This window comes from Labeo rohita, chromosome 4 (assembly GCF_022985175.1).
Source record: "Labeo rohita strain BAU-BD-2019 chromosome 4, IGBB_LRoh.1.0, whole genome shotgun sequence".
Lineage (NCBI taxonomy): Eukaryota > Metazoa > Chordata > Actinopteri > Cypriniformes > Cyprinidae > Labeo > Labeo rohita.
The window spans coordinates 21,064,298-21,208,476 of NC_066872.1; the positions used below are offsets into that span (position 1 = coordinate 21,064,298).

The 144,179-nt window shown below is 37.6% G+C and overlaps 7 protein-coding genes and 2 pseudogenes across 13 annotated transcripts in view; 5 read left to right on the plus strand and 4 right to left on the minus strand.

Moving 5' to 3' along the window:
* Window positions 1-6,632: 6,632 nt before the first annotated feature.
* Window positions 6,633-20,717, plus strand: LOC127164263 (NACHT, LRR and PYD domains-containing protein 3-like; annotated as a pseudogene).
* Window positions 20,718-26,907: 6,190 nt separating this feature from the next.
* Window positions 26,908-35,654, plus strand: scgn (secretagogin, EF-hand calcium binding protein). The gene is made up of 11 exons (XM_051108070.1): window positions 26,908-27,065; window positions 27,229-27,299; window positions 28,108-28,200; window positions 29,010-29,099; window positions 29,221-29,277; window positions 29,397-29,474; window positions 31,521-31,576; window positions 32,758-32,803; window positions 32,903-32,962; window positions 33,566-33,634; window positions 33,956-35,654. The coding sequence occupies exons 1-11, from the start codon at window positions 26,996-26,998 to the stop codon at window positions 34,091-34,093; spliced, it is 828 nt and encodes a 275-aa protein (XP_050964027.1). The 5' UTR covers window positions 26,908-26,995; the 3' UTR covers window positions 34,094-35,654.
* A 2,809-nt stretch (window positions 35,655-38,463) lies between these two features.
* LOC127164210 (gastrula zinc finger protein XlCGF8.2DB) lies at window positions 38,464-46,150 on the plus strand. Its single transcript, XM_051108009.1, has 3 exons — window positions 38,464-38,544; window positions 39,346-39,501; window positions 44,669-46,150. The coding sequence occupies exons 2-3, from the start codon at window positions 39,411-39,413 to the stop codon at window positions 45,685-45,687; spliced, it is 1,110 nt and encodes a 369-aa protein (XP_050963966.1). The 5' UTR covers window positions 38,464-38,544; window positions 39,346-39,410; the 3' UTR covers window positions 45,688-46,150.
* Window positions 46,151-50,259: 4,109 nt separating this feature from the next.
* LOC127164530 (tripartite motif-containing protein 16-like) lies at window positions 50,260-58,364 on the minus strand (annotated as a pseudogene).
* Window positions 58,365-58,444: 80 nt separating this feature from the next.
* On the minus strand, window positions 58,445-65,885 carry LOC127164176 (tripartite motif-containing protein 16-like). Of its 2 annotated transcripts, XM_051107954.1 has the most exons (6): window positions 65,266-65,885; window positions 61,865-61,960; window positions 61,529-61,762; window positions 60,477-60,639; window positions 60,285-60,332; window positions 58,445-60,026 (listed from the first exon to the last, which is right to left on the minus strand). In XM_051107954.1, exons 1-6 carry the CDS (start codon window positions 65,836-65,838, stop codon window positions 59,479-59,481), a joined length of 1,662 nt encoding a protein of 553 aa, XP_050963911.1. In that variant the 5' UTR covers window positions 65,839-65,885; the 3' UTR covers window positions 58,445-59,478. The 2 variants fall into 2 exon arrangements, with proteins under 2 accessions (XP_050963911.1, XP_050963912.1); XM_051107955.1 differs by lacking the exon at window positions 60,285-60,332.
* Window positions 65,886-78,309: 12,424 nt separating this feature from the next.
* Window positions 78,310-86,132, minus strand: LOC127164212 (gastrula zinc finger protein XlCGF8.2DB). 3 transcript variants are annotated; one of them, XM_051108013.1, is made up of 3 exons: window positions 85,888-86,132; window positions 81,805-81,909; window positions 78,310-79,527 (listed from the first exon to the last, which is right to left on the minus strand). In XM_051108013.1, exons 2-3 carry the CDS (start codon window positions 81,884-81,886, stop codon window positions 78,527-78,529), a joined length of 1,083 nt encoding a protein of 360 aa, XP_050963970.1. In that variant the 5' UTR covers window positions 81,887-81,909; window positions 85,888-86,132; the 3' UTR covers window positions 78,310-78,526. The 3 variants fall into 3 exon arrangements, with proteins under 3 accessions (XP_050963970.1, XP_050963969.1, XP_050963971.1); XM_051108012.1 differs by having other exon boundaries at window positions 85,773-85,897; XM_051108014.1 differs by lacking the exon at window positions 85,888-86,132 and adding an exon at window positions 85,463-85,766.
* Window positions 86,133-86,236: 104 nt separating this feature from the next.
* On the plus strand, window positions 86,237-89,276 carry LOC127164217 (gastrula zinc finger protein XlCGF8.2DB). The gene is made up of 3 exons (XM_051108025.1): window positions 86,237-86,488; window positions 87,425-87,514; window positions 88,257-89,276. Exons 2-3 carry the CDS (start codon window positions 87,448-87,450, stop codon window positions 89,237-89,239), a joined length of 1,050 nt encoding a protein of 349 aa, XP_050963982.1. The 5' UTR covers window positions 86,237-86,488; window positions 87,425-87,447; the 3' UTR covers window positions 89,240-89,276.
* A 14,575-nt stretch (window positions 89,277-103,851) lies between these two features.
* LOC127164532 (GTPase IMAP family member 7-like) lies at window positions 103,852-109,433 on the minus strand. The gene is made up of 2 exons (XM_051108506.1): window positions 109,403-109,433; window positions 103,852-105,197 (listed from the first exon to the last, which is right to left on the minus strand). Exons 1-2 carry the CDS (start codon window positions 109,431-109,433, stop codon window positions 103,852-103,854), a joined length of 1,377 nt encoding a protein of 458 aa, XP_050964463.1.
* A 21,054-nt stretch (window positions 109,434-130,487) lies between these two features.
* LOC127164227 (gastrula zinc finger protein XlCGF57.1) overlaps window positions 130,488-144,179 on the plus strand; it is a 14,077-nt gene continuing 385 nt past the window's right edge. The window contains exons 1-4 of one of the 4 annotated variants that reach the window (XM_051108037.1): window positions 130,488-130,534; window positions 131,233-131,366; window positions 134,765-135,746; window positions 143,702-144,179. The exon at window positions 143,702-144,179 is cut by the window's right edge and continues 385 nt beyond it. In XM_051108037.1, the coding sequence (XP_050963994.1) occupies window positions 131,270-131,366; window positions 134,765-135,746; window positions 143,702-144,179 (1,557 nt within the window). In that variant the 5' untranslated portion in view covers window positions 130,488-130,534; window positions 131,233-131,269. The other 3 variants (XM_051108036.1, XM_051108035.1, XM_051108034.1) reach the window with 3 other exon arrangements.

Genomic DNA, 144,179 nt, shown 5'->3' on the forward strand with positions numbered 1-144,179 from the left:
GGAGGAAAACAAAACTAGAGGTGTTTGTACCGCCTGGCGTGAATGTACCCTATCCTATAGAAAGCATAAAAAACTGCAAGATCTGATTACTTGTCTACTCTTTTAGAAGAAAACAAACATAAACCTAGGTATTTATTCAATACAGTGGCTAAGTTAACTCCCTGGGGTCGACGATCACGCCGGCGTGATCAGCTCACGTTTTTTAAGGTCAGTGCGAAAGACACTGAAAATACTCTGTCGATTTTGGTCACACAAGTAAGTGTTATACATCATTGGAAACCATTAAGTGTATACTTTTATTTGAGCACACTCACAATAAAAACTGAACTGTGTGCTTCTTTAAATTAAAGAAAATAAACAGGGTGCTTTCTCAGTCTTCACTGTCTCCGCGAACAGCTTTTAGAAATGCGTCAATAAAATGAATCTAAACGCAGTGAATACTCGGGACACAGACATGAGAGATATATCTATAGAAAGTCTTATCAAAACAAATATTATGTGCTAAAGTAATCCGTGTGAAACCAACGTGATGCCTAGTTTTTCCCTCAGAGCTAATTATTTTTAATGTGATCATGCCCACAAGCTGCTTTTGCTTTTGATATGATAAATAGCCACGTGTGCGGCGCCGCATGTTAGCACCCACATCTTCGTAAACAAAGCTTGACAATTCATCAAGTTCATCTCGGCTACTGTTCGTTTCTGGAAAAAGATGCGCTGAGAGGAATAACACAGAATTCACCTCAGATGAAGAACAATGCGACACGCAGCTGATCCAGAGGAAGAGATCAGTCTGACGAGTAAGTGATGTTTCTTTAATTAACGTGTTATTTTGACATAAGCTTGAACACATTTACTAGCACATATACATTTTGAAAATGATATGTAGTTCATTGTATCAAAATTTCTTACGACGCGACCAAGTTTTCATGTTATATATAATATAAAACAAAATACGATATAAAAGTAATATGAGTGTGCACTGTAACACGATGAAAGCTACAAGTCTAAGTATGTCTAGATCATGTTTATTATTAATACTCTGTTCCCAAATTGTCATGAATCTGGTCGGTGACCTGCGGTCCGCTCACCACCAGATGTCGCTCTCACGTTGTCATAACACTCAGACTGTTGCACTACACCCCGGACTACATTCCCCGTCATTCAGCGCGCTGATTGGGTCAGCACCTGTGACCAATCAGTGGCACTATAAAAGCCCTGGTCTTTCCCCATGCAAGCCACGGAGTATTGTTGTTGTGATTACCATTGCTATCGTTGTTACCCTAGTTCCCTTGTTCCTGAGTTCCCCTTGTTTAGCTCTCTGGCCTGGCCATTTCGTCTTGTCTGTCTCGCCGCCTGCCTACTGGACTCTAGCTCGTTTCTCAGATTATTCCCTCGTCTCGTCCCTTTACGGATTACGTTTGCCACAGATCGACCCACGCCTGCTTCACGGACTTCTATTGTGCCTCGCCCTAACATACCTGTTTGCTGTTGTTTTGACCCTGCCTGTTTGACCATGTATGGACTGTTTGACCATGTGTGGACTCATCGTTTACTGTGGGTGTCGCGGAGGAGCAACGCAACATCGCGGTAACGCCGGCCGTGCAACGGGGGCTACAACAGACCCCATTCGCAAATGGCGGCCGCGACGGAGCACGTTCACACCATGGTGGCGACAGCGGAGCCCGTGCACAAAATGGCGGCGAAAACGGAGCTCCGTCACGTCACAGCTGCTACCCCTGAGCCAAACAAAGTTTCAGCTGCGTTTCCAGAGTCAAGTCAAGTTGCAGCTGTTTTTCCCAAGTTCAGTCAAGTTGCAGCTGTGTTTCCTGAGTCCAGTCAAGGTGCAGCTGTGTTTCCTGAGTCCAGTCAGGTTGCAGCTGTGTTTCCCGAGTCCAGTCAAGTTGCAGCTGTGTTTCCTGAGTCCAGTCAAGCTACAGCTGCTGCTCCAGTGTCAAGTCAAGCTACACCTGCTGCTCCAGTGTCAAGTCAAGCTACAGCTGCTGCTCCAGTGTCAAGTCAAGCTATGGCTGCTGCTCCAGTGTCAAGTCAAGCTACGGCTGTTGTTCCAGAGTCAAGTCAAGCTAGAGCTGTGTTTCCTGTGTCAAGTCAAGTCAGAGCCACCCTTCCTGAGTCAAGCAAAGTCACAGCCGTGGTTCTTGAGCCAAGCCAAGTCACAGCCGTGGTTCCTGAGTCAAGCCAAGTCAGAGCTGTCGTTCCTGAGTCAAGCCAAGTTAGAGCTGTCGTTCCTGAGTCAAGCCAAGTCGGAGCTGTCATTCCTGAGTCAAGCCAAGTCGGAGCCGTCGTTCCTGAGTCAAGCCGAGTCAGAGCTGTCGTTCCTGAGTCAAGCCAAGTCACAGCTGGTCTCTACGAGCCAAGTCAAGTCACTGCTGATCCCCATGAGCCAAGTCAGGTCACTACTAATCTCCATGAGCCAAGTCAAGTCACTGCTGATCTCCATGAGCCAAGTCAAGTCACCGCTGATCTTCACGAGCCAAGTCAAGTCACTGCTGATCTCCATGAGGCAAGTCAGTTCACTACTGGTCTTCACAAGCCAGGCCAAGCCACAGCTGGTCTCCACGACCCAAGTCAAGACACAGCCACTCTCCACAAACCAAGTCAAGCCACAGCTGATCTTCATGAGCCAAGTGAAGTTATTGCTGCTGTTCCAAAGTCAAGTCACGTCTCGTCTGACCGCCCAGAGCCTCGCCATGTCTCGTCTGACCGCCCAGAGCCTCACCATGTCTCGTCTGACCGCCCAGAGCCTCGCCATGTCTCGTCTGACATCCTAAGGTCACGACCCCTCATGATGGCCAGCGTGCTAGACCCACCACTGGTGTAAGTGCGGGCAGCAAACATCTCAGTGGCACCAGCGCATCATAAAACAACCATTAATGAGGTCCTGTCTCCCGCTGCTGCTCTTCCCTTAATGGCGGTTGCCATTTCGTGTGTGTGGGCTGCACACTGTGCTCCTGAGGTCACGTCCGTTCTCAAGTCTGCTCCAGAGGTCCCGTCTGGTCTCTGGTCTGCTCCAGAGGTCCCGTCTGGTCTCCGGTCTGCTCCAGAGGTCAGACACACGTCACGAAGTAACACATTTGCATAATGTCCACCCACATTCTATGTTGCCAACAACTTGCCCGCCCATACATTTCCATGTGGTTTACGTCACATAGAAATTTACATGTACATTATACGGAAGACGCTGTATCCTATGCTGTGATTAAAATTGTTTTATATTCACTTCCAAAAGATGATGAATCTACAAAGATTGTATTTTCTAGCGATCGTTCAAAATAAGTAATTGTGTATGTTATGTTGTGTAACAACAACCGGTGTGCCCGGTTCGCTTACATAAGCAAATTGCGAGCACTTTCCACGGCAGTCCGTGCTAACTTGTCGATCAGAAACTTCAGCCACTTCATCATCAGACTCTGACTGGAATTGTTATGGTAGAATCGATGCCATCTTTTCTATGTATTGACAAGTATCCAGGCTGTCATTCAGTTATGGCAATGGGCGTTTCGTTTTCTGACACAGCGTACGCGGTAGAGCAATCATGAAGGACTGCACCATCTGACCAATCACAGCAGTGATGGCTCACGGAAAGGAGGGGTTTAGAGAGATTGATTCTTCTAACTGCTTCGCACGAGTCGTTTATGAATCATTTAGAAATGGGGTAAAATTAAATCTATTTTTGGAGAAAACTGAAGTGTTTTTTGACCTTGCATACATGTAAACCTGTTTTGCGAGTCTATTAAAACAATATTATCAACCCTTAAAATGGCATAATAGGGGCACTTTAAAAAAAAACACAACTTGAACCCAATGAATTGATTATTACTGACCAATCTCAAATCTCCCTTTTCTGTCAAAGATATTAGAAAAAGTAGTATCCTCACAATTATGTTCCTTCCTACAGAAAAATAGAATCTGTGAGGATTTCCAGTCAGGTTTTAGACCATATCATAGTACTGAGACCGCTCTTATTAGAGTTACAAATGATCTGCTCTTGTCATCCAATCGTGGTTGTATCTCTCTGTTAGTGCTACTGGATCTTAGTCCTGCGTTTGACACTGTTGACCACAACATTCTCGTGAACAGACTTGAAAATTATGTTGGCATTAGTGGTAGTGCATTGCCATCGTACTTATCGTACAAATCGTACTTATCTGACCGCCATCAATTTGTGGCAGTGAATGAAGAGCTATCATATTGATCACAAGTGCAGTATGTGTACCTCAAGGCTCAGTACTAGGGCCATTACTATTTATGCTTTACTATTATGCTTTTTATGTTACCCTTGGGAGATATCATCAGGAAACATGGTGTTAGATTTCAGTGTTATGCTGATGATACTCAGCTCTATATTTCTTTGCGGACCGGCGAAACATACCAATTTGAAAAACTGATTGTGTAGTTGAGATAAAAAAAACTGGATGACGAGTAATTTCTTACTGCTAAATTCTGAAATAACAGAGAAGGTAATTATTGGACCTAAAACCTCCATGTGTAATAACCTAAAACACTGTCTAATACTTGATGGCTGTTCTGTCAATTCTTCATCATCAGTTAGGAACCTAGGTGTGCTATTTGATAGCAATCTTTCCTTTCGAAAGCCACATCTCTAGCATTTGCAAAACTGCATTTTTCCATCTCAAAAATATATCTAAATTATGATCTATGCTCTCAATGTCACATGCCGAAATGATAATTCATGCCTTTATGACCTCAAGGTTGGATTATTGTAATGCTTTGTTGAGTGATTGTTCTGCACGCTTAATAAACAAACTCCAGCTGGTCCAAAAAAGCAGCAGCTAGAGTTCTTACTAGAACCAGAAAGTATGACCATATTAGCCCGGTTCTGTCAACACTGCACTGGCTCCCTATTAAACATTGTATAGATTTCAATATATTGCTAATTACTTACAAAGCCCTGAATGGTTTGCTCCTCAGTACCTGAGCAAGCTCTTATTGCATTATAGTCCCTCACATACGCTGCGTTCTCAAAACTCTGGCAATTTGATAATACCTAGAATATCAAAATCAACTGTGGGCGGCAGATCTTTTTTTTTTTTTAATTTAGCCCCCAAACTCTGGAACAATCTACCTAACACTGTTTAGAAAGCAGACAAACTCTGTCAGTTTAAATCTAGATTAAAGACCCATCTCTTTAACCTGGCCTACACATAACACATTAATGCATTTCTACAATTCAAATCCGTTAAAGGATTGTTAGGCTGCATTAATTAGGTCATCCGGAACCGGGAACACTTCCCATAATACCCAATGCACTCAGTGCATCATAAGAAGAATGGCATCTACGCTAATATTAGTCTGTTTCTTTTTATTCCAAGGTCACCTTAACCACCAGATCCAGTCTGTATCTAGGTCAGATGATCACTGCACTCCCCCGGATCCAGTCCGTACCCATCCCAGGTGTTGTATCAGCACTTAGAGATGACCTCTACAGTGCTGAATGTCAACGGGACCACGTCAACTAGATGAGCCCCAGAGACAGATCCCCAGTGAAGACCTCGTCACCTAGACGGCCATTGGCACAAGACCACTGGAACCAGATGAGTCCTCTGCATCTGGCCAGAAGAGAACTGCCCCCCCCCGACTGAGCCTGGTTTCTCCCAAGCTTTTTTTTCCTCCATTCTATCACCAATGGAGTTTTGGTTCCTTGCTGCTGTCACCTCTGGCTTGCTTAGTTGGGGACACTTAATTTTCAAGCCATACTATTATATACTATATGAACTGAACTGAGCTGGATGATGACATCATTGAATTCAATGATGAACTGCTTTTAACTTAAGTGTTTAAATTGAGTGTTTACTGTTGCCCTTTCGCAATATTGATTCACTTTTTCTTATTTAATACTGTTCAGCCGCTTTGTCACAATCTGTATTGTTAAAAGTGCTATATAAATAAAGGTAAATTGACTTGACTTGAAATTTCTTTTCTTTTTTAGCTTTCTAGCAGACACCAGGAAGTTTTGTGCAAAAATCAACTGGTACCTGTCAGGGTTGTGTGTAGTAAGGAGCCGTAGGGACGAGGAAATAACACAAACGTGCTTTAATATATATAATCCAAACAGAGAACAGGAACAAGCAGAAACAGCAGGGAAAACACACGCCAACACAATGAAAACTAACATTAATTGACATTAAGAACGGACAATAACCAAGGCACAGAACCAAACTTATATAGGGGTGCTGATGAGACAAGTACAAGTGAGAGCAATTAACCAATGACGTAATAACAAGAAACGGAACAGGAAAGACCAAATAAGGACACAAGAGGGCACAACCAACAGAACAGTCCACAGGGGTGTGACAGTACCCACATGATTCCCTCAACCTTCACTTAAGCCTCAGTTCTAACTGAAGAAAAGCAGCCCCAGTGCATGATGCTGCCACCATGGTGTTTTTTTTTTTTTTTTTTGCTTATGTGCAATGTTGATTTTGTGTCAACACATACTCAAAGCCATATACACCATTGTTTTGTTTTGTTTTCTGTCTCTCTCTCTCTTTCTCTCTCTCTCTCTCTCTCTCTCTCTCTCTATGAAATGTGTCACTTTAGTTTTTAGTTCATAGGTTGTAATTTTTACGTTCTCCACACAGAAATGTCTCCTGGCAACAAGACTACCCTCAGAGCCACTGTGCCACCCATGATCATTATTCATATTAGTAAATATCTCTCTGTTTCTGTCTCTCTCTCTGAGCGGATGTTGGGACTGAGTGGGTGGAGGTGAGAGTGCAGCGAAAGAGTGAGTCTCTATTTTTTTATTTCAAACTTACTCTCCACTTTGTTAGTGATTTTAAAGTGCTCTGAAAGTATCTTTTCAGTAGCTTTTAAGTTTGAGTTGTTGCTGGGAGAAGAAAGGTTTTTGTAAGCTTACAAGTTCCTGTTGTTGGGGGGGGGGGCTTCTCAATATCTAAATTATTTAAACAATTATTCAAGCACAATGCAACAACTATTTCAAAGCATCTTACTTTATGTTACATCACCATACCTCACCAAATTAAAGTGCAAGTGACGCTTGGGTGATTAAGAATTTTTTTTTTTTCATCCTTGTCTCACATTCTAAGAGGATGGAGCTGAGATACAAGTAAAGGAAATAGGACACATAAGAAATAAAAGCACTCATGTATCAAATAGGGATCATGCTACATGAGGACATGTAATTTTACCTGGCTTACCAGCAGATGAGGCAAAACTTGATTTTCCACAAAACATACACAAAAATGTTTTCCACATTATTTGTAACTGTTTATATTATTTTTTGGCTGTGTTGTTTCTCTGTCTGATCTCATATATTTCATGCAGTTAAGGGGAAGTTTGTAATGTCTTTTTATGTCAAGACTCAAGACTTAAGTCACACCCACCTTATTTATGGACATTTGTTTTCTTATTGTAATATGACACATTATTAAAAGCATGTTAACGGTTTATTTTAATATTATGTCTTATTTCTAGTCAGATTATCTAAAAATACTTAAACCAATATGCATTTACTAGGTTAGCAAAAAGACGTAAGTGTCACGCTTTTAATCAGATGAAGACGATGAAGAGTTCAAATAACAAAAGTCTTTATTAACGTCTCACAAATAGATCCAAAAGGCCAGTAAAACTGTGTGGCTTGTACAATCAATACTAGACAACTGAATAGTGCACAAGCAGGAACTTAAATACATGGTGATGAAGGACTAATAACGAGCAGCTGTAATAATTGAATTAATGTTCATGGAAACAGATTAGTGAGAGGAAACTAAGACAAAGGAAAAAGGATACTGACAAAGAACAAACTAAAAGTCTTAAAAGCTGCAACCAAAAGAAACTGAACTAAACATACCTGTGACAGAGCGCCCTCCTCTGGGAAGGCGCAACCTCGCGCCGTAGAGTACTTAGGTGGTACAGGAGGTAGATGCAGGGCAGGGGAGAGGTAGGAAACTGGCAGAAGGGAGGAACTAGGGTGGAGCAGATGGTGGTAGAAACCAGGGAGGAGCTGATGGTGGCAGCATCCAGGGAGGAAACGAAGGTGGCAGGATCCATGATCAAGTGGTTAGTAGTGGAGAAGTAGCCAGACAGGGATCCAGAGCCCAGCCAGTATTAGGGGGAAGGGACCATGATGTTGACAGACAGAGATGGTGCCGTTGGCAGAGAGGACCAGGATGTAGATGGAGAGCTGAAGTGGCAGAACGATTCCAATGGTTTAGGAGACCACGGCAGAGCCACCGCGACGAGAGTTAGAGGTGGTGCTTGGGAGCCTGAGGACTGCAGTGATGACATGGAGACAGAGGACAGAGGGGGAGCCTGAGGGAATGAGGAGCGAAGTGAAGTCATAGGGGTTGAGGGATTAAACGTAGCTGATGCCCAGAAGTCTGTGGCAAAGATGGAGTGACGATTGACCAGGGTGGAGCCGTTGGGACGGGGGAACCCAGAAGAGGCAGAAGGACGATGATTCCGGGTGCAGCTGAGGGAGGGAAGAGACAAGACAGAGCTGGTGGTTCGACTGGCCGAGGTGGAGTAAATGGCCCAGAAGCTATGGGAGCCTCTAGGGAGCCTGGATGTGACTGGCGACTGGAGGACCCGAGGCAGATCCACAAGCTTGAGTGAGATAACTGGAGATGTCGAGGGACTGGAGGGGTGCCACGTTAATGGCAGCAATCCTTTTTCTTCTTCTCATCTTTGGGTCTAGTATTTAGTCAATCTAAGAGAAAGGAAAATAAATACTGACAAAAAAACAAACTAAAAGTCTTAGACTTTAAAGGAATTGTGGTTACCTTAATAGAATGCTAGTATCCTACTGGTTCTCTGTGTTGATTATTAAATTATAAGTGGGGTGCTAGTCTGGAGCAAACCCGAGAAGGAATCTTCTCCCTGGTAAGTAGAGAAACTACTTCAGAACTTTTTTTTCTTGTCCTGCAGACGTGAGAAGTTGAAGGGTGATGGCGTCTGTTAAAGAGTTGCTCATGAACTCACTGATGGATCTGGTAGAAGGTGATCTGAAGAAGTTTCAGTGGAACTTAAAGAATGATGAGCATATATCAAATTCTGAAATGGAAAATGCAGATATCTTCGACACAGTGGATAAGATGGTGGCACGATTTGGACCAGAAGAAGCTGTGAAGATATCAGTGGAGATCCTGAGGAAGATGAACCAGAATCTTCTGGCTGAACAGCTGGAGAACAAACACAAGCAAGGTAACAATTTATTTACTGTGATTTTAATGTGAGTGATTCGCTACAATAGTGATGGCTTGACATAAACCTTCCTCTTTGCTCTGATGTGTTTGTGTGATTTATGTTTTCTGGTGAGTGATCATTTTTCTCTCTCTCTGTTTGTCACAGCTCAGGCTGAGGGCAATATGAAGACATCTGTCCATGTTGGAGCTAATTCAAAACAGATTTGGGGTAAAAAAAATAATAAATAAATTACTGTACATGGAAACAAGAAAATATAACAGCAATTGAAGGGCCAAGCACAAAAGTGGCACATCTTATATAAATTACTTATATAAATGATTTACTGTAAATAATTTTACAAATGGTTAAATGCTTTACAAAAGTCTGAAAGCTTTAATCAGAACGTTTTGTGCTGCCAACGTTGAGTATAAGGTGGCACTGTCCATTTGTCAAACTGTAGAGACTTTGTATTATCATCTCTTTTACTGATTTTAAAACGGTGAAGTGCAACAAGCTGCAAAAATCTATTTGATTATCTATTTGATAATTTTGATACCTTTAGGCTAGTGCTACAGTAGTTTTATATATATATATATATATATATAGCAAAATGTCCAATGTTAAATTAACACTGCTCAGAATGTATCCACTTCTTCTCTTGTTCATAAATTTAAACTGCTGCAATTAGATCCATTCCACTCATCTTTGCAGCCCAGCCATGACAGTAAGTTCCCCTGCACTCTATGTCTTCTGTTTGTTTAAGTAAACTGCACTTATTCACTATTGTTGTCAATCGACAATCCTTTCACACCTTTGCCAGGTATGAAACTGAATCTTCATTAATCTTTTGTTTTACTCAGCTGTCATTAGCATTTATTCTGGCATTACGTGGTTTACCAATCCACATCGCTTTGACTTCAATATACATTTACCCACCTATTTTATTTCTAGAAAACAAACACAAAACGAAGCACTTTCTTAGGAACTTATGTAAATTATTTTGACAAAATACATCATGAAATATTATTGCACCTGTGCAGAACGTGCATTAGAGCTACAATAAGCATCAAGCTACGTGAGACGATTTATAAGATTAATACTGCAATTTTACTCAAAACTTTCTTTAAACTACTGTTTGTAAAAACTTATGCATAATTGAAGAGCTTCTCCTGGAGAGCTGATGATTGAGCATTAGTGGTAAATACCAACTGTTAACAAGCAGAATCACTGAAAGAATAAGGAACAAAAAGAACAGAAAAAAGAGACAAGATGAGCAGAAACATAAGATCTACAACTGACTTCCAGCTACATAGTCTTAGATGTATATCAGCTGCAAATAAAAGAACACAATACATATGATCAAGATCTCCAACAACTCCAAAAACACCATTACCATATTTACTTATTATTAACCAGTTTGACATTATTTCTTTAATGTTTTCAAAACTTATTGAGAATCAACAGAGGTTTAGCTTAGATAGCTAAGCTGTCTGCTTTTAATCACGTTTAAATGACTGATGTTAAAGGAGTTAAAGTTCACTTCCAGAACAGTTTACAGGTAATGTACTCACCCCCTTGTCATCCAAGATGTTCATGTCTTTCTTTCTTCAGTCATGAAGAAATTATGTTTTCTGAGGAAAACATTTCAGCTTTTCACTCCAAATAATAGATTTCTATGGTGCCCACGAGTTTAAACTTCTAAAATGCAGTTTAAATGCATTTTAATGGGCTCTAAACGATCCCAGCGAATGTATAGAACCCTTTGAAGCTGCATTTTGGAAGTTTAAACTCAAGGGCACCGTTGAAGTCTACTATATGGTCTACTACATTCCTGAAATGCTTTCCTCAAAAAACATAATTTCTTCTCAAAAGAAGAAAGAAAGACATGAACATAATGGATGACGAGGGGGTAATAAATTATCTGTAAATTTTTGTTCTGGAAGTGAACTTTTCCTTTAATTGGTTTAAACCACTCATATTTTTTGCAGTAGTATTACTCATAGCAAAGAATAGACTAAACTGTAAAAACACTCTTTGCCATTTTCCTTTTTCTTAAAGGCTCAGCTGCAGATGACAGTCATGATTACACAGAGGCCAGTCTTAGACTGAAGAAAAAATTAAAAGAGGACTGTGAACGGATATTGGTTGGTAATTCAGAGACAGGTCATCAGAAATACCTAAATGATATTTACACCGATATATACATGGTGGAGAATGAGACTGGAGGAAGAGTGAACAACCACGAGGTGAGACAAATTGAACTGAATCTTAAACAATTTGATGCCAAGGACGCACCGATCCAGTGCAAGAATATTTTCAAAGTCCATAAGGGTAGACGAAACAGAAAGGTGCTGACAATGGGGATCGCAGGGGTAGGAAAAACAGTCTCCGTCAGTAAATTCATCCTTGACTGGGCTGAAGGAAAAGAAAATCAGGATATAGCCTTCATTTTTCCTCTTCCTTTCCGTCAGCTAAATCTGATCTCAAAAGAATTCAGTCTCATGGAACTTCTTCATGAATACTTCTTCATTAGTCCTGAAGAACTGCCCTCTCTTCCTGAAGGTGATGGTAAAGTCATGTTCATCTTTGATGGGCTGGATGAATGTCACTTCTCTTTGAGTTTTGAGAATAGAAGATGACAGATTTACAGATGTTCAGGAAAAAACAACAGTAAGTAAGATAGTAACAAGCCTGATCAAGAGATATGTGGTTCCATCTGCTCTCATTTGGATCACATCCAGACCAGCAGCAGCCAGTCTGATACCCCGAAACTACATTGATAAAGTGACAGAGGTGCGAGGATTCAACGATGAACAAAAAGAGCAGTTCTTCAAAAATAACAGTACTATTGAGGTTGCTGAAAAGATTATCCGTCACATTAAGAAATCCAGGAGCCTATACATCATGTGCCACATCCCCATCTTCTGCTGGATCTCTCTCACTGTTCTTCAGCCTCTGCTGGCTCAAGAAAGCAATGACAAAACACCTACAACTCTCACAGGGATGTACACAAACTTCTTACTTTCACAGATGCAGCAGATGAAAACAAAATACATAGATGATCCTAAACATAAAGCCAACGCCAGGTCTTTCGATGATATTATTCTGAACCTTGGAAAACTGGCCTTTCAACAGCTGGAGAAAGGAAATCTGATTTTGGACATCTGGACCTTTTCCTCCAGTTCCTCCTGGGTCTCTCACTTGAGTCCAATCAGAGTGACCTAAAGGAATTACTGCCAGGACTAGAACTCAAAACAGAGAACATTAAAGACACTGCTGACTATATCAAAAAGGCAGTAGAGAAGGAGAAATCTGTAGAGAGGACCATCAATCTCTTCTACTGTTTAAGTGAACTGAAAGATAACTTTGTGGAGGAAATCCAGAAGAATCTAAGCTCAGGAAAACTTTCAGCACAGAATCTCTCCTCTGTTCAGTGGTCTGGTCTGGTATTTGTGCTCTTGATGTCAGAAGAGACCCAAGAGATGTTTGAACTACAGAAATACAGAAGATCTGATGAAGCAATGATGAGACTGCTGCCAGTAATCAAAAACACCCGAAGAGCACTGTAAGAGTATTCTTTGCAATACTTTATATACTACACTGTTACGAGCCGGGTTTGACTCTCGTCATCTAGCCTCTTCTTTCTATGTCATCTCTCCCTCCCTCTCTCTCCCCCAGCTGTCGGCTATCGCAATCTGGGTTCGCGCTGATTGCTACGGCACCTGATCCCCACTATGCCCTGATTACCCTCTCTATTTCTACCTGTTTGTTTCTGGGCTTTACTGCCAGATTATTACTCTATATGTCTGAACGCCGTCTCTCTGAGACCCTCTACCTGTTGCAAGACAAGTTCAGTCGTGTCAAGTGAAGTCTAGTCCTGTCGTGTTTATTGTCCGGTCCTGTCGTATTGCAAGTAACTGTCTAGAGTCTTCTTTGTCTGCCCAGTCATCCCGTTTTGCGCCTTCGGCGCCTCATCATTCCCGGGACGCCCACCGCTGGCTTACTCGTACCTGCTGAGGAATCCCCCCTTGCTGCGCTGCCGGAGTCTGCGCGCTCCAGCTGAGACTGTGACTTTTCGTTCCTGTATTTTCCCTGTTCTGCGCTACAGAAGTGGAAGTAGACGGCAGACAGCCTGTGTTAATATTATTACTATCGTTGCCAAGAACGAATAAAGACTTCTGTTTGCTTTTCCCGGCCTTCGCCTCTGGGTCCTTCACTCTTCTCACAACACTACACTGTTAGTCTTTTTATTTGGTTATAAATTTTACATGGGTGATGTGTTGGCCAAGACATAAATAAACAAATATATCATTATATGTGATGACATGCCAACATATCTCCAAGTTGCTCACAAATTTTAGCCATTTTATTCTCACTTGCATTATTGTATTGTATTGCATATTATTCTTAATTGTATCATAAATCAAGCAAACTGGCTTAATGTTTTATGAAGAGTTTAATTATTGAAACTAAAGTTAGGCCTTCTACAAGTAACGATAGAACACATCTGATGGATCTTTTCTGTCATACATTTGTTTCGTAAATGAGGCCTACTGAATTGCAGTTTGATCTGTTTTCTACACAGGCTACATGGCTGCAATCTCACTGCTCAATCATGTGAGAGTTTGTCATCAGCTTTACAATCCCCAAATTCCATCCTGATAGAGTTGGACCTGAGTAACAATGACCTGCAGGATTTTGGAGTGAAGCTTCTTTCTGAAGGACTAAAGAGTCCAAACTGTCAGCTGCAGATACTGAGGTAAACAGTTTTCCATAAAATTATTAACAAAATGGTATCACAGTAAATGGCTGTTATATTTTGTATTCAGATGTGGCATCTGCTCTTCATGGTATACTAAAACACAAGACAAAAACAACATGCATGTTTTTTTTCTTTGTATTTATATAGTGGACCATAGGATTGCATACATCTGCATCTAATTTGTTTAAGGTGGGGGAGATGATGTAAATGTTGTGAATACAAAATGTTGCATTTTCAAATACATTTATTTCATGTTTGGATAGCTTTGCACAGCAGTGCACAAGTTAACAGCACCATCTAGTGGATGTGTACGGGACACCCTTAGCATCTCAACCAGGGTCCAACATTACCATTTGTAAATCACCTCTTTTCGTCTGCCTATTATTTATATAACTGAATCCTATGTTATATATCTACGATTCAGCAACTACCTGCTAAAGCACTCACATTCGTGTAAAGTAGCCTTGTTGACAAGTACGGGTGGGTAAGGGCAAAACACAAAAAATATAGTCCCTTCAGTGCAGTGTAAACAATATGACTTTTTTTGTGGCAGAAAAAACCTGCTGCAGAAAACGTTAGGTGCCATGCATAATGAGTAATTGCATTACAAATATAAACACATAATTGCATTATAAATATAAACATACTTCTTCAAAAATAAGGTCAAGTAAGGAATAAAATTAATATATTTGATCTTCAGTCAAAGTGTAAAACAGCCAAAAAGATACTTAAGCACAGCAACTGATTACATTTACCTCAAATACTTTATACCACTAACTGTGGGCAAACGTTTTAAGTGTACAAGTGTACAAACTTTGAGAAATCAATCCACAACCACATGTACACAGATGTTTCTTACATGTTACAAATGTTGAATTGGTGCAGTTTTAAAGTTTTATTACATTTCTGTTTCTGAAATCCACCCTTCTTCTGAATAATTTATTAAAAGCAATAATAATAATAATAATAATAATAATAATAAAGTCAGTGATTTTCGCATCATCTCTGATGACTGTGTCAATGTAGTTTACAAATTAGTAAACAAGAAATAAAATTAAATATTTTTGGTAGAACTTCATTTTATAGTCCTGTTCCTTCTGTACATACTATGTACTTATTGTAGTAATTACAATAACTAGGTAATAACTAGGTACTAACCCTGAACCTACCCCATGTAGTAACCTTATTTTACCTGTACCTTCTTTTGTAAGTACACTGTAAGTACACATACTGTAACATAAAGTGCAACCATATTTTTGTTTGATGTATTATATTGATAGCTGTTTGGGAATTTAGGGATATATTACATGTTACAAATGTTATATTTGTGGACCAGTTGTAAAATATTATTGCATTTTTGTTCTTTAAATAGACCCTTCTGCTGGGATCAGTATAATAATGTTTTTTCACAGTTTTTTCACATGTTTTTTAAGATTGGGATCACAATCATCCCAATCCTAATCCAAACAAGATTGGATTTAATGATCTAATCTGATTTCAGAGTCCTCTTTTTCTTTTAAACAACCTATTTTCAAGATTTGATCCAATCTGATAGGTGAAATCTTATCAGATTACTTTTAAACAACTGGCCTTTTGTGATAATAACTACTCTGAATGCCAAATTACTGTCCCGAGGATTGTGTGTGTCTGTAGGTTGTCTGGCTGTATGGTGACAGAAGAAGGTTGTGGTTATGTGTCTTCAGCTCTGAGCTCAAACCCCTCACACTTGAGAGAGCTGGATCTGAGCTACAATCACCCACTTAATCATTGATACACTTAATCATCCAGACTGCACAAATGGTCAAAGTGTTGTTATGTTCTATTATTTAAACAAACAATTTCATATCTATCTATCTATCTATCTATCTATCTATCTATCTATCTATCTATCTATCTATCTATCTACCTACCTACCTACAGGCATGTCTCTCTTTCTCTCTCTATGTATATATAATTTTTTAACATTTATTTGACATACTTTTCAATCTGACAGGCTAATAATAATAAAATTAATAAAGTAATGAAAATTAATAATATATAATTGGATACATCAATTTACTGTTGGTTACTGTTACGTGCTTGATGTTAAAAAGGGATGAAGCCTTAACATTTGAATGAGACAACAGTTACTGGGTGTGGAACGATCAAAGATGACAACAGAAAGTAGTCTGTTTCTTTACTGACCCTGCGTGAAAGTGTACAAATTAAGTGAAAAGGAATATGAAATCAAGCACAAAAAAGTAGGAGTGTCACCCAGATCATAGAAATAAACAAAACAAGACAGTCCTTACAACTAACTTCTAAACTGACTAACAGAAAAAAAATATGAAAATAAAAAACGAAATCTTCAGCGTGTACGACACCCTAACTAAACTGTCTTGAACTAAAACGCAAAAGTACAAGGGTGGCGTAACACTCATAAACCAAATCTAACAAAATACAAACTAATCTAATCAAGAAACAAAAACAAACAATATCATAACAGTTGACTAGGTATTCGAATTATCACAAAGTCATTTTGGTTAAGTAGCTTGAAGCACACAGATGCATCCTTAAAGGAGAACTCCACTTCCAGAACAAAAATTGACAGATAATGTACTCACCCCTTGTCATCCAAGATGTTCATGTCTTTCTTTCTTCAGCCATGAAGAAATTATGTTTTTTGAGGGAAAAAAAGGATTTTTCTTCATATAATGGACTGGTATGGTGCCCCGATTTTGAACTTCCAAATGCAGTTTAAATGCAGCTTCAAACAATCCCAAATGCAGTTGCAAACAATCCTGTCCGAGGAAGAAGGGTCTTACCTAGCAAAACGATCGGTTATTTTCATAAAAATAATTCAATTTATATACTTTATATACTGACCTGTTTTTTTCTGGTTCATGAATGTCGAAAAATTCCCATCTCATGTTTTCTCTCAACTTCAGAATCATCTCACATCGCTGTTTTACCTTTTTTGTTGAGGGAGTTTGATCTTCTTTGCATGTTCACTTTGCAAAGACTGGGTCGGTACTTCTGCAGTGATGTAGGATGATTTTAAAATGATTTTTGAAGCTCAGGGAGAAAATATGATTGGAGTTTTTCGACATACCCTAACTGTCTTGAGGCAGAATACACAGAGTTCAGGGAGAGCAAGACAAGATGAGCGTTTAAGATTAAAAAGATTTAAATTGTATTTTTTTTTAATGAAAATAACTGATCGTTTCGCTAGATAAGACCCTTCTTCCTCGGCTGGAATCAGTTTGAAGCCGCATTTAAACTGCATTTTGGAAGTTCAAAATCAGGGCACCATACCAGTGTATTATATGGATAAAAATCCCGAAATGTTTAACTCAAAAAACATAATTTCTTTACAGCTGAAGAAAAAAAGATGACAAGGGGGTGAGTACATTATCTGTAAATTTTTGTTCTGGAAGTGGACTTCTCCTTTAACTTTGAACTTGACATATAGTAAGACTGAAACTCTAACACGGACAGAGTAATCTTTCACACAGAATTCAAGTCAATAGCCAAAAACGAATGTAAAAATAGATCAAATTACACAACACAAAGCATGACTCCAAAAAAAAAGATACATTAGGCATCTGGTGTCGAACACGAGACTAACTGACCAGGTTTTCACAACAAAACCCGCCCAATTTCTACTCAAAACTAGCCCAATCATGTTTTGTGTTAAAAATTGCGTCTTGGGGGATAAGATACACGTTTTTTGTCTGGGTTCCCCTCATAAAATTCGCATTTCAGGGGCTAAATATGACATTATTGGGGTCGATTCAACCCGCGGACATCAAAAACAACCCACGTCAACATTGGAAAACCGCAAACCTGGCAACACTGGCGTTGGAGCACAACGTACGCTGGTGTGGTGCACAAACACACAATGAACTTGAGGCTTCAAATGCAGCCGCCACATCAGCGGATTGGCAGAGCATCATGATGTCACAATGATGATTGATAGTCCAGTCAGCCAATAAACAAAGACCTAGAAGCAGAGTAAGAAATAACACAAAAAGACAGGAGAGCGAGAAGAAACAAAATATACACAAAACACATGTTACACAGTTACAAAAAATGGTTATAATAAAATGAAGACATAAACAAACAATTTAATCTTTTAAAATGCTGAAATGTGGCTGTGCACACTACAAAATCTCAAGTGTTAAATTGATGATAAACAAAACTGTTTTGGGGGTTGCAGACTGCGTGGCTGGAAGTCAGCTGTAGTTGTGTTTCTGTTCATCTCTTCTCTTTTTTCTGTTCTTCTTGTTTCTCTCTCTTTCAGTGAATCTGATTGTTAATAGCCGGTGTTCATTACTAAAGCTCAGTCATCACTTAATTACTTAATCATCTAATTAAATGCAACACTGCTTCAGTGTTATTTGTAACACTCAGCTTGTGGTTCCCAGTGTAATGGCAAACAGGAATGCATTGCCAAAATGCTATTTTTCAATGGAGCATATATGTCATATGAATGTTAATGTGGGGGTTACAGTCCAGGGTTAGAATAAAAATAAACTGTGGCCCATCAGATTGGGTAAACATGCCATAATTCCATGCAGCATTTGGGCTGGATAAGAAAACAAAATGTGGGTAAGAATAAATACAAACTGTTGCTCAGATTAGCATCAGTTCTGTTTTATTGACTTTGTTTGGCTAACAAAAATATCAACAACAAAAAAATACCCTCCAACACTAGCGTTCTGTCAGGCATTCACCTCAGCCACCCCCACTGTCTATGTCACAGCACACCCGTTCTCTCTCACCGGAGTACTGACTGCATACACCTGTTCCCACTCAGCGCCGCCCTACATAAGGCCCTGGCAGTCAGTACATCCTTGTCTGGTCTACCGTTCACAACCTCATGTTAGCTCCCGACCTCTTCTCGCGCATCTCCACGGATTTCCCTTGCTTCAACCTGGACTCTGTGCTGTGTTTTCTACTTGGACTAATTCATCATCTTAAATCACCAATGGACATACAGATAAGCATTGCTCAAACCATCCTTGCACTATATTCTTACAACCTTACAACCTCAATAAAACTCCTGTTCGGTTTGCACCTAATATCTGCCTCTGGTCTCATCCCTCTGATAACGTGACACGTTCTCTATTCTTTTTCTATTCTATCTACTTCTTTTTTATATATATATAAAAAACCTAACACTAGCTTTATCCATTCTATTTCTATTCTATCTACTTTACATTCTTTTATTTATTATTTAAACAAAGTATTATTATTAAAAACAGCATTAGAATATCTGGGACTTTTCACAGCACTTACATATAATTGCTCTTTTGTTAGTTTGATTGTTTCTGTTGTCCTCATTTGTAAGTCACTTTGGATAAAAGCATCCACTAAATGATAAAATATAAATGTAAATGCATTGATATGGCTTGCTGTGGTTTTAGCAAAGCAAACCTGAGCAGAGTGCCTGAGTGCCATTATTTAATGTGGTATGTGGGAAATGCTAACTTTTTAGCCAGCATTTTTATATGAAAATAAAAACCTAATTAAATTTGTATTTTAAAATCTTATTTTAGCACTCTAGCAGTTTTATTATGTTGATACTTTGCACACTGATGGCATGTTTTAACACTTTGCTAATCTATTCCAGCACATTATTTACAGCGTGTCATATTATACTGATTATTGCCCAGTCCTGCACTGCACTGCACTCCCTCTTTGTGTTTGTTTACTAATAGAATGTGATTGTTTTATAGCCTGGATCATGGAGGAGAGTTGAGGATTACAGCAGGACTACACAAATGTATGTTTATCCACAGACACACAGCCCCACACACTTTTAGTGATTGTTGTTGTGCTATAAATCTCTCTCTCTTTGCGTTCAGATTTCTGTGATCTCACACTGGATCCAAACACAGCAAATACTCGTCTTGCTCTTTCTGAGGATAACAGAAAAGTAACACATGTGACAGAGTACCAGCCATATCCTGATCTTTCAGAGAGATTTGTTGAGTGGTCTCAGGTTCTGTGTAGAGAAAGTCTGCCCGGACGCTGTTACTGGGAAACTGAATGGAGTGGAGATGCTGTTATATCGATAACATATAAAGGAATCAGCAGGAAAGGAGGGATTGACTGTGTTTGGATGCAATGAAAAGTCCTGGTGTCTTATTTGCTCTGGTGAAGCATTTATTGTCTGGCACAATAATATATTCACTGGCATAGGCGTCCCTTCACGCTCCTGTAGAAGAGTAGGAGTGTATTTGGACATGTCGGCCGGCACTTTGTCCTACTACAGCATCTCTGACACTCACACACATATATACATTTAGCTCCACATTCACTGAATCTCTCTATGCTGGATTTGGGGTTTATGGTTTGAACTCCTCAGTGTTTCTGTGTGAGACTGAAAAGCCTGTGAGCAACAACAGAGACATTACACACACACTGGACTGAGAAAAAAAAAAACCTCTTGCCAGAGTGGAAGGTGGACACACTGAAGACTCTGGGGTTTGCATTACCGAACGCACTCTGGCCCTCTGACAGGACATTAGGGGTACTTCTCATTGTATTATTTGTACATTCTCATTTCCTTTCCTTGCTTCCCTTTCTTGTGTCTTAGCTCCACACCACTTAGGATGCAAGGAAATGATGCAAAAAAAAAAGAAAATGAGGATGGAGGAATCAAAGGAAAGCTTATTCCCAGATAGCACACTTACTTCTGCAAGATGTCTGTTAAAGATCACTTGATCCAGAAAGCATCTGCTGTGTACAAACATCTTTGTTCAAGAATCACTTCAAAGCACAAGCAACTCCACTCAAATAATCTGCCCTTATGTTGTTAAGGTTTGGTTACGATATTCATAATAAATATTATTAAAGCAAAAATGTCCTTTTGAAATATGTGACATGTTTGGTTTACCTAATCTGCAAAGGTTAGTGCAAATTAAAATTACTGTGACAGATGTGAAGGGCGAGGAGAATTCATACATGCCAGGTTTTTCGGCAAGAAAGACTTCCACATACTTCCACATGGTCCTTTGCTGGTTTATGCTGGTCCTTAGCTGGTCATGTTGCTGGTCAAGGACCAGCATAAACCAGCAAAGGACCAGCATAAACCAGCTAAGGACCATCATAAACCAGCATCAAAACATACCTAACCAGCATCCCAGCATCAACACATGCCTACCAGCATATGCTGTTTTTTTCACCAGGGCACTTTTGCCATTTTAAGGACAGGAAAAATGGTTGGCATGCTCGGCACACATATTTCAAAATGTTTCACTTGATTTCATACGTGTAGTCAGGAATTATAGTTTGGGAAAAGTCTAACTGGTAATATGTGTCACAATAACACAATAACAACTAACGCAACTAATCTTACTCATCAGAATGATATCCTCCACTGGATCAAGGTAAATTCTGTCACATGCCTCTCAGCACGTCTTCTTCCAAAAACAAAAAGTAGCCGGAATAAACTTGAATCTTCATGTTTGTTTAGGGAGGTGATGTGGGAGTTTACACGTCTTTACGTGTCTTTGTTCGTTCTTGAGTTATCATATTTGATGTAGCATGTGGCTTGTGAGTGTTCTTATTGGCCACGTGCTGTTGTGCTGTGTGAACAAGTGGAACATGAGTTCCTCATTGGCTGTGTGTTCTTGTTATGTTTTGTGTGAGCCCATGGCTTTGTTTTGTTTCTAAGTGCCTTGTGCTCCCCTCGCTTTTAGTCTTGACCCCACCCTTCTTTGTTAACCCTTTATTGGTTCCCCTAACCTTTCCTTTTCTTGTTACTCTCCTTGTTTGCTTCCCTATATAATCTCTGGTCACTGTGATTTTGCCAAGTAAGATGTTACTGTATCAATATTTTTGTTGATCCTGGATCAACATTACTGTGCAAACATATAGACTTAACCTATTCCAAGAATCCAGGAACATGTTGTACTTGGTGAAATCACGTTCACCATATTCTCCCAGTGTTTTCTGTCCTGTGCCAGTTCATCTTCTAATGTGCATCTATGTTTGCCCCCTTGTGTCTGCCCAGCTAGCCTGTTCTGCTGCTGCTGTGTTTTCCCCCCTGGCTAGTTTTGTTGTTTTTGTTTTATTTTATTATTTAATAAGAGCCCATTGGAATTATATGTTTGTGTTCTTCCCCCATCTTTACCAAAAAACCTGGCAAGACAAATTATTGAGATACTAGTTCCCATGCATGAAGATACTAAATAGACTGTCCCACGTAATTTGAGGTAGGACAGTACATTGTACTTTTTTTCATGTAAGTACATAGTAGTTAAGGCCCCTTAAAGGGGTCATCAGATACCCATTTCCACAAGTTGATATGACTCTTTAGGGTCTTAATGAAAAGTCTGTAATATGGAATGTTTGAGGATGGAATGTTTATAGTCTGTAAGGGCATGAATGCCTGTCCACATATGCAGAGTATCATTGATGTTGAATTTATCCTCAATCCACTGTTTGTAAGTGTGTTCAACAGCTTTAATTCCTATTCAGATTGGCCCTGGACAGAGTATGTGAGCGGAGTGGAGTGGGAGCGGAGCACGGAGTGGAGCGGTGTGATTTTTAATGGAGTGAGGAGCGTTGTGGTTTTTACTCACTCCAAGAATGCTCCACTACCGCTTCATTGTACAATTCATGACAACGACCCATAATATAGCTGTATATAGCAAAAATTCACGTGTTAAACATAGCCTGTTTAGCTAGCTTGATGGAGATGGATCACTCAAATCAGAAAGAATGTGAAAACTAGGATGACGGCAATGGACGTGAGCAGAAAATTATAGTTTTCTTTGTAGTAAAACCATGGTTAATATTCATAAGGGCATACAGCCACAGGCTCCGCACCCTCCAACTTCCACTCATTCTTATGAGTCTGCATCCCTTCCAGACACCTGAGGCCAGTAGTGAGCATTTATATAGAGTTAACAAGGTAATGATGCATAACTGAATGCAGTCAGGCCTAATGAGTCTGGGCAATGTGTTCTGAAAAAGGCTGTTCATGATAGATGACAATGGAATAGAGAGGAGTGCCCACTGGTAGTAATCAAGCAGAAACCTTGGGTAAATAAGGAAGGTAGACTCCTGATAAAAGCATGTGGGGCAGTTAGATGTGGCCTAATGGTTAGAGAGTCGGACATGTAACCCAAAGGTCGCATTGGCTGCCAACTGCGTTGCTGTGTTTGTTCACTTCTTGCTATGCACATTGCTGTGTATGTGCACTTAGATGGGTGAAATGCAGATGCACATCCTTTCCTTTTCAAGTCTTGCAACCGGGAAGCCTACAGTTTATCCAGGGCCAGAGTATGTGAGCGGAGTGGAGCGACAACAATTTCCCCTCCGCGGTCCGTGCATTTTATAACCGCTCCGCTCCAGCTCCGCTCCGGGTTCACCGTTTTCCGCTCCACTCCTCGCTCACTGATACCAGAAACACCGCTCCGCCTTTGCTCCGCGTCTAAACTATATCAGTATGTTTGAAATACCACAGTTCTTTTCATAACATATATTAAAAGACGAAACTAACAGGAATAAAATGAAAGTATAGTTTTAAAGTGGCTTACTGGAACACTAGTGCGCAAACTTTTTTCCTCATGCCAAGCTAACATGGTTGTCAGTCAGCATTAAAAGGTATAATTGCTGCTTTTTGCAGTGCAAATGTTTGTGATTAAAAAAAAATAATAATAATGACAATACGTTTCGTCAGTTATTTTCATCAGATATACAGATGAAGTACCACAGTAAGTTTACATTTGTTTGAATGCATTATTAAATCATGCTTTCACTTGAAAATATTCAGTATCTTGAAAGAACAAACTAAATTATTGAAAACCAAAATGCGACTTAACAGCCAGTGCAGAGAGGTGTTGATTTGGGCCTATTTGGTCTTTTGAAAAGCAGTCGAGCTGCTGCATTATGAATCATTTGTAGGGGTTTGATCACACACGATGGAAATCCAACCAGAAGAACATTGCATGAGTGCAGCCTAGAAATGACAAGGGCCTGGATAAGAAGATGCACAGCATGCTCCGTTACGAAGGGCCTGATCATCCTGATGTTTTTCAGTGCAAACCTGCATGAATGAGCTATCACATAAAACTGCTAATTTGAATTCTCCACTTCTGGCACTCTGACAAGTTTCACAATGTATCAGTTCAGGGAAAATATCTGGATGTATATTCTGTATTGGAATTCTGTTTTTAATCTATTTTTTAAATATATTTCTATCTATCTATCTATCTATCTATATTTTTATATAGATTTTTGATATTTTGATTATATGATTTTTGATATTTTAATAAACCAGTTTAGATTACATATATATATATATATATTATTGTAGGTTAATTAGATATATGATTTTGCATCTAGCAGAGATAAAAGTGGGCCACATCTAGCCTAGATGTCAGATACACTTCTGGCCCAGATATCAGTCACTGTCTTTGTTGCCTTTGTTGTGACTGGAACAACTAAAAGTCTGAGTGTGTGATCATCTGATCATCTGCTGTTTTTCTCATCTGTAACTATTTAAGTTGATAAATGTATTATGCTTAGCCTTTTTTCATATGTTAAAAGTTGTGTTATCTGTACCAGCCCAGTTTGTTCAGGGTGAATACACAAGACACAAGAGTGCAGAATCCACAAGTCACCACAGAAACGGATGCTTTTTTTTTTGCCTTTTTATCTTCTTCCTTAATGGTGAGCTACATTCTTAGTGCATCTCGCCACTAATGGGCAGTTATTATCCATCTCGCCACTAATGGCTGGTTTTTATGTTTTGCCATTTTGCATTTACATTTGTTACAAGGTGAAATGTATTTCTAACACAAGATACATTTTATAAACCACATCCTATTGCAAAAAGAATATATATGTAGTGGCACTACGTTCTTCGTAACTTAGTAAGCAGCAGCACCAGGTTCAATAAACTACTGCCTAAGAGATGTTGTATTAAGGCCCATCTAAAGTCATTGAATGAAATGCTTCTCTTTTAGAAAGTTACTTGGAATTTAAAACTTATATTCATGTGAACAAATAAAACACTTTGATATGTTACAAAATATAAAGATTTTAATTAGTTAAAGAGCAAGAATATTTAAAAGAAACAAATTTTAAAATGTGAAGTATTCACACCTCTACACTCTCCTAAATGCAAAACAAAAGTAAACCAGTGCACCTGAATTCCTTCAAAGTGTGAAATGGTGATGGAACACTGTAATAAGCCTCTTGCAGATCCTCATCCTGCGTTGTCCCCAGCAGCCAATGTGGGTCACGTGGCAACATAACCAGAGGAACCCCAGACCTCACGGTGATCTGGGGCGCTATCTGGACACCTGAAAAGGTGTGGACAGTTATTGTTATGCCTGACCTTATTGAATATATATTTTATAGGAGTTTCCCTTTAAGATGGAAAATTTATGGGAGGAGAAAATTAATTATAACACCATTTATCATTTGCACTCGTCAAATTACTAGTATTTGCTTTATTTTTTAATGCTCACGGACTATTGCACTACACCCTGAACTACTTTTTCCATGCTTCACCTCACTCACCACACTCACAGCTGCAGCCAATCATGAACAGTTTAAATACGAGGCCCTTCCCACTATTCCTAACTGAGTATTGTTGAATGTTTAGCACTCTCTTAGTGTTAGCCACAATTACGGAGCCCTTTCCAAGTATCCTGTTTCTAGTTTAGTCTTGTTTCCAGTCCTGTTATCCTAGCCTAGTTGACCTTGTCTTGTCTGTCAGCAGCCTGCCCTGGATTCTCGCCCGTCATGGATTTACCCTTAGTCTTGTCGTCACAGACTCTGTTCGCCCCTCGTATGGACTCTACTCTGCCTGTTTGGATTGCCTTGCCCCTCTGATTACGTTCGCCTGGTTAACAGATTACTCTTGCGTCTTGCTTTCGTATACCTGTTTGCCTTTGTTCTGACTCTTGCCTGTGTATGACCATGTCTTTGTTTATAAATAAAGGCTTGCATTTGGATTTGCCCGCTTCTCACCTCGTTCACTCCGTTACAGTTATTGTGCTTTGATATTGTAATATTTACCATTATATAATCGGAGGAGTATAGAAGTTTATGAAAGTGTCCCTCCACAATACAATAGCAAAATATATAAATATGTATAGTATTTGTACGTTTTATTAATCAGTGTCTCTTTAATACCGCATGATTTATATACATGTTGCTGCTGATTGGGCTGACATTTTTGACACACCCACCAAACGAGAGAAAACGTATCTCCAACCCGTTGCACACCATTTCCAGGAAACATGTGGTTCAACCCGGAAACTGTAGCAAAACGTTGTGCACCAGTTTGAGCTTGAACGTGCCCCTTGTGTTCCTCATTGGTTGGGTCTACATGTGATGTTCGTGTGCTTCTCCTAGTCCCTGTGTGGATTTATGCCCTATGTTGTCAACATTGAAGACTGTTAAACGTTTTTCTGCGTCTCCAGCGGATGGAATTATATTCTAGTGGGTTACATATAAAATAAATCACAAGTAAATAAATAATAATAAAGCAATGTTTGCTTTATTTTATAATAGTGATTTATTAAGAACTTGACACCCTCACAAACATACATGAACTCAGAGACAAAGGTAAGAAAATAGTTGATAAATTCTAAACTAATAAAATAAAGAAAACGCTTATCTTTTAATTTTATTCTGTCAAATGTGCACCTTAGACTAAAAACAATGAAGTAACCGAAGTCATCTTTAATCAAATGGGAAACATAAGCAAACATTTATATGAATGATATATTAAGCCAAACAAACATGGGGCATATGGAATTTAGGGGCTACTTATGCCATTGTCACGCTGTTTATACAGCACGGTACCTAATGGTTGTTTCTACTGAAAAAAGTTACAGGCGTTTTTTAAAAAGGACAACTACCCAGTTTGACCTCAGATCATTTTAGCCTTTCAGCATATGACTGATAAGAGTGGTGTGAAAGGGGAGGGGTTTTATTCTGTGTTTTTTCAGTGAGTCAGAGCAAAGTGTTCCTCACTGTGCACAGCATTTCTGTTCTTGCTCTATATCGCTGTACCATTCATTTTATAATTTCATCATGGACTGTGCCTTTGCTAATCTAGATGCTGCTGGATTTCTACAGATCTGGCAACACTTTGATGCTGATGGTAAGAATTTAAATAAATTTCCATTTTGACTTTAAATTATATCTTTTTGTAGTTATTTAAAGGTTTGCTTATTTACATAGTGATGGATGTTTAGATAAAAAAAAACACTTTGTATCTGTTCATCTCATCATAAGATAAATACTAGATAAATTCTTTTCTGTAGATAATGGCTACATTGAAGGGAAAGAGTTGGATGACTTTTTCCGTCACATGCTGGAAAAATTAGGGCCAAAGGTATGTAAAAAAATACTTGGTTTTGAAAGTTCAGTAGTGTATTCTATTCAAATGTACAAAAACCTGTAAACACATCTGTCTTATGATGACAGGTGAAGCACATTATACATGCTGTTCTCTTTCTGTAAGTGCTTTTTTAAGATTGCTCTCTGACTGTTAGCACATTAGAATCTGTTCACTAGCTCTCTAACATAATACACACAAAAGCCATTTAACATCTGTTTACCTTCCATAGAAGCAAATACTTCAAAGACAGTACCACTGGACAAAACTGGCACACCTTTTGACAAAATTTTAAATCATTGTGGTCCTAAAAATGGAAACTATGGTTATCATGGTTTTTAAAAAGTATGTACAGTACACTCATAACCAATATATTTTGGCTGTTATATTAGACTGGTTACACAGGAACTCATGCAACACTTTATTTTCAGGAAACTGTGGTTAGACGTACAAGATAAAAATAGATTTTTAGTGTTCTAACAAAGTTGCTATAACCCTTGTTTACATTTTGTATTTTATACTGATTTTCATTAACTTGCACTAAAACTACTAAACAAATAAAGCGAAACAAATGCTCTTAATGGTGCTGATTCTAAAACCCTGTTAAAAGGGGTTATTGTGATGTGAGAAAGCTTGTAATAAATAAATGTTGTGTCAGAGAATCATTGAATAACTTATGAGCAACTCTGGTGGTGCACAGCTGTTTCAGCCCAATGGTTATGCTGAGTGATGATGGGGAAATAATGAGAGATGAATGATGGAAATGTAGTCATGGTAACCAGTTTGTTTTCTCTGCGGTCTTTAGGATACGATTACAGAGGAGAAAGTACAGAAGATAAAGAAGAGGTTTATGTCTGCCTATGATCTCACATCTGATGGACGCTTGGCAATCCATGAAGTAAATCACATTTTTTTTGTTTACATTTTCCTTTCATTACTGCTAGCCCTGCAGAGAAGTGAAAACTGATGTGATGGAACTGGTGAAAAATGAGCAACCATTAAAGAAGGAATATTTTTAAAGCAAAATAGTTTTAAAGGGATACCTTACTGTTAGTCTGTTGTTCTATAATTAGTCATTCTCTGTGAAGAGTAAAACAAACATAGCTGAATTGCTTTCTGAAAGCAGTGATGGCAAAGGTTTTTTTTTTTTTTTTTTTTGCTGCTGCAGATGTTATCTTGCCACTTTATGGCTTCCTGCTGTTTTCAGCATCATTGCACCAGTCAGATCTAGCACGTTATAAGTGTTAAAGTGTTGCTTTCTGTGTCATGTTAATAGTTTGTTTTGCTTCTGTCACATTTATACAATAAGTAAAGCAAGGATGTGGATGATTGAATGACTGGATTAGATTATACTGTAGCTCCAGTAATCAGAGTCTGTATATAATCACATAGTGGTTATTTCATTTTACAAAAGTGACATCATGACAAAGTAAGTGAACCCCTGTCACTTCCTGGTTACTGTATCATTCTGGACTGCCAACAGGGTTTACATTGTCATGTCTTTATGTGTTTACAGTGTCATGCCATGCTGCTATCGTTCATTTGTTTAGTTTTATGCTTAACTATATTTTAGGGAAAGCTTTGTGTTGTATAAAAGAAACAAGCAATTTACTTTTATGATTACAGACAGAATCACATTTGTGCTGATTAAACCCAGTACTAGTAAATAAATCCATAACTTTGAATGTATTTTTGCATTTATACTAGCTAGCCAACATGATCCTGCCAGAGGATGAGAACTTCCTTCTTATCTTTCGTCGAGAGGCTCCGTTAGATAACAGTGTGGAGTTCATGAAGGTAAACCTTTACTCCATTTGTAACATTTTTAAATATCATGCACAGTTTTACTCAGTATTGTGATTTCAAGTTGTAGTTTTTTTTGTGATGACCAGCAAAAGTTTTACATTTCCCATGACAGATCTGGAGGAAATATGATGCTGACAGCAGTGGTTACATATCAGCTGTGGAGCTCAAGGTAGATGCACCCACATGACTGAAGGGCAGAGACTGTCATTTACAATGATATATAACAACAATTACGAAGTTTGAATATTGAGGATATTGTTTTGTTTGTTTCTCTATTTCTGATGGCAGGGCTTCTTGAAGGACTTGTTTCAGCAGCATAAAAAGGATATCCCTCCTAGGAAGCTGGATGAATACACAAATACCATGGTAACATTGCTGTTTTTAATTCTACCCCATTTGTTAATTATTTGTACAAACCTCTGTATGATTACATCTTGACAGATAGTTTGACATTTTTTTTATACTGGAGCAATGCAAATGTAGTACATAATCAGCATGTCCCATAATGATACACCTCTGTAAATATGTCAGAAAGCCCAGTGATTATTCAGCTATATACCACACTGATTGCGTCAATTCCTTTTTACAACTTTTGTCTATCTGTCCGAAGTCAAGTCACCTTTATTTATATACAGTCATGGCCAAAAATATCGACACCCTTGCAGTTCTGTCAGAAAATGCAACACTTCTCTCAGAAAATTGTTCCAATTGCAAATGTTTTGGTATTGGTAAGAAAAGTCAAACTTGATAAAATTTTACACAGAACTCAAAAAAGGAATGGACAACATTATTGCCACTTTGTCAAAATTGTAAGAAATAATTGCTTTTCAAGCATGTGATGCTCCTGTAATTTGTATTTAGACACACCTGTGGAAAGTAACGGGTGTGGCCAATGTAGTAATCACACTTGCAACCAGCTAAAATGGAGAAAAGTTTACTCAACCTTTGTGTTGTGTCACCTTGAGCATAGAGAAAAGAAAGAAGTATAAAGAGTTGTCTGTCGATTTGATAGAAAAAATTGTGGAAAAAGTAGAGCTTTTTGTTAAAGGCCGTCATGGCACTGTTTACAGAAAAAGAAACGAGACCTTCAAAGAAAAGAACACAGTCCCTACAGTCAAATGTGGTGGAGGTTCAAAGATGTTTAGGGGTTGCTTTGCTGATTCTGGCACTGGATGCCTTGACTGTGTGAACGGTATCATAAAATCTGATGATTACCAAAGAATTTTTGGGCGCAGCGTAGTGACCAGTGTCAGAAAGCTGCGTCTCTACCAGAGGTCATGGGTCTTCCAGCAGGACAATGACCCAAAACACACTTTAAATAGCACTCAGAAATGCTTTCAAACAAAGCGCTGGAGAGTTCTGAAATGGCCAGCAATAAGTCCCATAGAACACCTGTGGAGATTTCAAAACAACAGTTGGGAGAGAGCATCCTTCAAATCTGAATGACCTGGAGCAGTTTGCAAAAGAAGAGTGTTCCAGAATTCCAATAGAAAGATTTTACTTTTATTTTCTTTCTCCCCCCCAAAACAAAACATGTGTGTATCAAAACAGTTTCAACTGCAACAACTGCAGACAGAAATGCAAGAGTGCCAATATTTTTGGCCATGACTGTAGCGCTTCAAACAATACAGATTGTGTCAAAGCAGCTTTACAGTATCAAACATGAAAATAGTGTGTCGATAATGCAAGCGGACTATATTAATCTAACCCTAACACTGAATTTTCCAGTGAAAGTCAGTTCAGCAATGACTCAGTGATGTCATTGTCCAGCTCAGTTTACATCAAATAGTATCTGTGCGATCAAGTTGACAATTTTGCCAGAAATCAAGTGGGAAGAGAAATATTTTTTGTCTTCTGTATACATTGCATGCATGTACAGATTAATCATTCTTCGGCCATTATTTCAGTCTCATCTCATACAAAAAGCACTGCTTTTTAAGATGCCGGGTATACAGATCAATTAGCGAGTGATCGCACTGTTTACATCAGCCATCAGCAGACTGCGGCTGATGCATTAACATGCATTAACCTTCCTTTGACCTGATCTCAGGACTCTGGGTTTTTTCCATTACACACAGCAAGTGAAACTATCAGTGTTACTCATTAAAGTAAGTAGTGTTTGGCTGCTCATACGTTTTCAAATGGTGGCCCCCATGACAGGTTTTTACAGGCCACTGATATGCCTAGAACATAATTGTATACCATGTTGGTATACATCATTTTAAACAGATTTTTTAAAATAGCTATGTATTTCTGTAGAGATAAGTGCACAATTAGTTATTTTAGAAAATGACAATTTGTGTGAAAATGACAGTAAGTGTCGTTATTCTTTGTAGTTGATTTTGTCTGGAAAATGGCTTGGAAAATGCATAACACTTCTAATCAAGAATGCCTTGTTTTTGTGTTTTGCAGATGAGCATTTTTGACAAAAACAAAGATGGGAGATTGGACCTTAATGATCTAGCTAGGTGATGTGTGTTTAACAATAGTGCTTTTGTTCTGTGCTTGTGGAGCCGTTTAGACCTTGAGGGTGAGAATGGGTCTTTGTGTGTATGTTTGTGTTGTTCTAAGAGAGAAGCACTTAGTTACACAACAATAGCATTAGCTGCATTTCCATAAATTGACATGTTTCCACTGATTCAGTTTACAATGTCACAAAAACTCATTTTTTTACGCTCAGATGAGGTGGTTTTTCAGGCAATTCAAAAAAGGAGTATTTTGCAAAACTGTAACGGAAACAGTTCACTTGGCATACTTTAAAGTCACATAATACTACTTTAATGTACTATAACCTCCAAGAAACAACTTTCTTTTGGTAAAGATACACATCTACGTCTCCTTCGATTAAAAATAATGACTAGTGCGGTGGCTGAGATACACATACATCTTCCAACATTGGTCGTCATGACTTAACATGAGAGGAAATAATTACATTTAGTCGCATAACATTGGTTAATGGAAATGGCGTCATTTTGCAAAAGTTTTAAATCAACATTTATAAAATATTGCAATGAAAATGCACCTATTTTTAAGAGACTAATTCAAAACTTATAATTATGTTGTGTTATGAAACATTTGTCTGATGCATGTAGTCATTTCAGTCGCATATTAGAATCCATTTAGGTTAAAATGCTAATTAGGCAGCTGCCAGTGACATACAGGCGGCAATTTAATACTCTTTAAAGCATCCAATCTCTACTGAAACTCAGTGAATACAGTAATATGTAAATTCATGATTTACACGTTAAATCTAGCAGACTGGAATTTTTATAATGCCACTTAGCTCAACTCGCTATAGGCAACACAAGTGAATTTTACCATGTGGTTGTGTCTAGTGGCAACAAATTTGAGAAAGTATTAATTTTATGCAAACGAGTAGTGACTTTTGGGAGCAACTGCACATATAGTACTTTCTTTAATGCAGATTGTCTCAAACTAGATTCACAGTAATAAACAGGAAAATAACATGTTATTCAATGCAAAGTTCATCAGTTAGAAATGAGTTCAAATGAGCTATAAATCGACTATACACAAAGCAATTGTAATGTTGTTATTCAGTTCAAGTCAGTTCAATGTTAATCTAATAGAGTTTGATAAAAGTGGCAGTGTTGTGGAGTTGATCAAGTATGAAATTGTATTTCCTCCCCAGAATTCTGGCTCTGCAAGACAACTTCCTGTTGCAGTTCAAAATGGATGTTAGTACTTTATATCCAATTCACTTAATCTTTAATTACTCCTAAATGTAATAATTTGCTGCAAACCAGTGCATGATGCCGTCTCTATTTCCTCTTCAGGCCAGCAGTCAAAAGGAGAGAAAGAGAGACTTTGAGAAGATCTTTGCACATTATGATGTTGTAAGAATGTTTTTTTAACCTTTCTACAGTTGATAATACAAATGTGTACTTGTATGCTGACAGGGCAACAACACTGATGGGCTGATGACACAATTTTAAAAGCCCTCCAAAAAGAATAAGTAGCAACTGGTAACTGGCAAACATCTAAAATATTTGCAATTTGTATGCTGCTTGCAAAAACTGCTCATAGCAATGGCTAACTAGACATGCTCACCAGCTAACCCCAGGGATAAATCTACAGTGTTAGAAGAAAATTCGCTTTGCATTACTCTTTGTGGCATTAGCATTACGTTGTTTGGAAGACATATTTTTTAGAGTGTTTGCACATCTGCAATACATCTATAGGACGTTTCCTATACGTCTACTAGATGTCTTTAAGATGTTTATAGTTTAGAATGTATGTGAATCTTATCGACATCTGTCAGATGTTTGTACACAGCAGATGTTTTCTAGATCAAATGATCTTAAACAGACATCTTGCAGACATACGTGTGCTATCTGGGTCATTGTCATGATAAATATCAAATGTGGTACCTGGACGCAATAACAAACACAATGCACTGCTAATGAAGTTCCAGCTTTTAATAGTTGGCTCTCCTCTAGAGTAAGACTGGAGCCCTTGAAGGACCAGAGGTGGACGGGTTTGTCAAAGACATGATGGAGCTTGTCAGGGTGAGTGATTAAACAGTAATAAACATCACAAGTAAACAAGTCATTCGTTTTATATCAAACCTAAACTTACATGTCTGTGATGCATTCTGAGGAAGCATCACAACTGCTGTAACTGTTAAATTTTGGTTTGTTGTTTTAGTTTATTTGGGTCCATAAGCTTCAGTATTACACATTATATTACACATTACACATGCTTTGTAGTTTGCGCTCTGAACATAATGTAATCGTTTATTAATCAAACTGCTTAAAAATGTAAAATGTTTTCTGCTTTGATTTCTTCCTGTTTCCTCCTGTATTCCAACACTTTCTTCTTTGTCTCAGCCCAGCATCAGTGGAGGTGATCTGGATAAATTGCGTGAGGTTCTGCTACGCCACTGTGATGTGAATAAAGACGGGAAGATTCAGAAGAGTGAGCTGGCCCTGTGTTTGGGATTAAAGCTTAAATCACATGCACACTGAAGTTCTCACTTTTACTATCAGTTACTACATTTTCAACCTGAATGTGGAATGTGAAAACATTACGTATTACTTGTGAATTGCTTGTTTCTCTAATTTAAAAAAAGTTATTCTGAAATTAATGGAAATGTAATAACTTTAATGCTGTGCTTTTGCAACAATAAAAGTTATATCTGTTTAACATGTAAAGCCAAAATAGCGGTGGCTTGAATATATAATGTAGTGCATCTGCTCCTCATGGAGCCTCATTTGTTCAGAGAATCCTTATTTAATTTATGTTCATCACATCTGGGAAACTTGTTTAGTTCATAGCTCAGTTGTTGAATCCCTGATAGCACACATACATCATGGAGACGTCTATTTGACGGCTGCATTTACATCTGTAAGACGTATTTTTTTAGAGTGTTTGCTCATCTGCAATACGTCTATAGGACGTTTCCTATCAGATGTCAAATGCACGTCTATTAAATGTCTTTAAGATGTTTATGGTTTAGAATGTATGTAAAACTGACATCTTACAGATGCTTTCCAGATCAATGATCTTTAACAGACGTCTTGCAGATGTACGTGTGCTATCTGGGATCAGTATGTTCCCTGATAGCACACATACATCACGTAGACGTCTATTTGACGTCTGCACTGACATCTGGAAGACATAATTTTTAGGGTGTTTGCTTATCTGCAATACGTCTATAGGACGTTTCCTATCAGATGTAAAATACACGTCTATTAAATGTCTTTAAGATGTTTATGATTTAGAATGTATGTAAAACCGACTTCTTACACACATCTGTCAGATGTTTGTACACAGCAGATGCTTTCCAGATCAAGTGATCTTCAATAGACATCTTGCAGACGTACATGTGCTATCTGGGTTCATATAAATATTTACACTGAATAACATATTTACAACATTTACAAATATTTACAGTATTTTAAATAAATATGCTTGAAATAAAAGCAGTTAAAGGATAGAGCAGGGTTTTTTTTCCCTTAGATTGTTACTTGTGAGAATCAAACAACATTAAAGGATTTAGTTTCATGTCTTGCTTTTACATTGCTTGGTTATTCTAATTAGCCGAACTAAAAGCTGCTAATAGATGAACAGAATGTTCTGAACATCTAACGAAGCATAAAGACATCACTGAAAGACCACAAACACACACACCAGCTGTCACTTTGTAAAAGCCTTGTCTGGTGTATAGCTCTGTACTGTTAGTTTATCCTTATAGCTATGGATTATTTATATTCATTGCTGCTGTTTATTTTACAGTCATGCCATTGGCAAACAGATGCTCAAGCACTTTGTTTTTTGTTTTGCATGCAAATAAGTATTTGTCGTCTATTTCTATCCCCTGTGTATGTTCATGCTTAACACGATTTTAACTGACAAAGACCAAAATATGGCAGTTTTGTTTCTTATGGCAGTTACCAGGGATTACGCAGAGAATAAAACTTTAAAACATTTCTTAGTTTTGTTGTAAGACATTGCAGGCATTGCAGTTTTCAACCCTGTCCTGGAGAACCACAGCACTGTACAGTTTGTATGTCTACTGGCCCCAAATGTCAGAGTTTCTGCTAATGAGTTAATTTGCAGTGCTGGGTGGGCTCCAGGGCAGCCTTAAAAACCACCCTTAACCTTCCTTTATTCTACTAACATTTATTAAAATACATTAATATTCACTGACTATTTTATAATAGATATGTATAATTTTATAAGAACAATGACAAGCTATCAAAAGTCTTGTTCAGAGGAGTAAGTGTCTTGGATCATGATTCTTTCTACTGCAAACAGTGTTTTGAGAAAATTTCACCCCACGGTTCTGTGTACCACTGCACAACACCCTTATCAACCACCTCTAGCAACATAAACAAACAATAATATAGCATCAAAACTGTTCTATATATAATGCATTTGAGAAAAAATAACTGATTATTATTTATGGAATTTTATTACTTATGTAAATTTATGTATTATGTTCTCTAACTTGACATAAACCAATACATCATAACCTGTCAGTGACTTTGTTATGACATTACCATTACAGCTTGACATTACCAAGACAATGTTGTACTATACGACAGCTATATATGTTATATACTATATATGTTGTACTATATGACAGCATTTGTACAGAAAAATATGAAAGTGAATTAATATTTTGTTGCAGGGAAATAATTTAAAAAATGGAAAAAATTTAAGAAATAAAAATGCATGTGCAATTTTTTTGTTATCAAGCCAGGATCAGTAAATTTTCTACTGTAAACATATATCAAAAACTTAATTTTTGATTAGTGATATGCATTGCTAAGAAATCTAACAAAGAATCTAACAAACCATACATCAATGGAAAGCTTATTTATTCAGCTTTTAGATTATGTATAATTCTCATTTTCAAAAAATTGACCCTTATGATTGCTTTTGTGGTCCAAGGTCACATATGGCGTCATAGAGGAAATTGTTTTTCTTAAAATGATAGAGTGGCACCACAGGTTAGGTGTACACCATTATAGTGGTGTCTTGGGTAGACTTTTCCATGATGTAAAAAAGCATGTAAAGAAAATATAAATGTGTGGGATTTATTTCTATAACACCAGTTAATCCTTTTTACAACATTTGAAATTGTCTATTATCTGATCTTTTGTTAGAGGAAAAAACACACACATTATGAAATGAAAAATATTTATGATGTTGTTATAAAATAATTTGACGGAGTATTAACACTTAATGACATTTTAATGACAAATTCAACTTGTACCACTGTAGTTGAGGTCAAGAAAAATATTAATGACACTGTTATAAAATTATTTGACAGAGTCTTAGCACTTAATGACATTTTAAGGATAAATTCAATTTGTACCACTGAAAAAAGTGGTCAGAAAAATATTCATGACACAATTATAATGGCCCCATGACAAAACCAACCAAATGACAATTTAATGTGATGTTAACCCATAAAGCTAAGTCTTTTATTAAGTTTGATAATGCATCTGCTATGTCATGTTTATGACAGATTTATGAAAGGTTATGTTGTCTTGGTAATGTCAAGTTGTCATGATAAAGACACTGACAGGTTATGATGTATTGGTTTATGTCAAGCTGTCATAATAAAGGCATCACAAACAATGTCATCTTTTCATTAAAAATGGCATAACTGTGCAAATGACACTAAATGACAGTAGTAATAAACTTGCATAAAACCTCCTTCATATTCATGACATGTGTCATGTCACGATTATAAAGGTGTCATGTCAGTCTTATGCACACCCCTTCAAGTAAAGTGTTACCAGCAAACTCAAACTTCATTTGCCATTTGTCAAACCACAAGGAATGGTATGTCACATTTTTGTTATAGTTACTTAACCCTAACCCTAATGATGTGCAAAACACTATACTTCCTTAGACAAAAATAATTGACCCATAAATTAACCGATCAAAATAATTGACCCATAAACTGTGCAATGTAAGCATTATGAAATGCTAAACACTTTTATGTAACGTCTTATGTTTTATTCATACTCAAACCCACAGCGCGCCCTCTCCGAGAAATTCCAAACTGAACCGTTTTGCACATATTAAGCATGTTGAGGTGGAAAAAATTGCTTCCCTTGAAAATTCTGTCATCATTTACTCACCTTCATGCTACTGCGGACTCAAAGATTTTTAGTCCACATGATGCAAGAATACTGTATCAGAAACCACACAGAATGAACAAAGTTTAAAATGACAGTGTTTTTCTTACACTTGTTGTGTCACTTAAGATGACAAATTTAATAACGGGTCGTATGGGTTACCACCATGTTCACATTGTGTAGTTTTTGAAGCATGATTTTTGTTTAAATTAATCTGAAAATGAAAGTCTTAAACATATCTAATCGAACAGCATGAGGGTGTAAATGATGGAATTTTGTGTTCCACTGTGCTGCATTTTAATTGTTGTTGTTGTTGAACTAGATAAATGTTTTCAACCTGCAGCCATGGTGTTTTGTTTTCTCCCTTTAACTAAATCTATGTATCTCTCTCTGATTTAAATTTATGCTAAAGTACAATTTAAAGTTGAAGTGTTCTACTTTCATTAAAGTATGTTTTGGCCAGATACTTTTACTTTTAATTTATCAACACTTTCACTGAGTATCTATACTTTTTTGAGCACTTTACACCCCTAAAAGTAAATCAAAACACTGAAGTTTGCATGACTGCTGTGCTACACACATTTACCCGTGGTTCTTTTCACCACATAGTTGGACAACATGTATTTTCATGTTTATTTCACCAAGAATTTAACGCTGACATACGTTTAATAGTTGTATGTATTTGTACTCCGTAATTTCTATGCGCTTGGTGATTTTAGAGACAGCGTGTGAATTGGACTTTTATTTTGGTTTTGCGACGTGACATCATAAAGTTGCGCTACGCTCCTGCATCTGTTCTGTTGTGATTTGGCTGAAGAAAGGTTTGTGTTTGTACATTGTGCATTATAAATTCACTACTTAATATAAAGTGTAACATTGTCATGGTTTATCTAACTGAAATGAGCGACATTTTATGTGAGTGAAGCGCATCCGCACGAGTAACAGAACAGGGGCGCCTGATTTTGCTCCCTATATTGTAAATAAGTTCATCATAAACACGAATGCGGTCACTGGCAAGTTATGACGGTGCTTTTTCCACTACAGCGTCAGATTTGCGCTCAGTACCGCCGGCAAAGCTATAACGCCACTGCTTTTTAAAATTGTTTTCTATTGGCAGTGAGTGCTCTCAGACGCTCTCGATGCTTTCTCCAAGTCGCTTTCAATCCCATAAAGCACCCCGTGAGCGTTTACGCTCAGCTTCCAAAGGAATGAATGGAAAACGCTGCGCTCCACTCGCTACGTGCCAGTGGAAAAGCACCGTGAGATCCAGTTGGATCAAATGCTTTACAAAATGATTCACTGTTTTCGAAGCGTTCAAATCACTACACGCTGACGACACCTGCTGCTCAAAACAACATAAATACAACGAGAACAACAAACAAACTAACGTGTAATGATAACATTTACAAACCAAATCCAAATGTGTACATGTAGCAGTTTATTAAATATCTACATTTTACTGAATACCTAAACATAAACCATACATATTAAATATGTATAACTAATTTTATGAATTTGTAGTTCTTGTTTTGTGCTGACTACTGAACTAGGGAGCTGATTGAAACAGAGATTTATAGTTTGGATTTATATTTCTTTCTGATAATTATTCTTATCTCAAACAGGACAACATAACCAGACACAGAAAAAAATCCTGGTGAAGCATCTGAGATTTGCGTGATTTACTCTTATGAAGATGGCGTTTATTAAAGAGGAGAGTGAAGACATGAAGATTGAAGAAGCATTCACAGTGAAACAAGAAGATCCTGAGGAACAAACAGGTTGGCTTTCATTCTCAGAGCTGAACTTCTGATCCTTACTAAAATGTCAGAAATGAATGATATTTTTGAAGAATGACATTTGTGTGTTGTAATTAAAGTGTTTTTATTTGTCATGGAGTGGGTGGCCTCATGTGGACAGACATGTTGAGATCACATGACCAGACAAATACTAATGCTGCCTTGAAAGTACAAATATTAATGTCCTTAAATAGTGCTGATAGTGCTCCTGGGAAGTTCTTATTGTTTATATCTCACAAAATAATCTGTACTTGTGATTTTTGTATTTGATTTGCCAGTGTGGGTTCTTGCAGAATGCATAAAAATCTAATTTTTCTTTTCTTTCTTTTTTTTTTTTTTTAAGGAGTGCACAAGATGTGTTAACATATCAAAATATTAACATTGTACTGTATGGTATGCATTATTGTGGTTCAGAATTAAAAAAAAAAGAATATAGTTTTGAGAAGAATATAGTTTTTTTTTTTTATAAAGTTTAAAAAAAAGAATGCGCAATACACATTTTCTTTAGTAAACTTAATCTTATGTCAGTTTTAAACAGAGGGGAATATGACACACAAACAAAATTGTATACTGCAGCACAGCATCATCTTAAACAGTTGGTAAAGTTGTAGTGACTGATAAGTTGTAGTGACTGTTGTAGTGATAAAGCGATGTGACTGCAGTCTAGCACCAGCACAAAAAAAAAAACAAAAAAAAAACAGATCAAGGACTGAACATTCACCCTTTCTCTTTCCTGATCATATGCCGGTTCTACTATTTTGGTAGGGTTGACTATCATTTGTGTGTGTGGGGAGAATTCTCGCTGGGGATCTGGATGTAATGCTAGTCTGACATCATATAACATCATAAGGATGTCCCGGTCTTCTCCATTGTCGTCTGTAATGCAGAGTTCCAAGTCATCCAACTACAGTAAAACAAGTAGTTTGAAATATAGGCTTAATAAGTAATGGCACAATGCATGTTTGAAAGCAAATACAAAAAGCATATGCAAAGCTCACAAATTTATTTAAAAGTTGCAAAGAACTTACATCCAGTGTTTACTGAGACCCCTGGTGGACAACAGATAGTTGTAAAACTGCAGGTTATTTAAAATCCACTAATTTCTGGAAGTTAATTCTTTGTTGCCACTAGTTTCGGATGCAGTCAGGGGTGGACAGGGACAAAATTTCAGGCCGGGAAATCTCACGCTCATCCAGGCCATCCCATACACCCACAACAAATTTTGAAACCACAGACAACAATATTTTTTTGTATGGCCTCGTTATCATCACATCTAGAAAAGTCTCTTGAACTCTTGAACTTTTTCATCAACACATCTCCACCTTGTTGCAAAACAACCACCTTATTAAAATTTGTTTGCACATAGTATAGGCCTACATTTATTTTAGAAAAAAAAAAAAAAAGTATTACATTAGGACCATGTGTTATTGTTTTATCTTGCTTAAATGTCAAAATTAATACAAAATTAGCTACATCTTGAATATATCTTTATAGAAGAATCTTAATACTGAACATATTTTTGCATTAGCATGGATCAAATTTTGTTCTAAGGAAATTTAACCATGTTTTTTTAAATCGTAAGGAGATATTTGAATTGTTAATAAACTAGTGTTTTCTGTTGTCGCAAGGATGAGGTTGCCAATCCTGACCCATCTTTACAGATTACGTAATGAAAGAGTTTGTTTTATTTCATTAAGTAATAATTTAAAGCTTTCTATAGATATATTTATCATGTCAGTGAGGTATGTATTCACAGATTTTCGATTCATTTTTGTGAAGCGCTCCTGTTGTTGTTTTCTTTATTTTATAAAAGCACCGTTTTATTTTATATTGATATTGTGAGTGCACACAAATAAAAGTAGACCCATTACAGTTCCGAATGATGTATTACTCTTACCGTTATGAGCAAAACTGACAGAATATTTGAAATTTTTTCCACTGAAAAAAAAATTCAAGTGCACACGCTGGTGCCTCCACCAGCTTTAGCCTCCTCTCCCCGCACACACGGTTGGATATTTGAGAAAATGTATCCTTGTAACAGCGAAGCTCTGATTCGGGAATTAGCGTAAGGGGATGTAATATTAGACATTCGGCTGATTCTTTTGGGAAAGTATGCTTGAATTTGAAATATTCGATATTCACAATATTTTCAAATTTTACATTGTCATCAAAATGATTGTGATATTATTGCAAATATTTGATATGTCTCCCATCCCTGCTTGCACTTGAAGTCCTGAACAGGACAGTTTTGCCTCTCTGCTCCATCTAGGCACTCCATTCTTGAGTCTTGCATCCTTTTGGCGGAGTGTGTGAAGGCGCGTTGCCAGTCAAGATTAACAGAGTCATCATTTTTTGTATTATTTTAGTATGAGTTTCATTATTGAATGGTGAATTAGGAAATACTCATTTTAGTACATTCAGCAGGCAACAGAAACAACAACAACAACAACAACTAAAAAAAGTAGGGCAGCGGACCAGATTGACTGCCAGCCCCCGGGAATTCTCCCGGTTCTCCCGAAGGCCAGTCCGCCCCTGGATGGAGTAGTTTCCAATAATGTGTTATAATGCGTGGTCTCTGTGATTGCACACGGTGCATAATGGCAAACTGAAAAACTTGCAAAATCCAAAACTTGCGAAATTCTCAGAACAAAAAAGTTCTTACAATGTCCAATATCTGTCTTTATTTTATTGTTTTACAATTCTTTTGTTTTCTTTAGGAATCCTGTAAGTACTTTATTTTTTATTGATATTAAGCAGATGTAATTCTTAAGTTCAGATCAAAATGATCTGACACGGTTACTATTGTAAAGCAGGGTCTAAAAATATATAGTCTGTTTATAAAAGCTTACATTTAATAATTAAAGAATCTTGCAAACACTTTAATTTCTCCCTTCTCGTACTGCACAAAAAGTGATTCAATAACATTGAATGGTTTGCATATGGTGATGTGTTCTTAATTACAGCTTTCCTAAAATTATGTCCTATTCATAAAATAAGAAATATCCCAATATATCGCCTTGTTAACAATATCGCAATGTATCGTAACATATCGTATCGCAAACCCTGTATCGTGATACGTGTTGTATCGGCAAATTCTTGGCAATACACAGCCCTAAACTTTGATATCTTTAACACACTTTAGGCGTTTTTACATTACAGATTTGCACAAAACTTTGGCAATATTCTATAAATGTTGATTTAAAAAGTATTGTGAAATGACAGTGTTTCCATTAACAGATGTTACGCGACTAAAACATAATTTTTCTTCTCATGATATGTCATGGCGATGGATTTTGGCTATATTTAATCAAAGGAGGCATATGCATGTATTTTTACAAAAGGAGCGCCACTTCTGAAATATGCGCGGCATGGCTTGTATAAACACAGGCATTGATTAGAGTGGCTGCAGTGAGCTCCGGTGGCCGTGTCAGAGCCGTAATGTGCCGCAGACGTGTGCTTTGAGAGCGACCATGTATGAAGTGTTTCTTGGAGGTTTTAGCACATTGAAGAATAGAAAAAAAAAAACATTTCCATTGCAGTTTTGCGACACATTCCTTTCTCAACTTGAAAAACCACCTTGTGCAAGCGTTTTTTGGTGATATACGAAATTGACACGTTTCCATTAGGCGTATTTTTAATTCACAGTTCCAATCTGCGCAATTTGAAGGTTAATGGAAACACAGCTTCTGTTAACTTAGACAGCTGTGTTATGTATCACAACTATGCAGTGTTTTTAACCATGTAATGTTTTTTTTAGGTTTCAAACATGTAAATACACACAAGTACTAGCAAAACAGTACTTCTGTAGTTTGTAAAATACACACTGATGTCTATGAAACGAGTTATAACAATCCGTTCATATTGGATTCGCATTGTGTAGGCAACTATAAAGTTCACTATATTCTCCCAGTTCACCAGACGTTTTTTATCATGTATTTTTGGAGAAAAGAATGAATTTATGTGTTGTAAATTCAAGAGATACTGTTGGCTGAATTGCGGCACGAACTAACATGGCGGCGCCCATCGCACGATATAGATTAACTATGACTAAGCATGTCAATTTTCTGGTATTTTTTTATGGTACGTTAGATATGGTCTGCACTTCAGGTGTGGTCCCTAATGTAATGCTAATGTCTGCCCCCTAATAGCCAACAAACTGTTAGTTGACAAGAAGAGGCTTGGTCGACCAAGGAAGTGGCAAAGTCACACAGTCCATGATGGACAGATCAATACCGGCTGGTCTATGTGGTAATACAATATATCGGACAGGATATCCAAATGCTCGCCTATCATTCAGCAATCTCAAATATGAACAAGTACTAGTCAACCAGAAAAATCTTTAGTCGTGGACAGACCTAATATTATGATGATCTTCTTAGCTTTGCTATTGGCTACCTGCCAGTTGTGGCCTCCAGTGATCAATATAATTGCTGCTCTTACTTACATTCTGGATGAGTTTGCCCCTTGAAATATCTTTTTAAGAAATCATCTCTGTGGTAAACATCTAAGCTATTTTAAACTAAGGTAGACAAAGTGTCAATTCAAAATATTTGACTTATGGTTCAGTGTTTAAGCGGCATCAAATTATCAGAGTATCATAAATGCTCTTAAAACTGCTTTAATGAGGGTCATGAATGACCTCATCACAGCTGATTTTGGGGTTTGTAGCATTTCGTATTTATTAGATCTTATTGCAGCATTCAGGAGGGGCATCCGGCGTAAAACGTCCCAAATCGGCTGTGCGGATCACTCCACTGTGGCGACCCCTGATAAAGGGAGCAAGCCGAAGGAGAGAGAGAAATCGTATTGCAGCATTCAATATAAAATGTCACAGTGTTTTTTTTTTATGTTACAAATTGGAGCTGGACTTGCACTGAATTGGTTTAAAAAACATTTCCAGTTTTTCTATCTGATTACTTGCAGATATTAGATTGTGCCTTTACGACAGGGTGTCCCTCAGGTGTCAGTATTGGGTCCTACTTCATTTTTTTCTGTATTATTATCTATATTCTGCCTCTTGTCTGGGCTACCATTGCTATCTCATTGCCGTATTCATGAGTTTGGCATCTGTGGGGTTTAGGATCTAAAATACATGTTCTTAATTTTGATGTTTTACATGTTTAAATATTGTCTTTTTTTTCCACTTTAGATCTGATGGCACTGAAAGAGGAGTGTGAAGTGCTGAATAAAATGGAAGAGAAAGAACAGTACGATGAACACTGTGATGTCATAACTGAAGAAAAACCTTTTAGTTCAGAGACTGAAAAAACTGCCCCACAAAAAAAGGCTCAAAAGACCGGGACTAAAAGTTACTTAACCTGCATTCAGTGTGGAAAGAGTTTCAGTGAACATAGAAAGCTTAAAGTCCACATGAGAATTCATTCTGGAGAGAAGCCTTACACATGCCCTCAGTGTGGAAAGAGTTTCAACCAAGATGTAAACCTAAAAGCCCACATGAGAATTCATTCTGAGGAGAAGCCGTATGCATGCACTCAGTGTGGAAAGAGTTTTCCTCTACATGGAAACCTTAAAGTCCATATGAGAATTCATACTGGAGAGAGCCCTTTCACCTGCCAACAGTGTGGAATGAGTTTTACTCAAAAAGGACACCTTAACACCCATATGAGAACTCATTCTGGGGAGAAGCCTTACACATGCACTCTGTGTGGAAAGTGTTTCAATCAAGAAGGAAACCTAAAAGCCCACATGAGAATTCATTCTGGGGAGAAGCCTTACACATGCCAACAGTGTGGAAAGAGTTTCAATCAAAACGGAAACCTAAAAGCCCACATGAGAATTCATTCTGGGGAGAAGCCTTACACATGCACTCAGTGTGGAAAGAGTTTTGATCTACATGGAAACCTTAAAGTCCATATGAGAATTCATACTGGAGAGAGCCCTTTCAACTGCCAACAGTGTGGAACAAGTTTTACTCAAAAAGTAAATCTTAACAGCCATATGAGAATTCATTCTGGGGAGAAACCTTACACATGCACTGAGTGTGGAAGGAGTTTTGATCGACAAGGAAACCTTACAGTCCATATGAGAATTCATACTGGAGAGAGCCTTTTTACCTGCCAACAGTGTGGAGAAAGGTTTACTCTACACGGACACCTTAAAGGCCATATGAGAATTCATTCTAGGGAGAAGCCTTACACTTGCACTTAGTGTGGAAGGAGTTCCGATCTACAAGGAAACCTTAAAATCTGTATGAGAATTCATACTTGCAATTCGTCAAGCGACAATTTGTATTAAATTTAAGGTAAAAGGCAAATAGCCAGTGTAATATAATAGAAATATAAAAGAACAAATTATTGGTACAATATGGTGTGATACGTAACAAAGCATTGGTTTTTGTTCAAACAAAGGAATATCTTCATCTATGACAGTGGTCGGCAACAGGCATCCCGCGGGACAGAACCGGCACATCAGCAATAGTATCTGGCCCTGACCGCAGCCAGATTATTTTGATAGTGGGTGGTTCTGAAATAGACTTGTCATGACAGCAAGAGTTACTCACAGTCACTTCGTCTTTTGTGATTTTGCCTTCAAAATAAAAGTATGAGAGTGTTTTTGCAATGTTTTATTTTGAAATGAATTAAGCTCTTTAATTAATTATGTAATTTGAAAAGTTCGGAAAGACATTCAAAAGAGTCCGTGGATTGCTAGACACAACTCTAATTTAGCCGTCATGAAATGTGTGGTATGAAAAAACAGTGAACTAACAGTGAAACGTTTGCATATAATGTGGGGCCTTAGCACCAACATGTGAACACAAAATGCAAATTCAGCTTCCTTTTTATCAAAAAGAGTGATATTAAGCAAAAGAAATAAATAAATCATCAATATAGGACAGCTGGGGGTGCTTATACTTCTGGAACGACAGAGTAAACAGGAGTAGGCTACATGAATAGAGTTAAAGTTAGATAAAATTCAGGCTTAGTAGTCTACTCACTTAATGTGAAAACTGGCATCTTCCATCAGTCACTATTTTTTGGATGTTGGGTGATATGGCTGTCACTTTAATCCGCAGACAGTTAATTGATGAGAAGGTCGACTTGCATGTATATGTAGAAGGGAACAACACATCAAAACGTGCTGTACTCTCTGTACCACCCAAGAGGCACTCACAGACTCCGCACTTCTTCACCTCTGTCTTTCCCGCCATAGCAGCAGCCCCGTCTATCACGCTTAGGTTAACCTTCTCAAATGACAATGAATGCAGCCTAAACAACTCTTCCAGTTTCATAAATATAATGCCCCCATTTTTGTGCCCTTCTAATGGATTAAGAGAAAGCGGCTCTTCCCTGAACTCCTTTCCATCAAAGTATCTAACATAGACACACATCTGGGCTACATCTGTGTTGTCAGTACTCTCATCAATGGCTGGGGAAAAGTAGGTGGCCTGATTGAGAACTTTTTTTTAGCCCGATGCCAAACTTGCTGACCCCCTGATCTACAGTATGATCTTTTGCAGTGCTATACCAAGTTATGATCACATTGCTGAGTATTGTTAGCATTCAGTTCATTTTACCCTAACTGGGCAACTGATTGGTCGACCACTTTTTCTAAGGTAATAACAGAGATACATTGTATTTTTTTAATGGTTTTGTTGCGGCTTTTCAGCAAGAGCCATATCACCCTGCAGCTCCAGACTGGTTGCCCACTGAAGCTAAGCAGCGTTGAGCCTGGTCAGTACCTGGATGGGAGATTTTCTGGGAAAACTAGGTTGCCATTGAAAGAGCTGTTAGTAAGGCCACTAGGGGGTGCTCACCCTGTGGTCTATGTGGGTCCTAACAATACTGTAAAAAAGCACTGTCTTTTGGATGAGATGTTAAACAGAGAAAAAAGTTTTGCTTTACGTGTTGCCAACAGGACCAATAGCCAAAAACCCTGTACAGCAGGAGTGACAAATATCCTGCGTCCTTCATATAAATGTGGGAATCACTTTTGAAATAGTTAGTTTGCAATCAGGCTTAGTTGCTTAGCTTATATCCACCGCCTCGATGGCAGGCAACTATTTCAGATAGTTGAAAAATCATTTAGCATTGATTGAATTCTCACTGTCTCACCCTGTATCTATTTATATATTTCTTTATTAATATCTTAACATATATCTTTTTTTAACCATTTGCACAAACAAGCATTATCCGACTCTCCTCCTGACCACAGACAAAGCCACTTTTTCCTGCGCTTTTCATTCAGTGTCTTGCCTTTCTTGCCTGTTCTGCCTGGGCAGCACTATCAAGTTATTAGGTGCTCTGTGTGCCTGCTCTGTGGTAGCTATCCTTAGCATCTCATCTCACTTTAAACAGTCATCATATTAAGGTCTCTTTCTTCAGTGCTCAAACTTGGCAGTTATGCCAAGTTGTTAGGCTCTCCGTGGGCTTCCTTCCTTTTATTTAGAGCATTGTTAGGCCTCCTCTTGCTATAAGAATCATCTTGAGGCCTCCACTCCCCCAAAGCTCTGCCTGAATAACAATTCCGAGTGGTTAGGCTATTTGAAAGCTATCATGGGTGTTAAATTTATGTAGGCTTTCACTTGCAGTGGTTCTCAACTCCAGACCTCCGCACCCACTGCTCTGCACATTTTGTATGTCTCCCTCATTTAACGCACCTGATTCAGATCATCAGCTTCTTAGGAGAAAGATTCATGAACTGAACTGAGTATGTCAGATTCAGAAACATATGCGCAAACATACAAAATGTGCCGAGCAGTGGGCCCTGAGGACTGTTGAGAACCACTGAGTTAGAGAAAAGGTCTTCAAACTTGTTTCTGGGGATCCACTGTCCTGCAAAGTTTATTTCCAACCTCCTTCAGTACACTGGTTTGTCACTTGTCAAGTGATCCTGCAGACTTGATTAGCTGGTTCAGGTGTGTTTGATTAGGGTTGGAGCTAAGTTCTGCAGAAAAGTGGGCCCCGAAGAGCAGGGCTGGAGACCCTTAGAGCTCAGCTAGGCAGTGGCACTGAGTTGCAGGTTACCTTTGTTAAGCCCATTTTTAATATAGAAAGTCACCCTGTTTCAGCCTCTGCTCAACCAGGTTATTAGTGTACAGCTTCTAGACCCTCTATGAGTTGTTCATAAGTTGACCTGCATGTAGGGTGTAGTTAGGTGTCCTCTCACTTTAGAGCAGGTCCGGTCCTGGAGAGCCGCAGCCCTGCAGAGTTCAGCTCCAACCCTAATAAAATCTCACCTGCCTGTAGCTTCTTAGTAACCCTTCAGACCCTTAATAGCTTGTTCAGGTGTGTTTGATTAGGGTTAAAGTAAAACTCTGCAGGGCTGCGGCTCTCCAGGACAGACGGTCGCCACCCCTGCTTTAGAGAGTCATTATACAGAGGCCTCTGTCGTTAGAGCTCAGTCAGTAGTGCCAAGTTGTTAGGCTTTCTGTGAGCCTCCTTGGCTACTCCCTTTCCAGAGAACTGTTGTTCCACTCCTCATACCTCCAGAATATCAGAGTTGTTAGGCTCTCTTTAAGCATCCTTGATAGCTATTCTTAGCATAGGCTATATATGAGCCTCTTCTTAGAGCAGTGGTCTCAAACTCAGTTTCTGAAGAGCCACAGTCCCATAGAGTTTAGCTCCAACCAGCTCCAACTCATTTGCTTCGAAGTTTCTAGTCATCTTGAGGGCCTTGATTTAATTAAGGCTGGAGCTAAACACTGAGTTTGAGACCACTGCTTTAGAGAGATGTCATTTTAAGCCCTCTGTCATTAGACCTTGATTAGGTAGTAGTGCCACATTGTCAGTCTCCTTCAGGGTTGCCAGATTTTCACAACAAGACCCGCCTAATTGCTACCCAAAACCAGCCCAAAACTAGCCTAATGATGCTTCACAGGGATTCCCAGTTAAAAATTACATTTGTCAGGGTAAAATGCACGTTTTTTGACTAGATTCCCCTGGTAAAATTAGCATTCCTGGCGATAAATATTATGTTTTTGAGGTTACTTCAACCCGCAGACATGAAAAACAACCCACAGCAACAGTGTTAAAGTAGCACAGTTCCACAAGAAAACTGTGGACTTGGCAACACTGGCCTCCTTGGATGCTGAACCTGGATAAATTTCTCCTTATAGGAAAATTTTGGGGCATTTAAAACAGGCCAGATGGACCACTTATAACATGTTTCTGCAGTTGTTTTTGAAATACAACCCCTCCTTCTGAAAGATATGTAATGTTACATATATGTGACTCAGGATCACAAAACCAGTCGTAAGGGTCATTTTTTCAAAATTGAGATTTATACATCATATGAAAGCTGAATAAGCTTTTCATTGATGTATGGTTTGTTAGGATAGGACAATATTTGGCCGAGATACAACAATTTAAAAATCAGCAATCTGAGGGTGCAAAAAAATCAAAATATTGAGAAAATCACCTTTAAAGTTCTTCAAATAATGTTCTTAACAATGTATATTACTAATCAAAAATTAAGTTTTCATACATTTACAGTAGGAATTTTACAAAATATCTTAATGGAACATGATCTTTACTTAATATCCTAATGATTTTTGCCATAAAAGAAAAATCAATAATTTTGACCCATACAATGTATTTTTGGCTATTGCTACAAATAAACCCCAGCGACTTAAGACTGGTTTTGTGGTCCAGGGTCACATATATAACATTGGGCGTTTATAATTTTTTTTTCTGTTTATTTGCTTTTCCACAACATACATCGAAATGATTACTTTTCTTGGAAGATAAAACAAAAACCTTTTCCAGAAGTAATGAAGTTTTTGCATTTTATTTTCTTTGTCACAACATTTCAAAATCACGTAACTGTGACCATTACAACATTAACTCTTTTGTATTTGTTCTCACTACAAAAAAAGATAAAATAACCTTAAAATAGGACTGACATATGATATAAACTTCTTGTTACAAGTATGCAAAATTGTTTCAAAATACATTTCATTAACAATGCAATTAATTTGACATTATTATTATTTTTTACATTTGTTAAAATACGCTTTGAAATGAGCAGCAGAAAATATATAACGCTGAAATAATTGAAAGTGTTTGACTGAAGTTCAGCTGCAGTGTTAATGAAGAGAAAAGAGATTCTGTAATATCTCTCTACAGTCTATTCTGATACATCAACACAGTTTCACTGATGATCCAACACCAAATGCAGATTTATAATAAACCCCAAACCCAGGATAGAGCAGCTGAGTGAATGTGGTCTGGATGAGGCTTATTGTGTCAGAGACGCTGTAGAAGGACAGAGTACCTGCACTGTGATCCACATACACCTATTTTATGGCTAATGGGGTTTACAGGGATATAAGACACTCTGTTATTGTGCCAGAATGAGTAACTGGATGGAGAGCAGAATAAACTCCAGGACTGATCATTATGTCCAAACAAACAGTCTTTACCCTGTCCCTTTCTGCTGTTGTTCTTATATGACACTGATATAAACACATTATTTCCACTCAAGTTCCCAGTAATATCGTCCACACACACTCTCTTTACACAACACCTGAAGATTATATCCATCAAATCTGTCAGGATGATTAGTATACGGCTGCTCTGTATCAGTGACAGTAATCGTTCTGTTCCTTTCAGACAGACGTAAGCGTTTATTTACTGTGTTTGGATCCATAGTGAGCTGATGGGAATCTAATGGAAAAAAACATCTGAATCAGAAGTTATGAACCTGTTTAATATTTTATTGTAGCTGAATGTTGAATGTATAAGTGTCACATGTATGTTCTGTTTTGGTTTAGTTTCTATTTGCCTTTATTTGGTTTTGTTCCTTTTCTCATTAGTCAATTATTAATAAGCCCCACACCTGTTTCTGTTCTCACTTATTACGTTCCATGTGTTAAAAGATCAGTGTTTTCCTCAGTTCCCTTGTCTTGTGTTAATGTTGTTTTGATGTTTATCTCCTGGATTATTCTGCCTGTGGATTATTTTGAAGACTTTCTTGTCCATTTAAACTCTAGCGATGTGTGCTTTCCGTAGCAATACATGACAGACGCAAGGCCCCTTAAACAGAGTAGTATTTAGCAGCATTTTTCTTTCTGTTCTGTTCTTTTCTTTTGTTTATTTTTCCTCCCCTCTCCCAGAATTGACCTGCCAGCAGTTCAGCTCCTGTGCCTGGAGCAACAGGACCGTTCGCTGGAGGACCACACTAGGGACCGGCAACACAGTGCATCACTGTGGGAGTCCTTGTGGAGATTGAGAGAAGCCCTGCCCACACTCCTGCTGCTGATGGTGAGCTACAGCTGGCCTCTGGACACTATTATGAGGAACTTTTGGACATTTTTGAAGAGGATTTGATTGACTGGGGTAGGGAGGTTATGTCCAGCCCTCCCATTCTCCTGAGTCTCTGCTGGTTCCGTCCAGCTCCACTGCATCTCCTAAGTCCCCAACCAGCCTCCCTCTCCTGCCTCCTCTTAAACCAGCCAGTTCCTCAGCCCTGACTCTGCTGGTGTCCATCTGTCCCTCAGCTCACCCTCAGTCTGCGCCATCTGGACACTCTAATCCACCTGAGACTTCCAGGCTCCAGCTCCACCTAGGCGTAAGGATCCCCGGTCTCCTCCTCCAGCCTCCAAGTCCTGACCTCCACCTCAGTCCTCCGACCCATCTGCTCCAACTTGGCTCCTAGTTCCCTCGTCTCCACCTTGACACGTCATCCCACCAGCTCCACCAAGCTCCATTGTCCCTCTGGCTCCACCTTGGTCAGTCGTTGACCATCCGCCGCCTCCTCCAGCTTCGCGTCATCACACTGTCCCTCTGGCACTGTCAAGCTCCTCCTTTCCTCCGGCTTCAACTTCGTCCTCTGTCACTCCAGCTCCGCTGTGTCCTTCCAAATCCCCGCCTCGGTCACTTGACCCTTCAGCTTCACCTTGGCACTCCAGATCCTTGGAGTCACCCTGGCTTTGCGGCTGTCCATCTCCATCCTGGGCTCCTCTTCCACCGTCTCTGTCTCCGTCAGTCAGCCCCCTGGTGTCACCTACCATCTACTCCGCCCTGGCCTTATGAACTGTACCCCTTTCCTATTGCCTGGCCCATGCACGCCTCCCGAACCTCCACCCTCCCTCCTCTGTTGGACTGTTTGTAGGTGCGAGGACGCACCTTTCCGGGAGGGGGGCGAAATGTCACATGTATGTTCTGTTTTGGTTTAGTTCCTGTTTGCTCTTATTTGGTTCTGTTCCCTTTCTCATTAGTCAATTCTTAATTAGCCCCACACCTGTTTCTGTTCTCGCTGATTACGTTCTCTGTGTTTAAAGGATCAGTGTTTTCCTCAGATCCCTTGTCTTAATGTTTTTTTTATGTCTATCTCCTGAATTATTTTGCTTGCGGATTTATTAAAAGATTTATTGTTCATTTAAACTCTGGCGTTGTGTGCTTTCCGTAGCAACACATGACAATAAGCAGTGTCTCGGTACAGCTTACCAGATTTCCTGTGCAAATCATCATTTGCATTATCAATTCTAAAATTCTTATTGCATAACTTATTCTTATTGTAAAATTCTATGTCTTCTTTCACTTTCTACAGGAGGAACATGAACACATTCAATTAGTTTTTTTTTTTTTTTTTTTTTTGTGACTTACATTGCAGGAATTCATTCCTGGTCCTGGGAACAATGTTGGTAAATGTGACTGTGGAGGTCAACAGACATGAATAGTGTCATTCTTATGTCAGTCCATTCCTAAAACATTTCTAATGTGATGTTCTGCATGCTATTAGATGATGGACTTACCTGTGTCAGAAATCTTTCTGAGTTCCTCTTTGCAGAAATCTTCCAGTTTGTCTCTCAGCTGATGGACAGATTCTCTCATGACATCAAAAGACAAGAACTGAGAACTGGAGGGAATGATGGGTTTGTCTGTAGATTCAGGAGGTGCTGAGAGAGACTGGTAACTCTACAGAAAACAGAAATTAAAACTCATCACCTAATAACCTACTTCACAAATAACCTGCACAATTATCCAATTTTGTGTGGATCTTTTGACTTAACTGCTTTCTTCTTATATTAATTATATGTCATTGGAGCAACACATTCTAGCATTTGGTACTTACACTATATGTGAGCTTTCTTATAAATCATTTCATTTAAATCGGTTGTTCCCAATACTGGTTCTGGAGTACCCTCTCTGCACATTTTGTATGTCTGCCTAACAAAACACACTTAACACACACTCATCAGCTGGTTAGTAAGGGACTTCAAGAACTGAAATTGTTGTATCAGTTGAGAAAGACATCCAAAATGTATACTGTTGGGACTAGTTCCAAAAGATTTTTATCTTCTGTTTTTTTGTTTTTTTTTTACCTTCTTTAGTTAGAATAACAAAATCTGTATATAAAAAATCCATCTCCGCACTGCAAAAGGGGCACAAAAGCAGAATGCCTGAATTTCATTTTGTTAATAAGCTATTGCATTTGCCTGCCTTTGCCAATGGGTCCTCCTTTAACCCTGTGACTAATATGTGAATGCTGCTGGACAGGTGCACAACATGCTATGTAAAACTGAATCCAGACTAGATGTGATAGAGGTTGGAGGAAGTTTCCTACATAGGACACCTACTCACAGTAGGTAGACCCAGGAAAAGTGTCAGCCATTAAACCAGTGATTCTCAATTCCAGTCCTTGCACCCCCCCAAGGACAAGAATTGGAAAACCGTGAATGAATGTTTCGAAGCGAAGTAAACTTCAACAGATTTTCCTGTGCTCAGTGAGGAGGGAGCAATGAACACAGTGTAGGGACCATATCAGTCGGACTGGAATGGAACTGAGAACGGCTGCATTAAACAGATGCCAAGACCCACTGATATAAAAGGGGTGCAGTTCTTTCTGGACATGGTCAATTACCTTCCAATATTCTGTAGCCAAGCCCCAGCACTTACCAAACCACTGCGACAACTGACCCAGAAAGATGCTGTGTTAAAGTGGTTAGACAGTCAGGAACAAACATTTAAGAATATCAAGGAAGTTATCTCACTGACCAGTCTTGAGGTATTATGACCCATAAGAGCAGTGGGTTGAGGGCTGCGCTGATGCAGCAAAGAAAACCAACTGCATATTCCAGCAAAGCAAAGTAAGGTTATGCACAGATAGAAAAGGAACTGTTAGCAGTCATGTATGGAAATGGACAGGTTTTACCACTTAACATATGGACAAACTGTTGAGCTGCAATCTGACCACAAACCACACTGGAGAATATGATGAGTGTCCACTCTCAAGGAACATTATAGTTTGGTTTTTGTGTTGTCAACTTGCACTTTGTTAAAAAATTCCTGACTACACTGCAGTCAGCAGCTCATTCTGCTCTAATGAAATGTTTCTCTGTGAGTCTGCTGTCACATCAGGATCTCGCTCAAGTCCACTATTATCCCGTTCTTTTAGATCTCTGTTACCTGCAGGAAATGGATGTGATCCTGTGTGTGTGAAAGCTGTTCCAGTTCAGCATCTCTTCTCCTCAGGTCATTGATCTCCTGCTTAAGTTAGTTCAGTTGTCTTTCAGCTGAACTCACTGCAGCCTTTTCCTGATCTCTAATCCGCTGTGTCACACCAGAGCAGCTTCTCTCAGTAGAGTGGATGAGCTCAGTAAAGATCCTCTCAATGTCTTCCACTGTTGTCTGTGCAGAGTGCTGTTGGAACACACATTAAAATGACAAAGTAGGCTTCAGCAGGACTGAAAGTTGAGACCTCTTAAACTTCTCTTCTTCTCCAGACTCACCTTATGAGACTCCACAGCCTTTCTCAGCTGCTGAAAATCTTTCTCTCTCTGCTGCATTCTCTGCTGAAATCTTCTTTGTGTTTCCTTCAGCTGATTCTGGAGAACAAACCAATAACTGTAATAATCACATAAAACTAAGACCGCAAATTCATTTGGTGAACAGTTTTATAAATTCAATAAACGTAGGGTGGTTTAAAGTTAACTTTTTGGACAGATCCCTGTAGATTCAAGCTTAATATTAGCTCAGTCTCAGAAGCAGGCTTTTTGGCATTGAGATGTCATCATCACCACCAATCAATGTCAGAATTGTCTCTTTATATGGCCGATGTCAGTTAAAGGCAAAATATGTAAGCTTTTTTGATTAAAATATCCAAAAACCACTAGAACAGTGTTATGTATTTTGCTGACTTGTGTACTTTATCTCAAATGTTTTGAAAAATGTTTAAATCCAGAGAAATAAGCAATTTTGACTAGTGTAATGGACCGTGTCATTGCATCGCCTGCCAATGATGTCATACACCCTCGATGTTCCAGTTTTATTTTATAGAAAGCATGGAAACCCCAAAGACACTTGAACATGAGATGCATTTTATTAGGCACGTGACAAACGCACAGCGTTGACAAAAACAGCGCTTCTTTTCCTATATATGCATGACTGGAAAAAACGGAAGCGGTCGACTGTGGTGTACTAAAAGCTCCGCTGCTTTTAAACTGTGTATTAAGCTCGTCCTTCATTTGGAATCGCTCCAGCGTCCTCGTTTTGCTTTCATGATGTTCAGACCCATTCTGCTTCATGCTACAGTGACCTTAATAAGTCTTTAATACATTAGCTACTCCATGGACATGGACATGGATTTCTGCCCGAGTCCCATCGGATTGCATCAGCTATTGGGATGAAGACAACAACTCCCATGATTCCACATTCTATCACGGCGTCAAAATGTACATATTGTGCCTTTAATAACAAATAACATCTATGATTTGTTGTATTTAATATAATGTTTTCTTCCAGAAAACTACACTTTATATTTCCATTGAAACACTTTGTCTTGCTTGTGTTGATAATACTGTAAGAGGCTCAGTTATCAATACCACAAATCCTCAGATTGGTCAGACTGCAACTTCCTCCAATTAATACAATTCTTATTTATTGAACAATCTTCCATGATTGTTATTTAACGTCAGGGTGAAATTCCCTTGCTGGAGCCCCGTAAGATAGGAAAAAATTATCTGTCACTGTCACACTCACCTTAAGTGACCCGTGACCAAAATTAATTATTAATATTTAATATTTTAAGTATATAGTTGATACCTGTTTCTCTGTCCTCTGTGCTGTAGCTGATACAATATTGTGGTTTCTATGTTCATACTTTGTGCACAACATACATATACATTGCTGGTCAGTGCGACAGAAAACTTCAAGGAGCTTGTCATGTTTCCGGCAGATCATCTTCTGCAGTCGTCCAGTAGCATCCGTCAAATTGTGTCCCTTCCTTTAAACAAACTCTCATGTTGTTCAAGATGAGTTTGACAGTAAAAGTTCAGACACACAAGACAGGACTTGACGGCTTTGTATTTTCTTCCAGTACAGACGTCACACTGCAAAGGAGAAGTGTACAGATTTAGACAGATTTGTGAACAATATTTGAGAGAAATAGGCCTTTTGTGTACATAGAAAAAGTCTATCTTTGAGTTCAGCTCATGAAAAATGGAGGCAAAAACAAAAGTGTTGCGTTTATAATTTTGGTCAGTAAATTAACTGTTCATGTGTGCCAAATATAAAAACTTTCTGTGTGAAAATAACACTCACTGAACAAAAATATAGGTGGAACCCAGCCTTTTATTACATCCTTTCAAAGCAAAACGTTAGTAAAACATATGCTGCAGGTATAAACTAAGCCAAGGTCTCCCGAAAGAGGTTTGGTAAGTTTATATTTACATTCCACACAGTCTGCCAGTGCATAGGTCCTTTGCAGACTGGGCTGTGCTGCTTTTGGAACTGCAATATTTAGATGAGGTCCATCACTGCTGGGTCGTTTACAACTGAAGGGCAGTCAAATGCAATATAGAAAGGTCTGCTCAATCTTAGCTGAACTGTAAATGTCTTGAAATCACTTTCCTTGTCAGGTCAGAAACTTAGACTGTGGTGTCTGTTAATGTCTTCTTCACTGTGAAGTTGGAAACACAGAACTTGTTGTGTCTGAGTGTGCTGGATACTCAGAACAGGAAGTGTCTGCTGAAAGATGAGAAGAAGATTAGAATCTGGCGCCTTTCTATTCCTGAAATGTGATTGGGTGTTGCTCGCCCTTGTGTGGAACTCATTTGGCAGAGAGTAGAATACACTGTTCAATTGTTTACCATCAAAATAAAGATAATATAAAATCCAATTTGTCATCTCTTCTTGTGTGCAATAATTAAAGTGCTCCTATTGTGCCATTTTAAAAGTTGCTAATATTGTTTTATGAGTCTCCTAAAACAGGTTTACATGTATGCAAGGTCAAAAATCACTTTAGTTTTCTCCAAAAATAGATTTAATTTTACCTCATTTCTAAATGATTCGGAAACGACTCGTGCAAAGCAGTTCCAAGAATCAGTCTCTCTAAACCCCTCCTTTTCATGAGCCCTCACTGCTGTGATTGGTCAGATGGCGCAGTACTTTATGATTGGTCTACCGCGTACAACGCATGTTGGAAAACGAAATGCCCATTGCCATAACTGAATGACAGCCCTGGAGACTTAGAAATACATACATAGAAAAGATGGCATCAACTTTAACCTACCAATTCGAGCCGGAGTCTGACGATGAAACCGTTGAAGTGGCTGTTCGACAAGTTAGCACGGACTACCGTGGAAAGTGCTCGCAATTTGCTTATGTAAGTGAACCAGGCACACCTCTATGCTGTAAACTTCAGCATTGTATAATGCATTAAGCGGCTTTCACACCGAACACGGAAACCGCTGCGCTGGCCACTGGGTTCAGTGTAGCCCTTCAGAGCACAGCGGCAAAAGTTAAACTAATTTGAACTTTGAGCGTGGCTTGCGCTCTGGTCGACGCAGAAACAAGCCATCCTTGTGTGGCACAAGCAATTCAATTGAATGAGTGTCATACCACAGCGCTTTCCACATTCGGTGTAAAAGCTGCTTTGTGCGTCATCCTTTATCATTACTCCAACTAATGAGACAGACAGACAGTCAAGCTGCATCAACCACAGTTTTTTAGACTACAGTGGGCCTACAGCTGAACGATAGAACTACAGAAACGGGAGTTAGCCAGTTAACAAGACATGTGCAGGATTGTTACACAACATAACATACACAACTACGTATTTTGAATGATCGCTAGAAAATCTGTAGATTCATCTTTTGGAAGTGAATATAAAACAAATTTACTCACAGCATAGGATACAGCATCTTCTCGACATGACGTAAACCACATAGAAATTTTACTGTGTTTGTGGGTGGGCAAGTTGTTTGCGACGTAGAACATGGGCAGGCATTATGCAAATGTGTTACTTATATACGTATAGCCGTAACAGAATAAGATTCAAATTCCTGACAACTCATTCAGGCGATTGTGAGCCGACTTTTTTTTGATAGACAATAACTTTATTTACTATCAACTTTGCAGATAGTTTATGTTCACATACAGCTACATGACACACTGAATGAAAGGTCATATTTGAAAAGGCATAATAGGAGCACTTTGTACAATGTATAACACCAGTAATAATAATAAGGTAGTGGCATTCTAGAAAGAAAACACAACCTGAAATGACATAGTGTGGATATTACTCACTTTTTCCCATGTTTCTCATGGTACACACTAATGTATTACTTTTTCCACGCAAATAGGCCTTGTCTAACTATGGATAAAAATTGACATTTGAGGCAATCTTCCAGTAAACAGCAAATGTACATCTTCATAAAAGCATTATACATAGTGATCATAGCAAACTTTAGAATTACAACTGAAAGGTAAATTTACTAATAAAAATCTTCTATATCCCTTAATAATACCTAGTACTGTAATGTAATAGCTACGTAACTATTAATAAGCAGAAATAAGGAGTTTATTGATGCATAAAATATTTAGTTGATCTTAAAATGTGTGATCGCATACAGTCTATATAAGTATTTATTACACACATTTCTGATACGTTATTTTAGTGACAGAAGTTCAGCTATAGAATTCATGTAATGAAAAGAAATTAAGAGGCTCTATATCTCACTGTTACTGATTTATCATGCTAAAAGTAATCTGTTCCGATTCATCCACACAGTTTCACTGATGATCCAACACCACACCCAGATTTATAATAAACCCTAAACCCAGGATAGAGTGGCTGAGTGAATGTGGTCTGGACTGTGTGGATGAGGCTGACTTTGTCAGAAACACTGTAGAAGGACAGAGTTCCTGCACTGTGATCCACATACACTCCTATTCTACGACAGCTGATGAACTTTACTGGAAGTTTAGTCTCTATGTTACTGTGTATGAATGAGTATCTGGAGGGAGAGCAGAACAAACTCCAGGAATGATCATTACGTCCAAACAAACACTCTCTACCCCATCCCTTCCTGCGGATGCACTTGTATGACACTGATATAAATACATTATTTCCACTCCACTCCAGCTCCCAGTAACAGCGTCCACAAACACTCTCTCTACACAACACCTGAAGATTATATCCATCAAATCTGCCAGGATGATCAGGATACGGATGCTCTGTGTCAGTAACAGTAATCATTCTGTTCCTTTCAGACAGGCGAAAACGTTTATTCACTGTGTTTGGATCCATAGTGTGCTGATGGTAATCTGATGGAAATAAAACATCACACAGCAGAATCAGAAATGATTAACCTATTTAATATTTTATTATAACTTAAATCTTCTATCTTAATGTTGAATGTATCGGCAGTATCTAAGTACAGCTTACTAGATATTAGGTGTCATCATTTGCATAATCAACTACAAAATTATTTTGCTTAATTGATTCTTATCTTAAAGTTCTATTATGTTTTCTTTCAATTTTGCAGAAAGAACATGAACATACTCAGTTTTTTAGTGACTTACATTGTTGGAATTTATTCTTGGTCCTAGGAACAATGTTTGTGAATGTGACTGTGGACATCAACAAACATGTACAATGTCATTCTAATGTCAAAAGTAAATGGTTCCTACATCAGTCCATTTCTAATTTGATGTTCTGCGTAATATTAGATGATGGACTCATTTCTGAGAGCATATTAATCTCCAAGACGTTACCTTTGTCAGAGATCTTTTTTATGTCCTCTTTGCAAAAATCCTCCAGTTTGTCTCTTAGCTGATGGACAGATTCTCTCAAACCATCAACAGAAAAGAACTGAGAACTGAAGGATATGATGGCTATGTCTGTAGATTTAGGAGGTGCTGAGAGAGACTGGAAACTCTATAGAAAACAAAAATCAAAACTCATAACCTAATAACAAACGTCATCCAATAACCTGACCTATAATCAAATTTTGTGGCTCTTGATGAATTGACTTGACCTGATTACATTCTTCTAATATTCATAATGACATTACAGCAACACATTCTAGCATTTGCTACTTACACTATATGTGAACTTTCTAGTAAATTATTTAGTTTTAATCGGTGGTTTCCAATCCTGGTCTTGGAGAACCCCAGCTTTACACATTATGTATGTCTCCCCAATAAAACATGTCTAATTCAACTCATCAGTTTGTAACTAGGGATTTCAAGGCCTTAAATGGTTGTCAGATGAAAAAAATCAGTTCAAAAGCCACAAGTAGCAAACATTATTTAGAACTACAGAATCAAAAGGAATAAATACTGTAAAAAATACCAAAAGAAAAAGCTCCGAAAAATGTTTCCCAGGACATTTCGCGAGCTGAAATCCTTTTATAAGTGTGAATTAGTGTCTGACTGATGATTATAATAATGCAACACTTGACATCAGCTGACAAGCAGGGAAGTGCAATATTGACAAAAATATCTGTACATGTTCTTGGATTTGAAAAAGACCGGAAGTACCAACTCATCCCTGGAAAAACATAGGAACAGACTTGTTGCTCTTGCTTGTGCAATATTGCTTAATTATAACATTTGTGTAAATATAAGACAAAAACATTAAAATATCTTGAATTTTGTGACCATGAAAATAGGTCAAATCATGCAATGAATGTGTGCACTCTCAAGGAGCATTATTGTTTGCACATTTTAAAAAAAAAATCCTGACAACACTGCTGTCAGCAGCTCATTCTGTTCTCATTAAATGTTTCTCTGTGAGTCTCCTGTCACATCAGGATCTCTGTTACCTGCAGGAAATGGATGTGATCCTGTATGTGTGAAAGCCGTTCCAGTCCACCGTCTCTCCTCCTCAGATCATTGATCTCCTGCTTAAGTTGCTTCAGCTGTCTTTCAGCTGAACTCACTGTAGCCTTTTCCTGATCTCTAATCCGCTGTGTCACACTAGAACAGATTCTCTCAATAGAACGGATGAGCTCAGTAAAGATCCTCTCACTGTCCTCCACCGCTGTCTGTGCAGAGCGCTGTTAAGACACACATCAAAATTACAAACTGGGCTTTAGTAGCACTAAAAGTGCAGAGTACTAACTGAGACCTCTTAAACTTCTCTTTATCTCCAGACTCACCTTATGAGACTCCACAGCTTTTCTTAGCTGCTGAAAATCTTTCTCTCTCTGCTGGATTCTCTGCTGGAACTTTTTTCGTGTTTCATTCAGCATATTCTGGAGGACAAACCAAAGTAAACTGTAAACATGGCATAAAATTAAAACCATAAAATCATCCTGTGAACAGTGAAATCCATATAGCACCATATAGAAAATTAACTGATTTTGCCATCAATTATAAAATGGTGAGAACCCAGTGAGAAGCCAGTGAGAACTTGGTCATCATGACATTTATTTGAAAAGTTGCTTCCATTTTTTTGGAACCATTTTAATCAAGTTTTACAACTCATCACAGTACTGCAATAGCTTTGTTAATAGTGATAAATGATTTGTCACTTCCAGTAGACTAATAATGCAGTTTTGATCTTACTGGATCTTGGTGCTGCTTTTGACACGGTAGATCATAATATCTTACTTTCACAACTTAAACAGTGGGTTGGCACTAAGGATACAGCAATACTCTGGTTTGCTTCATATCTTAAATCTAGGACAGTCGCAGTGACTGTTGGCCAGTTTCCCTCATCATCTCCTTTTCTCTCCTGTGGGGTTCCGCAGGTGTCCTTTTTGGACCCATTGCTCTTTAATCTGTACATCCTTCCAGTTCATATTATTATAATTATGCTGATGATTCTCAGCTGTAAAATATAAAGACTCTCTGCAACTTTTTATGGATTGTCTTTAGTATATTAAATGATTGATTGCAAATAATTTCCTCTAGCTCCACACTGAACAAACTGAGGTGATTATATTTAGTCCTTCCAAAATCAGAAGCTCTAGCAAAGTTTTCCAGCAGAGTTTAGCTCCAACCTTGATCAAACTCACCTGCCCATAACTTTCTAGTGATCCTAAAGACCTTGATTAACTTGTTCAGGTGTGTTTGGTTATGTTTGGAGCAGAACTCTGCAGGAAAACAGGCTGTGAGACCCCTCAATTCCAATCACTTCAGCCCCCTTTGAAACCTCATCTACAACCCTACCTCCTGAAACCAGGATCTATGAAAACTCTTGAAACCTTAGATTATGTGTATGCAGTCAATTATTTTTAACACATGTATAATTAGAATACCGCTTTTAGTAAGTTAGCTATGTATAGGTTTAAAAATATTTTTTTAAGTCTAGTGTTGTGTGTTTATATTTATGTTTAACTATGTAGCACCGTGATCCTGCGAGAGACAACATTTCATTCTGCTGTATGTACAGGTCCTTTTCAAAAAATTAGCATATTGTGATAAAGTTCATTATTTTCTGTAATGTACTGATAAACATTAGACTTTCATATATTTTAGATTCATTACACACAACTCAAGTAGTTTCAAGCCTTTTATTGTTTTAATATTGATGATTTTGGCATACAGCTCATGAAAACCCAAAATTCCTATCTCAAAAAATTAGCATATCATGAAAAGGTTCTCTAAATGAGCTATTAACCTAATCATCTGAATCAACTAGTTAACTCTAAACACCTGCAAAAGATTCCTGAGGCTTTTAAAAACTCCCAGCCTGGTTCATTACTCAAAACCGCAATCATGGGTAAGACTGCCGACCTGACTGCTGTCGAGAAGGCCATCATTGACACCCTCAAGCAAGAGGGTAAGACACAGAAAGAAATTTCTGAACGAATAGGCTGTTCCCAGAGTGCTGTATCAAGGCACCTCAGTGGGAAGTCTGTGGGAAGGAAAAAGTGTGGCAGAAAACGCTGCACGACGAGAAGAGGTGACCGGACCCTGAGGAAGATTGTGGAGAAGGACCGATTCCAGACCTTGGGGGACCTGCGGAAGCAGTGGACTGAGTCTGGAGTAGAAACATCCAGAGCCACCGTGTACAGGCGTGTGCAGGAAATGGGCTACAGGTGCCGCATTCCCCAGGTCAAGCCACTTTTGAACCAGAAACAGCGGCAGAAGCGCCTGACCTGGGCTACAGAGAAGCAGCACTGGACTGTTGCTCAGTGGTCCAAAGTACTTTTTTCGGATGAAAGCAAATTTTGCATGTCATTTGGAAATCAAGGTGCGAGAGTCTGGAGGAAGACTGGGGAGAGGGAAATACCAAAATGCCTGAAGTCCAGTGTCAAGTACCCACAGTCAGTGATGGTCTGGGGTGCCATGTCAGCTGCGGTCAATGCAGCTAGCTATCAGGAGATTTTGGAGCACTTCATGCTTCCATCTGCTGAAAAGCTTTATGGAGATGAAGATTTAATTTTTCAGCACGACCTGGCACCTGCTCACAGTGCCAAAACCACTGGTAAATGGTTTACTGACCATGGTATTACTGTGCTCAATTGGCCTGCCAACTCTCCTGACCTGAACCCCATAGAGAATCTGTGGGATATTGTGAAGAGAAAGTTGAGAGACGCAAGACCCAACACTCTGGATGAGCTTAAGGCCGCTATCGAAGCATCCTGGGCCTCCATAACACCTCAGCAGTGCCACAGGCTGATTGCCTCCATGCCACGCCGCATTGAAGCAGTCATTTCTGCAAAAGGATTCCCGACCAAGTATTGAGTGCATAACTGAACATAATTATTTGAAGGTTGACTTTTTTTTGTATTAAAAACACTTTTCTTTTATTGGTCAGATGAAATATGCTAATTTTTTGAGATAGGAATTTTGGGTTTTCATGAGCTGTATGCCAAAATCATCAATATTAAAACAATAAAAGGCTTGAAACTACTTGAGTTGTGTGTAATGAATCTAAAATATATGAAAGTCTAATGTTTATCAGTACATTACAGAAAATAATGAACTTTATCACAATATGCTAATTTTTTGAAAAGGACCTGTATATACATGTAGAGGAATGGAAATGACTTGGCTTGACTTGACTTCATTGGCTTGACTTCTTTTTCCAGAAAACTATAGTTTATCTTTCCAGAAGATAACATCCATAGAAATATCCAAACTCGGTCACTTGCATGTATCAATTTTATGAACTTTATCCATTCATGGTATACATTTGGTACTTGTTAGTTACTCTTGTCTATTATTTTATTAATAAAACCCCTTCATTACATTCATGTCTTTCTTGTGTTGATAATACTCTCTACAAGAGGCTCTACAAGTTAATATCTCATAATTCCTTCAGATTGGTCAGACTACAACTTCCTACAATTTATAAAACTCTTATTTATTCAACAATCTTCCATGATTGTTATTTATTGTCAGGGTGAAAATCCTTGGCTGGTGCCCCATAAAATCGTTTAAAAACACTACAGTACTGAAACTGTTTTGTTAGTTACACTTATGATATGCAGCATTACTGAAGTGTGTCATGTGAATGCTGCTACATGTTAAAATGGTTGTGACATAAACACTTACGAAACATATGAGCATTATTATTATTTAATCAATTTCAGTTTATAGTTCATACCTGTTTCTCTGTCCTCTGTGCTGCAGCTGATACGGTGTTGTGGTTTTTGTGTTCATATTTTGTACACAACATACATATACATTTCTGGTCAGTGAGACAGAAAACTTCAAGGAGCTTGTCATGTTTCCAGCAGAACATCTTCTGCAGTCGTCCAGTAGCATCTGTCAAATTGTGTCTCTTTCCTTTAAACAAACTCTCATGTTGTTCAAGGTGAGTTTGACAGTAAGAGTTCAGACACACCAGACAGGACTTGACGGCTTTGTATTTTCTTCCAGTACAAACATCACACTGTACATCTCCTGGTCCAGCATAACATGCAGTTGAAAGTTTAGTCTTCTTCAGTTTCTCCACCACTTCAGCCAGCATGGTGTTTTTAGCTAAAGCAGGTCTTGGACTGAAGGTCTGTCTGCACTGAGGACAGCTGTAGATTCTCTTCTGTTCCTCCCGATTCCAGCAACCTGTAATGCAGCTCTTACAGTAACTGTGTCCACAAGGAATAGCCACTGGATCCTGCAGGAGATCCAGACACACTGGACACATAAACTCATCCTGAGAAAATTTGGCTTCCGCCATCTTACTGCCTGAAAACAGAGAAGCAAACACACAACTGCTCAACTACACTTAAGTTTCAGTTTCCCTGAAATGAGTAATGTCCTGATTCTCGTTTCCTGCTTCTGATTTTGGGTGGAGTGTAAAAGCGGTTTGTCTGCAAGTGAAGTTAAGGATGCTGAAAACTATGAATGTTTTCATTTTACTTTTCTAACTAAGATGGATGGGATTCAACTGTGGATATTTTAGACATTATAAACATGTTAGGCTTTCTACAGATATATTTCTCTTGTCTGTGTGACAGCCATACAAGTTTCGCTTTCGCTTTTTTGTGACATGCTCCAGTTCAGTGAGACAGAGATAACACAAAGCACAACTTGTTTGTTGTCATTATTTTATAAAAGCACAATGTTTCAAACTGATCTGCAGTTGATACATTATCAGAAAAAAAAAAGTGATCACGCAGATGCCTCCCTGCATTCCACTGAAGGAGTGGAATCCTGTATCCGTCATGGCCTTCATAATTATTCTAATGTTCGTATGATTATTGATACTTATTAATAATATTACTGATCAAATATTTCATTTTCTAAATTGTAATTTGATGATATTAAGGGACTGCAGATAATCAGCTGCAGTCACCCTACTGTAATAGAACAGAGTGTGTCTTTTTCTGCTGAGTTTTATTTCTTCCCAGGGTTAAGATGTCATAGCTTAAGAAGAGGAGTGAGAAGGGTGGGGGGGGGGGTGTCAAGCAGGAGATCCATGAGTGACCAGAACAACTGTCACATAGACATAAGAGTTTAACAAGATATTAAAGTGAACTTTATTTCATTCTGAATGTTCTTTCCATGATGCTGTCTGCATAGTGTGTGTGTAACAAACCATACTGATAAGAGCCCTGCCAGGACTAGCCAAACTTGGAATACAGATAAGAGCTCCGGTTGAATATGTGTGTGTGTCTTTGTCTATGAGCACAGAAGAGATGAACACCCTGAAGAAGCTACCCCCCCTGTCACCGTCCTGTTCAGAAATAGGTCTCTGGAGAGACCTGTTGCATCTGACCTGGGGTCTCTTGTTGCCTAGATAATCATGTAATCACGAGATATGCTTTGAGTTTGACGTCCATATGTGGAGATTTGCTAAGTTTATCTAGATTTGAACCAATCAGAATCATCCTAACCTATGTATTTGCGTAGTTAGCAACTTCTGTTAAAGTATAATTACTTGTGATTGTAACGTACGCAAAGCGGCCTACGAACTCCGTTGAGAGTGTTGAAGCTGGCTTCTGCTGATGAAACTGCAAACTATTCTCTTCAGTAAATTCTTCTTCGATTGACTGCATTGCTGACTCCTGGTCTTCATTTCCACACACCTACCCTTTGGGTTTAACTGTATTTCCCCTTACACCACACTCTGCACAAATATTTGAATATGGGCCAATAATAAAGCCTATAGGTTTTATACCTATAGGTTTATTTATACCTATAGGTTTGTTAAAAAAAAATATTCATCAGTCTACATCTGAGACAGATACAGTTCTAACCTATTAACTGAAGGCTGTTTGGTGTTTTAAAATGATCTAGCAGACTGATGCTGCTCTGATTTGTTTACCATTAGTAGTTGATCAAGATTAAATGGATCTCGCTATTATTAAAAAAAAAAGTTAATGACTTGTTTTAATGACTAATTTATTGATTAAATAATCAATATTATATTATATTATTCAATAAAAATAAAAGGGGTTCTGCACTTTACCCGATTGTAAAGTATTAAAGTAGTCATCGGATCCCCATTTTCCACAAGTTGATATGATCCTTTAGGGTTTTAATGAAAAGTCTATAATATACTTTGGTTAAAAATCTTAATGGTAGTGTAAAACACCCTTTTTACCTTGCCAAAATCAGCTCTGCAAAAATCATCCCATTCTGGTTGAGGCTGCTTTAAATGCAAATGAGCTATGCTCGCCCCGCCCCTCTCTTCCTTTGTGGAGTGACGAGCATGTTTACTTAAGCTGCATTTAGCCGCTATAAACTTGCTAACTAGCACATTATTAGGAAAGGTAATCGCAAAGAGTCATAAAAAAACCCTTATACTCACTTCTGCTGTGAGTGAAGCTGGATCACGAATGATTCGCACGAACATAGACGGATATATGTAGATCAGGAGGCGCATTCCCTTTACAAACAAACGTAATCCACTGCATCTTCTACAGCTCAGATGTCGGGAGTAAATGATGACCACTATGTTCAATATTACATCCAGCAACACAACACCTCAATCGCTCAATTCTTGTCTAACTTACATCCCTGCTCCGGCATCAAAACATGGAGGCTAGACTGTTACATCTGATCTTAGGTAAGATGCTAATGTCAATCAACTATTGTGGGAGCGGCCTCTGTGGGTGTGACGCAACAACGACAGGCATCTGAGAATGGCTTGATTTGAAAAAGGGGATATTGTTTTTACAGATTAATTAAAAACCGCTCCATGGATGTATGTAAATAAGTAAATAAAAAATAGCAGTTGCCTTCAAAATAAAAGCAGCACGGTTGTATTGTATTGCACCTAATTACACCTATTTGCGCTTGACTTTCAATTTACTAACTACCTCATGTGGGCCGGTCAAGGATAGCCAGAGCACTGGATGTGGCCCAGGGGCCGTTCAGTGCACAGACAGACACAAGTACTGTTATGTGCTGACCATAGACTGTAAAAAAAGATGGATGATGCATCTCCACTTTCTTCCACTATAGAAAAGTGAAGCTAAAACATCTCAGTATGGCTGCTGCTATCTTGTGTCTTTTGGAGCCAGAGTTTGCGCAGTAGTGATTCATTTGGAGCTTATGTATGCGCAGTAGTGGTTGTGAGGTGGAGCCGCAGAATCAAAGTCCCGCACAAACTCCAGCAGACCCAATCACAAGATCATAATCATGACGCCACACCGTGTTATAGCATCAAATAACTCAAAACTCAAAGCAAACGTATTAGAAAAACCAGTACAATGAATCTTTTCATTTTCGCAAAGCGAAAACACGGGCCGTCCAGTGAGATCTGAACATTACATCTCGTGGCCACAGAAACTGCTGTTGCACAAAAAGGATAGAGTGGTGGAGCTGTTTAAACAAACACAGAAGAAGAGTATTCCAAGAGGTGCGTATCATTGTATCTGAGAACAGACATTCTTTTTTTGGCATTTTTGCCTTTATTAGGATAGGATAGATCAGAACTGACAGGAAGAAAAGTGGGAGAGAGATGGGGGTGGGATTGGGAAAGGCCCTCGTGTTGGGATCGAACTCGGGACGCCTGTAACACAACAGCACTGTATATCAGCGTGCTGCCCACAAGGCTATCGGCACTGACATTCACACATTCTGAATATAATTTCTATTCATTTTCTACAGAATTATGTAATCTGGAGGAAAACACTGTCCGTTTTCTTCCACGTGTGCAAGTGTTATATGAGTCAGAGCGCATTCGCTCTCTAGATTTTCTGTATTAAAAAAAAATTGTGCAACATTTTTCTATGCATGAAATATGAAAGCTGATTGACATGATTATGACGATATATTTTCTGTATGTGTTTAGTACGCAGCTCATGGTATTTTAATAATAAAGGATTTTTATGACAGTAAGCAGTGTGGCGTTATTAAACATTCAAAGAGTGCGTGTCTGCTAGAGTCAAAATCACAAAATCAATCACAATCAGAAGTTATTACGAGCACTCGATGATGGTTTGAAAGTGGGTTTTAAGCAAATACATTAATAATCACATACATTTCAAATGTGGCATGATGCTAATTGTACTTCTGTTTATATGTTAAGATGTTTTCTTGTAAGCATTATAGATAGTTTGTGTTTTTGGTGTAGAACCAAACTTTATTTATCTTAAGTTAATGCTGTATATTGAGCAGCGGACGATGTTAAATCCATATACAAATTCATTGAAAGGACTTGATGTTACAATCCCTAATATTACACCAATTCTAAGATGGGTGGGCGCTACACAGCTTATCCAACGGGACACATCATCAGTTGTGTACCTCAGCTTCCCAGAGTGTTTCGGCCACTTAACACAATACACCCTCTGCTGAGGCAGGCCCACCACAGGTTGATCACGCCTGGGTGTGTGTCCCGTGGTTAGCTGTTCCTAGCAGCCCAGATGGTGTCCCGTAGTTAGCTATTCCTAGCAGCCCAGGTGGTGTCACTCCTCTTTAGCCACAGCCAGTGGCTTGTCCTCTCGGCAGTGTTGACGAGTTCTTTAATGGCCTGTCTATAAGCCTGCCCTCTGACTCCAACCTCCCGAAGGAGCTTTGCTGTTGTACTGGCTACAAGATACATATCTGAGGAAAATGCATTGTTGGTCGACGCCACCTAGCATGCAGGTGTGAATAAGCAGAAGGTGATCAATCAGTTTGTGCTCGATGTGAAAGCATTATTTGTCAATGATTCGCCTCACATCGTGCTCAGTGTGGAAAGGCCTTTAGATTACATGGTTTATGACCTATACCAGGGGTGGCGAGCATCGGGCCTGGAGAGCCGCAGCCCTACATAGTTTTGCTTCAACCCTAATCAAACGCACCTGAACAAGCTAATCAAGGTCTGAAGGATTACTAGAAAGCAACAGGCAGGTGAGTTTTAATTAGGGTTGGAGCTGAACTCTGCAGGGCTGCGGCTGTCCAGGATTGGAGTTCACAACCCCTGACCTATACTGTGACCAGCCACCTTTTGATGCTGACTGAAACAAAAACAAAGGTCTATAAATTCAAAATTGTATGCATTTGCATCACTGCTGCATAGCAACAGGGCTAAATAACTGGTACTTTGATCATGCAAACGCATCGTGGTTTGGACCAAAAAATAACACAATGTGAATACAATCCAGCAGGGGGAGCAAGAAAACTTGGCTTCAGTCTAGGCCAGGGGTGGCGAACTCCAGTCCTGGAGAGCCGCAGCCCTGCAGAGTTCAGCTCCAACCACTCAGGCTTAAAAACATTTGTGTGGCATCAGGTGATATCCTGCAGAAAAAAGGAGGAATGCTTGGGCTCAGATGACAATGAGGGTGACATGAGCAATGGAGAAGTAGATGACACTCTGGGGAATCATGTGGAGGACAACCTGCTGCCCTGCTTTCTTCTCCTGAAGAACAGCCTGTGTGTCTGGATGAGCATGATTACATCTAAACCTCTCCAAATGTAGTCACAAGAAGTTTGACAATATTTAAATTAGATTACACGTTACATTGTATCTTGCTTTATTTGTATTTTCTTCCTCTGCATCACACATTATTGTGCTGTTGAGCCATACAATGCAATTGGCCTAAATAAAATCATAACAAAAACACATTACATAATTTTACCATTAGTTTTGTTATTTAATAATCTCCATCATGCATCCTTTACTTTTAAAAAATAAAATATTAAGATAAACTATTATTACCATAAGGTACATAGTGTATGTTCTAGCTAAATTGCTCCCAAATGTAAGATTGTTTCCTAGCACAGTAGATCATACATACTATGTAATATTAATATAGATTTTCACTCTTTGTTATACTGCAGCCATTTGCTAAAAAACATTTAAGTTCATTTTTTTCCTCATTAATGTACACACAGCACCCCATATTGACAGAAAAACACAGAATTGTTGACATTATTGCAGATTTATTAAAAAAGAAAAACTGAAATATCACATGGTCCTAAGTATTCAGACCCTTTGCTCAATATTTAGTACAAGCACCCTTTTGATCTAATACAGCCGTGAGTCTTTTTGGGAAAGATGCAACAAGTTTTTCACACCTAGATTTGGGGATCCTCTCCAGTTCTGTCAGGTTGGATGGGAAACGTTGGTGGACAGCCATTTTTAGGTCTCTCCAGAGATGCTCAATTGGGTTTAAGTCAGGGCTCTGGCTGGGCCATTCAAGAACAGTTACAGAGTTGTTGTGAAGCCACTCCTTCATTATTTTAGCTGTGTGCTTAGGGTCATTGTCTTGTTGGAAGGTAAACCTTCGGCCCAGTCTGAGGTCCTGAGCACTCTGGAGAAGGTTTTCTTTCAGGATATCCCTGTACTTGGCCGGATTCATCTTTCCCTCAATTGCAACCAGTTGTCCTGTCCCTGCAGCTGAAAAACACCCCCACAGCATGATGCTGCCACCACCATGCTTCACTGTTGGGACTGTATTGGACAGGTGATGAGCAGTGCCTGGTTTTCTCCACACATACCGTTTAGAATTAAGGCCAAAAAGTTCTATCTTGGTCTCATCAGACCAGAGAATCTTATTTCTCACCATCTTGGGGTCCTTCAGGTGTTTTTTAGCAAACTCCATGCGGGCTTTCATGTGTCTTGCACTGAGGAGAGGCTTCCGTCAGCCACTCTGCCATAAAGCCCCGACTGGTGGAGGGCTGCAGTGATGGTTGACTTTCTACAACTTTCTCCCATCTCCCGACTGCATCTCTGGAGCTCAGCCACAGTGATCTTTGGGTTCTTCTTTACCTCTCTCAACAAGGCTCTTATCCCCCCTTCTCAAGCTCAGTTTGGCCGGACGGCCAGCTCTAGGAAGGGTTCTGGTCGTCCCAAACGTCTTCCATTTAAGGATTATGGAGGCCACTGTGCTCTTAGGAACCTTGAGTGCAGCAGAAATTTTTTTGTAACCTTGGCCAGATCTGTGCCTTGCCATAATTCTGTCTCTGAGCTCTTCAGGCAGTTCCTTTGACCTCATGATTCTCATTTGCTCTGACATGCACTGTGAGCTGTAAGGTCTTATATAGACAGGTGTGTGGCTTTCCTAATCAAGTCCAATCAGTATAATCAAACACAGCTGGACTCAAATGAAGGTGTAGAACCATCTCAAGGATGATCAGAAGAAATGGACAGCACCTGAGTTAAATATATGAGTGTCACAGCAAAGGGTCTGAATACTTAGGACCATGTGATATTTCAGTTTTTCTTTTTTAATAAATCTGCAAAAATGTCAACAATTCTGTGTTTTTCTGTCAATATGGGGTGCTGTGTGTACATTAATGAGGAAAAAATGAACTTGATTTTAGCAAATAGCTGCAATATAACAAAGAGTGAAAAATTTAAGGGGGTCTGAATACTTTCCGTACCCACTGTAGATACCTCTTAGTAATAAAACACTTAAGAGTATAATTAATTGTACTTTTTTTCAGGTTGTTACCCTGCTTGGTTCTCTAACTTGTATTGGTTCCTTATACCTACACCTAAGTACTGCATAAGCACACTATTAATACAAAAAGGTACACTTTAAATTTGGTTTACTTACATGTAAATTGCAAGCTGTAATCTAAAGCATTAGCGAATGCTGTTTTCACTCTCGTATGACTTTTTCTGATCCTCAGACATGGGAAGAACATTCAAGATCTTCATCTTCATCTCAGAATTTGTACAGCATTGTCACCAAAATTGTCCCCAAAGAAGTGCACTATATATTAGGTGTAGATCAATACAAAAATATTCTATAACATCACCTGTAGATCACTGGCAGATATTTTTTTTTATCCGAATGTATTCAGGGAAACACGGCTTCAAAATACAAAAAATAGTATTATAATTTAATAATAATAACATATAACAAATACTATTGTATACTTGCTTATATATGTTTATCCTTGTTTGCAGTTTCTTATTGTTAAATTAATTAAATTATTTAAATGAATTAAACACAAATTGAACTATCACAAATTTAAACAAATTTCTATCACTTGGCTTTTTTGTAATAATAATAAAAAAATAACTTACTTAAAAAAAAACTCATTTATTGTATAATCCAAAAGATTTATTGGTTTATACAAGACTTTCATTTTGGTCTGTCAATGCGATGCAATAAAACTGCGTTCCAGGGTCTGTGATTCTGCTGAAGTAAGGTTTGTGTTTTAAGCATTTATATTGTTTAAATTGATACAAAGCATTCAGTCTGTTTCATAGTTTTAGCGGTGTAAATTTAATTATTATTGAATGTAACATTGTAATGTTTTACCAAACGTTAATGCACGTTTGCTGTGAGAAAAGCCATGAGTAACAAAAGATGCGTTTCATTTCCCTCCCTATATCAATAGTATCCTCAATCAATTTATCATAACACGCATTCCTTCACTGACAAGCGGTGATGGAGAAATGGAGCTTTCCGAAAGTTAGTCAACTGAATAAATTGCTTCGCAAAATGATTCACGGTTTCGTTTCGAATCCCCGCACGCTAAGGACACCTGCTTGTCAAACCAGTGTAAATGCAACGAGAACAACAAACACAAATATGTAATGACAACTTTTACAAACCAACTACAAATGTTTTGTGACAGGGTAATCTATTAAATATATTCTACAAATTGCCAAATACCTAATATAAATAATAAACACTTAAATGGGTGATTCTATAATTGGAGACACGTTTGGCATTTCAGAAAGTTAAGGGGGAAAAAATCTTCACTAACAGAATTTTTATTTCCAGTGTCTTTTTAAGACTCACCAAACACAAGTTACTTCCTTTTTTTTACTTTTAATGGACAAACAGATACTGTTTGTCAACTCTGGTACAGACAAATTAGGAAATGTGTAGAAATAACAATCATAACAGGAAAAATTCTTCTTGTTTCATTAGACAAACAGTCTACATTACAACATAAAACTGAGATAATATTTCACCTATGCATACCTTAAAAATAATTTTAAAAAAAATACCTATGTCTTCATTGAAATTCACTTGAAGCAAATATTTTTCATCATAAAATGTATTATATACAACATCCAGTAAATATTGTTGTCGAAAAAAATGTGTCTAAATGTTGTTGCATGATTTTCAAAATATTACTGTTATTGTGTCATGAAATGTAGTTTGAAAATGTGCCTCTACGATTTCAGAGATGTGAGCTCCAGACAAACACCAGGTTCTCAGTGCTCTTGTATCCCGCCAAGAGCGCCTCACCTCTGCTAGTTCTTCTGACATTTACCGCTGGTTCTGATGTTTCTGTAGTGTTTTAACATGAGATACAATTAGTTTTGGGTAAATCTAACAGGTAATCTTTCAGATAATTATTTGTTCCAGGTCATATCATTTTGGTTGGCTTTTCAACTATATATATATATATATATATAAATAACTTTATTAAAATGAAAATGAAAACAGGCAGTGCAGTTTGATATATTTCGTTTGATTGTAACACATTCCCTGAACTACATTTCTGCAGCTATTAATATGTTTAAATGAAAACAAAAAGAGGCAGTGGTGTTTGGTGTCATATTTTGTCTTATTGTAAATACAGTGAGTAAAATTACAGTAGACAAGGCAAGCTGACTAATGTTACCGGACATGCATCCTACCAAGGACGCAAGTCCAAAAGTTACGTGCAGTCCCACATCACCAGACTATTTGCCTAATCTTCACGATACTTTTGACCACAATGTAAACGCAGACTGCAACACGTCTGGGGGAAAAAAATTCCTGGGACAAATTGTTCCTGGAAATTTCGGTGGAAAAGCGGCTTAAGACTTGTGAGAAAATGTCCACAACAAGGGAAGTTTCAGAAAGTATACTGAGCTCTTTTTCTTTTGGCAAAATTGCCATTGCCATGAAGGAACAGCAGTATGCCAAGAAAGCTCCCCAGCATGCTGCTACCACCCACCACACTGCCCCCACACAGCACGCTGCCACCACCCATACTTCCACTGCCTCTCTCTGTTCCCTCTTGGTTAGGAAGTTGCCTAACCAGAAAAACCTGACCAAGACCATAGAAAAGCTGGTTTCCTGCCTCAGACCCACACCGTGTAAGCAAACATTTAATAGTATAACACTTTTTTGCTTTGTTTAGGATTTATTGCAGTTCAGTAGTCATGTTTATCAGTTTGTCCTGTCTTTAGTTTTGTAGCTTTGACCCAAGCACGCCTCAGCCACCCTCACCCTCCCCTCTGTGTCCACTGAGATTTGTTCAGTACAATGAGTCTGTCTTCCAGCTGAATGGTTACAGACCCTGCCTGAAGTGGACCAAAAGTGGATGTCCAAGGCCCTGTTCAGGTGGACAGCACAGGGGCATCCTGAACTGATCTATAACAGGGTGGACAAACTTTGGTGGTATCCTCCACAGGTGCCATTGAAGACCAGTAATTTTCCTTCCTTGGAGAATTACTTTGGCCATCCCCTGCTACAAACTGTGGTGGCAAGTGACGCTGTCAAATGATCAGGCAGGTGGTTGCCTTGGGTAGGATGTCCTTTGCGGCATCTGAGTACCTGGCCTGCCGAAGATGCAAGAGGAAGATCATTGGCTGGAGCTATAATATCATCTCCTACATTGAGATTGGCCACAGGGTGCAGTTCCCTTGCATTCTTAGATCAAAACTTGCATGTGACTTCGAGGTAGTAAGTTTGACGCGTCAACGAGCGGCGGCAAACAGCAGCAGCCAGATCCAGCGCAAGCTGCAGGAGCGTCATGCTAAAGGCTGGTTGCAAAAGACAGTCCAGTATCTGACAGATTGCAAAGGCAATTGTTGTCACAACGAGTTTTATCCTGCCTGTGACATTTGAACCTGTTCCTTCAATGCCTTCTGTCCCTAAGCACCTGTGGTTGATGCAGGTTTATGGCCAGAATATCCTGCAAAGACTGGATGAAAGCAAGGCCACTATCACATTACAATATGGTTGGATCTTAAAAATTGATTCTAAAAAAAAGTGGCCAGAAATCTAGCAGGACGCAGCTATGGCACCGCTACCTGGGTAACAAATGTTGGCAATGAGTAGGTGATCAATGGTTAGTGAGTCAGACTTGTAAACCAAAGGTCACAGCTTTGATTCTGAATACCAGCAGGAAATGCTGGGGAAGTGAAATGTATCAACTCGGTCCATTGAGGCAGCTATTCTTTGCCATTGCACACACGTCTAAACACAGAAACCTCCCTTTGACCATTCTGAAACCAGCAACAGGCATATCAACCTTAAAGGTACAATGTGTAAGATTTTTTTTTTATTAAAATATCTAAAAACAACTAGAACAGTGTAATATATTTTGTTGACTTGTGTAGCCTATTTATATTATCCCATTTGTTTCTAAGAATGTTTACGTGCAGAGAAATGTAACTAATGTAACGGGCAGTGTCATTGTGGTGCCTGCTAATGATGTCTTACACCCTTGATTTGCGGTTTAATTTTGTAGAAAACATGGAAACAAGTTATTATTATTAGACGGGTGACGAACGCACAGAGCAGCATTATAACAGAACTTTCAACACGCTTAAATGTACCCTACATACGCATACGGAAGGAGTGGACGCAGTCAGCTGTGGCATAATAAAAGCTTCACTCCCAGCAAGCTTGAAGCTAGAATAAAACAGGTTTTTTGTCCTTATTATAAGTAGAGGGTCTGTTTTTTATTTTGCGTGTTCAGATATTCATACAAAATATTCTGGGGGCCATGAAATTTTAGTTAAAATCATCAAAAATGCTGGCAGTGGCTGGCTGGCAACTTTTTTTCAAAAACGGTAGTGGGGAAAGAATGTATGAGCCCTTAATGTTAATCATGGATCAAATCGATCCACAATGGCAAACAGTGAATATATTTGTGCTGTTTAATGCATTTGAGATATTTTCCTCAGTACATAACAGACATCAACCTGAAGCAGGGGGGGTGTTTCATAAAACAAGTTTACCAAATAAGTCAGACTAACTGCAATAGGCCTGGCTTATTTGGTAAACTGAATTATTTAAATGAATCAAGGACCATGGTTTCAGCTAAACATTTTTTTTTTCTGTTTTATTGAAGAAAAAATGTCATCTACGTATTGGGTGGCACTGCTCAGGTGTTTTGAACTATATAGGGGGTGCTTATGTGAACCTCAAGATTGCCTTTTTACTACAAGTGTTTCCACAATAATGACACATGAAAGTTAATATTAGATTGCTAGGATGTCCAAAAGGCCATGTTCTATTTAAATGAATTCATTATAATCTACAGCAAGGGTGCTCAACTCTGTTCCTGGAGATTCACCTTCCTGCAGAGTTTAGCTCCAACCCTGATTAAACACACCTGAACCAACTAATTAGGATCTGAAGGAGCACTTGATAATTACAGACAGGTGTGTTTAAACAGGGTTGGAACTAAACTCTGCAGGAAGGTAGATCTCCAGGAACAGGGTTGGGCACCTCTCTTCTATAGCATAGGTCTTCAATCCTGCTCCTGGGGACCTACTGTCCTGCAAAGTTTCTTTCCAACCAGCTTCAGCACTCCTGGCCAATGACTTCAATTGATTCTGAAGAACTTGATTGGCTGGTTCAGGTGTGTTTCACTGAGGTTGGAGCTAAACTCTGTAGGAAAGTGAGTTCCCAGGAGCAGGGTTGAAAACCTACAGCAGGGGTTCTCAACTCTGGCCCATGAGATCCATTTCTCTGCAGAGTTTAGCTCCAACCCTAATTAAACTCACCTGCATGTAACTTTCTAGTGATCATAAAGACCTTGATTAACTTGTTCAGGCGTGTTTCATTGGGGTTGGAGCTGAAGTCTAGTAAGTTCAGAGAGACTTGCGAGTCTGTGAAATTGTAACTTGTTTATTCTTCATTTGACTAATCAATACATTGCCTAGTCACTGGACATTGAGAATTCGACCCTCTGAGTTGATTTATGACTGTAACAGCAAATTATACAGTCTCACAAACAAACAAGGTTTCCTGTCAGAGAAACTACTTCCAAACTGATGACATATATGAACAGTTCTCTCAGATGTGAATACTCATGTGGTACTTAAGGCCTACTTTATATTTAAAACTCATTCCACAGTGACCACATTTAAACGGCTTCTCGTCAGTGTGAACTCTCATGTGCCTGTTAAGGATTCCTTTTCGGTTGAAACTTTTCCCGCATTGTTCGCAGGTGAAAGGTTTCTCTCCTGTATGAATTCTTATGTGCTCTTCAAGGTGTCTCTTTTGATTAAAACTCTTATCACACTGAGGGCATATGTAGCGTCTCTCCCCAAAATGAATTCTCATGTGGTCTTTAAAGTGTCCTTTTTGAATGAAACTCTTTCCACATTGAGGGCATGTGTAGGGTTTCTCTCCAGAGTGAAGTCTCAGGTGGGCTTGAAAGTTTTCATGTTGATCAAAACTTTTCCCACACTGTTGGCAGGTGTAAGGCTTCTCTCTACTGTGAATCTTAATGTGCCTGTTAAAGGTTGTTTTCTGAGTGAAACTTGTTCCACATTGTTGGCAGGTGAAAAGGCTCTCTCCAGTGTGAACTCTCATGTGGCAGTTGAGGTTCCCTTTTCGGTTGAAACTCTTTCCGCACTGTTGGCATGTGAAAGGCTTCTGTCCAGTGTGAACGCTCATGTGGACTTTAAGGTTTCCAGGTTGAGTGAAACTCCTTCCACACTGAGGGCACATATAAGGCTTTTCTCCAGTGTGAATTCTCATGTGCCTTTTCAGACTTACTTTATAAGCGAACCGCTTTCCACACTGTTGGCAGGTACGGTGCTTTTCTTCTGTGTGATTTCTCATGTGGGCTTTAAGCTTTTTGTGTTGACTGAAAGACAGTTCACACTGTTGGCAGGTGAAGCAACTTTCAGTTCCAGTGTTTTGAGCCCTTTTTCGTGAAGCAGCTAAAGGTTCAGTCTGTGAGCAGCTAAAGGTTTTTTCTCCAGGTATGAAATCATCATGATTCTCATATTCATCTCTCTCTTCCATTTCATTCAGTTCTTCACTCTCCTTTTTCAACACAATGAGATCTAAGGCAAAAGGAGAAAAATGCAAATTGACACCAGTTTAATGGCACAAAGCAAAAGACATCATAGAGGCTTGTAACACTGTCCTTCAAAATACTTGAGCAGCAGGTACACTCTTGTGCTTAAGGAACATCAGAAAATAAAAATAAAGTATAAACGTAAGGAAAAGTAGAGTAACTAAAACGCACACATGAAAACACAACACACTGTGTGAAACTACTTTTGCATTCCAAAGCAATTATCTTGCACACAGATGTTTCTTCGCAACCATAGAACCAAGCTCAGAGTTGCTAAGAGGAGATGGCACAAGACAAAAGTCCCAGATAAACTGAAAAGGTGTCATTTTCTATTAACTAAACTGTCACTTTGTGTTGCTTTTGCAAAGAATGTGAAATTTTAAAACAAAGAGTGAATATGATGGTAGACTTTAGAAGCAGAGAAGATATCATAGGATCAATGGCTTTAAAGGAATAGTTCACTCAAAAATGAAAATTACCATATGATTTACTCACCCTCAAGCCATCCTAAGTGTATGTGACTTTCTTCTTCTTTCATACGAATACTATCAGAGTTATATTAAAAATATCCTGGGTGTTGATATTCAAGAGTCCAATAGAAGCCCAATGAAGTGAATGCATCCATCATAAAAAAAAGTGCTCCACATAGCTTAATACAGGCATCCTGAAGCAAATCATTGTGTTTTTGTAATGCAAATAAACATACTTCAAACTTTATCATCTGCAGTCACTAGCTTATGCTAACGGTCATATGCGCATACTCAGGAGAGTGGCATTCCAGCAGATGACGTAGGTTATGATGGATGGATGCACTTTATTGGACTTCAATTTAAATATTGAATAACACCCATTCACTGCCATCATAAAGCTTGGAAGTGCCAAGACATTTTCTCCAAACTCCCAATGTATTCATCTAAAAGAAGACACTTAAGATGGCTTGGGGGTGAGTAAATCATAAGGTAATTTAAATTTTTGAGTAAACTACCCCTTTAACCAGAATGAATTTTTCTTTATGTTAAAATGTTAGTACAACACTTTTAAGGACAAGTAGAAAAAAACGATGTATGGCTCGTTTCCACCAAGCGGTATGGTTCACTACAGTACAGTACGCAATTATGTCGTTTCCACTGTCAGAAGTTGTGAATGGTACCAAAACAGCAAACCGTACTGTACCACTTTTATGTTTTTGGTACCCTTCCGTTGGGGTACGTAGCACAGCAAACGGTACCAAAAGGGTGGAGCTAAACTGCAAACCGTTGGTTGACTAGAATCGTCACTTGTGCATGCTACAAGGGGATAAAGCATCTCCTTGACTCATTACGCTGTACTGCTCTTGCATGTTGGGCTTATTTTACATCAGAGTGCGCAAACACAAAAAAAATAACAGTGTAAGTATAATTTTATATTTTCACACAGACAATAGCCGTTTCTCAGTATGTGTTCTTGTCTGTTCCTGTGTACTTGTGAAACGTAATTGCCCAAAAAAAAAAACCCACATAATTTTCAAAATATTACTGTTATTGTGTCAAGAAATGTAGGTTTAAGAGTTTTTCTTAGGAGAACGTAGTTGTTTAAAACTCAAATCTGAGGTTTATTTATAAAGTTAGCAAAATTTACTATGCTGATTTTGGAGATGTGAGCTCCAGGCGATCACCGGGTGCTCAGGTATCTGCCTCACGTATTAGACTAGCCTTAGCTCAGCTAGCCCTTCTGACATTTGCTGCTGGCTCTGATGTCCCTGTAGTGATTAAACATGAGATACCATTCGTTTTGGGTACATTTAACAGGCAATTGTTGGTTTCATGAATCTATTATTTGTTTCTGGTTCCTGACTTTGTAGCATAAGTTTGACTGAATTCTTTCCTTTTGTCTTTATCTCCTTTCCTTTGTCCTTATACTTTGTATTTATACTGCTATAATGGCTATTATTGTTCATTAAAACTGACATTTAACAAAAAGAGGCAGGGCTGTGCTTATTGTCGTGCTTTATCGTCAATCACTACTTTCCAGCATACACCACGCCTATTAAGTAAGGGTACTGTTGGAGGTGGAAACGCAAGCTGGATCAGAGTGTTCGGTCCTGAATCGTACTGCTTGGTGGAAAGAGCCAATAGTTTTATGTTACAAAAATAATCATCTTGTTTAGGCTACTTTTGTATTATTCTCTGTACAACTATACTTATGTATATTCTCGGTTTCTGTAGAGGTTGACATTTTATTAAGGATCAAATGAGTGAGTTCAGCTTTGAGAAAGAAGACAAACCTGTTTGTTCCTCTTCATCTTCTTGTTTCACTATGAATGCTTCAATCTTCATGTCTTCACTCTCCTCTTTAATAAATGCCATCTTTGTGATAGTGTCACGTGAATCTGTAAGAGATTAATCAAAGCTATTAATAGCACTGATCTTCTGTCTCATACAAGCAAGTGTGAACTGCACTTTATTCATGATTAGCTAAAAAGCATTTGTTATATTGCCAGTCAAGGATTAAGTCAAGTATGTTTGTCTTCATATTACAAAGGATTTGAAGGAACTTTTAAATATAAAGAAACTGCAGATCAAAATTAAATTTGTGATTTGGTTTAAATTAAATTTAAGATGTCCTTTACTGGAAGTTTGTTTACAAACATCATTTTACTTCCCATAAAACATATAGCAAATACACATTGAAATGTAACAAGCATTGAATGAAAACAAGGCTTGTCTCTGATCTTATTGATTTCAGTGGTAATGTATAATGTAAGATTTTTTTAAACATAAGAATAGAGATGTATAATCACTTTCATAAATGGACAAAACAATAAGACAGTATGCTCAGGTGTTACTCTTCTTCTACCACTGTTAAGAGTGAATGTTTCCAGATAGAAGATGCAAACAGTTTATTAGAAACACTCATATTGTATTAGTATACAGTAGTCAACATTTGAAGTGGATCAAAAAAGTTTGTCCTAAGACAAGAACTGGTATTGTTTTGGTTTAAGGACAACTTTGATTAAAGGTTTTGATCCACTTCAGATGTTGACTACTGTATCCATCACAGTGGTAGAAAAAAAAAGCACACATAAACATTGATACTAATGAAGTTTTGAGACAAAATATCTACAATATCCAATTACACATGTAGGAAACTCTGACGCAAGATCGGAAGACTGAATCTTCAGCAGGGTTCTGGATTGAGATTGTACCGTATTGTGCTGCAGTCATCAAGACTGACTAAAGCGGTGAAACACTGTAGTTTTATGTACATTTAGGGGCCATCCTTAGAGGACAAAGTTCGCATAGAATGTAAGCAGTTAGAGGAATTTGCCCAGATTTTCACCAGGTCTAATCCAATCAGCACAACTACAACACTCATTATCAGAGAAATCAGGGAAAGTCACACCTTAAAGCAGGGGTGTCAAACTCAATTCCTAGAGGGCCACAGCCCTGCAGAGTTTAGCTCCGACTCTAATTAAACACACCTGATCCAACTAATCACGTCCTTCAGGCTTATTTGAAAACTACATGGTTTGAGTGTTGGAGCAGGGTTCGAACTAAACTCTGCAGGGCAGAGTTTGACACCCCTGCCTTAAAGCATTGCATTCATACTTAACTCAGGTATTGATTAGCATTTAAAATGATCACCTATGAAATGATTTCACATTTGTTTTTACACACACCTAAAGCCAAGATGATTTATTTTAAAATCTTAATGTCATTTATTTTTCTGCTGACTTTTTAAGGTTATAATTTCATTTTGACCAAATAATTGTCTTTTGCAGTAATGATACTGGACCACTGTCCTGCAGAGTTCAGGTCCAATTAAACACACCTGAAGCTAATCAAGGTCTTGCTAGGCATACTATAAATGTCCAGGCAGGCTTGTAAAGGCAAGTTGAAGCTAAACTCTGCAGGACAGTGGCCCTCCAGGACTGGGTTTAGACACCCCTGATGCAAAACATTTGGAAACATGCATGTTAAAAAATGAACACAGTTTATACAAATAACACATTAACTAAATATTAGAACTAATCAAAAATCAAACAAGTATTTATATGAACACACATGCATATACATATTCCCATGTATCAAATAAAATAAACATAAAAACAAATACACAAACACAAAAAAAAATTAATTCAAATAATCCCAATGATTTTCATTTTTTTTCTTCATAAATTTTTATAAACTAAAATCGACCCTTATTTCACTTCAGCTTTTGAAGAGAAAGTACCCAGTGGCATAGCGGACGGGCCCGCAGGGCACGCACTGCAGGGGGGCCCGCGTTGTGGGGGGCCCCCAAAAAATTGACTCGAATAAATAATTAAAGTGTTTTTATAACGTGAACGTATAGGACTTTTATTTTGGTAGTAATTGCAGCCTACCGTGTTTGGCGATTATGGCCATATCCGTTGTCCTTGTTATCCAATCACGATTAAGAATTTCCGCAACTGTTTAGAGAGTGAAGCTTATGAGCGCAAAATGAGTAAAAGAAAATATGTCAGCGGAGCTCAAAAACGGACTAACCAACACTGAAAAGAGCAATTCAATGCAAAACTACAGAAAATTTCATCCATATTTCTTCCAAATCAGCGGGAAGGAGCTGCCAGAGCGAGCATGGGTAACGTTACTCAGGAGTTTTGCTAGCAGTGTCATCACGGACATTACTGCTTCTAACGTGAATTTAAAGGATTTTAAAGGTAATATATATTACCTTTATTGAATGTTAAACGTCATGAATCTTTGTTGTATACTGCAGATAGAAAAAATATTTTGACGTCATGTGCTCCCTTGCATTTTAACAAGTTAATGTAATTGCTGTTTTATTGTTGGTGTTTCTTTTATTCTTTTTTTTTTGTGAAAAGTTCTTAATAAATAAATACGAAATAATTACATACTATTAAATTCCACAGTACTAATTCACGATTTTGAATGAAAAGGTGAATCCCCCATCTAATTATGCAGTGAGGGGCCCCGCCTCCACTCTTGCGGGTGGGCCAACGCAGTTTGCGCTATGCCACTGAAAGTACCTACTATTTATATAATCCAAAATAATTCCAAATAATACATATTTATTTTGTAACAAAGGCACGTCAATAAATGAGTTTTTGCATTCAAAATCCTTCTTGGTAATTTATTTAAGATTGGATATTTATTATTTAAGAAGTCATTTCAAAATCATTGCTGCAAAAGACAGATAATTTGGTCGAAATGAAATCATAGCCTAAGAAAGTCAGCAGAAGGATAAATGTCTTTAAAATTGTAAAACTTAATCTCTTTTGCTTTAGATGTGTTACACATGTAAAAATCAATATTTTCTCTGTGATGCTCTTGGTGCTTCTGCCTCATTCCTTTAACTGGTGTCATTGCCCATGCTAATTATCACCTGAGTTAAGTGTGAATGCATTTGGATGTTTCCTGATGTCGCTCATAATGAGTGATATAGTTATGCTGATTGGATTACAGCTGGCAAAACTGAATGGTTCCTAGAACTGCTAACATCCTTTCCAAACTGTATTTAAGTTTGTGATCTGAGTGATTTGTCTGCACTCATAAGGATGGCCTCCTAAAATATATATAAATCTACAATGCATTACAGCCTTAGCCACACTGGATGATTGCAATGCAACATTCTTAATAAAGAACCCTGAACATCAGTCTTCACTTCTGAGTTTCCTACAGGTGTAACTAGATATTGTAGGTATTTTAAACTTAATATAATATCATATGTATAGTTATTGTACCCTTATGATGGATATGTTAGTGGTAAGAGTAGCAACTGAGTATGTGGTAGTAGTTTTGTCAACTGCTAAAACTCAATGAGTGAACCATGAGCACACGCTAAAAGTTCTTAACAGTGCTTTGTAATATGAAGATCAAGACTGATTTTATTCTTGCTTACATTTAGGGACAATCCAGCAGCTTTTGAAAAAAATAACCTACTGATAACTTCGAAGATCTGCGACTGGTCCCTTTTATTGAATCTCTCATCTTATTTGAAAGTCTGCTGCGCTCCAATTTGCCTACATACTATGCCCCTTAAAGTATGTACTCTTTTGGTGAAGATAAAGTACACGCTTTTGTGTATGTAGTAGAAGAATACGCAAGCTTCGGGACATACTATCACGTCATACAACTGTTTTTTTAACAGACCGCGCGTAGTTACACGCACACTTCGTAACGTAACTTAAACTGGTCATTCAGTCATGTTGTCACAGTTTGTCTTCCACATTTAATATGATTTAACGCTTACCTTCTTTAACAGACCGCGCTACCTCGTACACACGCACACTGTCAGTGTAAACTGGTCAGTCAATCATGTTGTCACAGTAAACATCCTCCACATTTCAGTTGATTTAACTTCCTACCGTATTGGAGAGAAAAGAAGCAGCACGCTGATCTGCCAGTCGTGGGTCTTTATGTAGAGAACTCTGCTCATTTCCTTTGCAAAATTATGCATTTAAAAGTGTCCAAACGGATATTTATAAAAGCTCACATTGTTGTTGAAGAAGAAATAAAACATAAGTAATATTTAATAAATATTTTTACCAGTTTAAATGTTGATTAATAGGACCTCAACCCCCTTTCTCTAAACCTTTCTCTGCTTAACCGTCCGTCGCGCACACCCGCCATGTTTGTAGTTTTTTTTTAAACGATTTTTATTCGTGTTTGTAGTTCTGAACCGAATCCTTCGCCAAAGTGCACTAGTATCAGTCAGAGTGTGCACGGATCCACACTCCACAAAAATCTACCTGAATTAGCAGACCATCTGGGGTCTCTTGCCATACTCTTTTGAACATACTATGCTTTGGGACGCATTTATTCTAATCTTTTATTTTGGTGTGGCAGCATGACGTCATACGACTGCGCCGCGCTCCAGCGTTTGTGATTCGGCTGAAGATAGGTTTGCTGTGGTTGTATGCACCTGGACCAAGTTGGTTGCGGTTCGCCAACAAACCAAGAGATAAGGTTTGTTGTGTTTGTTTAAATCAGTACAACTTGTTCATGCAGTTTTATAGAGAGCTATAAAATGAGTACAAAATAACGACTGTAAAGATTTAAGTAACATTAATGAGCGTTGTTTTTAAATTAGTAAAATGTATTATCAGTGAGTAACAGAAAATGTGCGTGAATCCGTTTATAGTAAACACGAATTCTTTCAAGCTGTGTTCACACCGCAGAAAAATGATTAAAAGAGGCCTTTTAATCATATTAATCTCTCAACAATTATTAATAACATTGTTGTGGTCAGTATGCACTTAAATTATAATCAACATGACAACAAAACTGTACTCAATTTGTATTTGTCATTCTGAGACATTAACATCGCATTGATATAGGTTGTGTGTATCTTGCACAAACAGGCTCAAATTTAATTGTCATTGGTTATGAGAAGTGGAGCAGTAATTTCCCAGTCTTATTCATAAATCGTTTAAAACCGATTTATCAACTGCCTGTTTTTATTGTTATTTTCAACAAATGTGAAATGGCTAGACTACAGTAAGTCTTAAAGAATATTTTAGAGAATATATAGTATTTTCATCATTATTGATTTATCCCATCCGCTCGCAGCAATTAATCAGAATTTTTTATTACCTGGACCCACAGATTATTCAGTGTCAGCAAAAATGACCCTCCTTAACAAATAACTACTTTTAACCTCTGCTAAGTAGTGATGGAAATGAAAGTGTGAAATGAAGTGTGCATTTAAATTTATCACAAATACAAACGGAAACATGTAATGACAACTTTTGCGAACTAGCTGCAAATGTTTTCATGAAAGTGTAATTTATTTTATATAACCTGAATATTTAAAAAGTTATGAATATGAATCATAACTTTAAATGTAAACTAATAAGTTTACATAATTTTTTTCTTTCTGTTATTTATTCTGATCTTAAACAGGATAGTGAAAACTCCTGGTGAACATGAGTGAAGATGTGCAGATTGAAGAAGCCTTCCAAGTGGAAAAAGAAGATACTGAGGAACAAACAGGTTGGTCTTCATTCTCAAAGCTGATTGCAGTAATTTAATTCTTATTAAATTGTCTAACTACAGAAAGGAATGATATTTTTAACGATTTTTAGATTTTTAATCGCAAAGACCAGTGTGCTTTGTTACTTCTGCTGTCCATTCTATAACAAAATTCAAACAAATGCCATTTTGACCATTTAAATGTAATGTGACAGATCGCTGGTATAGTGGCAGTGCAGAGCATAAGTCTTTTCTTACATTTTAAGAGAAGTTATAGCATAAGAAATATGTATGAACATAAAAAGGTATGTAAAAAGATACAGTACAATCTACTGAAATGTATCATGTCTCATGTAATCACTCAGTGTTTCATCTGTGGAATAAAACCACTTGTGAACAATGTCACATAATATTACATTTACCTCAGCATTTAAAGGTTATTAGTTAGCTATAAAAAAAACACCAAAAAGAAGTGTATTTACTTTTAAAGATATATAGTGATATATTAATATATATCACTATATATATATGTTATGTTTGTAAAAAATCTTTATTTGGTCCTAATAAAAAAAAAATAATTTACAACAGTAATATTTAGGGAAAAGAACGAGACAACCTTACATTTGATGGAGGCAGTATGGGACCTTGATAATGGGTAGGTTGTGGTGGCCTACAAAAAAATGGTTGTTGAGAACCACTGGTCCTTTTTTTGATGTCTGTTGCATTATGCCATTTAAACTGATGATATTTGTCTTTTTTCCAGACCTCATGCCTCTCAAAGAGAGAATTCAAGAACTGAATGATGTAAACGAAGAGAAACATTATTTCATAGCTGGAGGAAAAACTTTTAGTTGCTCACAACCTGAAAAGATGACACAAAACAGAGCTCAAACGACAGGAACTATAAATTCCATCTGCCAACAGCGTGGAATGATTTTCACTGGAAAAAAACACGTTCATGTTCACATGGGAATTCACACAGAAAAGCCTCACACTTGCCAAGAGTGTGGAAAAGGTTTCAGTGAAAAAGGAAACCTTAATGTCCACATGAGAATTCACACTGGAGAGAACCCTTTCACCTGCCAACAATGTGGAAGACGTTTTGCTCAAAAAGGAACCTTAAGATGCCACATGAGAACTCACACTGGAGAGAAACCTTACATATGCCATCAGTGTGGAAATGGGTTTACACATCAAGGAAGTCTTAAAGCCCACATGAGAATTCACACTGGAGAGAAGCCATTTACATGTGATCAGTGTGGAAAGCTTTTTAGACTTAAAGTAAACCTTAAACGCCACATGAAGACTCACTCAAAAGAGGAACATTTTATATGTCATCAGTGTGGAAAGAGTTTTACAGACAGCAATCAACTTGAGAATCATGTAATAACTCACGCCGGAGAGAAACCTTTTATGTGTCATCTGTGTGGAAAGACTTGCTCAAAGAAATCGTGCCTCAAGGTTCACATGATAGTTCACACTGGAGAGAAGCCTTTCACCTGCCAACAGTGTGGAAAAAGTTTCCCTAAAAAAGTAAGCCTTAAAGACCACATGAGAACTCACACTGGAGAGAAGCCGTTCACCTGCCCTCAGTGTGGAAAGAGTTTTGCAGTTAGAGGAAACCTAAAGAATCACATTAGACTTCACACTGGAGAGAAACCTTTCACGTGTCCAGAGTGTAAACAGAGTTTCTCATTTCTCAGAGAGCTGAAACGTCATTTGCAAACTCATTCTGCAGGAGTTTAAAAAAAAACTAAACAATTAAAAAAAAAAAAAAAATCACCTGCACATTCACTGCACATGGAGAAAGATTATGAAATTGTGTTGAGTGTAATAAAAAAATGGTCATCAAACTTGCAGATACCTGAAATGTCATGCAGATGTGGGACCCTATTTTTGTTCTTCGTGTGAAAATAGTTTTAAAACGGGTGTCCAAACTCAGTCCTGAAGGGCCACTGTCCTGCAGCTTCTAGCTCTAACATGCTTCAGCATGCCTGCTTGGAAGTTTTTAGTATGCCTAGTAAAACCTTAATTAGTTGGTTCAAGTTTAATTTGGGTTGGAACTGAACTCTGCAGGACAGTGGCCCTCCGGGAGCAGGACTGGACACCCTGTTTCCAAGTTTAAAGGAGAAGTTCACTTCCAGAATTTACAGATAATTTACTCACCCCCTTGTCATCCAAGATGTTCAGTTCTTTCTTTCTTCAGTCATGAAGAAGTTATGTTTCTTGAGGAAAACATTTCAGGAATGTTCTCAGGAATGCATCTCAAAGGGCTCTAAATGATCCCACCCGAGGAAGAAGGGTCTTGTAAACCAGTGTTTACAAAGTGAATGTGCAAAGAAGATCAAAAGCCCTTTACAAAAAAAGGTAAAACAGCCATGTAGAACAATTTTAAATTTGGAGGAGAAAATGAGTTGGGAGTTTTTCGACATACCCTAACTGTATTGACCCGAATTACACAGACTATGCACACACATCGCAGAGCAAGAGAAGACGAGCATTTGAGATTAAAAAGTATTTAAATTGTTTTTTTGTTTTTTTTAATGAAAATAACCGATCGTTTCGCTAGATAAGACCATTCTTGCTCGGCTGGGATCGTTTACAACCTCATTTAAACTGCATTTTGGAAGTTCAAACTCGGGGCATCATAGCAGTCCATTATATTAAGAAAAAAATTCTCAAAGTTTTCCTCAAAAAACAAGTTCTTTACAACTTAAGAAAGAAAGACATGAATATCTTGGATGACAAGGGGGTGAGTACATAGTTTGTAAATTTTTGTCCTGGAAGTGGACTACTTCTTTAACACACATGAATGCATACATGCATGACAATCAGTATTGGGAATGTTACTTTGAAAAGTAATTATAGTTACTAGTTACTTCTCACAAATAGTAACTGAGTTAGTAACAGAGTTACATCATTATAAAAGTAACTAATTACCAGGGAAAGTAACTATTGTGTTGTTTTAAAAAAAAAAAAAAAATTGAATATATTAAATAACTTGGATGACCCCATTATTAAATATGTTAAATGAATGAAATTTTAATGAAATTAATTACATTTTTAGTTTACTCACCAGACTAATATTTAATATCTGATATAATATTATAATTATAATTAGCATTCAACTTTAGCCATTAGAACTTTAGTAATTAGAATAACCATGTATGAATGCATGTTTGTCATGTTGACTGAACTTAGGACTGGTGGTGATATTGTTTGTAATTTAGTGTTCCTATGAACGTCTTGTTACTACCACGAATTCTACTATTAATAACAATATTAAACACACTAAGGTTTAATGAGCTGCTGGGTTCATGAATATTAATCACGTTGTCTGCGTTCGCTCTAACTGATTTGCTGTAATCAAAACAGGGACGATAATAGGTGAGCGCCAGCCAATGAGATTGCTGTTTGCACATTAGTTCCGCCTACTACCGGAGAAACCAGCAGTTCTTAAAAGCTGAAGTATTCCAAAGGAGGTCCATTGTTTTGAGAGGAAAATACAACAAAGAATATCGTTTACACGTAGCGAGTCAATTCTGCATGGTATAAGACTCTGTCGCTTTGTATCTTTCTTTGGGTGTGTGAGACAAACTGACGGCTAGTCGTGTGCCTTCACACTAGAGTTTACAGCTCGTCAAATACAGGTACGCTGCGCATCCATTCAGATGAACTGAAAAATAAAATTATAATAATATTATAATAAATGATAGTAACGCCGTATTTTATTGGCAGTAATGGTAACGGCGTTGTAACGTATGAAACAGTAATTCGTTTGATTACTCGTTACTGAAAAAATAACGCCGTTATTCCCATCACTGATGACAATTCAATATTCTTCTATCATATCTGATTTCTATGCATTCATAAGTTCACCAGAGATGTTCTGGTTGTGGTCTGGGAAGTGAGTAATGCATTGTTAAACTTAAAAGACACTGTTCTACCCGTGTGTTTTGAACCATCCAAATGAGTTCCACCAGGTAGAGAAAGGTGGGCTACACTGCGTGTGACCCCTCTGATGCTAACAGCCAATCATAGTACTGTAGGCAAGAGTGCATGAGAAAGTAATATCCATCCGATAAAGAGAAACCTTAACAGATACACAAAGTTCTAGCCATTTATATGTGGACACTGAGTTTCAAATCTAAAGTAGCCCTTAAAGGAGAATTCCACTTCCAGAATAAAAATGTACAGATAATGTACTCACCCCCTTGTCATCCAAGATGTTCATGTCTTTCTTTCTTCAGTCGTAAAGAAATTGTTTTTTTGAAGAAAACATTGGAGCATTTTTCTCCATATTGTGGACGTCTATGGTGCCCTGAGTTTGAACTTCCAAAATGCAGTTTAAATGCGGCTTCAAACGATCCCAGCTGAGGAAGAAAGGTCTTATCTAGCGAAACGATTGGTTATTTTAATAAAAATAATACAATTTATATACTTTTTTTAAATGTCAATTGCTCGTCTTGTCTAGGTCTGCCTGAACTCAGTTTTTTTCCGGTTCATGACAGTTAGGGTATGTCGAAAAACTACCATCTCATGTTCTCTCTCAACTTCAAAATCATCCTATATTGCTGTTTTACCTTTTTAGTTAAGGGTGTTCAATCTTTTTTGCATGTTCACTTTGCAAAGAATGGGTCGGTACTTCTGCAGCGATGTAGGATGATTTTGAAATGATAGAAGTTGAGAAAGAAAATATGATTAGACATAACCTAACTGTTTTGAACCAGAATACACAGAGTTCAGGCAGAGCAAAACAAGATGAGTGTTTGAGATTAAAAAGTATTTAAATTGTATTTTTTAATAAAAATAATCATTTTGTTAGGTAAGACCCTTCTTCTTTGGCTGGGATAATTTACAGCCGCATTTGGGATAGTTTGAAGCTGCATTTAAATTACATTTTGGAAGTTCAAAATCGGGGCACCATAGCAGTCCATTATATGGAGAAAAATCCTGAAATATTTTCCTCAAAAAATGATTTATTTACGACTGAAGAAAAAGACATCAACATTTTGAATGGCAAGGGGGTGAGTACATTATCTTTAAATTTTTGTTTTGGAAGTTTACTACTACTTTAAGTACACCAGTAAAAATCAACTATGAGAGAACTGTTTTATGTCATCAGTGTGGGATGAATTTCACAGATAGGAAGCATCTTAGGAACTAGGGCTACACAATTAATCGCATGATATTGTGAGGCGCGCTTAGTCAATGAAGCCGGTACTTTGATTAGTAGTAAAGCTCCATCACGTGCGTTCAGCTGGAGCGGCAATTAATACACAGAGCCGTAAATCACTGACAAGCTACGCCAAATCGCGCTCAAAATCGAATTTGAGCGCGCCTCACAATATCGTGCGATTAATCGTGCAGCCCTATTAGGAACCATGTAATAACTAAGACCGGAGAGAAGCCTTTCTTGTGTCATCACTGTGGAAAGACTTTCAAAAACAAAGCAAACCATAAATTTAACCTAACTATCCCTATGTAAAATTCTTTTTCATTATTTGCCGATAGCCTCGTTGACACCGCACCATTGTGCTTTGGGCTACCCGAGTTCGATTCCCATCTCCCTCTCTCTCTCACTTTGCTTTCTATCTGCTGTCCTATCAGAATAATGGCATAAAACACCAAACACCCCAAGTGGCATTTTAGTCACAAAATAAATCATTAAGAAAACAGCACTTGTGAAAGCATCTGATCAAAGCGATGTGGATGTGTTTCCACTAGGCTCTGCATTCACCACTCCAGACAAGTCATGCCCAATGTATATAGATTATACCATGGTCTGTTTGAATGCTCGATTCTGATTGGCTGGCAGGTATGCGTTAAAACTGTCTGGTGCACAGATAGTTCCAAGTCAGTTTAATGACTGTTCTATATTAATGCGCTGCTTTAATTGATGCACACAAACACTCACACACCAAGAGAATGAGACAGAGAGAGTGAGAGAGGTCGGAGATTGCAAATTGGAACTCACACAGGAACTCACCCCCCTCTGCCCCATGAATTTTATTAATAAAATAGCCTAGATATTAGATCGCTACATTATTTTATTCTACAACACTTTGGTAAAATCATTGTTTTTGAAAAGTTTGTTTGTAGAGAGAGATCCGCTGATGCAGGTAACTCGCACACAACTGTCATTTCTCTCTCTCTCTTGATCGACAATTATTTCAAATAAATGCTATAATTTATTCAAATTAATGTGATCTTACCACACTATTTTATCTCTGTGTCTGATTTTAAGTGGGTCCGAGTCAAACATTACCCTGCAAACTTCAAGAACAGCTTTGACTTGCCAATGCTGGCAAATGACCATGGTATAAGAGGGATAATGCATGGTTAGCTGTGAATTAAATGATTTTAATGCACTTCGCATCAGGTGGTTCTTGGCCTCCACGTCGTGCATTAAAATCAATTAATGCACAGCTAGCCGTGCATTATCCATTAGTTATACAACTGCTTGCTTGAAAACAGTGTCATTTTCAGTTGGATTTACAACTTTTGTTTCTACTATAAAGATGCTCTCAGCAAATAAGTTGGAACCCAAGAGAACATGAACCTTTTATATAATCACAATGGACTTTTCAGTAAAATTCAGTTTGGCAAGCTGCCTCAATCTCCAAACGAACTAAGTATGGTTTGACTATGGTCATTTTGTTGGAGATCTAAAATGTCAAAGGTGACAAAGTAGCATAAATTGTCTGTTTACAAAGATCACAGTATGCAGGTGAACATTTAACTTGTCAAACATGTTTATTTGTTCATTTTCTTTGTATATATAAACATTACAAAAAGAATTGAACATTATAAAAAGAGAAATTTTATAAACTCTTAAAATATAATTGGAATTTATGCTGAACTCAAGCTATCATAGAACTACTATACTCGCCACATTTAAGTCCTCACATTTCTAAAACATAACATGAAAAATATCTCATAATTTTATGACCATAAGCATTTAAATAATATTAAAACAGGAAAAGAGGAAGAGCACACAGAGTCTGCTATTGAACAGCCATCATTCAAGGAATATGTTTGTCAAGTTCTCCATAAAACCTTTTCTTCAAGTTGATATTTTTTATTCTTTCTGCAAAAACTGCAAGTAGTCATACAGAAAATAACATCATAAATGTTAAACAACAAAATAAAGGTGACAGACACATAGAAAAAAATGGACTTTAACAAGTGAGAAAATGACCTGAGATTCCATTTAAAAAAAAAAAAAAAGTGTCAGTGGTTGTGGTGGGTTACCTGAAACAATTAGTTTGACACACACACAGCATGTGTAATTTGCATAATTCTTTTTATCAGTCTGTTGGTATGTTGTCATTTTCTGATGTATTTTTCACTGCGTGAGAACATGATATGTACTGTGAGAGTGGCATTGTTTTTCGGACACATCAACAGTAACTAAGGAGGGTGGGTTTTTGTGAAAGGTCAATTGAGTCATGTCTCAAAAGTCAAAAATATGAACAGCAAAGATTAGACATTTTTGGGGACTGATGACATACAACATGCAGCAGCAGAAGAGTGGCTTATGTTTGATGATAATAAGTACATCAGAGAAATGTTTTTAAAAATGACCAATGCAAACAGGACAGTGTCTGTCTTTCTGTTGTAGACTGTTCATTATATTGTTTCGAATATCAGATCTTTTAACTAATAAAATCTCTGTAACTGTATTGACCAAAAAGTTTGTTTATTCTGACAAAATATTATCTTGATGATCTCATTGCACCTACAGCTAGACATTAAAGGAGAAGTCCACTTCCAGAACAAAGATTTACAGATAATGTACTCACCCCATTGTCATCCAAGATGTTCATGTCTTTCTTTCTTCAGTCGGAAGGAAATTATGTTTTTTGAGGAAAACATTTCAGCATTTTTCTCCATGTACCCGAAGTTTGAACTTCCAAAATGCCAGAATACACAGAGCTCAGGCAGAGCAAGACGAGACAAGCGTTTGAGATTAAAAAATTTCAATTGTATTTTTTAAATGAAAATAACCGATCGTTTCACTAGAAAAGACCCTTCTTCCTCGGCAGGGATCGTTTACAACCGCATTTGGGATCGTTTGAAGCCGCATTTAAACTGCATTTTGGGGAAGTTCGAAATCGGGGCACCATAGTAGTCCATTATATGGAGAAAAATCCTGAAGTGTTTTCCTCAAAAAAACATAATTTCTTTACGACTGAAGAAAGAGAGACACAAACATTTTGGATGACAAGGGGGTGAGTACATTTTCTGTAAATTATTGTTCTGGAAGTGGACTTCTCCTTTGAAATACATGAATGATACAGTGGTAATTGACAGCATTAATTACAGTACAGAAGCTATAAAATATTTTTTCTGCCTTGAAAAAATGTTTGTTTTAGTATAAACTATTATAGTGATTATACAATCATAACCATAAAATTATCCTTAGTAAAATATATATCAAATATTATGGAAGATCAATATTGGCTATTGTTCAGCAGTGTATTTTATTTTGAACAACTGTGCCTCTGTATTTTCTTGTTTGACTTTGAATGCTTCTTCAATCATCATGTCTTCACTCTCTTCTTTAATAAATGCCATTTTTATAATAGTGTCAGTTGGATCTCAGTTGTTTCACAGAGAGTTTTTCCTGTGTGTTTGGACAAATTGTCATGGTTAAGATAAGAATAATTAACACAAGGAAAAATAAATCCAGACTAAATGTCTGGGTGCATTTTAATCAGCTGAAGAGATCTTAAAATCTCTTAAATCTTGCACTACAAACTAATAAAAGCAAAGTATACAGACATTTAAAAAATATTATTTTAATTAATAAATTATTTAATAGATTACACTTTAATTAACACATTTCTATTGGTTTGTAATAGTTTTCATTACACATGTTTGTGGGGGGTTTTTCGTTTCATTGTTTTGAGCAGCAGGTGTCATCAGCATGCAGTGATTCGAACACTTCGAAATAGTAAATCATTCTGCAAAACAATTCATTCCATCAATTGAGTTTAGGATAAACTGATTCACAAAATAGTGAATGTGTGGATGCATTTTACTCAAAATAACCTTTTCAATTTTTCAAAAAAAAAAAATATTCAAATGTTATATTCACTTTAAAAGCTTAACAACACTAGCCTTTCTTCAGTCGAATCACAACAGATGCTGGAGCACGGTGCACTGGCGCTGCCTTGCAATGTCATATTACCACACCAAAATAAAAGTCCTGCAGCCAGTTGCACAAACTGACTAGACATGCTTAGTGACGAAGTTTTTGTTTGTTTGTTTTTTCTTCAAGATTAGTTGTAACTGAAATTCACTTAAATTCAAATTCAAAAAAAGCAGCTGTTCTAAGTATTTTGCATTTGAAAAGTAAGTCTATTTACCCCACAGTCATAGTACCAGTAAATTTTCACCTTGTGGGGACAGTTTTTGGTTCCATGAGGAAACAAGCTTATAAATCGTACAGAATGATCTTTTTTGAAAATCTAAAAATGTAAAAAGTTTTCTGTGAGAGGATATAAAATACATGAATGATTGTATTGTGATGTGAGTTGTAAATGTGTATTTTTCTAATAATAATGCTGCATTCGCGCCATATCGTAATTAAAACATGTGACGTTCTATTTGGAGCTGTTCACGTCCTCAGACCCGGAATTATGCTTTCCTATGGCAACACTGTCAACGCCTAAACAGAGCCTACGTTGGTCAGGTGGTACAGCGGTCACGTGGTACAAGTCGTAGCTCTCAGAAGACTCCCAGTTCACAAGTTGTAATTACGAGTTCTACGAGGACATGAACGCTTTTTACAAGTTGGAATCTCATAATTACGGGAATTCCGATATGGCGTGAACGCACCTTTAGTGCATACTTGAAGTTCATTTAAATCTAAGATACCCAAATTAAGGTATTCCTAAAAAATAATGGTCTTTCAAGAATTAGTGGAAGTTAAATGAAAGTAGAAACAATAAAATGTTAACTATCTTTTAATACCATAAAGTACTGACAAAACGTTTATTCTAATTATGAAGGTAATATTACACAGTAATGTAATTTTTGTACTGTAATCAAGAGTAAATCATCAGGTTGCTGCCTATTCAAATTATTCAAATCATTCACTATTGAGTTTCACACTGACACAGTTTATACCTGCTGAACTCCACAGAAACATCTGCAGATTAAAAAAAATACATCTTTACAGGACATCTAGAGCTGTAGACACAAATGAAGAGGATGTGATAGGTAAAGGTGAGCAGAGAATAGAAAAAGAACAAGTGAGAGGGCAGTGGAGACAGAAGAAGAGCTCCATATGACCCGATCCATTAAAGACTGACAGCATCTCTGTCTTCTGTTAGTAGAGCAGCAGTTACAAACACCTGCAATAGTATCAAACACATTGGATTCTGTATCTCACCAACATCAAATCAATATGCAGATGCTTATTTACATCAGGTTTCATAAACTGCAGATCACTGTCTGAATAAATGTAAACACTGTGGTATGAGACACTTGTCACAATACACTGTAGAGACACACTGGAGCATGGATATACAACAGTCCTTAAATAAGCAAAAAATTAATAATCCACGATACAGGCAGGAGATGACACATGTAAACAACCAGTAGACCCGACAGAGACATAATGGAAGGACCAGGACTTAAATACATGAGGTAATTGGGAGAAACACAGGTGTGATGAAAAACTAATTAGACAGAGGAGTAACTGGGTCATTGGGCACATGGAGAGGGAAAACACAACAAAACACTCCATAAACATGACATTATCACCCCCTTCCCGGAAGTGCCGTCAACAACAATAGAAGGAGGCAAGGCCATCTGCATTTTTAGAGACGGAGACATCTGCTCAGGGTACAGTTCAACAATGCTTTTGACGTCAATGACGATAGCGTCATGGGTGTGACAAGTTTGAATCCCGGCTCGAGGACCTTTCCTGATCTCGCTCCCTTCCATCTCTCCCCTTCACTTCCTGTCTCCTCTACATTGACCTATAATAATAAAGGCAAAAATAAATCTAAAATACAAAACAAAACAACGTTGTCGACTTTTCGAGATTTTCTCTAGTACTGCCAAGACAGCCCGAAAGAAAAAAAAACCAAAACAATATACATGTGCATGATAGTGGAGTTTGTGGGAGAAAGAACAATTGGACCTGTAGAAAAATCATGGTACTTAGATGGCTACCCATGATGTCATAAATACAAAGACTTGGACCAGTTGCTGAAGAGTGTCAGGATGATGGAGATAAAGGATACCAAACATCAGGCAATAATTTTGCATAAGTCAGGTAAATAGAGTAAGTACACAGTAAATGGGCAGTAATAAAACAAGTTTGTCACATGGGGTGTGCGATATAACGATATTCGATTGTGAATGATTAAAATGTCTCCACAATCTACTTTTTCAAAAATGTTGTATCGTCCAATAGTGCACATTCTATTGATTTCGCCTAAATCCCAACGTGCTGTGCAAGTACGCAACAAATTGAGATGCTTGCTAGATGATGTTGTGGTGATAGGCTTGTGTGTTCAGTCAGTGAGACGATAGATGAAAACAGAGGAGTTGGTAACTAAAAATATTCAACATTGGTAATATGTAAATGGTTTGGATTTTAAAGAAGACAAAAGACATGGCGCAAACTCGTATTTGCAAATGTTGCAATGATAAGATTCGCACGTCAGATGGCAACACAATCTTTTTAACCGCCTCAAAAGAAAGCAGAAAAAAGGTAAAAATGAATTAATTTGACCTTAAATTACTTTGAAATTGCAGAAATTAACCAGGGATTCACCAATGTTAGGTCTATGAAGATCATCTTGGCCTCCTTGGACATCAGTGACTGTGGTGATGGTGCTCACTGCATTGATTTTGGCAAATTCCTGTCATTTTCAACATCCCACATGTAATCAAATCCATCAGGAAGAACTTAAAAATGTGGAACTGATGTAATCATAAAATATTGTTGCTATAATAAAGTAACAAAAAAAATGTCTGTGGAAAGCCACTGATAGTCAATACTAATTTTATGCAAAATGTCACAAAACTTATTTTACAAATGTATTATGTAAAACGAAAATTGTTGATTTTTTTTCTATGTGCTGTCTGAGTTGACCCCATCTAGCAGGCCAAGAAGGCCTGCAGGTGTAGCTGGAACCATTCTACCTTACATACTGCTATCCTTCTTTTACATTCGTTAAATGATACTTAAAATATGGAACAACAACACTGGACAATGGAATCTTTTGGACTGCTTCTGCAACATTTTGTTTCTTACAAGACTTACCTCATAGTTTGGAGGCCATAAAGTGTCATGAAACCACCTTGAGTACTACTTTAAAGATCGTAGAAGAGCCATCTGCATGGTTCCAAAATTAAATAATAAAGAGTAAAATCAGGTTTTTCTACATACAAATTGAGAGACATTGTCCCTGTTTTTATTTCCATTAGATGACAGTTCTAGGTCATTTCAATTAGAAATCTTTTCATTTTTAACATGTTATATTCTTTTAACAATTTTGAAAGCAATTTCACACGTACAAAAGAACAAATCAGAACTGATATCTTAAAAACAGACAGCAATTGTAATGACTGTCAATGTAAACTCAACTCAGAATGAGTTATTAATGTTCAAACAATCATTTTAAAACACTTTAACCACCCTTGAGAAGCATACATATTGGAAATCCACTTCAAAATGACCACTCAAATGAAAAATCCTTTTAAATGCTTTCCTACAGTTCAATTTTCATGAGTTAAATTTTTAAGAATTAATAATTGAGAAATACCAGTACATAAAATAACCAGAGACTTGATGCAGTGTGCGCTGAAACAAACTTTCCATAATTTATGTGGCTTTTAGAATCCACACATCTTCAAAGGAGATTAACATTGGGTGATTAATTTCACTGGATGGCAGAGTAACAAAGATGCACTAAAAAACTGTATCTTTGCGGGCAAGAAAAGAATGTGTGCAGTACAAAACACGACAAAAATAGAAAAAGCCTCTAGTTGCCACTAACTCAGCAAAAATGTAACTTTATATACAACTCACAGCCTTTGTAGAATTTACAAACCAATGCTTATTCCAATGATTATCAGGTCGCTCTCCTAATTAACAATAATAATCAATAATGATATTGTGATGTTTCATACTGTGGTGTCATGGAGTCTTCTGACATTCACCAGTTTTGACATTATCTGTCTGTGTGTTAAGTTGCATCATTAGTTTGCATCATTAAGAGTGATGCAAAAAAGAAAAAGTTTCTAAATCAGATTTGAGCAGCCAGAACATCCAGACCGAGATGCATCTGTAACATTTTTTATTGATATAGCATTATATATCACCAACAAATGTTGTTTGTATCAGATTTGATAAAATCAGATTTCATTTGTCTATTTTATTTTTCTTTTTTGCTCTCCAGACTTTAAAAACCTATTAAAAACCTCTGGATATACATAAAAACGCATATTTGCTGATAGTCTGAACACAGCCTATGTTCTCTTTCTAATGTAATGATAATCAGGTATATCCTGAAATTCCTGGGTCTCTGTCACCAACCATAGCATCCTTTCACAAGATCCAATCCAAACTCCTTGATTAAACTGAGAAGAATGTTGCCTGATGGGAACAGGTTGTGGTCCACTGCTTCTTGGCTTGGCAAATGTGGCTTAGACATTTCATGCCTTCAAGACTAAGAACCGTATTTCAGATAAACACCAGAGGCTGCATTGTAATGGTATCAAGTGGATTCAGAATGCAAACTGGATTTATAGCCACATTACATGTCACACAGCCACTCTGAGAATAAGTTACACAGCAGTCACACATTCCTCTTCATCTCCATCGAAACTGAAATGCCCTGTAGTTCAAAGTCTGTTGACTACTGGATCCTTTAATCCTTCCAGAGGAAAAAGGTGTAGAGTCTTATCCATCATATCAAATCCAGGAAGAACATTAAGCCTTTTGTTCTCTCTTACTTGACCTACTGGCATTGCAATGTTTGAGGGAGAGATTCTCAGATCATTTTGCTTAGAAGTAAATTACATTATGGGCAGTATCAGCTCAAATATCTGTATAGATTCACACCCTCTTTCAAATGGTATAACATGAGAAAAAACAATTAAAACAAAACATTGTGCCAATTAAAAACAAACAAGGACAACAATTTTAATTAAAACATTCCTTATGTTTTTGTCCTTAAGCTTTATAAACTTTGTTCCTCCCATCCAGTTTTGAGACAGCAGTGCCAAGCCAACAGACTGTAAGTTAAAGGAGAACTCCACTTCCAGAAAAACAATTTACAAATAATTTTCTCACCCCCTTGTGAGTAATTTTTTCTCCAGTATAATGGACTTCATTGGTGCCCCGATTTTGAACTTCCAAAATGTAGTTTAAATGCAGATTCAAATGGCTCTAAACAATCCCAGTTGAAGAAGAACGGTCTTATCTAGCAAAACGATCAGTCATTTTCTTTGAAAATGAAACCTTTTGGTCCTCCAGAAGATCAGCATCCTACAGCGCTCCATGTTCAAGGAACATGTTGTCAGTTGTCGAAACTGATTCCTGCTCCTTCCGCCACTGTACTGCCACCAGCGCAACCAGTGGAAGAAGTCACTGCCGCCGTACTGCTCACTCAACCACAGAGAATGTAAATATCCCTTCCAAACCTCTTCCAGAGACCTTGGCATTGTTGTGTATTATCAGTATATCATATAGCTGATTGCAGTTGATAACAAATCTTACGTGTATTTGTTGATGCATAATAAGGTTCTTCACCTTATTTGCTTCAGAGTAGCAACAGTTTATGTTTGCAGATAACGTAGCTCTGACATAGAAACACCCAACATAATCACTTGCATTTTATACATCTTATGCACTTTATTCCTTTTTCATTCATGGTATTCATTTAGTAGTTGTTGATTACCCTTGACTATCTTTTGTTAATAAAATTAATTTTATTACAACTTGTGTCTTCCTTGTGTTAATAATACAGTAAGAGGTTCTACAAGTTAGAGATCCCACCAATCTTTCTTATGTGACGTATTTATAACCACACATTAAGTGACACATGATTCAAGAATCATAACATCATCTATGATGTGAGTACCCATCACTACACTATTTCGCCTCCCTAGGTGGACGAAAGCGAAATTCACTAAAATCCTTAGGCAAGACAATATAACAAAGCATTTTAGAAACATTTGAAAAGAACCGTCTACCATTCTCCAGTCAACATTATTATATATTAGTTATATACATATAAATATCCTGATGCACATTCACATGATATGAATATTTATGGCACAGGTGGCCTTGTGACCAGTGTGATCACATGACCAGCTGGATACTAAACACTATCTTACACTTACATATAATAATCAATAACTGTGTATGTTACATGATGCTGCAGCAAACCATTAGACATAACTGCCAATATAAATGTCACGAAAACTATAACATTCACGAAAACTATAATGTGACAGTTGTAAAATCAGAGTATCACATAATCCATCTACAGCTCCGTCTGTTTAAATGTGGAAAGAACAATATGTATTAACAAGATAGACTGCAAAAAAGATGGACAATGCATCTCCACTTCCTTCCAATATAGGAAATTGAAGCCAAAACATCTCAGTATGGCAGCTGTCATATTGCGTTTTTTGGACCCAGAGTCTGCACAGTAGTGACTGGTGATCGAAACATTTTGGCTTTACTTTTGAGAACTTGCCTTAACCAAATGTATAAGTTAAACATCAGTTGTAACTATTAGCTAGTTGCTTATTAGCATGCATATTGGCTATTAATATTTATAAAGCACACATTAATGCCTTATTCTACATATCTGTGATCTAAGAAAACCCAACACATGGTGAAATTTTATCTTTTTTAGGTTTTAATACCATATGAAAGCTGGGTTCAATTATGCCATTTCCAAAACTGTTTTTATTTTGTCCATAGCTTGAACAAAATATGAATTGATACACCTTTATTAAACATGTTACGTGGTTTATTTTGATAGGTTAACTGTTTTTGTGGTGTTAAGGAAAAGCACCTCAGCAGCGCGTTCTTAACATAGGAGAAAGACACAGTCATTTATGCTTGCTGCAATAAAGTTTTATCCTGAGTCTGAGCAGGTATTTTTGCATTTTGCTTGATTCCAGTCAGGGTTATTTTATCCATCTCATTTCCCAGCCTTTTGCTTTTCTTATGCCCTGTCCAATAAAGGCAGAACACATGAAATAACATCAATTAAAAAAAGAAAGAAAGAAAGAAATTGCTTTCCACAGTGCTCTTTCTGTTTTCTGAAGTGTTCTTTAAGCTTTACATTTAGTATATGGAGAAGTAGTGTATCTTATTGAAGCACACATTTTCCATGATTCTTTTGAAATCTGTTAATATTATCCGAATTTCTTTCTTGAATTCTTTTGACTTCTGCAGCAAGAATCCCAGTGATGTCTCTGTACATTCTTATGTCATCTGCCATCAGCTGCATGTGTTCCTCCATTTCATTTATCTTCTGGAGCAAAAATTTATCTTTTACTGTTTCCCTCAAATTCTCTGATAATTTAGGAAAATCCATGTTTGCTTGCTCAATATTATCTCCTGATTTTATGAGGGTGTTGTCTTTATTAGGTGTGTCAGTATCTTTGCTGATCGTCTGATCTATATGTTTTATTGCATCTCTTTCCTCTTCTCCACTTGAAGTTTCTTTTGCTTCATTTTCTTCAAAATACATTTCAGCCCTTTGCCTTTGTTGTGTTTCTTTTTTTCTCCATGTGATATTTCCAATTTTAATGCCTTTCCATTTTATAATTTTCTTGCAGTCTTGTTCAAATTCTCCTCCTGTTGCACCATGTGTTGTTTCTATCGCTGTATCTGTTTTTCCTTTATGTTTTCTAGACAGTGTGCCATATTTCAGCTTGATCATCATTTCCCTCCTTTTTCCTTTGAATTTTTCCTCCTGTAGTTTCTCTTTAATTTCTTGAATTTCAGACTCATATTTAATTTTAATGGTCTTCATCTCTTTTCTGACCTCCTCTTCTCTCCTCTTGTACTGCTGGAATAGTCTGAGTGCTCTCTCTGCCTCCCGAAACATTTGATCATTATAGAAAGTGTGATTATTTTTTGACACCATCTTATCAATCTTCTTTAATAGACCCTTGACTTGAGCAGGGTTATCCTCTTTATTATTCAATACATAATATCTTCCTCCACAGTCATGGATCAGCTCCTGGAGGTGGGGATCACCTTTCCTAATGTAGTCTTCAATACTATTTCCAAGATTATCTCCACGTGTGAACACCACCATAGTGTAGGTCTCTGCTTTCTGTCCGAAAGTCATCTTGATGAGCTGAATGGTTTCTCTCTCTTCCTGTGTGAATGGGCCGACAGCGATCACTAACAGAAGCACATGAGGTCCAGGAGCTGATAGTTCGATGCACTTCATGATCTCCTGCTGGATCTCGTCATTGCTGAGAGTTGTGTCAAAGAGTCCTGGTGTGTCCACCACAGTCACAGATCGCCCACAGACCTCTCCACTCTCTCTTTGGCACTCCTTCGTTACAGATGTTGCGCAGCCCTCAGACTGAAATATTTTGCACCCCAGAATGGTGTTTCCAGTTGCACTCTTCCCCACTCCAGTTTTTCCAATTAACACAATCCTTATGTCATTGGATTTCTTCTCAGTACCAGTAATGGCTGTCAGTAAGAAAACATGATTTTTTCAGTGTTAAAAACAATAAAAATTGTTATAATGTAAAGGTCAGATAAAAAAGAAAAAAGAGAAGTACTGTTGTTAGAAATAGTCATTCGAAATGTAATTCGAAAGAAGAACAGTACAAATACATCTCCATATATTTACTAGACACTTCTATGTTATTTTTTATTTATTGACACATAATGAATGCTACACCACAAGTGATCCAGCTAAAATAGAGCAACATTACCAGGGCCTCCAGAGCTTCTAATCATTTTTAAAAATTGTTTTTAAATCATTTTTAAAAATCGAATTTGACCAGTATACTGTATAGGCCCCTGCTATTTATAACTCATACACAGCTACATCACATAGGCTACTTTTAATCCTATACCATGCACACACACACACAGGTATTCCTATATCAGGGACATTCGATAAACTTAAAGGTTTTTCTACTGTACAAACTGTATTTTCTATCCCCTACCCCTAACCCTACACCTAAACTACACAAACCTTGCATGTTTAGATTTTCAAAAATCTTAATTCTGGATGATTTATAAGCTTGTTTCCCCTTCACCTACCCCTACCCCTACTGAAACAGAGTGCTAAGCGGAAGGCGTGAAAATATTCCCGTAAGAAATGGGACACAACTGCTATACCGTTACACGTCATCATACATCATCTAGCTCCTACAATACACACACCATGGTCCGTGTGTATTAGAGCCATTTAATTACCGTTCTGTATTAATGCGCTGCTTACTGACACACACGCACACACACACACACACAGATACATACATATATCAGCGATCGTGCAGCTCACACATCCAGGAGCAAAGAAACTTGTCAACACCGGTTACCTGACTTTTTTTTAGTAAAATAGTTTAAAGACTAAATTGCTGTGTTATATTTTCCAGCAACGAGAGGATAAAATCACTGTTTTTGAAGTAAACTCACTCATTACAAAAAGAGACGCAAAAAATGCGCTTACACGCATCTTTCATCTCTTTCTCTCAAACTGGCCATATTTGAGAAAAAAGTTTAGCCATTTCTAATTATTGGGGAGACTAGCTACCTTCGATGTCTATGGTGGTTGCAGCCCTGATCAGACATGAAAATATGTTATGGTACTATTGTGCAGTCAGTAATGGCTTAAAGGAGAACTCCACTTCCAGAACAACAATTTACAAATAATTTACTCACCCCCTTGTCATCCATGATGGTCATGTCTTTCTTTTTCTTCAGTCGTCAAGAAATTATGTTTTATTGAGGCAAACATTTCTGCATTTTTCCCATATAATGGACTGCTATGGTGCCCCAGTTTTGAACTTCCAAAAGGCAGTTTAAATGTGACTTCAAAAATCATCCTAGATAGATAAAACTCAGCTGGGATCGTTTACAATCGCATTTGGGATCATTTGAAGATACATTTAAACTGCATTTTGGAAGTTCAAAATCGGGGGACCATATCAGTCCATTATATGAGGAAAAATGCTGAAATATTTTCCTCAAAAAACATAATTTCTTTACGTCTGAAGAAAGAAAGACATGAACATCGTGGATGAGAAGGGGGTGAGTACATTATTTGTAAATTGTTGTTCTGGAAGTGGAGTTCTCCTTTAATACCAAAAATGCTTTTTCTTTACTCGGGCCATGTTGCCGCTGTAGCTGGTGTATGCTGAGATAATTGTCATAGCTTTTTGTTTGAAGTGTGGTGTCCCGAAAAATCTTAATTTAAAAGTCTGTCTGGCCCGTCCCCAACCCCTTCACATGAACGAGTGAAATGGAGGGGTAGGAGTAAGAGGTAAAAATGGGATTGGCCCTTAAAGTCCCCACAAGGTCAAAATCAACTGGTATTACTATATTTGTGGGGACATTTGGTCCTCATAATTTAGTGAATACCAGTACACACACACACACACACACACACACACACACACACACACGTCTGGTTTATTATCGTTGTGGGGACTCTCCATAGGTGCAATGGTTTTTATACTCCACACTGTATTTTCTATCCCCTTACCCTAACCCTACCCCTAAACCTAACCCTTACAGAAAACTTTCTGCATTTTTACTTTCTCAAAAAAAAATCTCATTCTGTATGATTTATAAACTTTTGTACCCATGGGGACCTCAAGCCAGTCCCCACAATGTCAAAAATTTCAGGTTTTACTATCCTTGTGGGGACATTTGGTCCCCACAATGTAGCAAAAACAAGTACACACACACACGCGCACGCACGCACACAAGTTTTTCTTGAACATGTGTGTGCTTTTTTTTTTGTAATTTACCAAAAATTGCACATTAATCTTTTTGTTTTCTTTCTTTTTTTAATCTAAACAGTAGCAGCAGTGTTTAGAGCCAAAGCTCCCACCAGCTCACCATGGAGTACAGCCATGATTGTTAGGTTAATTGAAACTTGTTCAAGGGCTTACAATCTCTCAAAAACAAACTGTCAAAACTGTCTCAACTCATAGTGTATAACCTGATACTGGATATCATGCCTTTGTGTTTATGTATTTATCAGATGTTCTGAACCAGTCTTTTTTTTACAGTTTGGTCTCGGATCTATGTTTGGACTTGGGAGGAATACTTGTTTTCCTAAAGTTATTATGGTAATTCTTTGTGCAGTACGATGATCTTATTTACTGCAGATGATCTACATTATTTTGAAAATGTTTATTAATATGCAGATTACAATACATCTGCAAAACTGCTCAAGATTTTTTTTACCCTTAGATGTTTGGCGAATTTTCCTTGTAACATTTGACTCTTCAGGATTCTTCAAATAATGGCCTCCATTTTCCTCTAACATCTTTTCAATGCTCTCCAGAAGTTGCTTAACCTGGAGTTGACCTCCTTTCTTCAATAGATGGTGGTGTGGCTGTCTGCAGGTCTGTAGTAGAGACTCCACTTCTCCTCTACCAGCATCAGAGTCTTTAATGCTTGTGTACTCCATCTGGTTCTCATACATAAAGACCACAATCACATACTCAGATGCACCTGCACCTAACATTATGTTAATGAGCTTGAGGGCATCTTTATCCTGCTCTGTATATGTGCCAGGCTTAAGGACCAGCAGCAGGGCATGCGGTCCAGGTTTAGACAACTGAAAAAATCTCCTCACATTGTTTTCTTCAGAAAAGAGAGCAAGATCAAGTAAATCAGGAGTGTTGATGACAATCAGACGTCCCTTCAAACCTGCATTTTTCTCAAACAAGTGCTGGGAGGAAGGTGACTCTGAGAACACCTGATGTCCCAGGATTGTGTTCCCACAGCAGGCTTTAACATCTGTGTGTGACCCCAGCAGTATTATTCTCCTCTCTTGTTTGGTCACAAGCACTGGAATTATAAAAACAACTTCACATAACCAGGTGAACAGGTTTTTTAACCAGTCTCCAATCCATTTATTTTCTGACCTAATTCATTCTTTTTGTTCTTTACGGCAGTGCCCTGAGACAATAACTAAAGCTCGTGACTATTGCAGCTGGCCTGATCTCAACAGAAAGAGAAACTAGTCAAGGAATATTTGATTGCAAAAAAGGGTTATCTGCAACCAAATAACCAGTCTAAACTTTAAAGACTCTTGACCTCATAGACAATTCATAACTAATCTTACAGTTTATCTTTACCAATCTTACAGTCTTTTGATTAAACTTTTCAATATACTTCAGAATGGGACACTACAGTATGACTCCCTGTTACAATAAGTATATACAATAAGTTGTATAAGGTTGTTTTGAAATTCAAATCTATAGCTTTAAATGTGTATTAACAATAAAATCCTAACTTGAGGATTTATTCAGTTTTGAAAGTACTCAGTAATCAAGCAATCAAAATCAAGGACATTTAATAAACGCAAATTACTAACTGTAAAATTGTTCTTATTTTAGTCAAATGAAATATGATGAAAAATTTAAATGAGAAACATCTGTTCTATGTTTGTGATATGGCATATTGAAAACCATTATATATTTAAAAAAATATTTTTAAATGTAAACTCTATTTTTAAATGTTTACATTTGCTTCCAATTAGTTTAAATCCTACTTAGTTGAACATTTTCTGTACTTTAAGCTACATGAAATTATTTTCATGTGCAGCAATGGCATCAATATTGTTGTATCTTGAGTAAATAAAAACAGTAAGTTATGTATGTGTATTTATTTAAAACAAATGAACAACCTATGGAGAGACTCACCAGATTGTCTATGTCGACTCCGGTGATCCATCTTCACACAGTTGTCACTATGTGTGTGTGTGTGTGTGTGTGTGTGTGTGTGTGTGCATGGGCGTCGGAACTATTGTATGTGGGTGGGACAGTTTTCAGAGTGCCGTCAGTCAAATCCATCCCACATGATGAATGCCCTATTATATTAAACTGCATTTAGCTACAGCCTTGAATTCCATACTGCTGCTTCCTCACATCTAGTCCACTTGGCTCATTCAGAGTCCAAATAAACAGTAGTGTAGTAGTGCCGGAAGAAGTGGGTATATGCTTAATGCTTGGATGCTTAGACTGAAATGTTTACAGGGGTTCACCGGTTTAAGACATTTCTGATCATAAAAACCTGCTTTTTTTCAATTTAATTTTGCTGATTCAAATTAGTAATCAATAATAATTAATATTTTACCACTCTGTGCACCTCCCCTGACATGCTCTCGCATATAAACCAAGTGTCCCGCACAAGTCTTGAAAAGTGAAGCCAAAACATTTTGATCGCCCCCAGTTGGCTGGTCCCAGTATAGATCATAAACCCTGCCCTCTCCATGTAATCTAATGGAATGTGAGGCAAACTAAATAATTAAATTTCACTTCAACAATTCTTCAATCAAAGATGTTTTTTGTCAGTTTATTTAGTTTTTAATCACACTGATGTAAGTTCAAGTGTTTGTTTTTTAAATAAATTGGGTTTTAGTTAGTTATGTGATGCTATGAAAACGGGAGCGTGACATTATGATTGACAGCTGAGATCAGAATCAGCTTTTATTGCCAAGTATGCTTGCGCATACTAGGAATTTGTTTTAGTGTCATTAGCTTCCAGTACACAGAGACAGCAACAACATACAGTCAATAAACATAAGATGAGAATAAAATACACATATGTAAATATAAATAGACAAAAATTAGAAAAATAAATTGAGAAATAAATAAGTGGTATGTACAGTTGTGCTATAGAATAGAATAGAATAGAATAGAATAGAACAGAATAGAATAGAATAGAATAGAATAGAATAGAATAGAATAGAATAGAAAGAGGTAGAGATGCAGGGATGTGCTAGGATGGGGGTGGTAACTAATCAATAAAAAGTTATTGCACATTGTATTGCACAAAGGGGGGGAACATTTAACTGTTCATAAGGAGAATTGCCTGGGGGAAAAAAGCTGTTCTTGTGCCTGGTTGTCCTCGTGTTTGGGGCTCTGTAGCGCCGGCCAGATGGTAAAAGTTCAAAAAGATGATGACTTGGATGTGAGGGATCCAGAGTGATTTTCTGAGCTCTTTTCCTCACTCTGGATGAATATAGTTCTTGAAGGGTGGGCAGAGGAGCACCAATAATCCTCTTGGCAGTCCGAACTATTCTCTGTAATCTTCTGCTGTCTGATTTTGTAGCTGAGCCAAACCGGACAGTTATTGATGTGCAGAGAACAGACTCAGTGATGGCTGAGTAGAACTGATTGACAGATTCTCCGAGTGAACTGAGGCGCCAACACTTTTTCAGGATCTTCAGGAGGAGATTGGGGTTTGGGCCTCTGTTACGGCAATAAGCACACAAAAATTGGAGCAGTCAGGCTAAATAGGGGCGTGTACTTGCCATTGACTCTGTGGGAGTATGGGCGGGAGTGTTGGGACTCTGGTCCCAAATCAGCGCAATATGTCCGTGTCCTATTGGGGCGCTAGCGGCTTCACTTTTCCTTAATGGAAGAGAGTGGAGGTGCGTCATCCATCTTTTTTTTAGTCTATGGTATTAACAGGCAGCACCTGGGGTGGGGAGACGGAGCACAGTCAGGCACAGTCATCAAACATATTTCGAAGGAAGTAATGGTATACCTAAAACTTTTCCATTATTTCCTTCATTTTTATTTTTATTAAAAACAAATGCCTTTTCGATGTGATATGAGATGTGAAAAGGGAAAAGACTACAGCAAGCACTACAGTACACACTTTACCACTTACACCACTGGAAATATGTTTTAACAGCCCTCTTTTGTAATATTGTAATTTTTTTTCCACATTTATTTTGCTTCGGACGCCCATGTGTGTATGCAGTTTTACTGTAATAAGTTGTGTCCTTAGTCAGACTGATTTAACCTACATTCCATACAACTCCCTCTATTGTCATGGTACCAGTGCAGCGTGTCTGTCAAAGCACTTTCATTTATCAAATACAGACATGCAATAGTAGTTTAATCAAACTGAAATTCAATTTAATATATAGCACCTTTATAGAGAACACAGACTTTGTATACCCAGTAGGAAATAAAAACTCTATAATGTCTTTTGGTTAAATAATGAAGAAACTTTGGGAGGAGCTTAAATTTACCATTAGGAGCTCATCCTCTTCTGGAAAACATAATAAAAAAATATTTTCATATGACAAATTTTAAAACCACCCCATGTATGTGTCATTGCTGCCCTTGGCAACAGTAATGGAGAGGATGTGTTCTAAAACACCAGTAGTGTTAATTTTGTCATATTTAGTCAACCTTATTCTATTTAGCTTTAGTCACGTTTTAGTTGACTAAAAGTCTCACATTTTAGTCTAGTTTTAGCTGAAGAAAACCTTAAGTATTTTAGTTTAATTTTAGTCAATGAAAACTTAACATTTTAGCAATAAGATTATTATTAATTAACTGTTATAGTAAGTAATTAACTTATTCATATGATTTATTTTACCTCATCTAGTGTACTGATTTATTATGGGCTTCTTTTATTATATAAATTAATACCAAATGAAGTGTTGGGGGTAACGCATTACAAGTAATGCATTACAAGTAACGCAAGTTGCGTAATATTATTACTTTTTCCAAGTAACTAGTAAAGAAACGCATTACTTTATAATTGACAAAAAATATCTGAGTTACTTTTTTTAAAAAAGTAACTCCAGTTACTTTTCCTCCCATTTATTGATTAAAAACTCTTATTGAGTAGTAACTCAATATTGTAATGAATTCTTGTCTTATGAATTCTCTCTGTCTACATTATGAAAACTGGTAAAACAAAAAAAAATTATTATAATATATAAAATTCCTAATAGTAATTCCACTAATTCCAAATTGCAATAGCCTATGTTTCTCTATTAAAACAACAGCGGTTGAGTAGGTACTTTTATTCACCACCCACAATCACAAAAAATATATTCAAGATTTCTTGACAGAACACAGACTGGCTGAATGATGCTTTCATTTAGATTGCTAAACTCTAGCTTGTTCTTTGTCAGTGTTTTCAGATCTTCCTCAATGAGGAGCTAGTGCGTGCGCACGGTTGCCAGATTGCTTAAAATAAGTAAAATACCGGGCAGAAAATGTACATTTATAACAGCGATGCTCTGATTCAGGGATTTGAACTCTTGTTTTCTGGCAACCACATGAAAGTTTGTGTAGTAGAGGCATGTAAAGCAGTCCGCAATAACATTTTTTCTCCTTTTCTTTGATGAAAATAAAGAGTTTTTTGGTAAAGTTTTTATTTTTTGAATACATTTTAGTCTTGTCCTTTTTTGTCAATGAAATTTCATGTTGATATAGTCATAGTTTTTATTTATTGACCTTACTGTCATCTCATCTTCGTCTCGTCATGGGAAAAAAGCTCGTCATCGAACATTGTTTGTCATAGTTTTCGTTGACGTAATTAACACTAGACACCAGGGGCCGTATTTCATACCTGTCAACCGTCCTGTTTTTACAGGGATTCTCCCGTAATTTACTATTATATCCCGCTATCATCCCGTTTAATTATTTTAAAAATTAAATATTTTAATCTTTTTATAAAAAAATCCCACTGGGCGTATTTTATGTTTCCTACATTCGCCTCCGGTAAAACTCCTGTAATTTGTACGGCCCAAACCTCCATATATGAATAATCACGTCAACATATTCCAAGGTTGTCCAGCTGCCAGATCTTGTAAGAAATGCATCATTTTAACACAGTTGACACATCATACACATTTCAACCCATTTGTCTTCCCAACTTGGCAACCTACATCCCAGTGACACTATTGATATCTGCGCAGGTAGTACCATGGGAAGGAAACAAGGTAGAAATGGGAGAAGAAAACTCAGGTGAGGCTCCGGTGGAAAAAAAAAAAACAAAAAACTAAAGATACATGTAAACTGATATTTCCCATATTTTGGAACCCAAATGTTGACAGGTATGCCGTATTTACGAAACATTTTATCTTAGCACTAAGAGTTATCCTAAACAGCAGTTAAAGTTCTTCGCAGTGGTGGCTGGTGGAAAATTTTCTAGGTAGGCCACCATGTCCAATAATTTTAGCATACATCCCAGTATGATTTATCCCAGTATGACAAAAGGAAAAATATTAAGACTTGAAACATTTTGAAATGTTTTAAATAATTGTTTTACCAAGTTCAATATTAATTTTGAAAATTATTCTCAGAATTTTTCAAGTTAAATTAAAACATGTTTTACATGATTCACAATTTAAAGTAAATAAATGAATGTCACTTTCGTTTAGAACATTTTCTATACATATATAAATAGCTACAAGTCAGCTGCAATACCAAACAGTACCACACAAAGATGCCAAGAGACCACTATACCAGTCGCCTTAACCTGACTGTATATAGATATACAGATCCATTCAGAATTATTAAACAGAGCAAAACACAAAAAAAAGCAAATAAAACATTCTGAAATAGTCAAATGTGGTGATATAAAGGCAGCTAAAAATTACCAGTAAACAGTTCTTCTGTCAGAGTGAGTGTTGATAAGTTATATGTATATAAACACTACTGACCATTGCAAACTCCTATAAAAACATGCTACTTCAACGAGTGCCCATTATAAATCACTTGCCAGACACGCGACCATAATGAAATGTTTGTGCAAAGATCTATCAGAGAGCGCACATACACAGTTTATTTGCACACAACAACTGACTCACATGTCTAATAATGTACGATTTTTGTATGCCACTGTAATCATGTAAGATACTGGTTTGCTTTATTTCCTGCCATACAGACTAGTTCTGACTTCAGCTTAAAGATAATTAAGAGGTATGTTTGTTCTCACCAATTGTTGTGCAAGCTAAGTTTACATATTGTTTACAAGTTACAAGTTTACAAGATTGCATTGCAGTTCTTCGATTTTTAAAAAAGAAATCTTGGTAGGAAGATTTTCCTCGTAAAAAAGCTATTCACAAAGCTGCTGATAGCTCTCTATGGATTCCCTCACTGCTAAGTTCACCTCCCTCACCCACAAAGACCTTTCCCTATTGGAGTATGCCACTGAGTTCAGCCAGCTTGCCGTTTTAATGGCATTCGGTGAGGCTGCGCTGAACTCGCTGTTCTGGATCAGAGCGAATTACTAACGCTCCGTCAACCTTTCAGACACCACCGGACTGAGCTGGAGGGATGCGATCATCCGGTGTCTGGAGAGCATCTATCTCTGATCCAGAACACAGCCAGACCCAGTGCCCAGCCCACCGTACCCGGGTACAGCCCAGAGAGGGCTCCTGTTTCTGAGTTTGGCCCAGAGAGGGCTCCCGTTCCCGAGTGCTGCCTACTCTGTGTTTCCCTGTTTGGATTGTTAAAGACTCTCATTTTGCGTTATCTCCATGTCTCCTTTCTCCACGCCATAGCAAAGTGTGAAAAAGATGCTAGCTGTCATATTTTTGTCTTTCTGCAATATTTTTCTCCCTGTAGGAGGTCAAATGAGTTTCTGTGAAGACAAAGCACTCATTTTGTCTGAAATGTTTATTTTCACAGTAATGTTATCAAAATACTTCAGAATGAAGATGATAACTGTTAATAAGTATAAACTGTGTAAATAATTTGTTGTTTGTGAAGAAACCAGCTAGAAAGCATTAAGAAAATGTTATAAAGAACTTGATAAAAAGTAAATAACAAACACAGCAAGGTCAAGTCTAAAGCTTCAAAGTCTAGACTAAAGATGTTTCTCCACGATACCTGGATTGAGAAAAGCCACATCTTAGCTGACAATTGCAAGGCACATACCAGAAAATATGAGCAAGAAGTTAATGGCTATGAACCACTGTGAAACATATATTGCATGTCTTAATTCAACTGTTTTGACAATTGCAGTTAAAGCCATGTGTTCTGATTCGATTACTGCAAGTTTAAAAAAGCATATACTTTAGTAAATAAAAATCTGTCAAAAAATTAGACAACTGTAGTAAAATTACATGAAAGAAATATGACAAATCCTCATCAAGGTCAAAGGGGTTTCTGATGCAGTGCTCAATGTTTGTAGGTCAGCACCCCATCTACACTCTACCCCACAGATGAGAGTTGAGTATCTTTTGTCTCACAGTAAAGACACAGAACTTTTGTTGGAGCCCACTTAAATAGAATCAATTGGATGCATTCATTTAATGACAGAAAAACAGATTTCACAATGGGACTCAACATTCTTCTCCAGTTGCACTGAACCAGTTTCACCAATTCAGCATTGCTGGTGTTACTGTCGACCCAGCCTCTGTTTCCAACCTCCCAACCAAATACTCCGACCTTGTCAAAGCCTTCAGTAAGTCCAAGGCTTCTTAACTTCCCCTCATCATTGCAGTGACTGCGCTCTTGACACATTGAGGAGGAGCATTCAAAGGGCTTCATCTGACCTTCCCCTTCACCAGCAGTGTCTGGGTTCTTTGTGGTCAAGAAGAATGGTGGACTCCTCTCCTGCAATGAGTACCAGGTTAGGTCATTTGGATTGGTCAACAGTTCGTTGTTGAAGCAGATGCCTCCAGCACAGGAATCGGGACCATGCTTTCCCAACACCATGGCACATATCCCAAAGTATATCCCTGTGCCTTTTACTCCATTAAACTTTCTCCAGGCCAACCAAACATCCTAACCTCAAATACTTGCATTCAACAAGAGGTTAAATCAGCTAGTATGATTCAAGTAAACCATATTCCAGAATCCATCATCCCCACTTCCTGAATCCTAGTCCCAGTTCACTGGGATTTCATGGCAGAGATCACTAAAGCCCAAAATCAAGACCCAGTCCCCTCAGATTGTCTGATGGCAAAAACTTACATTTTTAAGGTTTTTACATTCTTCCCTCAGCTCTGGTCACCAAGTTTGTTTGAGTGTCCTACTTTTCAAACTTGTTTCCTGAGACAAAATCTTACAATGGTCTCCCTAAACTAAAGCCTCTGGTGTTCTCATATTTGTCTCCTCCAATGTTTCAGACAAGACCTCAATAACATCACACACTGTGCTGTTCTGTTGAGACAAATGTCACTTTTCTGAAAGTCTGCATCTGTGGGGACACAAACATTTATAATTAAAGCACAAACCAAAAGAAGAGCAGAAACAGAAATGAGCATTTACAAAATTGTTTCATTTGTGCCCACACACATACACTTAAACAAATGGTCTGTCGAATTGACAGTTTAAAAAGAGCAAAGGTTACAACTAGACCAATTTGTGATATGCCAGAAGTGTCAAAGAAACAAAAATTTGTGTATGATTTTAAAAAATTAGGAACGTCAGAACAGCAGCATGATGACTACTACCTACACCTCCCCAAAAAACAATCTGTAAAGGAAACCAAAGATTTACTTGATGAGTGGCTATATCTTTTCCATGACCAGGAATGAAAGCACACTTTAAAGAGCTCATTGGCATTGACATGAACAACAGCTCTGAAGAAGCCACTACCAGCAAATTCAGAAGAATATCAAGAGTGCTTTCAGTGCACAGAAAAAGCTAGTAGAGCAGGGAGAATCCTCACCAAAATTAGAGCTGGATGGGGCAGTCACGTCGCTGCTTGTCCATTTCAAAAATGACAAAGACCAGTTTCTTGTAATGGTAAGAGACACTTGTGTTCCAAGCGATATATGCCCAGACCAGCTTCCACCTACTCCATGTATAGTCCTGTGTAGTGGGTATCATTTACTATGGTCACTTAATATGAAATCTGCAGAATTCACATTCTGTATATTTTATTGCTTGCTGATTTTTATGTATTGTGCCTCTCTCCAGGAATTGCCACCTTGTCGTGGTGGAGAGGCTTGCGTGGTCCTGTGATCCCAAAAGTGATGTAATCTGGAGCTATGCTCCTGGTAGGGTCACCCATTGTGGAAAGATCCAAGGAGAGGTTCCCTGACAAAGAGCAGCCCAACCAAGACCTCAGCAGCGGTGCAGACGGAGGATGATGACTGGCCTTACGGGAGCGTCACAACGATGGAAGGCAGATGAAGGCTGCAGCAGAAAAAGGCCCCTAGTTGTCTTGGACTTTATGCCACTGGATTCTGACCCCTTTCTGTCAAGGACCATTTGGTGACTGTCTGTGCACCAATCTCCCCACGTTTCCTTGGGATACCACCTTAACATTCTGGTTAAAGTCCTATGGCGACCGTAGAGTGGCGACGGGGGCTGGACTGTGAGATCTGGAAACCTCTAGTCATAAACTGGCACATTAGGCGAGCAACCCTCTTTAGGATCCGCTCACCCCACGTAAGGAAGAGGCAAGAAAGGGTGCCCTAAAAATAGCCTGCCTCAAACCTCCTGACTGGATTACTGCGTCCAGAGGGATCACCATTTGCAGTCAAACACAAAACTATAATCTTTGGAGCCTGGAATGTGCGCACACTGATGGATACTGCAACCAGTTATAGACCTTCATCCACTCCACAATGTCAGTCAAACTCAAGAGGAAGAGGAGAATTCAAAAAAAGCAGATACGACCAAGACTGAACCTTGACAGCCTTGATGAAACTGCCACCCAGCAGCAACTTCAGGCCTCTCTTGGGAAAGCCTCCCCAAGAATACCCTGATGACATTGAAGGGCACAAAACGATTCCTGGGTACAAGTCCAGAAAACACCAGGAGTGGTTTGATGAGAATGACACAGAGATAGAACAACTCATCTCCAAGAAAAGGAAAGCCTTCTGTGTCTGGCATAATTATGTAACCTGCAAGGCCAAAAGGCTGGCTCACTCCAGAGCCAAGGCAGATGTCCAGAGATGGGTCCGGGAACTAAAAAACTCTTGGTAGACAGAAAGGAATGGACCTAATCGGGAAGCTCACATCAACAGAAAGTGGCCATCAATACATTTGCTTAATGGTGGACTACTTTACCAAGTGACCTGAAGCTTACCCACTTCTGGGGATGTCAACATCTGTTCCCCCACCTCTGAGGGTGGGCCAGGGGTCTTCTCCACCACTGCCACTACCCACCTTTTCAACAAAAGAGCAATTTCCTTTATCTATTGCGCCGGGTTCTGAGTGTGAACGATGCGCTGTTTCCTCAGATTCCAGTAACTTCCCTGCAGGATCTTGAGGATTAGGTAAGTGCTGCTTCCAGCAGCTTGTCTATATTTCGGGAAGCTACGTTTCCTGGTTTGAGCCAACCTTCTTTCCACAGCTGCCCCCCGTGGGTGCGCCGATAACCGCTCCATTGATTTCGCTTGTACAGAGGTTGTGGCCATGGTTAACGCTATCCAGCCCGTCTTGCTGGCTAATCTGAAAGGTTCGACTCAGCTTTGTGATTTAGTTTACCAGGCGCATGAAGCCTGTCCCTCCATTCGAGATAAATTTGGGATTTTGCAGTTCTTGTCTAATAGTACCCATGAAGAGCGGTGGGTTACGGCCAATTCTGGATCTGCAAGCCTTGAATCAGTCCCTGCACAGGCTTCCGTTCAAGATGCTGATGCAGAAGCGCATTCTTTCTTGCGTTTGTCACCAGGATTGGTTTGCAGATATCACCCTGTAGGACGCATACTCTCATGTCTCAATTTTGGCTTGACACAGTTTGTCTTCGAGGGTCAAGTGTATCAGTACAAAGTTCTCCCCTTCGGGCTGTCCCTGTCTTCCCACGTTTTTACAAAACTGGTGGGGTGTGCCCTGTCCTTCAGGAGAAAGGCATCCGGATTCTCAACTATCTCGGCGACTGGCCTATATTAGCTCACCCACAAAATCTGTTGTGCAAGCACAAGAGATCTGGCACCTCAGCCGTCTGGGGCTTCAGGTTAACTGTGCAGAGCATCTCTTTTTTCTCGATATGGAGCTGGATTCATCAACATCACACTGCATCTCACAAACAAGCGCGTGCAGTCAAAAAGTTAAAACAGCGGTCCCTCTAAAACTGTTTCAGAGGCTCCTGTGGGAAGCCGCAGTTACACCGTTCTGCCTGTTACACATGAGACCACTTCAGCACTGTTTGCACAGTTGGATCCCAAGATAGACATGGCGCCATGGCACTCTCCCGGTGAACGTTACCCCGGGTAGTCGCCACCTCTTCAGTCCTAGGTCAGACCCTGCATTTATACGTGCAGGATTGTCGAGGCATGTTGTTGTCATCACCACAGATGCCTCCAAGACAGGCTGGGGCACCGTGTGCAGTGGGCATGCAGGCTCGGGCACCTGGGTGAGACCTTGACTGCAATGGCACATCAGTTGCCTCGAGTTGCCAGCAGTGCTGCTCACTCTTCTCCGGTTTTGACCATTGCTGCAGGACAAGCATGTATTTGTCTGCATGAACAACATAGCAACGGTGGTATACATCACCAGGGTGGTGTACACTCCCATCGCATGTTCCAACTCTCACGCCATCTCCTCCTCTGGAGTTCTTGTAGAATTTTCCTTGTTCAAAATAAATTGCTCTAAAGAGGTTTTGAAGCCAGATAGACCTTTATTAACAAGTTAACAAAAGGCTGAGTAATTTTCAAACTCTACTCCAGAGTCTTGTCTCAAACACATATATATACACATCCTGAAGTTGTATGCAGTGCTCCATATATGCACCGTTGTATTTCTGGACAAGGTATTTTTTTACCATATATGAGTTCCTGAAGGTTGATCAATAGCTGTCATGTATTTCTAGCTCCTGGTGATTGAAACCCCTTGACATTAGTCAATGTAACGTCTCCATTCCCACCTTCAGGGAGTGAGGGCTACATACGTAACCGAGATGTTTTTGAATTACTGGTGATTACACAAGTATTTATTTTACATCATAAATACATATTGATATGTCTGCTTAGGTCACTCATGAAAAAGTGAAAGCCATGGTGGAAAAGAAGCAGCTCTCTCATGGATTAAGTCAGTACCAAAAGTCCATTGAATCGGTTCAAACCAACATTCAAAAAAGTCAGGAGATGGTACAATAAAGAAAAACGGAAAGGGGGCATGATGGCAGTTTTGTGGCTGGTGACAAAGTTTTAGTGCAAAACAAGACACAAGAGTGTCGAAAGGGTGGAAAAATGGACACAGACATGTTGTCCCTTCGAAAAATTTAGGGTTCCTCAAAAAGAGGAGGGACACTTCATATACATTGACCCTTTCTGAATCAACATTCAGGCACTGCAAAGATGTGACAAGGCTAATATGCAAACTCAGATCTTATGGGGATAAATTTGCCATTCCATAGAAAGCTATGAAGTTGTGTACTCTCTGTTTTACAGATCTTTTATGAGGCTGAGTCTTAACATTTCAAGGTGGGGATGCAATACAATTGTTTATCCCATCCAGCAAGATTCCACATCCTATGTTGCATTTGTTTGCAAAATAAGTATAGTCTGTAATTAGTCAATTGTTTTAAGGGGCACCTATTATGCAAACTTTTACATGGTGTTTGCACAAATGTCTGTTGGCAGTGTGTGAAAACAACCACCCCACAATGATAATAATCCACCCACTCCTTATTTTTTAATCCCCATTAACCAAATCAGTCTCACTAGGCATGCCGCTTTGATTCTCTAAGCCAGGAGTGCCCAACCCTGTTCCTGGAGATTGACCTTCCTGCAGAGTTTAGTTCCAACCCTAATCAAACACACCTGTCTGTAATTATCAAGTGCTCCTTCAGATCCTAATTAGCTGGTTCAGGTGTGTTTGGTCAGGGTTGCAGATGAACTCTGCAGGAAAGTCGATCTCCAGGACCAGGGTTGAGCACCCCTGCTCTAAGCAATGTGACATCACATCTGAGCCACTGAGGACGCAGTGGATTACAAGTGGTATTTTGAGCTGAAACTTCACATACACACATTCTGGGGACATCCAAGACTAATATTACATCTTGTAAAAAGAGGAATAATAGGTGCTCTTTAAAGTTGTTAATTGAGAGGCTGACTTACAAATTCCGTAATTTTCATGTCAGTTAACACAGGCCCTTCTTACGAAGGAAAGAACGGAATTTTCAGTTGATGAAGAAGGGGTTGTGGAGATGTGGAAAAAGATTGCCATAGTCCTTTAAAGAGAAGCTGGTAAGCATAACAGCCTTTCATATAGTCTCATTGCCTTGTAGATCACTTTTCAAACACATTCATGTCACGTAACTTTCCAAACTGTCAAAAGATGACCTGTCAGACCTCTGCCGTTCTTGTGGAGAGAAGAATAGATGCAAAGACAAACTTGACCAATGACTGAGAAAAGTTGTAGTTGTTGTTCACCTTAATCATACCATTAAGTAAATGAAATTATTTTTGTGCTTTCGTCATTAGATTGAATGCACAGACTGTGAGAAATGGTGCCACTGGGACTGTGGGCAGAGCTTCCACATCTGGAAGATACTGTTGCCCTGTATGCATGAAAATGGTTTAATTTTGTCCATTTAATGTTTTGTTTTTGCATGCTATTGACAATTTCAAGAAGCCTGTAACCATGGAAATTACATTTTTTTTAGTTGATTGACACGTTTAGCAAGTTTTGTGCCTAAACGCACATAAACACAGCTAAAGTAAACAGGCTTGTCACTCCACAGAGAGAAGAGAGGGGTGGGTCGGGCAGAGCAACATTTTTGCAGAGCTGATTTTGGCAAGGTAAAAAGGGTGTTTTTTACACTACCATTGAGAAATGTCAACCAAAGTTACAGACTTTTCATTAAAACCTTAAAGAATCATATCAACTTGTGGAAAATAGGCATCTGATGACCCCTTTAAAGAATCACTCCAAAAGACTATGTATTTTTTTAGTGCAGCTTTATAAACAATACACAATATTAGATAATTTATAGATAATTTCTGTTCAAAACAGTTGTGCAAAATTTTGTGGCAGAAATCCACTTCGGTGCAATAAATTGACTGTACAATTGAGTTAGACATTTGGAAAATTAAATTTGTAAGCCGTTACCTGTTTTGTTTGTACAGTTACACATCTTTTAAATCTTGCCCCTGAAAAACATCCCCCAACTCTCCCCTCAGTGATTCTATGTAGGATGTTTTTTTTCTGTCTTTTTTTTTTTTTTGATGATCTTCTGATCATTACACACACACACACGATTCCACACAAACAACTCTGGCAATATGTGTGCTTCACACAGAGGAATCAAAAAACAACAAAACAGTGACAAGTGTGATTGAAGAAGTTGATGTACTCAGGTAATACTGGATTTTCACAAACAGGTACTTTATTGTAAACTTATTTACAAACACTATTTTACACCACATATTTGTAACGGCGTGAAAGACGCGTGAAGCGGGCGGATCCAAATGCAAAGCTTTTATTAGGATGAGACAGGGTCAAAAACAGCAGACAGGGTTGAACAACAGCAAACAGGTATATAGGGACAAAACACAAGAGTAATCCGTGACACAGGCAAAGGTCGATCAATGGCGAACGTAATCCAGGGGGCTAGGCAAAAGGGTAATCCGATAAGACAGGCTAGAGTTCCGAGGCAGGCAGCAAAACAGGCTAAACGAGACAAGTAGGCGAGAATACAAAACTCAGAAAACCAGACAAAAAACATGAAACTAGGAAGTGGTTCTGTAAAGATTGCTAACACTAGGAGAGTGCTAAGTGCAACGTACACAATATAATACTCTGCGAAATGCAAGAGGAAGTCTGAGGCTTATATAGAATGCCTGATTGGGTGCATGTAATCAGCCCAATGAATAATGGGAAATGTAGTCCAGGGTGTGGTGCAACAGTCTGTGTAATGTGAAATGTCAATAGAATGCACAGGCGACCTCTGGTGGCGGGCAGACCGGACAGGATTCATGACAATATTAGCCCAATATGGAATAACTGATACATACTGAAAACAAATCTTAAAAATACTGTTTGCATCTTTTTTAAAAAAAAAAAAAATCTTCAGCAAATGATTAGAATAATTCCAAAAGCCAAAGTCGTAGGTTTTCATTATGTCCGTATATCAATATCTTTATTCATACTCACAAAAGTATTGAACAAAGTCAAGGTCGCGTTGAAAGACTTTCACGTGAGATGTTTAAGTACGTCTTGCAGTTGATGAAAACTTACTGTTTTTTTCTATTTAAGATGAGAATAATTTAAAAAAAAAAAACTTAGTCAGACAGAGTGATTAATGACCTTAAATGGCCTGACTAGCCAAAACACTCAAAAAAACACAACAAATTAATAAAATTATACATTGTAATATGTAAGATGTAAACAATGTATATAATTTCACAGTAGTCTCTAATGTTGTCTGAATGGGTTGTATTGATTGTATTGATAAACATTTTAAATTATTTAAATAATGTATATATGAAAAGTTCAGATGCAAAAGCCACCTTTTAGCTGGTTTTGCACCTGAACTCTTCATATATACTTACATGGAAAGGTCTGTCTTTGATCTTATTGATTTCTGTGGTCATGTTCTTTTACATATAGAATGTTTTTATTTATTTGCAGCATAAAGTAATATGTTCCCCTGATTAAAGATGTACTTGTTCAGTTTGTTCCAATACAAAGAAAATATAAATATGACTGTTACTCTTTTACCATTTTTAAGAGTGAATGGTGTTTCTTCACAAAATATGCAATATTCTGTATATTAGAAACACAAACTCTAGAAGTATATCTATCACAGACGTTCAGTGTTGGGGAAAGTTACTTTTAAAAGTAATACATTACAATTTTGTGTTTCTCCCTGAAAAGGTAACTAATTATGTTACTTGGTTACTTTTTATGGAAAGTAATGCGTTACATTACTTTTGCGTTACTTTAAATCTGGACAGTGCTTGCTTCTTTGTTTTTAATATAAAACAGTTCTAATGTAAAAGCCCTTGTACACCAAAAGTGAAATGAATTCACCAGGCTGAAAGAAAAGTACATTTATGCAGGAGATCGCTCTTCAGCTATATATAAAAAAAAAAAATTAAGCACAAATGTTTTTCTAAAGTAATTTTTGCTTAGTAGTTTGGTTGAACTGCATCATCGAAGGTCAGCAGCAAAGACACTGGTTAATAAAATGGGATTAAATACATAAAGGATATTTGTTTTATATAACATATTTAATTATTGCAGGGTTGCGTCATATTTCAAGTTTGCATTTCACTGTTTTTAATCATTTTGAGGAATACTGAGTCTGTTTTTTGTGAGTGAGATGAATTAATGGATGTTCACATTTAGTCTAGAATACAGTAACATCATGTTTACTCCCAATTTCCCAACTGGTCAATCAATAAATAGGGGGAAAAAAAGTAACTGCTGTTACTTACTTGAAAAAGTAACTCAGATATTTTCTTAAAAATTCAAAAGTAATGCGTTACTTTACTAGTTACTTTAAAAAAAGTAATATTAGTATGTAACTCGCGTTACCGCCAACACTTGTTTACGGTTTACAATTTTAAGTAGTCTAAATACTCTTGTTTTTCATAAATCTTAAGGAACTAATATTTACCTCCAGTTTACATTTTGAAAAGTGATTGGGTCTTAATTAATTTTGTTTTATGTATGTGGAATTTCTCAAATATGATATATAGATTACTTTTTTATTTGCACTCTCCAGAATACTTCAAATAATACATGTTTCTTTTCTAACAAAGGCACATCAAGTTCTTTTCAAAAAGCTGTTTTTGTTGAAGATTAAAAGCAAATATTCTTTCAACATAATTACTGCAGAAGTAAATTATTTTGGCAAAAGTTAGTTTGTAGGCTTTTGAAGTCAACAGAATATAAATGCTGTTTAAATTTGAAAATCAACATCTTGCTTTAGGTGTGTGGGAATGCAAAAAAGTTTGTGAGTTTGTCACCTTTTGTCTTTATTGGCTCTTAATGCTTCTGCCTCGTTACTCTAATTGATGATAATTGTTGCTAATTAACACCTGAGTTGAGTGTGAATACATCTGGAATTTTTCTGATGTCTCTGATAATGTGTGCTACAGTTATGCTGATTGTTTTAGAGCTGCTGAAACTACATAGTCTGAACAGTTCATGTAACTGTTTGCATGCTTTGTCTTCACCTGTAAGGACGGCCCACTGAAATTTGTATAAAACTTCAGTGTTTCACTACTTCAGTCACATTTGATGACTGCAGCACTAAAAAGCACCATCCCAGTTAAGAGTCTCCAGGTCTTTGCTTCTGAGATTCCAACAGCTGTAATTGGATTTTTCAGGTATTTTGTTTGTTGTTTTGTTTATCCAGTATTGAATGTTTTAAAGAAAGCGTAGTCTATGAAATGTATTAAATCTAAAACTATATATGCAGATACTGTACACCAGTTTTATATTACTTTCCTTTCTATTAATTGTTTTCATCTTAAACAGAACAAAGTGACCAGTCACACAGACATACTCCTGGAGAAGCAACTGAGATCCACCCAACAAACAGTTATAAAGATGCCATTTATTAAACAGGAGAGTGAAGACATGAACATTGAAGAAGCATTCAGAGTGAAACAGGAACCTACTGAGGAACAAATAGATGGTTAGTGCACATGGAAGCTACAATAACAAAACTAAAATATAGCTGCAAGCAGCAATTGTGGGGTCAAGCACAAAAGAGGCAGAATGAGGAGCTAATGGCTGAAAAATCATAAATACAACCAATAATAATATAATTTATTGGCTTTTGACCAATGAGTAGTGCTGTTATCAAATCGATTTGGTGTGCTCAGTGTGAGGTGATAATGGCACCTACAAAGTTTGGAGTCATTATGTCAAAACTTTCTAGGGATACAGCCTAGTCATTTTGGCATCATGCCGCAAATTTGTAGTGGCGCTGTACGAAAGTGGTTTCATCTATCGACACGAAATCCATAACTTTATGTCAGCAAGGTCTGAAGATGATCTGAGTCAAATTTGGTGAAAAACGGACTAACGGTCTGGGGGAATTTTAAAAAAAGTAGGTTTTCAACATTAATCAAAATGGCAGACAGGATATTTGGCCAATTTTGGCATAATGGGTATCAATGTTCTCAGCATGACCCAAGGAATCTATTGAGATCTTTCATTACAGTAGTCTAATGTAAGCAGAAGTTATTAGCATTTTTGTAAATTTCTTTATAACTTTTTGAGTACTGTCAGGGCATGGCGCCGAAATTCATACCGAGTTTCATAACAATATGTCAATGCTTTCTTAAAATATAGCATTTTTTTGACAAAATTCAATATGGCTGACATAGGAAAATTTGGTATGGTTCAACTCGGCATGATGCACCAAATCTAAAGAGACTTCAGAGTGATTTTTGGCCAAACCATTCAAAAGTTATAAGCAAAAATAGCCATTTTTCATATCTCCTGACCACTAGGTGGCACTGCACCGAAACACTGCAGGCTGCCGGTTGTTATACCACACACCAAGTTTGGTCTCAATATGCCAAACCATTGCGTAGATATAGCCTCACATCCATTTTTGTGCATTTTTCATAAATTTTGTTTGTCCGTATTTTGAGAACGGTTTGACTAATCAACTTGAATTCCATAACTTTTTGCCAGCATGGTCTGAAGATGACCTGAGCCAATTTTGGTGAAAATCAGACAAACCATCTAGGACAAGTTCAAAAAAGTAGGTTTTTCGATCAAAAAGTTATAGAAAAAAACTAAACCTTCGGACTTCATTTGACTCGGCCTAAGCCAAGAATTCAAAGGAAAAAAAAGTTCCTTTTGTGCCTTACGGTTCAAAAGTTATTAGCATAAAATGATTGAAAATTTGGACAAGTGGTGGCGCTAGAGAGTTTGAGTTAGAGACTCCAAACTTGTTGTGGTTAATGTTGGGACTGTCCTCTATCTGTGTGCCAAATTTCACAACTTTGGGCTGCCATAGACTCGAGCAGAAGAAACGGAAGAAGAAGAATAAGAACGCTAACGGATACAATAGGTGCCTTCGCACCTTCTGTGCTTGGCCCCTAATAATAGCCAGAGCATAAGAAATAGTTTAACATGGTAAACTTATTAACATGTCTTCTTCATGTCTCTTCAGATAAAAGCTCAATAAGAACTACAGTCAACAAAAGAACATTCATCATACCAAAAGGTAAACAACTAATACATCTAATATCAATAAACATACAATATAGGCATAATTTATTCTGAACACACTAAAAACAAGATTTTTCTCTCTCGCTCGCTTCCAGGTCTACAGGTCTGCTTCCTCACAGATTCAATTTGTTTGGATATTGAGTGCTACTTTCCTAACGCACAATGCTGGGTTCATCCAGACACAACTCTTGTGAGATCCGTTCAACAACATATGAAACAATTTGAGAAACTGCACGACTACACAATAGTGATTCTCCACATAGGAACAAACGACATCGCAAGTGGAGTGCCTGCATCGACTATTGTCCAACGAATGAAAACTCTCATATCAAGACTCTCAGAAGTTAATTCACACATCCTGTATTTCGCAATCAGTGCTATTTTACCACGAGTGAAAGATGACTCTACAGTACAATCAAACAATGCAACAGCCTGATTCAACACTGGACTTCGCAAACAAAAAATATTCTATTTCTAAACACTTCAAAAGCATTTCTCAAAAATGGAAAAGTAGTCCAAAACCTATACAAACATGACGGACTTCACCTGAATCAAGAAGGAAAACAAAAACTGTTTTCATACTTTCAGCGTTTCCTCTGGCATTTTTGCCAGTTTTCGTCACCTGCAAGACTTACTTAAACATTTCACACAAGCTTGACCCTGTTTAATACATTTGTGAAGCAATAAAATGTTTTATTTAACAACAAAACCTCACACATCTTTCCTGAATGTGATTTTTACCTACAGAAAAGCTTCAACAATGTGATGGGTGCATAACACAAAACCCATATTTGGCCTCTACCATTGTTTAAGTCAGTTTATTTTGAAGTTCACAAATACTAGGTCACAGATACTGGTTAGAACATGGTATGTCTTGTGATTCATTTAAATTTTGTTTAGTTCAATTTAGTTTCATTTAGTTTTACAAACAATACAATATTAATTTATGAAACATATTTAAAGACGACCAAGGCTGACTAAAGTGCTATACAAAAAAAGAATAGGAAAAGTTCAGAAATGAAACTACCAGTAATTAAGAGCACACAACATTAGTACAATAATCAAACCAATGTTCAATGCATATTAAAAGCAAGAGAGAATAAGAAATGCATATTTTTAGAGCAGATTTAAAAAAAAAAGATTTTAGGCCATCGATCACAAAAACGCAATCACCTCATCTGGATCTAGGCACAGCGAGTAATCAGAGATCACAAAATCTCGGAGTTCAAGAAGGAGTGTACAGATGGAGCAGATTGGTCAGATACTGAGAGGCCTTATTTTTGAGGTCTTTAGAAACAATTTTAAAATGATTTGACAGGAAGGCTTCATTTCTCCCACAAATAGAATCTACATTAATCCCATATGAAATAAATGCAAAAACTTACATCATTGCCTGCTTAGTACTAAAATAGAAAAGAAGATTGCATTTTGTAATATCTTCTGTAACTTTATGAACTTCAATAAATAATAGAAATGTAGAACACTTTTTCTTAAAGTGGTGCAGACTTCTTCCTCGCTGAGTAACTGATTTCTTTTCCTAAGATGTCTAATTTCAAATTAAAGCATTTCAAAGAATCTTTGGAAATAATTAAATAAGCATGAAATATAAAGTGACTTCTATGTCAGTAACAACTCTTTAGAGAAGAGGTCATTTGTTTTGATGCTTGTGCTATCTCTACATTTTTTTATTTTGTTTTATTTTTTGTTGTCACTCAAAGATTTTCCTGGACCTGCTTCAGTAAAGGTTTCAGAGGAATATGCTGAAAAGGTCTCGGACTTTACAGTGTCAGTAAGTCTCTTTGTTGAGTGTATGAAAAGCCAGGGAGAGTGGTACTTCAACTGGCTGCACAAAGCATCCAGACTGAGTGTCAAAATATGTCACAATAATGCCAATAACTGGTTCATTACTGTATCCAAAGAAATACTGCTCTCACAAATGGGTGAAAAAGGTTGAGGTTGCTTCTAGAGGCCTACATACCTTTATCTAAAAACCTATTTGAAAACAGTAGAAGCAATAGTGAAAGAAGCTTGGAAGGATCCATTACTCACTGCAAAAAATCCCTTTTCAAGAACTACAACGAACAGCTCCTTTGGACTACAGCATTTGTTTTCATATGTTAGCATATGTTATGATGTCACAACACGTCCCATTAGAATAGCATTTTAAAAAATCCCGCCTACTGAAATTCAAACGGATAAGGGGTGGAGGTAGGAGGTAGGGGGTAGGGGGTAGGAACGAGATGGGGAATAAGCCTAACTTTAGCGATGCCGCGTGGAGAGCTGCTTCAACGAGCCACAGCACGGCAGGTATAAACACAAGTACTGACTAGATTGGCAGTATCAGAGCAGTAATGCGCCACAGACATGTGCAGTATAGGTGGTTGAAACACATGCAGAGGCCGATGACTACTCCGATGACTGTGTCAGGGCCGTAATGCGCCACCAATGTGTGCAGTGCGTGATAATAAAGCAAGTAGAAAAAGAAAAATATTATTACATGCCTTAGAATTGGACATACTGGAGTTAATAATAGTACATTATATAGAATTGGCAAGCAGTGGGGAATGTATACACTGTAATCAACACAGTTGAACATGTATTACTTCAGTGTATAAAATACAACAAAGACAGATATCGTCAGTGAAGAAATTAAAGCACCATGACTTTTCTTTATCAGGTTTTTGGGAAAATCAGGTTTGCCCCTCTCTCCCCCATTATATGCATATATCCTGATCCACACTCGAGTCTAGGTGGTGGTGGTAATGCACCTATAAGCTGGTTTGCCAACTGCCAAATAAAATAATAAAGCACCAAAGAAGAAGAAGGAGAAGAAGAAGAATTCAACTCTGAATACCACTATTTGTCTTTTGATTTCTATGCATGGGACTAGGACTCTTATAATGATCCCACTGTGTGACGTCATAACGCTGCGACGCGTTCGTGCATCTGTTGTGATTCGGCTCAAGAGAGGTTTGTTTATTAGCATTTTAAGTATTTATATAGATCGATGCAAACCTTTCAGATTTATTTTCTTTTTTGCAAGTGATGTATTATTACAGAATGTAACACTGTACGGCATTATTTAACGTTAATGAATGTTATGTTGTGTGAATAAAGCGTCACTTATGAGTAACTCCAAAGGCGCGTCTCATTTTCGCTCCCTATTTCGTGATTTAGTTTACCGTAAATACGATTTCGGTCACTGTCAGGTAGCGATTGAGAGATAGGAAGCTCAAAACTCCAAGTCAGTTCTTGAAATAATTCATTGATTCAAAGCGCTCAAATTTAGCGCACTTTTACGAGACCTGCTGCTTAAAACAATGTAAAAGAAAGAAGAACAACAAACATGACAGCTTTTACAAACTAACCGCAAATGTTTTCATGATTGTGTAATTTATTAAAATCTATTAAACATAAAATACCAAACATACATTTTAAATGCCTCAGTAGGAACCTTCTATATAATTTGTGTTTTGTTAATGCTAGTTTTGAGTGTCTTTGTTTTGGTTGTTTTTTGGCTAATCAGGCCTTTAAGACTAACTATCACTCTGACTTATTTCTTACCAGTGCACAAACTAATGAACTAGGGAGCTGATTGAGACACACACAAAGAATTAGTTTGGATTTATTTGTCTTTCTGTTATTTGTCTGAATCTTAAACATGACAGAGTGTCCAAACACACCGCAAAACTCCTGGTGAAGCAAATGAGTTCCACGATGGCGTTTATTAAAGAAGAGTGTGAAGACATTAAGATTGAAGAAGCATTTGAGGTGAAACAAGAATATACAGAGGAACAAACAGGTTGGTTTTTATTCTCATTTTATTGTGACGTCATTTGATCCTTATTAAAATGTCAACATATACTGAAATTAATGGTGTTTTTGAAGTGTGTTCTAATTAAAGCAGTTTTATTTGACATGGGTGGTTGCCTCATGTGGACAGACACTTTGAAATCACATGACCAGACAAATATTAATTTAAATACATAAAATACTATATAAATTCAAATACTGTTGCCTTAAAGTGCACCTGAGAAGATTCTACGTCCACGCTGGGCATTCATTTTTACAACATGTTGCATGTACATTTTAAATAGAGTGGAAGTAGCCTTTACAAAACAATTGTAGACCCTTTATCTACTTCTGAATTGAAAACCATTCCTTTATAACACTTAATTATACAACAGTATCTAACAAAATGTAGGACCATGTAGGACCTATTTTTTTTTCTCTCTTTCTCTTTTTAATAAACCAAACACTGGGAGGTACGTGATTAACTCAGTAATAATAGCACTAAAATTATATGTAAAGTGACCATTATGACAAAATGCACTCAAAACAATTCACTCAAAAAAAGACTGGATGAAAAAGAGTTACATTTCCAAAATTATAAGATTCATCATAGTTACTTTAATGTATGGATGGTGATTATAGATGTTGATATTTATACAATTTTAAAGAGAATCCAAGCTATTAAGACTTGTATGGCATAATATAATGTTAATGTATCTTACCGAAATACGTAGTAGAAAACCCATGAAAGATTGACATTATTTAAAAAATCCACATTGTTTTATAGTTATACATATTTCGTACTATGGGGGCCTCTATAATTTTGATTACGTTAAATGGTTGCACTCAGTGAGCTACTGGTGCTATGTGTTGCTATTTTTACCTCAACACAACTCAAAAAAACTTTTTTCTTTTTTTTAGACTCCTTTTGGGGTAAAAGCGCAACAGTATTAAAAGAAATCAAATTAGAAATAAGTTGATTTGATTTTAAGCAGAATGTTTTACACCCAGTCACATTAATGATGTTAACAAATAAATCAGACAATGCACCAGCACTTTAGTGATATCCCAACAACTGTAGTCTTGACTGGCCTTGACATAAAGTCCAGAGCCTTAAAGTGATAGTTTGCCCAAAAGTAAAAAAATATGTCATTATTACTAACCCTTATGTCATTCGTTCATTTTTGGAAAGCTTTCTAACCCTGCATATGCAGCAAAGAAACTGGAATGTTCCATAATTTTACGAAGTTACGAGAATACTTTTTGTGCACAAAGAAATCAAAATAAAGACTTTATTCAGCAATTCTCCTCCAAATCACATATAATGCCATTATCAAGAGTAGCATGACGCATGTGCAATGCCTGTTCTATGTCATAATTTTGACTTGTTTCACAGAATTATGACTTTTAAAGGTTCATGAAATCCCAGACTACATTTTCTGAGATTTTAGCAGGTGTTTGTGTTGGACATCATAGATGACAATGTTAATTGTTGGAGAAAACTGGTTCATTTTGAGATTTTTTTTGTGCTATGTTCATCACAATTTGTGATGTGGTAACAGACTGTAGTACTTCAATGACATGTCAGTGTCTCATAAATATTCATGAGGCTGCATGTTCTTATCTTATGAGAAGACGCTTCACCTGATTATTCATGACAGCATGTGTTAATTTGCTATAATAGACACTTCAGACTGAGATTGTGTATATTAACCGAAAGAAACGTTCATGGATTTATTTTGTTTTTGTTTGCTTTGTAAAAGTTTGGCATAAATGCGATTCATTCATATAGTGAGTGTAATAGCAGTTTTTACAACTGCTTGACGAAACCCATCAAAAGAATTATAAACGGTGCAAAATAAGCCTTAAAAGTTAAAGGAGAAGTCCACTTCCAGAACAACAATTCACAAATAATTTACTCACCCCCTTGTCATCCAAGATGTTCATGTCTTTCTGTCTTTAGTCGTAAAGAAATTATGTTTTTTGAGGAAAGCATTTAATTTTTTTTATATATATATATAATGGACTTGATTGGTGCCCTGATTTTGAACTTCCAAAGTGTAGTTTAAATGCAGCTTCAAAGAGCTCTAAACGATCCCAGCCCAGGAAGAAGGGTCTTATCTAGCGAAACGATCTGTCATTTTTTTTTGGAAAATAAAAATTTGTATACTTTTTAAGCACAAAAGCTTGTGTAGCACAGGCTCTGGGATGCGTGTTCACGACGCTACATACTATTGAATCACATCGAAAGGTCACACGGCACATAGGCGGAACTACAGACCCAGTGTTTACAGAGCGAATGTGCAAAGACTAAAAGTGCAAGTAAGTCAAACGCTGTTTACAAACAAAAAGGTACAACGATGTTGGACGATTCTGAAGTTATAGGAGAAAATAAGATATGTTTTTTTTTGCCATATTCTACCTTTTTTAGTCGGAGTACACAGACGATGAATTTAGACGTGATTCGTAGTAGTGATGGGAAGTTCGGATCATTTTACCGACTCTGACCTTTGAGTTTTCAGGTGTGAGTCATTCATTCATAATGTGACAGCCCCATAAGCTCAACCAATGCAGTGTGAGCCGGAAGAATTGATTAGTTCATCTCTCGAGTCTTCGGGTTCAAGTCATTCGTTCATCACGTGACAGTGCCATAAGATGAACGAACGACTCGAAAAACCTGAAGACTCGAAACAGGTGAACTAATTCCAGTACAGAACATAATAGTATGTTGCGCATGCGCAACTGAACTAATCACTCCCCAAGACGACTCGTTTTTCCCATTAAAGATTCGTTCAAAATGAAGAGCCCTTTGAAGCTGCATTTAAACTACATTTTGGTTCAAAATAAGGGCACCAATCAAGTCCATTATATGAAGAAAAATCCTGAAATGCTTTCCTCAAAAAACATAATTTTTTTACGACTGAAGACAGAAAGACATGAACATTTTGGATGACAAGGGGGTGAGTAAATTATTTGTAAATTGTTGTTTTGGAAGTGGAGTTCTCCTTTAACAGAGGTGCTGCAGTGCGTTTATATATGTTTTCAATGCAGAGTGCAAATGGCTGTGCATTTATTTGTGTCGTTAACTCAGTGGGAGTGAAATGAAACTGAACCGTCTGAAAGTTGAACAGCAGCATTTTTTAAAAAATTGTGGTGAGAACTAACCAGTACTGAAATGGGGGTTTCAATTTCAATTTCTAAAATATGCAGTTTTGGGTGTTCTTCAGGACCATGATTAGGAAACACTGTCCTAAAGAAAGTTAGTTTTATAGAAACAAAGTTTTCAAGAAACAATGATGAGAAGTTGTTCTGGGCTTACAGAAAACAATGCTTTCAGTAGTCTTTGATGTCTGTTGCCTGTGTGCCTCTTACCTGGGATTACCTTGTATTTGTCTCTTTTCACCTTAGATCTAATGCCGCTGAAAGAGGAGATGAATGAAATGGAAGAGAAACATCAGTTTGAGAAGCATCATGATTTAATACCTGGAGATAAATGTTGTTCACAGCCTGTAAAGAGAACCTACCGAACAAGAGCTCTGCCTCCAATAATCTGCTTTCATTGTGGAAAGCGTTTCAATCAACATGGAAACCTTACAGTCCATCTGAGAATTCATACTGGAGAGAAGCCTTTCACCTGCCAACAGTGTGGAAAGTGTTTTACTCAAAAAGCACACCTTCAAGTCCACATGAAAGTTCACACTGGAGACAGCTCTTTCACCTGCCAACAGTGTGGAAAAAATTTTAACAGAAAAACAAACTTTATGTTCCACATGAGAGCTCATTCTGAAGACAGCTCTTCCACATGCCCGCAGTGTGGAAAAAAATTTAGCAAAAGAGGAAACCTAAAAGATCACATGAGAGTTCACACTGGAGAGAAGCCTTACACTTGTCAACAGTGTGGAAAAAGTTTTAGCCGAAAAGGAAATCTCAAAGATCACATGAGAATTCACACTGGAGTGAAGCCTTACACTTGCCAACAGTGTGGAAAAAGTTTCAATCAATCTAGTAACTATAAAATCCACATGAGAATTCATACTGGAGATGGCTCTTTCAACTGCCAACATTGTGGAAAAAGTTTTGATCAACAAGGAAACCTTAAAAACCACATGATAATTCACACTGGAGAGAAGCCATTCACGTGTGATCAGTGTGGAAAGTGTTTCAACCTAAAAGGAAATCTAAAAGTTCACATGAGAGTTCACAGTGGAGAGAGCCCTTTTACCTGTCAGCAGTGTGGAAAAACTTTCACTCGAAAAGGAAGCCTTAAAGTCCATATGAGAGTTCACACTGGAGAGCAGCCTTTTAAATGCCTTCAGTGTGGAAAGAGTTTTCCACATAAGAAAAACCTTAATTCCCACATACGAATTCACACCGGAGAGAAGCCATTCACATGTGATCAGTGTGGAAAGAGTTTCAGATATAAATTTACCCTTAATAACCACTTGAGAATTCACTCAGAGAATTGTAATAAATGCCATAAGTGTGGAAGGGGTTTCAGAGACCAAAATCAGCTTAAGAATCATGAAAAAAATTCACATTAGATGGAGGCTTTTGATATGTTATCACCATAGCATGACCAAATCAATCCTTGAGGTTCACATGAGAAGTAAAACTGGACAGAAGCCTGTCATCTGGCCTCAGTGTGGAATAAAATTCAGACTTAAAGCAAATATTACCATATACATTACCATTCACACAAGACCTCACCTGGAGAGAGCCCTTTCAGATGCCTTCAGTGTGAAAAGGTTCTGCATATTAAACAGACCTGAAATAGAAATAGAGCAGTTTTAAAAATGACCTGCATTTTCTGATGGAAGACCATTTAATTTGGATCTTTGTAATGAAAAATCTATTGTCATCACACCTACAGATACATCTGAAAAGTCATTGTGAAAATTCAAAATACAGAAATAAACCAGTGGATATGAAACTGAATCTGACTTTTCCATTTTTGACAATTCATACATTACATGTCCCATTAAGAAGCTAGTAACATTACCCCAATTCACAGGTGAGTGCCAGTGACTGGTTGCATAAAGCACTTTAAACATTGTCCTTGCAACTGTCACCTTTTGGCTTGCTTAGCTGGAGACACTTAATACTTGGCTATATTATCAACTTTATTACACAAACACTTTTGGATAAGAACTGAACTAAACTGGATGATGGCACCACTGAATCAGTGATGAACTGACTTGAAAAATTGACTGTTTACTGTTGTCTTCTTTTTGAGAGTTTTATAGCAGAATTGAATTTTTGCATCATTGAAACATCTGTATTGCAAAAAGTTTTATATAAATAAAAATGAATTGACTTAGGTTTACTTAAAGGGGTCATTGAATGCTCATTTTCCACAAGTTGATATGATTTTTTAGGGTCTTAATGAAAAGTCTGTAATATACTTTGGTTAAAAATTCTCAATGGTTGTGTAAAACAACACCCTTTTTACCTTGCCAAAATGAGCTCTGCAAAAATCATCCCATACTGATGATTCTTCCTTTAAATCCAACACACACCTCAATTGCTTAGAGATATTCTGGTCTAACGTACGTCCCCGCTCCGGGATCGAAACAATGGAGGTCGGACTGTTACAGCTGATTTAAGGTGGGTCTGAGGTAAGACGCTCATGTCAATCAACTATCGTGGGAGCGGCCTCTGTTGGTGTGATGCCCACCGACAGGCATCTGAGAATGGCTTGATTTGAAAAAGGGGATATTATTTTTACAGATTAATTAAAAACCACTGCATGGATTTTTATCATTATAGGGTAGATTTGTACATACACTGTCTACACACATTAATGTTCAAACAACATGTAAAAGTGAACTTTGCAACCGATGACCCCTTTAACATTGTCCTTGCAACTGTTGCCTTTTGTCTTGCTTAGCTGGGGACACTTAATACTTGCCTATATTATCGACTTTATTGCACAAACACTTTTGGATAAGAACAGAGCTGGATGATAACACCACTGAATCAATGATGAACTGACTTTAGCTGAAAATTTTACTGTTTACTATTGTCTCCTTTTTAGAGTTGTTTTATAGCAGAATTGAGTTTTTGAATCATTGAAACATTTTCCTGTTTAACACAAAAACTGTAAAACTGCTTTGACACAATCTGTATTGCAAAAAGCGCTATATAAATAAAAGTGACTTGACTTAGGTTTACTTAAAGGGTTTGCAGATAATAACCCTTACATGTCACCTTCTTTTCTGGAAACATCATAAATCCCTATGCGTTAAGTGTTTCATAAAGCCCCTTAATGGTCATTTCTGTAAGTATAACTTACTATAAGTTACTTTACTTATAATTATACAGACACAAATAAGATGAGACTCATGGCTGAGTTTATGGAACCTATATAACAGGAGTTTTCAAAGAGCACCCCCTGCACTACGCATTTTGTATGTCTTCACTCCTTTTAGTTATATGTAAATAATGTTTTGAAAAAGTGTTGTGTTTCATGGTCAGATAATCAATTCCAGAGAGCACAGCAGCCATTTTCAGTACAGCATTGTGAAGAATGTTTTCAGGTTGTAACCATGCCTTTTTAATTATTTTGTACTGTTCTCTGAGGTCCACTTACAATGTTATCAAGATTTTTATTTCAAAAAGAAGATCATTATTTTTAAATAATAGGCTATTTTCTGTCCTGTTTTGACCCCCCTCATCAGAACGAATGGCCGTGTGGCGGACTGTAAACTCAGAAGTAAATGCCTCCTGCTATGATGTGCTAACAGTTGTGTATGTTTGACAGTCTACATCGTTCATAGGTGGAAATGGCTGTAATAACAGACGTGACAACATAATAAAAACAGTTACTCACACTTATGTGTTGCAACTTTACTGTTGGATCCAATATAATTGGAGTTATTGGAGATTTGGCTTACTAGTGAGATGGAGTGTAGCATCCTGGAGATGCTGCTGTTGCAGCAAACAGTCTACTGAACCTTTCATCCCCTCATCAAAATGTGGTAAGCAGTCCTGACACAAAGTTCGGACTTGTGACTGTCAGCCCGGGATGTTTCCAGTGCTGCTCTCACATCTGGGCCTGAATGCATGAGGGAGAACCACAGCAGATAATGTGTCATCTTTCAAGATGTGAACAGTCCACCTCCACCTGATTGAACTCTCTCCAAACATCAGCCCCTGCTTTGACAGGATGTCTCCTCACTGGATTTGTTGTCCAGAAATGTAGGGGAAGCAGCTTTCACTGGGCCCACAGAAGGATCTGATTTGCTAGTTTGAAACCCAGCCATCATCTCCCGGCAATTTATGTGCCAAAGATGATAACTTCTGTGTTAAGCGACCTTCCTTATTTGGTCCCCAACCCATAAGGGAGCCATTTATTGTAAGAGTTATGGCAACAACCAATCATATACATTCAGATGAGTCATCACTGAAACAAGTTTAAAGTGCAGATGTATGTATGATAAGAGGTTCATTGCTTATATGTTTTTTTTTTTGAGAGTGCTTAAACTTAGCTAGACTGAAGTTAGTCATACTGTTCTTTCATAATGTAAATGTTCTTTGCGTTTGTTCTCTATATAATTTATTCACTGTTTGAATAATCATGAAAGTGTTATAATTTATAACTTTAAGGGGTGCTATTAGGCTTTTTCACTTTTTGAATTTTAGTCAGTGTATGTTTGGGCATAAAAAAGGTCTACAAAGTTACAAATCTCAAAGTCCACGGTGCGGCTGGTAAAAACACAAGCACTGACTACAGTGGCCGTGATCAGCTCTGGTGGCTAATATTTTAACTGTCAAACGTCAAGGGATCCTAATTCTGGCGAGGTTTAGAATATCATGGAAACGTCTTTATTTTTTGTAATTTTATTCAAAAAAGGAAAGTTTATCATATTCTAGATTTATTGAAATACTTCAATATATAGAAATATTTCAAGAGTTTTAATTCTGATGGTTATGACTTACAGCTTAGAAAAATTTAAAATTCAGTATCTCAAAACTTTGGAATATTTCTCAAAGATCAATCAACAAAGGATAGTTGGTTCTAGGAATGTGACAGCTGTAGCCCATTTCCTGAAGACATCTGTGTGTGGTGGCTCTTGATGAAGCTCTCCCAAGTTCTTGAATCTGCTTTTCCTGACAATCTTTCCAAGCTGCGGTCATCCCTGTTGCTCGTGCACCTTTTCCTACCACACTTTTTCTTCATTCCTTCTGACCTTCTGTGGCTTACCCTCTTTGTGGAGGGTGTTGATGATTATCTTCTGGACAACTGTAAAGTCAGTAGTTTTCCCCATAATTGTGGTTGCATGTTGCATGTCCTAGCCCAGGAGATACCCAGTATTTATACTCAAAATAAATCAAACTAATCAAACTCAAAATTATTATTCTAATTTTTTGAGATACTGAATTTTTATTCCTAAACTTCCTGCATTTTCATTCCTAAAAACTCTTGAAATATTTCAGTTTGTGTGCAATCAGTCTAAAATAAAAGAAAGTTTGCTTTTATGAATTAAATGACAAAAAATAAAGAACTTTTGATATTGAGGTTTTTTTTTTTATATCCACCTGTATGTAGTTATTTTCACCAAGACATGAATGAAGATCTTTAGAAGATTAGATGCACCAAGACATACACAGACATCGTTCTCTGACAGGTGCCTCCAATCCACTAACCCTAACTAGGCCAAATCATTCTGCATACGTGGTATGTAATATTACTCACATTTTCACCTTGATTTCTTTATATACACTCCTGATAGCATATTTTATACTTTAAAAAAGTACTTTGGACTTAACTCTGCTGTGGTGGGAGCTTTACTTAATTACAGTAATGTGAGTACCTTCAATTGTTACCTCCACTTATCAAATGTTGGTAACCCATCAGATAGCTTCAGATGTCCTGTGAAATTAACATGAATAAACATGATTATTATTAAGAAAATTGCATAGCTTTTGTGGAGTTCAGCGAGTGTAAATTTGTGTCTGCGTTCACTCATTAGTGAGTGATTTGAATCACTACATGGGCAAAAAACAAGCGACTGTTGACATTGAAGATTTGACGTACTATTGATTTATTTACAAATACTCAATTTAATTAGACTGAGCCTTTTATCAATACTTTGTTGTATAGAATGAACATTTATACAAAAAAAGTTTGTTCTTATACTTGTCATATACTGATTCTTGAAAAATCATTATTTTTTAGACAATTTTAGACTCAAAAGAACTTCATATATCAAATAAATATTAGAAGAACATTCAATACTGACACAGCATTGTACTCTGCTTAATTCATACATTCCTTTAACACATTGTTTTAATTGTAAATCACATTGTTACTTTGTGCATTTTATTCTAATTTATATCTGGTATACATATGTGCAGCACATAATTACTCAAGATATGTTTAAATTTATATGTGTATATAAATACATAAATTAAATATATATTATATACATTTATATACAATTTATATTAATTTTAGACTGTTGTGCATTAACAGGACTTTTATTGTCGTCTGGCGCTATGGCGTCATAAGTCGGCGCCACGCTCCTGCAGCTGTTGTGATTCGGCTGGAGAAAGGTTTGAGTTTTTAAACATTTAAAGTGTTTAACTTTACTTTTTACAAGCTATGTTAAATGGCTTCATTATTATTGAATGTTGCACTGTAATACTTTGTCTAACATTAATGAACGTTGTCTTATGAGTAAAACTAATTCACACGTGAGTAGCAGAAAAGGTGCGTCTCATTTAGGTCCCCATATCGTGAATCGATATCGAATTTGGTCACTTCTAGGTAGTCATTGGAGAAACGGAGCTTTTCGAAAACGCGAGTCAATTGAATCAATTGTTTAGTGAAATGATTCACTGTTTCAAAGCTCGGGAATCACCTGCCGGTCAAGGTAGTGTAAATGCAACAAGAACAACACTCACGTTTGTAATGACAACTAATGTAAATTTATGACATGTGTAAAGACAACTGCAATGTTTTCACAAAAACGCACTTTATTAAAATTATAGACAAGTCAATAAATACTAAATTTAAAACATAAATGCCTAAATATGATTTGTCTAATTGAAATTGTATTATGAATTTGTATTGCTAGTTTTTAGTTTTTAGTGTTTTTGGCTAACTATTGCACATCTTGTTAACTATTGCACATTTAACAGTGTGTCCAAACACAAAGAAAAACTCCTGTTGAAGCACCTGAGATCCATGTGACGTACTGTTATAAAGATGACGTTTATTAAAGAGGAGTGTGAAGACATCAAGATTGTAGAAGCATTCAGAGTCAAACAAGAAGAGGAGCAAACAGGTTAGTTTTTATTCTTTCATTCTCATATCACATCAGTAAAGCTCATAACTGCCACATAACATACTGTTAAATTAACAGTAATATTTACCTCCTTAAATTGAAAATTGCTCTTTTAAAATGCCCATGCAAAACAATTTAAATATATGCATTATCTTTTATGTCAAATTCTTCAATTCACTAGTGACGCAATATAGGCCTTTGGCAATGAAAGGAAATCAGTATTAACAAAATCTTTACACTGCACAGAAGATGAACCTGAAATGTCATGTAGTTGTTTTTAGACAGATTGTACTATGCAGTTTTCATCTGAATAGCTAGTATTCATACGTAAAGGAGCACAACAAAACAAATTACAACTGTATTACTTACTCGCATATCCATGGGTAATCAAAAAGGAGTTTTTTTTCACCACAACAAGAGTGTTTCTGAAGAGGAGTTTCATTTGATCAAATAGTGTTGATTTGATTGTCACCAAGCTGTAGACAGCAATGCTTTTTTCCAAAGCTGTTATCTTTGAAGCTCTGGAAGCTCTTACACTTTTCATTGTCTTCAACAGCCTCCACCTTAAAGATGTCAGTTCGCAACAAAGCAGTTATAACAAAATGTTTGTTCTGTAAAAACAATGAACAGCAGACTTCAGCCTTAGTGAGCACAGGATCTAGTTTGGGCTGGGCGATTTGGCAAAATATTATTTTTTATTTATTTATTTATTGTTTGTTTCTTTGTTTCTTTATTTTTAACTAATCAACTTGAAAATGTTACTACAAAATAATTTGAGTAACTTTTTCTTTATTAACCATTTAGTGAAAGAAATTTTATTCCAAGTGCACCACACATAAAATTGTCAAGATGATGTAAATGTTAAACAAATCACTTGCTAAATATCTTTGCAGAAAATATACATGAACTACATCTTGTACAAACTAGTCTTAACATATGTTAAGAAATAATCCGATGAAAATGCTTTAAAAAAATCTCAAAAGTCAAGGTAATTCAAATTGCCAGTGACTGAAGGTATAACACCTGTGGATTATTATTAACTATAAATGTTCTGTAAAAACAATGAACAGCAGACTTCACCCTGTCATCATGATGCAAACATGAAATATCAGGCATACAGTAGTAGTTCTTCACAAGCTTTTTATCCGAATGTGCTGCTTTTCCATTGTTTTTTCTATGTAAACATCTGACTGTTGCCCTTGAGTCTTTTGCGGAGTCTCATGCATGAACGTCATTCTAAAAACATGGCACTTATGTTAAAAGAAGTTCACTTCATTTCTATACCTTTTCTCTTCCACTGCCCAAGTTATGTCAACACAAAAGCGCATTTGGTGTGAATGGCGCCTAGGGATATGAGCGCATCACACGTGAGCAGTTAATCACGTGCGGCGACATGCAGTTGGAAAGTTTTCTCTTTACTGTTATTGGCATATTGTCAAAGTGTCTAATTGTAACATTTGGTAATATTTCTATTCAAAACAGCGATTCCTTGATTTAAAAAAATAAATAAATGAAATTGTGGCAAATTTGAATTTTTCTATAAAATCTGAAAAATCGCCCAGCCCTAGATCTAGCATATATGATGTTGGTCTTAATGCTTTAAAATGATAGTTTCCCCAAAAATGAAAATTCTGTCATTATTTATTCACCCTACAATTGTTCTAAGCAAATGGGGAAATATATATACCATCAACTGTTAAGTCACCAACATTCTTCAAAGTATTTTATTATGTGTTCAGTACAAAAAAGACATTCATACAGATTTGGAACATATAGAGTAAATAATGACAGAATTTTCATTTTTGGGTGAACTGTCCCTTTAAAGCTTTTAATGTATGTTGCTTTGTGCCATTAAACTTGTGTTAACTAGTATTTGTCTTTTTTCACTTTTAGACCGCATGGTGCTGAAATTGGAGAATCAAGAATCAAATGAACTAGAGGAGAAAGATCAATATGAGAAACACCATGATTTCATCACTGAAGAGAAATCCACTCAGAATGAAAAGACTTCCTCGCAAAAAAGAGCTCAGAAAACCATATCTAACAGTTCTTATACTTGCCATCAATGTGGTAAGAGTTTCACTCAAAAACAAAACATTAAAGTCCACATGAGAATTCACACTGGAGAAAAGCCCTTCACCTGCCAACATTGTGGACAGAGTTTTACACGTAAAGAAAACCTTAATGCCCACATGAGAGTTCACACTGGAGAGAAGCCTTACTCATGTCAACACTGTGGACAGAGTTTTGCACATAAAGGAAACCGTAATGCCCACATGAGAATTCACACTGGAGAGAAACCATTTATCTGCAAACTGTGTGGGAAGAGATACTCACGAAAAGAATGTCTTAAGACTCACATGCGAATTCATATTGGAGAGAAGCCATTCGTATGTGGTCAGTGTGGAAAGAGTTTCAGGTGTAAAGTAAACCTTAATCAGCACATGAGGACTCACTCGAGAGAAACCGGTTTTAAATGTAATGAGTGTGGAAAGAGTTTCACAGATGGGAATGAACTTAAGAATCACGTAAGA

What these genes read in the sequence shown, in the direction of transcription:
- LOC127164176 (XM_051107954.1), bottom strand. Translation starts at nt 65,838, where the DNA reads ATGGCGGAAGCCAAATTTTCTCAGGATGAGTTTATGTGTCCAGTGTGT. An exon ending in AAGCTGTGGAGTCTCATAAG is followed by an intron (nt 61,763 to 61,864) that starts GTGAGTCTGGAG and finishes GTGTCTTAACAG; the next exon opens with CGCTCTGCACAGACAGCGGT. An exon ending in AAAAAAGATCTCTGACAAAG is followed by an intron (nt 60,333 to 60,476) that starts GTAACGTCTTGG and finishes TGATGTCCACAG; the next exon opens with TCACATTCACAAACATTGTT.
- LOC127164212 (XM_051108013.1), bottom strand. Translation starts at nt 81,886, where the DNA reads ATGGCATTTATTAAAGAGGAGAGTGAAGACATGAAGATTGAAGCATTC. An exon ending in AGATGAAGAGGAACAAACAG is followed by an intron (nt 79,528 to 81,804) that starts GTTTGTCTTCTT and finishes CTTTTGCCTTAG; the next exon opens with ATCTCATTGTGTTGAAAAAG.
- LOC127164217 (XM_051108025.1), top strand. Translation starts at nt 87,448, where the DNA reads ATGAGTGAAGATGTGCAGATTGAAGAAGCCTTCCAAGTGGAAAAAGAA. An exon ending in AGATACTGAGGAACAAACAG is followed by an intron (nt 87,515 to 88,256) that starts GTTGGTCTTCAT and finishes TCTTTTTTCCAG; the next exon opens with ACCTCATGCCTCTCAAAGAG.
- scgn (XM_051108070.1), top strand. Translation starts at nt 26,996, where the DNA reads ATGGACTGTGCCTTTGCTAATCTAGATGCTGCTGGATTTCTACAGATC. An exon ending in GACGCTTGGCAATCCATGAA is followed by an intron (nt 28,201 to 29,009) that starts GTAAATCACATT and finishes CATTTATACTAG; the next exon opens with CTAGCCAACATGATCCTGCC. An exon ending in ACAGTGTGGAGTTCATGAAG is followed by an intron (nt 29,100 to 29,220) that starts GTAAACCTTTAC and finishes TTCCCATGACAG; the next exon opens with ATCTGGAGGAAATATGATGC.
- LOC127164532 (XM_051108506.1), bottom strand. Translation starts at nt 109,433, where the DNA reads ATGGATCACCGGAGTCGACATAGACAATCTG. An exon ending in GAGTCGACATAGACAATCTG is followed by an intron (nt 105,198 to 109,402) that starts GTGAGTCTCTCC and finishes TCTTACTGACAG; the next exon opens with CCATTACTGGTACTGAGAAG.
- LOC127164210 (XM_051108009.1), top strand. Translation starts at nt 39,411, where the DNA reads ATGAAGATGGCGTTTATTAAAGAGGAGAGTGAAGACATGAAGATTGAA. An exon ending in AGATCCTGAGGAACAAACAG is followed by an intron (nt 39,502 to 44,668) that starts GTTGGCTTTCAT and finishes TTTCCACTTTAG; the next exon opens with ATCTGATGGCACTGAAAGAG.